At 44.1% G+C, this 144179-nt stretch overlaps 2 protein-coding genes across 5 annotated transcripts in view; both read left to right on the forward strand.

Moving 5' to 3' along the window:
- The first annotated feature begins 17290 nt into the window (after positions 1-17290).
- Positions 17291-106554, forward strand: LOC121540446 (VWFA and cache domain-containing protein 1). The gene is made up of 26 exons (XM_041849317.2): positions 17291-17788; positions 53567-53629; positions 62273-62421; positions 66782-66888; positions 77204-77330; positions 80082-80226; positions 80490-80706; positions 80954-81103; positions 82716-82949; positions 83347-83496; positions 84905-85028; positions 85288-85405; positions 89219-89387; positions 89560-89702; positions 90188-90369; positions 90777-90887; positions 91496-91618; positions 92658-92874; positions 93179-93339; positions 93559-93645; positions 96357-96473; positions 96974-97125; positions 97556-97717; positions 98126-98194; positions 101963-102064; positions 103822-106554. Exons 1-26 carry the CDS (start codon positions 17537-17539, stop codon positions 104061-104063), a joined length of 3873 nt encoding a protein of 1290 aa, XP_041705251.1. The 5' UTR covers positions 17291-17536; the 3' UTR covers positions 104064-106554.
- A 13438-nt stretch (positions 106555-119992) lies between these two features.
- Positions 119993-144179, forward strand: part of LOC121540447 (ribonucleoprotein PTB-binding 2) — an 80072-nt gene continuing 55885 nt past the window's right edge. For all 4 annotated transcript variants that reach the window (XM_041849319.2, XM_045207735.1, XM_041849321.2 and 1 more), the window contains exon 1: positions 119993-120295. In XM_041849319.2, coding sequence (XP_041705253.2) covers positions 120047-120295 — 249 coding nt within the window. In that variant the 5' untranslated portion in view covers positions 119993-120046. The remainder of the gene's footprint in view (positions 120296-144179) is intronic.

Genomic DNA, 144179 nt, shown 5'->3' on the forward strand with positions numbered 1-144179 from the left:
TTGATAAAAAGAACATAGCAAATGAAATTGGTTGTCACTCAACTAATAAAGCCTAATATTGCGCAAGCCATTTTACAAACATTTGAATGCTGAAGGTGACGCTCAGATTTCCCAGATCAGGAATAGGCCTGCCTCTCGTTAGACAGCGTGCGAAACAGCGCACAGCGCGCAGTTTGACTAGGCTACTGATTGATATTGCCTGGGGTTGTTCGGCATGCAAAGATCAATGACTGTCAACATAATTACATGCTTAGTTTGACACTGAAGGAGAGGACGCAGTTGTCACAAAAGATGAGAGGTATTTTCAAAAGAAAGTAATTTGAGAAAAAGACGTTAGCATTGGTGGAAAAAGTACCCAATTGTCATACTTGAGTAAAAGTCAAGATACCTTAGTATAATATTACTCAAGTAAAAGGGAAAGTCACCCAGTAAAATACTACTTGTGTAAAAATCTAGAAGTATTTGGTTTTAAATATACTTAAGTATCAAAAGTAAAAGTAAAAGTATAAATCATTTCAAATTACTTATAGTAAGCAAACCAGATGGCACAATGTTAATTTAATTTTTTATTGATAGCCAGGGGCACACTCCAACACTCAAACATCATTTACAGATTAAGCATGTGTGTTTAGTGAGTCAGCCATATCAGAGGCAGTAGCGATGACCAGGGATGTTCTCTTGATAAGTGCATGAATTGGACAATTTTCCTGTCCTGCTAAGCATTCAAAATACTGTTGGTGTCAGGGAAAATGTATGGAGTAAAAAGGACATTATTGTCTTTAGGAATGTAGTGAAGTAAAAGTAAAAGTAGTCAAAAATATAGATAGTAAAGTACAGATACCCCCCAAAAAACTACTTAAGTAGTACTTTAAAGTATTTTTTACTTATGTACTTTACACAACTGAACATTAGTGAACCAGTGATTCCTAATGTTTGAATCGATTTTCTGACCGATGCATGCTACATTTGAATCGGTTTGGGGTCCTGCAGACCAATCCCACTGGGCACAGACGTCAATTTAACGTCTATTCCACATTGGTTCAAAGTCATTTCATTGAAATGACGTGTAAACAACATCGATTCAACCAGTGTGTGCCCAGCGGGATGCACTCATATCTTAAACATTTGAACCAGGGACCGATGCGTTTTGGTGAATTGTTACATCCCTATTACTGTCCCATATAGGCTTTTTATTGTATCTGTCTGGTTAGATTTGCCCCCTCCTAAAATCTGAGTTAAATCAAGGCTTGGACCAATCCCTCCCTAGACGAAAATAATAATCCTGATACCTAATGGAGGACAAAAAACCCAACTGAAAACCCAACCAGTGATAGAGCGCTGCATGCCAACCAATGGCTGCTGATTTTGATACTGTACATGATTGGCCATGATACCAGCCTTACTATTGGTACCTGTGGCTGTCACTCAGCCATGTTGTTATAAGGGGAACCTGTCTGAAGGAGAGGGGAGAGGTTATTTTTAGGAAACCCTCCTCCCTTCCATTGCCAGGAGGAGAGGACACTGTGCCTGTCATCTATTAAGTCCTGGTGTCCTCTGAGGTTTTCCTGTCTGCTGATGTATCACCACGTGGGAGAGTCTGAAGTACTGTAGTCGAAATCTGATCCCTGGCCAGCTGAGAAGGAAGAGGAGGAGGATGGCTCATAGCTCATCATGTCTGTGGCAAAGAAAATACTGACCGACTCAATGTCTATTTATTTTGTGATTACTGCAATCCAACTTCAGATATGTACTGTATACAATGCAGTTCTGCAAATCATAAATCCAATTTGTAAGTCGCTCTGGATAAGAGCGTCTGCTAAATGACGTAAATGTAATGTAAATGTAAATAAATGACTTGTCTCTAGCTCTCTAAAAGGTTCACTCAAACCAACTGTTTTGGTAAACATTGCTTTACAGAGCCTCTATTGACTAACTGTCACAACTTCTCTCTAGACTGGGATAGTGAGTAAGACAGAAATAGAATGAATGGCTTGGAAACTCTAACCCTAGCAATTTTACTACTCATGGGTACACTCGCAATGGCTGCCTGGTATTGTGATGCCATAATTTCCATGGTAATGTGGAATGTTCATTCAAATTATGCTAACTGATGTGGCTCATGCAATGGAATCTATTTTTTGTAATGTCAGTTGATTTAATTCAACAAATCACAGCACAGATTGATGGGCACAGATTTACTTCCTGCTTTTACTTCCCGCTTTCCCACATAAAAAAATATTACAGTTTACTATAGAATACTACAGTACTTACTATAGAATTCGATAGTAAACTGTAGAATACTATACTACACATTGTAGTATCCCTCGATCATGTATAGTATTTACTATGGAATATTGTAGTATACTGTAGAATACTATAGTAAATACTACATACAGTATTATCCACACAAAAAACACTGTAGTAAATACTACATTAGTGTTCGCAAAAACACTACAGTCCGCAAAAACACTTCACTTTTTAAACTATAGTAAATACAAAAGTATTTATTTTCATATACCCTGCCCATTCCCCTCCCCCATATCGCAATTTGTGCCACCCATAAGTGAAAAACCTATGTGCCAAGTATAGACCATATATTGTGTTCCCTACAGGTTATAGAAAAATGTGCTCTTTTAGTATTTCTCCAGTAGGTTTCCTGAAGGAAAAAGCTTCCACTTCTATGTCAAAGATAGTGAAACAAAAACACTATAGCAAATACTACGGTAATGTCTGTAAAAACACTGCAGTAAATACTACAGTTTGCAAAAACACTACAGTATACTACAATCTGCAAAAACACTGCATTATTACTATAGTATATACAAACATTTTCTTTAACTACAGTTTTTATACTATAGCTAACTGTATATACTACAGTATACTACAGTAAATACTACAGTATTCACTGTAGTGTTTTTGCGGACTAAAGTCTGAATACTACAGTAAAGTCCGCAAAAACACTACAGTGAATACTATAGTATTTATACCATAGTATACTATAGTATTTTTTTTATGTGGGTTGCTCCTATGGGTATATTCGCAATGGACACCAGACCACCCATTATGCCATCATTGACTTGAATAGTGACAACCGTTCTATTAATTATATTTCTATGGTGTTACAGACATCCCAAAATGTATCCACCCCTACAAAAAAAACATGAATTATAATCCACATAATAATTCACATTTCCTGTTGCTGCAGGATTATTTTCCTGCTGTAGCAAACTAGCTCAAATTAAGATCATACATCTGTAGCTGGGCTGGTAGAGGTAACAATGGAGCATTCAAGCAGTCACAGCACCATGATAATACAAGGTCTAACAAGACTCTACTAACTGCTACTATAAACTCTCCTAAGTATATGTCCTCCTACTGTGGTCAGTGGTCCGCTGCTTTTGTTATGATGTCTGAGAGAGAGAAAGATGAGAGAGAGAGAGAGAGAGAGAGAGAGAGAGAGAGAAAGATAGAGAGAGAAAAAGATAGAGAGAGAGAGACAGAGAAAGAGAAAGAGAAAGCGAGATAACCCCATCCCTCCCAATCTTGATTATTGTTGTTACTGCTTGTTTTTGACAATCTTGATTATAATTTTGATTATAATGATGTTGTTATTGATATTGTTAATGAATCATTATCACGTCAAGCCATTGAAATGTAATTGAGAAAGAGAAAGAGAGCGATAGAGATGAGCAGAGCAGTTTATTCTGCCATTCCATGCCTGCCTGTCCGTCTCTCCTCTCCTCAGATCTGGGCTAATGTATTCACGGCTCTAGGATCCCGTGCTAATCAGCCACACTTTCCCTCTCTCACTTCTTTCTCTCGCTCTCTCCCTTTATCTTCCCCAACCAGGTGGCTTTGTAGCCGCGCGGGATAATTACAATTATGCAAATGAGATAATCCTACAAGACAAATCCCTCCCCCTTAACGAGGACCCCTCCCTGGCTTCTTGTGTAATTAAGTATTTCCCCCCAAATAAACGACTCGTCAGTCGTCTGAGAAGATAGGCCAGCCAGACATTAGGATTAGTGTTTTATACACTACACTCTTAGAAAAGAGGGTTCTGAAAGGGTTCTTCGGCTGTCCCCATAGGAGAACACTTTTTGGTTCCAGGTAGAACCCTTTTGGGTTCCAGGTAGAACCCTCTGTAGAAAGGAACCAAAAGGGTTCCACCTGCAACCAAAAATAGTTATCATATGGGGACAGCTGAAGAACCCTTTAAGGTTGTAGATAGCACCTTTCTTCCCTAAGAGTGTATTTAGGGAGTGTGTTGCTGTCTGAAAACTATCCAATTTATAAACTGTCAGTAGCGAATAACTCCAATGTATTAATGAATAGTGAAAGGGATATTTGAATTGACTGTCAAACATTTATGACATGGTTGCTATTCAAATAATGTACTGTAGATCACTGTAGCAGCAGTTCAAAGGCAGGCTGGCATTTCTGTTTCATGTGTGTTCCAACTACCAATCAGTGGAGTGGAACTAATGCAGGGGCTGGAAATTGTGCTTTCTAAAGGTGATCGTGAGATCCAGCTTGTTAGTGGGACATTGTGTGTGTGTGTGTGTGTGTGTGTGTGTGTGTGTGCTGTCTGTCTGTGTGTGTGTGTTTCATCTCTTCTGAGAGAGAAAGTGAGGTCTCTGTGTGTAAAGGTGCTTAGTCCAGAGGATAATCGTGTGTGTGTCATAATGTGTGTGTTTGCTCATATGTGTGTAAGCTTGGTGCAGAGGACATCACACAGAGACCCCAGCATGCGACAATGCACAGATCCACAGATCCTATGTTTGTACATGTGTTTGTCGAATATGTGTGTTTGTGTGTCACTGTGTTTGATGTGACCCAGTCTTGGAGCGATAGTACTGGCTAATTAGGCATGGGGTGTATAAGGTGTACACACGCACACACACACACACACACACACACACACTGGTTGTGCTGTGTCCCATAAGGGTGTGTGATTAAGTGTGTGTTTGTGTGCGTACGTCCGATGTGTCAAAACAGTTTTTCAACTGTCTTCATCTGTCTTCTAGTCAACAATAAGCATGCACTCACAATTAACACTGTAACTATGTGCATGCAATAATGAATGTCAGCCTCTTCCTATCTGACACAGCCTACAGCTGTAAAGTCCATGCTTTGGTCTTGGTCTGGTGCCTACACATCCACTGGATCAATCCAATCCCTGATTCACTGGAATCCACAATGGAGCAGGTCTCTCTCTCTCTCTCCCTCTCACTCTGGGATGCACTTGACTGGCTGGGCTCTTTTTCCATAATATACATGATCTGTTTCCACTGTTGTTTTGCCTTCAGTGTGACAGCCTGCCTGTTACTGACATGTCTCAGGCGCATACAGCTTGGGTGGCTTGACACTGGAGGTAATCTGCAATGAGTGTTCAGCCAGCTCCCTCACCTCATTCACACTGTCAGACACACACACAACATTGCTGTAGCCAGGACACAGATATACACATTTTTGGAGTTTTAAATTAATTATATGTACCCAATGATTCTTGAAGAATATAACTTATAAATGCCTGATACACCAATGTTTGTAAACAAAGTTACTGCAAACAAACACTATATAGGGCTCTATTTTTGGCTGTCGTTAAGGCGCTGCTAGTGTCAAACGCATCCTCTTTGGCAATTTCGACTGGTAAAAGCAAGCGCTCTGCTATTTTCCAATCCTGGCTCCAGCATTGGTAATTTACCTGTCGTATATCAGCTCACTTGTGCTGAGGTGGGAGGGGTGGACATATTTCAAGTGTGTCCTTAAAAACATGCGCCAATGTGCCAATTTCAAGCAGCGCTACTGGTGATATTTTAGCGGTAACGCAGTTGGTTATGACATCGATGTTGCCTGCTGAGGTGCACAGTAGCCTAATCAGTAGCCTTTAACCAATGTTTTATTAAAATATCATGAGCATCAAAACAGTCAACAGACATTCCCGTTTTTTCTTTATATTGGACATCATTCTTCTCCATGCTGCTTCTGTGAAAGGTTTGGACTCATTAGGCCTATGTGTAATGTCCATCAAATGAAAGGTGTCAGTGATGGTAGGAAGTCTGTTTAGGAACATCAAGTTATTATAATATTATATTACAATAGAATGCTTACTGTTTTTCCTTTATCATTTTGGGAAAGAAATTGCATCTTCCACTTTCATCTGTTGGACCTAACTGTCAAATTGTGGGAATTCTGATTGCTGTCTTTGGTGCTGAATCTGCTTGTAGCCTAGGCTATTTGCCTGTTCCTTTACTTACCTTTCACGTGGTAAAGTCACTAACAGGCCATATCAGGCGATGGTAGACTAACCTTATTATAACATTTGCGCAATGTCAAATTGTTCATGGCTCAAATTGTTCATGGCTCAAACATGTAGAGCAGTTTTGAAATACGAATGCAATGTGTATACATTTTACATTTACATTTACGTCATTTAGCAGACGCTCTTATCCAGAGCGACTTACAAATAGTATAGACAAATATTTCCATGTTGAAGACAATAAAAAAAACTAGATTTGCTACATGTTTGTTATAACTAGGCCTATTGTAGGGTTAGTGTATAGGGTACTAGGGGGTAACTGAGTGGCGCAGTGGTCTAAGGCACTGCATCGCAGTGCTAACTGTGCCACTAGATCCTGGTTCGAATCCAGGCTCTGTCGCAGCCGGCCGCGACCGGGAGACTCATGGGCGGCGCACAATTGGCCCAGCGTCGTCCAGGTTAGGGGAGGGAATGGCCGGCAGGGATGTAGCTCAGTTGATAGAGCATGGCGTTTGCAACGCCAGGGTTGTGGGTTCGATTCCCACGGGGGGCCAGTATAAAAAAAACAACAAAAAAACATTATTCACTAACTGTAAGTCGCTCTGGATAAGAGCGTCTGCTAAATGACGTAAATGTAATGTAAATGTAACTAGCCCCCTGGGGTAACTGCCCCCCCACCCCCTGTAATTCACATTAAGACCACAAGATGTCACCAAATTAGTTTCTCAACACTTTCCCTGGCTGCCACTGCTCTTGCTCAACAAAAAAATGTCATCTGTGTCAGCACAACATTTGGAGATATTTCAACAAAACGATTTTGTGGTAAATTGAAATGTTGAAAAAGTTGTAGATATATTCCAATAAGGTTATATCTAGAATTGTTTAAAAAAATATACAAGTAGGAAAGCCTTAAGATAAATAATCCACTTGTTTAGAGAGAAAAATGTAGATCATTTTTGAGTAAAGTAGTAATATGTTGGATGAGTGTGTTGGGTGCAACTCCCCCCCCCTTATGGTTATGAATATGTTTCTACCTGTCATTCATTTAGACAATGACTAGCCCAGTTAGCGCTAGTTTATGCTAACTTGCTAGCCAACTAGCTAGTTAGCATAAGCTGCAAGGAGTGCTAGCTATCAACCTTACTACCAGATCGTCTGAGGTAAAATACATTTAAAAAGATAACGTAAATTAATTGCAGTTGTAAATGTTTACACTAGTGACTGATAGCTTTACAGTTAATGCAACTTTATAGCCTTTTAGCTATTTTACACAGCATTTTATGTCATATAGCTAGATAGCTAGCTATGTTTTTAAGAGAGAGCTTTTCCATTGGCATCTCTCCCCCTGTTTTCAGTCACAGGTGGGGACTGGATTAGGTGTGAGCAGTGCAGGAGGTGGGCTCATGAGTTGTGCTCCAATTTGACTGGAGATAGCCTTATTTGTGACCTATGTACAAATTAGATACGTGCATTAGCAGAGCATAAGAGAGTTGCCACATCAATGTTACTGTGATGCGTGTGATAGAAGGAGTCAGGCGCAGGAGAGTAATACGCATCCAAAGAGTTTATTCCGTCGATAAACAGTTGCACACGCATGCGACAACAACACTCAGGCACAGGGGAAAATACTACCCTGGCAACAACAAGGTAATGGTAGCTCAACCGAGCTACACACAGCTCACAACAAACAATCACCCACACAGACAAGGAAGCAGAGGGAACACTTATACAATGACTAATTGGGGATAAGGACCAGGTGTGTGTGATAAATTAGACAAGACAAGTGGAGTGATGATAAATGGATCGGCAGCAGCTAGTAAGCCGGTGATGACGAACGCCGAAACCTGCCCGAACAAGGAGGGGAGGCAGCCTCGGTGGAAGTGGTGACAGTCCCCCCCCCCCTTGACGCGCGGCTCCAGCAGCACGCCGACCCCGGCCTCGGGGACGGCCAGGAGGACGCGGAGCAGGGCGAGCCGGATGGCAACGGTGGAAATCCCATAACATGGAGGGATCGAGGATATCCCTCACCGGGACCCAGCACCGTTCCTCCGGACCATACCCCTCCAACTCCACGAGGTACTGAAGGCCCCCCACCCGACGCTTCAAATCCAGGATGGAACGGACCGAGTACGCCGGGGCCCCCTCGATGTCCAGAGGAGGTGGAGGGACCTCCCGCACCTCAGACTCCTGGAGCGGACCAGCTACCACCGGCCTGAGGAGAGACACATGAAACGAGGGGTTAATACGGTAATCAGGGGGAAGTAATAACCTAAATGTGACCTCGTTGACTCTCCTCAGGACTTTAAACGGCCCCATAAACCGCGGGCTCAGCTTCCGGCAGGGCAGGCGGAGGGGCAGATTCCGGGTCGAGAGCCAGACCCGATCCCCCGGTACAAAGACGGGGGCCTCCCTGCGTTGGCGGTCAGCGTTGGCCTTCTGATGACGCACGGCGCGTTGGAGGTGAACGTGGGCAGCATCCCACGTCTCCTCCACGCGCCGAAACCAGTCATCCACCGCTGGAACCTCGGTCTGGCTCTGGTGCCACGGTGCCAGAACCGGTTGGTAACCTAGAACACACTGGAAAGGCCAAGACCTGCAGATCGAGAGTCTGAGAGAGGAGGCCACCACGTTACGGGGGCTGTTAGATCAGAGGGAGCAGGGGGTATCCGTTCAGAGGGAGGCGCTACAGGAGGCTCAAAGGGAGAAGGAAGTAGTGGAGGCAAGGAGAGAGGAGCTGGTCAGGCAACAGAAGGAGCGTGTGTTCATAGAGGAACCTAAGTATGCGGAGATACTCACTGTGTCGCCAGTGCGCATGCACAGCCCAGTGCGTCCTGTGCCAGCGCCCCGCACGTGTCGTGCGAGAGTGGGCATCCATCCAGGACGGGTTGGGCCAGCTGTACACTCCAGACCTCCAGCACGCCTCCACGGTCCAGTATATCCTTCTCCGGTTCTACGCACTGGGTCACCAGTGCGCCTCACCAGCCCGGTAAGCCCCGTACCTGCTCCCTGCACCAAACCAGTGGTGCGTGTATCCATTCCAGTACGGCCCGTACCTGCTCCCCGCACCAAGCCAGTGGTGCGTGTATCCAGTCCGGCACGGCCCGAGCCTGCTCCTCGCACCAACCAAGTGGTGCCTGTCGCCAGCCCGGTACGCCCCGTACCTACTCCCCGCACCAAGGAAGTGGTGCGTGTCGCCAGCCCGGTACACCCGTACCTGCTCCCCGCACCAAACCAGTGGTGCGTGTCTCCAGTTCGGCACCGCCCGTTCCGGCTCCTCGCACCAGACCTGTGGTGCGTGTCCCCAGTCCGGCCAGGCCCGTTCCTGCTCCTCTCACCAGACCTGTGGTGCGTGTCTCCAGTCCAGCCCGGCCCGTTCCTGCTCCAGAGATGGGGATGGATACGGGTCCGGAAGTTTGCTCCACTCCGGAGCCAGAGCAATCCGCTCCACCGGTGCCTGATCCAGCTCCGGTCGGTTGCTTCACTCCGGCGCCAGAGCAATCCGCTCCACCGGTGCCTGATCCAGCTCCGGTCGGTTGCTCCACTCCGGAGCCAGAGCAGTCCGCTCCACCGGGGTCCAGTCCTGCTCCGGTCAGCGTCTCCACTCCGGAGCCAGAGCATTCCGCTCCACCGGTGCCCAGTCCAGCTCCGGTCAGCGGCTCCACTCCAGAGTCAGAGCAGTCCACTCAGCCGGGGACCAGTCCAGCTCCGGTCAGCGTCTCCACTCCGGAGTCAGAGCAGTCCGCACCACCGGTGCTCAGTCCAGCTCCGGTCAGCGGTTCCACTCCTAGGGAAAAGCAGTCCGCTCCACCGGGGTCCAGTTCAGCTCCGGTCAGCGGTTCCATTCCGGAGCCAGACGTCAGCCCCTCTCCAGGTTCGGGGTCTCCCACACCAGGGTCCAGACAGGGCCTGGTGCATTGTGGAGGGATTGCCGATCCAGGTCCAGACGTCAGCCCCTCTCCAGGTTCGGGGTCTCCCACACCAGGGTCCAAATAGGGCTTGGTGCATCGTGGGGGGATTGCCGATCCAGGCTCAGACGTCAGCCTCTCTCCAGGTTCGGGGTCTCCCACACCAGGGTCCAGACAGGGCTTGGTGCATCGTGGGGGGATTGCCGATCCAGGTCCAGACATCAGCACCTCTTCAGGTTCGGGGTCTCCCACACCAGGGTCCAGACAGGGCCTGGTACATCGTGGGAGGAAGGAGAGGGGAAGCATCGCGCCGAGGTCCAGACCAGACCAGGGGCGCAACGGGGAGGCAGAGAGGGAAATGCCCACCCGGACCCTCCCCTTATGAGTCAGGTTGGTGCGGCCGGAGTACGCACCTTTGGGGGGGGTACTGGGGGGGGGGGGGTACTGTCACCTGGAGAGACTGTTATTCTCTAGGTAGTTTTGTCAGGGTGTGAAACTCTATGTTAGAATTTCTATGTTTAGGATCAAGAATTTTATTTATAGGTTTGGCCGGGTGTGATTCCCAATCAGAGGCAGCTGTCGCTCGTTGTCTCTGATTGGGGATCATACTTAAGTAGCCTGTTTGCCTACCTTAGTTGTGGGATCTTGTTTATGTTCTGTGTTAGGCTTGTATGTGTATAGCCTGAGGACTTCACGTTACGTTGTTTCTTGTTTTGTTTATGTTTATTGAGTTTAATAAACATGTACGCTTTTCACGCTGCACCTTGGTCTGACCCGTCTCTCAACGTTCGTGACAGAAAGAACGAAGACAACACCATTCCCCCCCGTATTTTATTTAAATATTTAAAACAAGACAACTAGACTTAGCTTTTAAGTATTACTTACTAAAGAATGTCTAAATAAAACTGATTAAATGATATTTTAACACACTTGTGTAAAACCCTATGCCATAATCTTCTACTTTAAAAAAAATCCACTTTTCTAAAAACAACATTTCATTAAATACCTAAAAAAGTGTAGCCATTTATTTCCCATTATAGTTTATTTGCCTCAGCAAGACCTTCATCCACATACCAATTTTTTTCCAAACGTTGCTTTTTTGTGTTAGCAATTAGACATTGTTCTTAGGGGGGGCTAGTTACCCCCTAGTACCCTACTACTTAATAAACTATATTCAATGGATAGGACAAACATCCATGCCTCCTGCTGAAGAGTCCTTAGGCCCACTTGTGCACACATTGCCTTATGCTCATGGAACGAGAGATGCAATTGCCGATATCATGCTTCTGATCCGATCATATTTAGAAATATTGTTGTTGGTTTAAAAAACAGATTGATTGTTTTTCGTAAAATTTTATTAAAACCCAAACTTATTAGAAAGATTCAATGTCCATGGGTTTATGGTGAGAACATACATGGCTCATATGCAATGCACTTTCATCTGCTATATCTGGAGAAGTGCAAATATGATCTGTAAGATGGTTCCATTATGATTATAAAGCATTGCATTTGTGAGCAGTAGGCTGTAACAGTGAATGGACAGTCCAGCTTTGTCTTTATACTGGATCTTTATCCAGCTCCTGTGAAAAGTTTGGATGTGCGTAAAACCCTCGATAGTCTAAGTTGCCTTGTCTGTATTATAGGCAGTTATGGTGCCTGTAACTTTATTTAGACATATTTAAAACAAGTTATTTTGTTTTTATTAGAATTTGATTTAAATTATTCACTGTCTTTTTAGGCCTAGTGAATTTAATCTTGCTTAATGACTATGTTTGGCATGTCCATGTGCAGACTGCAATTTACAGTAGGCCTAGCTCCTATATCAGTACAAATTATATAGCCTGTTTAACAATGTACTTCCATATTGAAGCAATGCAATTTGAACAATGTGGACTGCAAACATGTTAAAAATATTCAGCAAATATGGGGCAGGCTATTTAACGAACTTCATCAAAACCCAGCCCTTTTGCGCCTCCGCCAGCTACTGCACCCATAATTCTGGTTCTGAAAATAGCTAAAATATTTCTGACACGCTCCCGGACCTACCACCAGCGCTAAGATTTACCATTGCGTTAGGTTTGTTAAAATATAGCCCATAGCCTGAAAACAAGGTTAAAACTATCATTTTGATATTATGGATGATCAGTCCTTACATCCATAGCTCTGTCTATGAATTTGAGAGTGGTTACATTTCTCCAGACCCATCCCTCAGGTTTGTACGAAACAGGCGCAGTAAGAACGCTTTGTTATTGTTTCAACTGCTGATTGCCAATGTGATTTATCACGATAATTATCAATTTAACGATACATTTACAACATTAATGTGCACCACAGTTATTTTTTTAAATATTACCCCTAAAACGAATACTACTACTTTGAATGTTGTAGCTATCAATTGTCTCATTAACGTATGCACACATACACACACACACACTGAGAATGCAGCTGTAGCTCTCTCCCCATGCAGGTGTGAAGCAGAGAGCTGTCTGTCTATGTTCTAATCCTCTCCATTAATAAACACCTCTCCCTGACATTAAAGCTCAGATGAGGTCTCCTCACTGTGGCCTGGACACACAAGGAGAGGAGAGGAGAGGAGGAGGAGGAGGAGGAGAGGAGAAACATTTTCCTGTACTGCCTTTGTTAAAATGGACCGATATTTTTGCCATGGTTTGTTTACTGTTCAAATATATGCTACTATGCACTGTGCATATATTTGACCCTTCTTCAGCAAACATCCTTCTGTTTGGAAGTGTCTAAAAGCATCTCACGACTATGAAAACATCTGACAGGTTCTCAGGCCAAGGACACAAAAACAGACGTCCCATTCATGCTGCGTGTCAGTGCTCTCCATCTGCCCACCGGCTGACTCCCCTGACCCCGGCTCTGGCCCTCCCACAGCAGGCTCTGAGGAGTGGGGCTGGGACTTCTCTCCCTCTCTGGGACTGGGCCAGGCAAACACTTATCAGATCACTTGGAATGGGAGAGAGGCTAGTTCCAGGCTACACTCTTAGAAAAAAGGGGTCCAAAGAGATTATTTGGCTCTCCCTATAGAATTACAGGTACAGTAGAACCCTTTTTGGTTCCAGGTATAACTATTTTGGGTTCCATGTAGAACCCTCTGTGGAAAGGGTTTTACATGTAACACAAAAGGTTTCTATCTGGAACCAAAAGGGTTCTACCTGGAATCAAAAAGGGTTATTCAAAGGGTTCTCCAATGGGGACAGCCGAATAACTGTTTAAGGTTCTAGATTGCACCTTTTTTTCTAAGAGTGTATATCCGTATAGACTGAAAAATGTCCTCTCCTCCTTACCTCTGACCATGGATGGTAGCTACTGTATATGAGCAAATTGTTGAAGACTTATAGATAGAGCATCCACCATATTTGTGTCAGCTACCCAGTCTTGCTCAGTGTTACTTTTTATCATCCAGACTAAAGGGCAAAGGAGGAGACTACAGTTGAAAATTAGCTGGCTAAATCTGGCATATTTACAAAAATGCTGATTAAATGTAACAAAGTAGCCTAAAGTAAAATCCCGATTAAGACATGGCTTCATTGTTGAAAATACACTGCTCAAAAGAATAAAGGGAACACTAAAATAACACATCCTAGATCTGAATGAATTAAATAATCTTATTAAATACTTTGTTCTTTACATAGTTGAATGTGCTGACAACAAAATCACACAAAAATTATCAATGGAAATCAAATTTATCAACCCATGGAGGTCTGGATTTGGAGTCACCCTCAAAATTAAAGTGGAAAACCACACTAGAGGCTGATCCAACTTTGATGTAATGTCCTTAAAACAAGTCAAAATGAGGCTCAGTAGTGTGTGTGGCCTCCACGTGCCTGTATGACCTCCCTACAACGCCTGGGCATGCTCCTGATGAGGTGGCGGATGGTCTCCTGAGGGATCTCCTCTCAGACCTGGACTAAAGCATCCACCAACTCCTGGACAGTCTGTGGTGCAACGTGGCGTTGGTGGATGGAGCGAGACATGATGTCCCAGATGTGCTCAATTGGATTCAGGTCTGGGGAACGGGCGGGCCAGTCCATAGCATCAATGCCTTCCTCTTGCAGGAACTGCTGACACACTCCAGCCACATGAGGTCTAGCATTGTCTTGCATTAGGAGGAACCCAGGGCCAACCGCACCAGCATATGGTCTCACAAGGGGTCTGAGGATCTCATCTCGGTACCTAATGGCAGTCAGGCTACCTCTGGCGAGCACATGGAGGGCTGAGCGGCCCCCCAAAGAAATGCCACCCCACACCATGACTGACCCACCGCCAAACCGGTCATGCTGGAGGATGTTGCAGGCAGCAGAACATTCTCCACAGCGTCTCCAGACTCTGTCACGTCTGTCACGTGCTCAGTGTGAATCTGCTTTCATCTGTGAAGAGCACAGGGCGCCAGTGGCGAATTTGCCAATCTTGGTGTTCTCTGGCAAATGCCAAACGTCCTGCACGGTGTTGGGCTGTAAGCACAACCCCCACCTGTGGACGTCGGGCCCTCATACCACCCTCATGGAGTCTGTTTCTGACCGTTTGAGCAGACACATGCACATTTGTGGCCTGCTGGAGGTCATTTTGCAGGGCTCTGGCAGTGCTCCTCCTGCTCCTCCTTGCACAAAGGCGGAGGTAGCAGTCCTGCTGCTGGGTTGTTGCCCTCCTACGGCCTCCTCCACGTCTCCTGATGTACTGGCCTGTCTCCTGGTAGCGCCTCCATGCTCTGGACACTACGCTGACAGACACAGCAAACCTTCTTGCCACAGCTCGCATTGATGTGCCATCCTGGATGAGCTGCACTACCTGAGCCACTTGTGTGGGTTGTAGACTCCGTCTCATGCTACCACTAGAGTGAAAGCACCGCCAGCATTCAAAAGTGACCAAAACATCAGCCAGGAAGCATAGGAACTAAGAAGTGGTCTGTGGTCACCACCTGCAAAACCAGTCCTTTATTGGGGGTGTCTTGCTAATTGCCTATAATTTCCACCTGTTGTCTATTCCATTTGCACACCAGCATGTGAAATGTATTGTCAAACAGTGTTGCTTCCTAAGTGGACAGTTTGATTTCACAGAAGTGTGATTGACTTGGAGTTACATTGTGTTGCTTAAGTGTTCCCTTTATTTTTTTGAGCAGTGTACATTTTCCAAAGGTCAAAGAAACAGTGATGACTAGGAGGCTAATGGGGTGTTAACATGCTATAGGAGTTATCGGAAGTTTGGAGTTCCGACTGGGAAGTTTCACTTGAATGACCCTCCAAGTCGTAATTCCAAGTGGGAAACTCAGAGAAAATCTTGTTACCCGAGTTGCTGAATTGTGACGTTTCACCACTGACCTTTCAACTTTTCAACCAAAAGATGACCACGAATCCATTTTTGACAATTACAATGTCAATGTGGATAATGTGTAGCTTGTTTGACCTTTTGTCAATGTTAAGCAAACTTTATTAGTGTAAAAGCCGATTTATGCTTGATCCAGCAATGAGGTCCGCAGGCTCCGTACGGAATTGTACGCAAATGCTGAGCCTCCGGAGTCTTGCGGAGGCCATTTCAAGCTCCGTACCGCATCGCTGTGCGCCTCCCAAATTTTGTAACAATGCGGAGGGCTCCGTATAGCGCCATATAGCTCCGCGTTAACATGATTGGTTGACGGTAGGTGGGGCGGTATACATACAAACTTCCTTCACAACAGCTCTGCAAAGCGCAATAAGTATGAATGCCCTGACATCTGCAGAGGCCGCATCACAGTAAATGTGGCAAATGCAGAATCCGGATAGACCACACTACATCATGGGAGCTCTGAATTATCTTCTACCAAGAAGCCCTTGATCTAATACAGGAGCCAATTAGAATACAGGTATGGATGCATGTCACAATAAAAGTCCTATACACATATAAACATCACATTCCAGTACCACTTTAGCAACGTTAGCTAGCTTATCAAGCTAGCTAAAATATTACTGGTTGAAGAATTGAAGAATTGCCTGACTTCAAAAGCACTTGAACACAATTCGAACTTAGGACTTTCCATGAGCACATGAATGTCCCAAAAGACCTCAGCTGGGTCAGAATTAGTTTGCGTTCCCCTGCTCAGACGTTGCATGCATCAATCAATGGTTGCGTGCCATGTCATCGACTGTGCAGTCGCCAGTCGGGCACCAAATTGCTATAACATATAATGTGGTTAGCTGATACCTAAAATACCTATCCAGACATACTGGCATGCGTCAGCAACGTCTGAGCAGGGGAACACGACTTTACGCTCAAGTGTACTATTCTCCAGTCAGGACTTGGAACAGAGCAAGGCCCTTTTTAAAGGCGGCTGCTGATTGGAGGTCATCAACTGGATGGAAGTAGGCATGTGGCAGCCCTTCTAAAGAATCACATGAAATGTATATTACTCTGAGCAGGCCTTTACTGTCATTAGAAACCCATATTCTTCCAAACACAGACACGTCTTACTATCAGATCTCAGTTACAATAATAAAATAAAATAAAATACAGAGATCGTTTAAATGACATACTGTATATTATTTGGAGTAGCCTAGAACCCAGTGCGTCTGTTCTGTGAATTACATTATGGACACTGAAGACATTGTGTTCTATGGGAGACTCTGGCCCTGGTTTTACTGGCTTGTTTCAATTTCACAAATGAGAAATGTAGCCTATGGGTGAGTTCCAGACCGACTAGATAAGGCTCCTGCACAGGCAGTTGGCCCTCCCTCACATGCTGCCTGCCTCACCTGGGACGACTTTAGAGATCACTGTTTTTCTACAGTCAAAAGACTACAATAGCCACCATTACTGCAGTGACATGGCAGTCAACCTATTGAAAAAAGAGCTTAAGCTCTAGAGAATGCCATTTCTATGTGCTTGATGAACATTTAAATAAAAACGACATTCCACAGTGTTTGTTGCTTTATAAAATACTATGTTGCTTCTGCAGTAGCTATTGGTAGATCATATGTCCAGCATATTGTTTTACAGTAGCGTAGTTGTTTTGGGAGATGTTCTCCAAATAAAATCCCAATCCATTCCAAACTCAAGCGCCATGCCGTTGTTTTGCTCGCGCCCTCCTACTTTCACCCCCATTGTGAATCTCCGGCTCACGTTTTACTGGAGTTGGTGCGGAGTGAGCAGGATCTATCGAAAAATGCGCAACTATCAGCGCTTTTATGGATTGTATTCTTCTACCTTCGTGGATTTCCAAAATATGCATTGATGTCGTCGTTTAAAGTCGAGGATTTTTTTCTTGAAAGAAAGGGCAGGTTTAGCTACGAAGTTGTGAAGTAGTTCCCTTGAAGTTTTTCTCAGGGCTGCAAAGCGAATTTCCAGTTTACTATTCAACTACACCAGCCATCATATGGCGAGGCGAGAAGGGGGAGAAGGATCCGTGATTTTAACACGAATTCCATACACGAATTGGAATAATCACTCGAGACTCCACTGGTGTAACTTCATGGCTGTTTTTTGGAGCTTTGTGGCAGTCTTGTCGCTTCTATGTTGTGGATTTTGTGGCGCTGAAACTGAGTTTTCGATCTTGAAGGAGGCACAAGTTTTAGCCGTACAAATGAATAAACTGTCCTCGCAGGAGCTTGGAGTCTTCACCATGCAGGTAACCACAATTTTTTGTTTCGATTTCTATCAACATTCGACATTATTTTTTAAACATACATTCGACAACATAATTTTTAATATTTTGTATGTAGTCCTAATTGCACATTGTATCATGAATTGGTTCAATTACAATCACTAGGGTACAATTGTTAAATTATTTTGCATTATCTTTAGTTGGTACATTGTTGCAGTGCTGCACTATTGTAACTTTGTTGTCAGAAATGTAACTAATGTTCCATCAAACTATATCAATTACAACCACGTTCTTTCTTAGCTTGCGGCATATTTGCCTTTGAATGGCTCAGTAGCAACCATTCTGAAAGGCGCTCTGTTTGAAGGATATTGACAATGTCGCAGTGTAACAGCATCTTGAAATAGTTGGTGTTGGGACACATTATCTGGAACTTTATCGCTTATAGGAAGGGTTCAGAGGATCAATTATTCTGATAACATTGTTTGCTCGCAGGATTTCAACATTGGTTAGCCGCATTATCTTCTCAGAACCTTTTTATTGGCGTGACAAATGTTTTGACGGCCTATAGCATAAAACAGCCAAATTGGTGTGTGTGTGTGCGCGTGTGTGCGTGCGTGAGGAAGAGGGTTTCTTTGAACTTCAGACACTGGGTTCACATTTCCCCTGTCACCACTGCTCCTATTCTAATGAATAGTGTGGCACTGATACATATTAATGAATTAGAAATGCCGTTAATTTGAAGGAAAAAAAACAATCATATTTTTGCTGGAAAACATTTAACAAATTGATCGGCCTATACTTATTTTCCATTTGCCTGATAGTAGGCTATGGTGAGAACACCAGTAATTAGCTTGGTTGTTTATTTGATTGTTGTACAATTTAATTATAGATGGTTTGAAATTAGTAGGCTACCTTCATTTTGCCTCGACATTTTTGTGGACTGTGTAGTTATTTTTTTAATACAAAGTGTATTGTACACAATAGCACACCATTACAGATTTATTCTTAATTTTTATAAACCTTCCTAAATATCCCAGAAAATAAATCTGTGTTATTTTAAATATAACCCAGACTACTTCTGTAATGGGAAACACTGTTTTGTGTTGTTAATTTTGAAGGTAGTCTCTCTTGATCAACAAATGGCTAACCAACTAGTGGTGGCTGTGAGAGGTATGGTGGTGGTGCAGGGGGTTACTTCAGAGGCAGGGCCCATAGTTCTGGTCAGTAGGGGGCCCAGCCCAAATTGTGTTTCATCTCCCCACTACCCATCCTACCACTGAGACCCAGCTTTCAGGCCTGCTCTGATCCCCAGAGCCTCCTTAGTCACGATTTCTCTCTTCTTTCTCTCTCCTTCTCTTGCCCGCTTCACGATTTCTCTCTCTCCTCTCTCGTTCTCTGTTTTTTATTTTGCTCACTCTGTTTCTCTCTCTTTCTCTAATTGGCCTCGCAATATCATATTATCCATTTTATTTATCCAAATATTCATGCCTTAGCTGTGGTGTACTTTTAATGAGTGCACTGAATGAAAGCTCATATTCTCTGTCTTGTGGTTTGAGGCGGAGGTCTGTTCGTTTCTGATTCATCCCACCCAATCATTTCATGCCAAATGTATTTTCAGCATTACCCTTAAAAAAATGCAATATTCTAGGTTGACTCATATTATTTTCCAAGCTGTGAAAATCTAACTTGGCATTTAGCTAATTTCTCATTTAATTCAGGCGTTGCTTTGATATAAATCTGTGTGTTTGGTCAGACCTCTTTGACCACACAGCTAGGTGATGTGAATCCAGTTAAAACAGTAATCTGCCCATGTAAATAAATGCAGAGATGTGGCTATGGGATGGCAGCTCTCTGCCCTGACACCTGTGTGTTTGCTGCTCAGTCAGACATGCTCTGGCCCGGGCCTGTTGCTCCAGGTGTGTAGAGCGGTCTCTAGCAATGCTAGGCTATGGCTAGGCTGGGATTTTCCATATACTGTGGTTAGGATGAGGTGCTCCAGCCAAGGGGAATATGACAGGAAAAAAAGACACGATGCACAAAATAATCGGATAAACTGTACAAAATTCCTGGGCTCATGGTGTGGTTTCTAACAGTGGTTTAGGCTAGACCATTCTTGCTGCTCTTTAATTAACCAAACCTCACATTGTCCTCTTAACTCCAAATCTGTGGATGTAATGCAACACCAACCAAATCCCCAAACCCTGGTCTTGTTTATAATTTGATGTGTGCCACTGCGCTGTCATGGTCTCTTGAGTCAATGGGTCAAATTGATACAATCTGTCAGTGAGTTATTCAATTATCAAGGGAGCCTGGTTGAACAGACAAACCCTATGTTCTCAATCGTGTTTGTAACTTAATGCGTAGATAATCAAGTGCTTCTGTGGGTAGAAGAGGAGCTTTGGTGAATAGTGAGTAGGCCTACCCCTACAAGCATTTGTAGGGCATTCAATGGTTGAAATTGTTTTAATTTAGAATGAAAAATTATTGATCCAATTTTAGCTGGTTTTGAAGTTTAAAATCTAAAGTTAAACAGATGTTGTGGTTGATATTTTATATACCAGTGCAGTGGTCACCAGCTGGCCGATCGACTGGTCGATCTTCAAGGCATTCCTAGTCAATCACCAAACATTTCTGTAGAAAAGCCAACGTTAAAGGCTTGTGCTCCCTTTCTTTTTTTGTGTTGTGCTGTTGGTGGTAGGTGCACTTAATTCGGAAACCCTGGGTAGGCAAATTGTTCCCATTTTTAACCATTTAATTTGTCTGAAAGACAAACTTCGCCTACCTGGCGGACCGGGAGAGCTGTGGCTAAATCGGATAGCTCAAATCACTGTGCCTACAGCTTTCCCAACCCCAGCCACAGCTAAGTTTGTTACTAGCCTACTTGACATTTCATAACTTTTAAAATGATGACCGCTGTTTTTATGAGTGAGTTTATGTTAAGTTTTTATTCAGCACTGTCAACACCGTTTTTATTCAACACCTTTACAAAACATAAAACACACTTCTCCCTACTTCAACTCGCGCTGCAAATGGAATTAATGAGTAGCCAAGTGTATCGATATGCCTGCATTTTTATTATTAGCAGCTCATCGTGTCTATTTTAATATCGAAGAGTATTTCACTTTCTCTGGTCAGAGGAACAACATGAATTTGTGCATAAGGCAGATGCGGTCTGAATTGAGTTTCGCCATCAGGTGGAGGACAGTGTCCCCTATGGTCAGTCTCACCGGAGAAAAGTAGTGAGCAGGGACTGTGAGAGGCAGACCCTCTGCTGCTCTCTCCCTCCGCTCAGACTAATGCTGTGTTCAAAACAACTGGGAACTCAGAAATCTCAGACTTCAGTGCGTTCAAGACAACTGGGAACTCTGGCATCTTTCTAGAGCTCCGACCTGAAGATCTCGGACATCATGATTTGACCTAGTTTTTTTTCCAGAGTTCCCAGTTGTCTTGAAAGCACCATGACCATCAGATGCAGGTACCATCAGACCAGTAAAATACCAAAGCAAATTATTTCAATTTATGCTCAGCTGTGCCTTGCAAGTGCTACCTGAACTGATCTATTTTGTTATCAAAGCTCGAGTTTTGAAATATGATATGGTCTGAGAAGAACAATATTGGCGGGCCAAGCATATAGCCAATATGTTGTGATAATGTATTCCTACAGAACAGTTTTTAATAGGTTAATGGTAAAAAAAATTAAAGTCATGTTTTTTAAAATTCAGAGCGGTAGATCTCTGCTTGCTTTTTGACTGCGAACGTGATCTTGACACAGTAAAGTTTGGTGACCACTGCACTAGTGGATGTATTCTCTCTCAACTGTTGAGACACACCAACCCAGGCCTACAGTATAGCCTTTAGTTACAGTTAGGCCTAGCGACCAAAGCAGAGCAGAGGGAATGCATTATAAGCTTGGTTAGACCTCTGTCGACACGTCTATCTCTCCTCACTCTCTTTGTCTCTCCCATTGGTCAAAAGACAAACTAAAATAATAAAATGTACCAAAATAATCAGAATTGCTGATGTTTCTCTGCAGAGCAGTTTCAAAGCTGGCTATGCTGCTCTTGTAATAGCTTAGGTTGCTATCGACCCTGCAGACACAAAACCCAGTGCTAAGCTACATGTGAAGCCCTGGTGTGTTTTGCTAGTTATTAGGAACGCCTCTCTCTGTGTGTGCATGTTCTGTTGAGGAAAAAACATCTATTGCTTTAAATTATGACACATTCATTTTCTAAATTGCAATGTAGTAGACAATGCAGAAATGTCCCCCCCCAAAACGCCCACGTACACTCAGAAAGATGGCTTCATCTAGACCAGTATTGCCTGATCCTGTGGTGACTATGTTGCCTTGGTTCTGGGCTCCTTAGTCAGTGTCTGGGTGGGACCCATCTCTCACGATGAGGAGCCCCATTGAGAAGGCCTCTACTAACCAGCCACACGGTCCGGACGGTTACCGGCCCTGGCCCTCACATCCATCACACTTAGCCGTGCTGGGGTGGCTGGGTCTCTGTGGTGGGCCTCCGTCTGTTGCCCTCCTCCCGGCCCCCCGGCTACTTTACTCCCTGGCGCATGTTTCTATGACAGGATGAGCTGCTACTCCTTTGTTCCAATGCCTGAACTCCCACTGACCTCTCCTCTTAAAAGCTGTGTTCTGTTTTTTCACAAGTTCTAGAACGTTGTTATGGGGTGATCTTCCTTTTCGGTTTATGGGCTCTCTGTCATTGTACAGAAGTCTCCCTTCATATTCTATTGATTTTACGTTTAAGCAGTTGTTTACAATTCCACATAGCATTTGTTCATAGGCAAGGTTTTGGGACCAGGGACCAGTCTTGTTGACTTATTGGAGCACTTTAAGAAGTGTGTAAAGATGTTTGACGTGTCCAGAAGAACCTAGTGAAATAGCTCAGCTCTGAAGCAGTATGCTTCCTCGCTTCCAATGCTGCAGGAGACTAGCCATGGCAACATTTTCATTACCTGTGGGTTGTTTTGTGTGTTTTAGCCTTGCTCCAGGTGGTGAGGTACTCAAGCCCCCTTGTTTCAGCCCCTTTTAACTCCCCATCTCCCCTCGCCAAGGCCAGGAATGAATGAAATGGTGAACAGCGTTGTTCCAGATGAAGGACTGACGGTCCAGTCTCCAGAATACGGCTGTGTCCCAAATGGCACCCTATATAGGCCCTTTTCAATGTACTATAAAGGGAATAGGGTGCCATTTGGGACACACAGTATATTTTCTCTTCTGGTCTGGACAACAGTAGTGACTTACAGTATGACCACAGAGTTGATCTCCTTTCCTTCCCTCCTGAGTTGACTGGCCTGGGCCAGCTGCTGGGTTTAAATCAGTTGGTACACTACGGCGTGGTAGACTAGATCATTTATCTGCTCGGTTCTAATGGGATTCCCACATACCTTATTTGTAAAAGTATTTTTTTGTATGTTCTCAGACCAAATCGGCTTTCAGTGTTTATAAGTTAGCTAGCTACCTCTCCTTCTGTTTTTGCTCTTATCCTCTTTCTTTTTTTTCACTCTCCCACCTTCCTGGTCTCTCGTACAAACCTTCCCCTGGGATGCCATGCTGAGAGTTAAAAATCAGGAGGGAATGTTCCTCTGCAACTATCTCACTTAAATAGACCAAAACATTGGGCTACAGTTATGTTTTTCCTTAGTCATAGAACACCACTTTGGCCTCTTCACTTCCCAGAATTTCCCGACTTTTATCAGTTCCATCAAAGCTATGGTCCCTTAGAGCGTCAGGTGGTCAGTTAGTTAGGCCCAGAAACTGAAGTTGTACGGCCAGTAGCAAGAAATGGAACAACCCAGTTAGCCTAACACTCTCCTCTCGCTCGCTCTCTATCTCACTCTCAGAAAATGAGCTTTATGGTAGCCTGTCTTTGTGTGTGTCTCGGGGGATCCCTGTGTGTAAATCCAGCACGCATGACCCAGTATAGCAGGGCAGAGACCTCTCCATACCCACCCCTTCACTCATCACAATGGGGTCGGCTAAAATGAACTGAACTCCCCCAAAAAATAAAGAGGCAAAGAATAAGGAAGGGGGGGAAGAAGAGGCACACTGTTGAGGGAAGTAGGGAGATCAATGGCTACCCTCCCTCCTCCTACAGCCCTGTATGTTTGTTAGCTCTTGAGAATTCCCCCAACCCCCTCTTCTATTCTCTTCTCACTCTTCTGCAGCAGGCTTTGCATTCCCAATGAGGGGAGAGTTGGAGCCCCTACTGTTAACAGGCTGGTTTTCAGTCGCTAGCTTTGGCTCTATTCTCACGAATGAAGGAGAATTTTGAGAGATTCTAGAGGTATCGATTCTCGAAAGACATTACTGTAATGTAAACTTGCGTATTTCTCACGTCTCAAATGCTACCTCCGGAGGTCGCGCACAACACTTGCCCGGCAGTTGCCCCCCTTAAGCAGGGCAGTGTAAACAGAATTGTCTCGTTCAGCTCAACATTCATAAAGCAAAAATACTAATAGAGCAATTTTTTTCAAACAGCTGTAATGTATAGATATTTTCCCTATATTTGAGAGCTGTAATGTATAGACATTTTCACAATATTTGAAACTTGTTTTATTAAGTTTTACCTGAAATTGCTGTGACAGCCTGTTACGTTCTAAAATTGTTGCTGTATCTTAATTGATGTAAAGTCCCTGTTTAGGGGACCTGCGTGGTTCTGGTACCGGTTCAAAAAATTTTGTGACGTATGATGTGAAACCACTTGAAGCTGGGATGTCCCTGCTACCATTTTATTCGGTCTTCCGACTGTGCATCAACTCCTGGCTTAACCCTACCCCACAGCCACTGACAAAGCACATGCCTGCAGTCCTTACATCGTAACTCAGCAGGGGAGAGTGGTTTCATCACTGTAACACATCCAGAGATCGATTTTATAGCCATTAATCTAAAGTAGTTCATAGATTTATGTTTGTCATAGATTAACATGAGATCAAAGGCGAGTTTCTAACGAGTTCAGGAAGCCAAGTTAGAGCTCTGTGAGACATTCACAGCGATGAGGGCAGATGTTTTGATCAAGAGAGACCTTTAGAAAATATGCAGATTTTCTCTAAAACTAAACATACATATATGTATTTAACAGTTATAAGGAAGGTGACATCTTATAGTTAGTCATTTTATAATTTGATTATACTATATTCAGAAATCATATCATATAAGTAATTTCAAGCAATAATAATAATAATAATAATATGCCATTTAGCAGACGCTTTTATCCAAAGCGACTTAGTCATGCGTGCATACATTTTTGTTAATGGGTGGTCCCGGGGATCGAACCCACTACCTTGGCGTTACAAGCGCCGTGCTCTACCAGCTGAGCTACAGAGGACCTTATCAAGCCTTATTCATAGTTTTGTTGAATAGGAAATACGTCATATAAAATATTTCATTTTTTATTTTTATCATATTTGTACTGTGTACTTGAGCTTGTGTCCTCAAAAGTGACTACACCTCAGACATTTTAAAAACATTTGACAAGAAAGGTGAGATTTTAACCTTTCTTGGAGTATGCAGCATTACTAGTTATTGTTTATGGCCCTCATGATAAATAATTACTTTTGGGGATTACATATGACATTTTCAATTACATTTAGTTACATTTAACTGGTTTTAAGAAAGGGTGTTTTCCCCCCCTTTGGCTGCTCTGAGCCCCCATCCAGGTAAGAAGCATGCAGCAAGAAGCTGATCAACTCACCTGGGGAATTAGCGACGTTTTCAGTCACAGTGTTGCATTTACCTCCTAAAATGAAGCCTGGATTGTTCTAAGTTAACTTAAATACACTGAAACTGTACTTTCATATTCGAATGAGAGGGGTAAATGTTGATGTTTTGATATGGTAACGTTATTAGCTAGCACAGCTAGTTGTGTTGTCTTGCAAGCTACATTTAGCTAGGCTAATGCATGTATGAACGAAAAAATAAACCCTTTAATTGTCTGAACATGCTTGTGAATTGTTGCATTATTCAAGAATGTAATATGGTTTCGTTGCATTATTCAAGTGTAGAGAATGTTGTAGAGGAAACGCTGCTCGCATTGTTGAATAGTTTGCAATCTTACTGGCTAGTCAGTGGCTACTGATATTTATGGTAAATTTGGAGCTGCAGAGCAAGAATGTCACGTTGGCAGGCAGGTAAGGTAAGGATGTTATGTAAATTGAAAAGTTTATGTACATATTATGTAAATGTAAATCTTGTTGCGCTGCCTCTCCTTAAATGTTAATCAATGAGAATAGCCTCTTTCTCTCCATTAATACCCTTCTTTCGTGCTATTGCTCTCTTTTCAAATTCCACATTGTCAATAAAGCTAGGCCTACATAAAAAAGGTTGTTCTTGTCTTAGATTTAAATGTTTGTTAAAGGTCAACTGCCCCTTAGGCCATTTTAAAACCTGAGAAGTTGGGTCTATGTGGCATTGATATGAGTCAGAAATGTTAATTCTAGTGTCAAAATGGAACGATGGAGGCGGCTTATGGTAGAGAAATTAACATTAAATTATCTGGCAACAGTTCTGGTGGGTATTCCTGCAGTCAGCGTGCCAATTGCAGGTTCCCTCAAAACTTGACAGTGTGTTGTGTGACAAAACTGCACATTTTAGTAGCCTTTTATTGTCAGGAGGGCAGCTCCCGCTCAGTCGAGTCCAAGCTCTTCTCTGTCCTGGCACCCCAATGTTGGAACCAGCTTCCCCCTAAAGCTAGGACAGCAGAGTCCCTGGCCATCTTCCGAAAACATCTGAAACCCTACCTCTTCAAAGTATCTTAAATAGGAAGTGACCCTGGCTGATGTCTGAACTCTGACCCCTTGTCTCGCTGTAGCACAAGGTTGTTTGGCAGATGAAAGGATAAAAGGAGGGGTGGTCTTTTCTTTTTTAGAAAGGAGAGTGGGGGAAAAAATAGCTCACTAATTCGGAGTACACAAAGTTTCCAATAAGTTACCACGTCTGCTTCTTTTGAACTGCTTTTTGGTATAAAGGGGTAGGGGCTAAAAGACCTCATGATTCCTGCATTTTCAGAGTCTTTAACCAAAATACAGGAATTGGGTCTGAGTGAATGGTTCTCTGCTTTTAGGCAGTAAATTCATTAACACTTCAATTGTTTAACACCTCCCTAATTTGAAATGCAAACAGTCCAAATGGTTTAACAACACCTCCCACCACTCCCAATTTTCCAGTTTCCCACTGGTATGTATATATGGCATATACATACAAGAAAGTGGGAAATAACCGGCTGTTTGAAATGGGGACATATAAACATTGCCTCCTATTTGGTAATATACCACATCTTCTTTCTGAAATGGGTAAGACCTTTGTGTTGGGTGCTTTGAGTGAGAGGGGAGACCAGGTGTGAGAGAGACACCCACCCACACACAGCAGCTGTGTTTGGCTATCAGTGTCTCTAAGCTCAGAGCTCTGTCTGCTGAGGACTGGGTCATGTTATCTGGACTGACTCACTGGCTGGTTGGGTAATGCAAAACGGGCATTAGCAGCACCAAACGGGCCCTCTGCTCAACATTTACACTGTACATTTCCTCTTGCTGCTATGTCAACATTACATGACATGTCTCTCAGAAGAATACAGCTCCTTTTGGGTTGGGCAGTATGGTCTGGCTGCTTTGTGTCCCATTACGATCTGCTGGGTTGAGACTTTTCTCTTTCTGTGACTGTGTGTGTAAGTTTATGACCTGACGAGTGAGAGGTGTGATTTATTTAGATGCTGAAAATATATTTGGCGTAGATATGCCTGTGTGGCTGCTTAGTGAAAGTGTGGTTATACCACCCACCCCTGTGTTTTATTGTCCTACTCCAGTCTCCCTTTCAGCACATTTATCACCTGATTTACTTAACAAAAGGCACATCTCAGTAGGTGGTCCAGGTATCCTCAAGGTACACGTGGGTAGGGAGGCATTTCCTCTTATGGTCCTCAAGCAAGAGGGAGGCAGATGACATCAAGAATTCCCATCAGACAGTCTCCTTGAATGCCCTATTCCTTGAAATGTGCAGTTGTGTAAAAAACAACACTATTTTGCTTTTCCCCTTTTCCTGTGTGTACTTTACGGTATTTATACTTGGGATATCGTTTTTAAAACATTAAAATTGATGGATGTCTTTAAGTACCAGGCTGTGGTAAACTGGCAGTATATGGGTATAGCCTGGTACCCAGAACTACCCTCTGTGTCATTTATTTTCAGTATGTGGGTTGAGTAGGCTCTGAGTTGGGTTGAGTACCCAGTCTTTAAGAGGCTGGCAGGGCAGTAGTTAGGTAAAGCAGTGTCTGTGACTAGGCTGGCCAGCTGGCAGTGGTGTGGGCTGGCTGGTCCTGTGCCAGCGTGCCTCTAGCAGAGCCTTGGGGACAGCTTGCCTCAGTTCCTGGTCCCTGGCGACTGCTGAAAGAGGTGGCGTGTAATGGAGGTCTAGAGAAAGAGGGGAATGATACACTGTGGGAATACAGGTGGGCAGTAAAGTGTGTGTGCGTGTGTCTCTGTGTTCCTTAATGAGGCCTCTATCCTGGTGTTTTGGTTCATTGCAGTGTGAGGGACAGCCATATGGAGTATTCATACATGAGAGGCTAGCTGTCATATGTTTCCTGCATGATCAGAATAGAAGCACAGGCTTGCTGTCTCTCCCTCCTCCTCCTCTGTCTCTCCCTCTCTTTCTATTGCTCACAGTGTGAAATCCTTTCATGATTTGCATTCCAGAAATGTGTTGATGTCCTTGGATTCCCTTTTGGTGCATTTACATTGAGAAATGTACTCCAGTGTTTTACCCAAAAGGCTTAGACTTTTCTTTTCCATCTACGCGGGCCGGCAGCCGTGTCTCACTGGGCCATGGGTCCAGCGGACCTGCTCGAACTTGGAGTCAAGGCAAGGTCCTGGGAACTTTTCAGCTGGCATTTACATAATAATTGCTAGCTCTTCAGCTCCACTATATGTGCCGCATCAATGTGACGTTTTACCTGCTACACAGAGTGCGTTGTTTTGAGAGCGGAAGAGCATCTTTATTCTATTTTGCCTACTGTACTGTAGCATATTCAACGATTATACGCAAGTACAATAGCTTTGGTCCAGTTTTTCACAAATACTCATTCAGTTGTTGCTAGTGGTTGTACTAAATTATATTCTAATATCACAAGTTGCTTTTGTTTACATTGTGAACTTAGTCGATATAGCTAGCTAGTAGTAGCTTCTTGACTTCGTAAATCTTAGTAAAATAACCAGTGGTGTATAGTCGAGGCTGTATACAACCAAGATAGAAACGCGCGTGTCATCCATCGAGAATTTAACCTCTGTGCTTCTTGAGCATGGACACTGCCATTGGACGTGACGCAACACGGGCAGTAATGCAGCTTTGATTGATTTGAAGGGAAGCATTTCCTCAATGGCTGATGGCAATGCCGGACGCCCGATGGCTATAGTGTAGAAGGGCTGTAACTGTGAACTTTAACACCTTACAAAGCAACAGTCTTGAATGATGCAGAGGTTGTTGATTCTGCTCGCCACAAGTCTTTAGTGTCATACTCCTGATGGAAACAATAACACTACAGCTTACATTAATATAAAACACTGGTGTGGGGGTAAGTCTCAATGGAAAAACACAATTTCTGTCTCAACTCACTCTCTCTCTCTCACACACAAACCCACACTGACAGTGTACCCACAATAATGATTGTGACTGAATAGCGGAGAAAACACTGCCTATTTTGGGAGATTTCCCTGTATGCTCGCTGTCAGTAGACTGTGTTTGACACATGTAGACACAACAACAGCTCGCTTCGGCTCACATATCTCATGCCACATCTTTGTGTGTGGGTGCGTGTGGTGAAATTATTCATTCATTTATTCCCCCTCGCTTTGCTCCCTAATGTGTTCTAGCTACCTGGAACGTAGTGAAACACTACTTCTCCATTCAGCTGGTAATCCAATGTTGAAGGACCTTAGCCATGGGGTCTGGTGTGGTGCTTTATAGATTGTTAGTCTGTTTTATTTGCCTCTCTTTTCTCTGCATTGGTTATCTCAGCCGGGTCTGGCTCCCGCTGTGTTCAACTGGGTTAAAACCAGGATTTGGCAGGTCTTACCGTCCTTCATCCAGACGCCATTGTTGTTTTGGTTTAGAACAAAGGATTAGGTGTGAGTGAGTTTGTCAGAATGCCGGTGCTTCCAGTGGGCATTTCAACTCACGCCAAAACCAACAGCTGGTCATTTCCATGTAAAAGGACCCATGAGCACCAACGTGAAGTTAATAGGAGAATATCAAATTGGGTGTCAAATGAAGCTAAGAGTCTATATTTTTGAGAAATTAAGGCATAGATACCATTTTCCATCTGAAAAATGTGGCATAAGTAATGGCTTTGATTTCTGGTCAAACAGATGAAAAAGAGGTCTTAGAAAATATCTACCAGAAAATCACAATAATGTTGAAGTAAAGACCACTGCCAACTAATATCCACACTTTTTTGAGAAATGTTTTGTGTTCTGTAAGTTAAAGAAACATTGCCTTGTAATGCGTTACCAAAAACCCACATAAATGTGAAAATATCTTAAGGTATCTCCCTCATGAGAAGGGAGGATAATGAAAGTTAACAGAAGTAACAAGTAAAGGTCAACCTACCAATTAGTTAGTGTTTTTACTGATCAAAATCGGTAACAGAATTACTGAAAAATCAGTAACTGAGCACCGGATGTCCATGGACGTTGAAAAGTAGTTATTTGGTCAGTCCGGACCAGCCTTGATTTCAACTTGTACAGGCGTTGATTTTAGGTCCGGACCAGCTATAGATTTGGCCAAAACATAGACGTCATGATTGGTAACTGGACCAAATCTGAACCAATCATAGATGTCTAGGTTTCACAAAGTTTGGATAGCACAGTACAGCAAAGCACAGTAGAGTACAGTAAAGAAACGTACAGTATGGTAGAGTTCAGTACGGTAGAGCACACTAGAGTAAAATATAATGTACTGTATTGAACTGTACTCTGCTGTACTGTGATTTCCAAACTTTTGAAACATAGATGTCTATGATTAGTTCAGATTTGGTTCAGTCCGGACCAAACAAATTAGTTCTTGTTTGGGTGCGGAGCTTGTTAGAATAATAGCCAGTGTGTAGAATAATACCATATAGAGGTAACTCTGGGTCTTCCATTCCTGTGGCGGTCCTCATGAGTCAGTTTCATCATAGCGCTTGATGGTTTTTGCGATTGCACTTGAAGAAACTTCTTGTAATGTTCCGTACTGACTGACCTTCATGTCTTTAAAGTAATGATGGACTGTCATTTCTCTTTGCTTATTTGAGCTGTTCTTGCCATAATATGGACTTGGTCTTTTACCAAATAGGGCTATCTTCTGTATGAAGAATCTCAAATATATTTTAATTTAACACTTTTTTTGGTTACTACATGATTCCATAAGTGTTATTTCATAGTTTTTTATGTTTTCACTATTATTCTACAATGTAGAAAATAGGAAAAATAAAGGGAAACCCTTGAATGAGTAGGTGTTCTAAAACTTTTGACCGGTAGTGTATGCAAAGGATGATATTGTATGTTTCTATATTATCCTGTTCAAGATACATCACTTTGAAGAGATTTACGTTCATATCCATAATTATGCATTTCTGTATAGTGCAGATCAGGGAGCATTATGCAATTCCATTACTGTAATTCTGTTACTGGGTGTAAATCACTTCACTTACTGTTACACTTGTGTATGATGTAATATTAGGGGAATCGTTTCCATAGCTGGAATTGTGCAGAGCAGAATCAACAACCTCTGCATAATCAAAACAGTTGCTTTTTGAGAAGGTGTTAACCGTCGAAGGTGTAAACTCTTGTTCACAGTTAGTCATTGTTATGTAAATGCAGCCTGAAAAGCCCCAGAGGCCTTGACTTTGCCCCAAGTCAGAGCAGGTCCACTGAGGCCATGGCCCAGTGAGTCCCAGGAGCCGGGCTGTGGAAGTGGAAACACGAAAGTCTGACACCCCGTTCTTTCTGCAGACATCTTTTGAATCTTAATTCGGACCAGATATTTAAAGGGATACTTTGGGATTTTATCTACTACCCCTCAGTCAGATGAACTTGTGTGTACCATTTCTATGTCTCTGTGTGCAGTATGAAGGAAGTTATAGGTAGTTTGGCGAGCCAATGCTAACTAGCGTTAGCACAATGACTGGAAGTCCATGCTAGCAGATACCCATAGACTTCTAGTCACTGCGCGAACGCTAGTTAGCAATTGCGCTAGTTAGCAACTTCCTTCAAACCGCACGCGGAGACATAAAAATGGCATTCCCTGGGGAATTGGATAAAGGGCCTCATTGGCAAAATCCCAAAGTATCCCTTTAACAGAGTTTTTGGGAAACTTGGTCGCATAAAAAACTGAGGGAGATTTTGACTTTGCATCTGGACAGTTCTGTGTAAGTTGTTTAAAGTAGTCGTTGTGCATAGTTGTATGGTTTGTTAAACTTTAAAATTACTGGTTTTTGTTTGGAATACATTTTAAAGTGCACATTTACATTTTAGTAATTTAGCCGATGTTCTTATCCAGAGCAACTTACAGTAGTGAGTGGATACTTTTGTGTAATTCCGTTACCATGGAATTTCCCAGCTGCAACACCTCTCTAGGCTCCCAGCTCTCCCGCGTTCTCTCTCTGAAGGGAGAAAAGCAAACATGAGTTTATTTTGATTGAGAAGCCTGGTAAAAATGTTGGGAAATGTTGTTTCAATACTAAATGTCTCACAGCCGTGCAATATGGAGCTGTGTGGTTTGGTTGTTATTGCTGCTGTACTAGTTCTGAAGCACAGGCCCCTTCTCTGCCTCCAGCTCTTCCCCTGCCTTTCTCTGTCCTTCCTTCCTCTATCTCCCTTTGTTGTAGCATTTAGGTTGGTCGAGATGAAGCTCATTGTCCCATAGGAAACAGTACGGGTGATGATAGTTTTATCTTTGAACGACCATCCCCTCAACATCTGTCAATGTTCCTGCTGTCTGGCGGGTGACTGTGAAGTAGACTGGTGTCTTTCCATGCAGTTGCTTGGTTGATGAAGTGCTTCTCTCTGCTCAACCATGGCCGGGTGGATGGAGATTCTGTGTGTATGCGCATTCATTGAGTGTTTTATGTGTGTTCATTGGCATTGTGGTTTCCTGCCGCATACGGGGCTCGCCGCTCATAAACCTTCTCTGAAGCTCTAATTCATTTATCTGTGTGTGTTTCAGTGTGTGTAGATGTGCCGCCAACAGCAGTCACAGTCTAGTGGCTGCATGAACAGGTCAGAGTTGGAATGACCAGCAAACGTCTTCTAGTGATGTCTAAGGTCTTCAAGTGATGTGTGTGTGTGTGTGTGTGTGTGAGCGGTGCGTGCGTTTCCTTTATTTGCCTAGACTGGGCTGATGTTTTCCTTCCTCGCTCACCACAGTCCCTTTCCTTTCCCCCTCCGCACCCTCGCTAGCCAACACAAATCTTATGGGGAGTTAATCATGTCTTGTACAGTGCTAGGCTAATGTCAAACTAGGGCATGCAGCAAGGCAAGGCCAGGCCAGGAAATGCTATGCTAGGCTATCGAAGGCCAGGAAATGCTACAGTAAGCAAGCTTTTGCTATCAAGGCCAGGGAAGGTTGTCTATGTTTTGGGAATTTCTTGCAGGCTAAGTCACAGTAGGTTTAGTGTTGGCAATGCCAGACTAAGTATGACGAAGCAGTCAAAGCTCCTCTGTAGGGTGGATCAACTCTTCTCGTGATCATCAGCGTCCAGAACTTCATTACTGGCCTCACAGTGCGTGAGTGAATCCTAAAGAACAAAGACCCTGAAACTACAGCCAGACAAGATCTCAAACCACACACTGTAAGTTGAAGACGAGGACCACCCCAGCACTACTGCTCATCCCTTTCTTCTCTCCCTCCCTCTGTTGCTCTTTCTCCTTCTCACATGTTCTGATGATCTCTGTTGGGCTTCAGAGAGAGAGAGAGAACTTTAGGCCAGTACTGTGATAGAAAGATCTGCCTTTCTACTTCAGAAGAAGCTAAGTGTTGATATGGTAGGAGAGCTGTTAGTTTTGGCCTCTGAGGTGGTTTGAGCCGGGGCCATTAACAAGCCTTCAGACACTGATTGCCTTGTTAGACTGGTTTTAAACACATTATCTGGGACATTTGATCAGAATTACTCTTTATCTGTAAAAATGCTTACTTCCTCAAAGTATGGTGAAAAGTTACATTTCCCACGTAGGCCGTATAGCATGATGGATAAATGCCATTTCTGTTCTCTTTCAACCTCTCATTCCTCCTCTTTCCCTCCATCCATCTTTACTCACCTTTCATTCACCTCTATCTCTCTCACACACATACATTATCTCACACACTTTCTCTCTCCTTTCACATGTACTCCCTCTCTTCACAGTGAAAGTCTTCAGTAAAAGGCCTCTATGGGGTGTGTCACCAGGGTGTGACTATGTCTGGCACTGCCAGGGCTGCTGGCTGGCTGGCTGGCACGGGGTCTAGCTAGCGGCTGGACGAGGTCTCTCATCTCCAGGAGGTGTGGGTGAAACACTGAGCACAGGGTACCCTGACCTGGCGGGCCCTGGGCATAGTTTAGTCAGAGCCAGGAGGTGCTGGGGTCAGGGCAGGGATCAAGAGAGAGTGACCCATAATGTCAAACACATGCGCTTGGTCAGGCATAGTAAGTGTGCACATGCTGAACACATGCGTCTTATCAATCACAAAAACGGATATATACACTTAAAAGCTGCTCTGCAATATAGTATCATGTGAAATACACACCCTAGCATATGGCGTGCAACGTCTTTTAGCCCTGCTGTGCTAACAGCAGACACACCTTTTTTTTACAATTCTTGGCATTCCAATATCCAGGACAATATTATACACGGCTCCTTGTAAAAAGTGCCAAGTAGTCTCATTATCTTTGCATTCCTAGATTGTTGCCAAACTCCATGCAGTGGGAGGTTGTTTTGGCCTCTCAACGATTTTATCAGCTTAATGGAAGGGCTTAGGTATTTGGTTCTGATCTTGTATTGGAACAGTTTCAACTCTGTTACACTTTAATGGCACGCTGTTATTCCCATCCAGACTTGATCAGTGTGTGATAAAGTCTGAGAAGTTGGACGGAGTTCAGTTGTTGTTAGACTTTGAGAGCCGTAGTGGAAAAGTGCAACGTTATCAATAATAAGTTAGGGTGTGGAGTAGGGGTCTATATCAGGTCCCCATCTGTTCGGTCCCTTACCCTGACATGAAAGGGATATCTCTGTAAGGAGCATGGTAACCCTAACGGCCTGTAGGCTGTCTCTAGTAAAAGAGCACTTTAGCAGAGGACGACCCCAGACATTACAGAAGCCTCAGAATTCTAACCTCACCAGCTGTGTCATGTGTCCTCCTTGAGAGCACTCCCTCTTATTCCAGAACACTGTATTATTTTATATATATATATTTTTTTAACTCTAGGCTTAATGGATTGTTATGTAGCCTATTTATGAGAATAGTCTCTTCTTCCAAACCACTAGGGTTTATGTTATGATGGTACAGATTAGCCTGACTCCCTCTGACTTCTCTGCCTGATTGCAGACACACTCTTTAGATTACATCCCTACTCTGAGAGATAATATGGCTGCCTTGATCACTCCTCTATCTCTCAGACATCTTCTAGACCACTGCACTGTTTTCTCTTAACTCTGTCACTCACTTATTTAAGTTTATCATTCAGATCATTGGATTGGTTGTATCTTAAAAAAAAGTCATTGGTTACAGAATGAGGGCTAGGTCTGCCCTTCTCCCCTCTCAAATGGCAAGCCCAGGGGGAAGGGTGGAAAATTCCCAGGATGAGGTAGAATCCCTCCACTTTCCACCCCTCTGCTCCAGTTTTACAACCCCTCATCTATCTACACCTCTCCTCCCCTGGCCTACACCCACTACAACCAGCCTGGTCCTCCCTGTTGGCCCCCTTCTACAGCACTGCTGCTATCTGGGTTTGATAGGATCCCCATCCACCCAAAGCTCCAGACTGCATGGTAACAGACAGTAGTTGGATGGACACTACGGTAGGGGGGTAGTCCTGGCCCAAGCCCAGCCCGGAGCTCTGTCTGTGGGGCAGGAAGCAAGGGAGGGGGGGCTTTGTGATCCATCCGGAGAGATTGATGAGCACGGGGAATGTCAGACGGAGATGTGAGCTCTCTTCGTTCTCTCTCATTTTCCATTCTCTCCACTTGTCGCCCTATTGCGAGCAGTGCATTTCTCTTTGAAGCTCAGAATTCGGCACTGGCGCAGAAGCAATGTTCACCTTGCAATTTCTAACACCTTCAGAAGGAAGAGATCAGACGCAGGCGCCGCTGCTTTCACTCTCCCATCAGCCACTGCAGCAAAGCAGCCTTACGACTCACAAATTCACAATGTGCTATTTTTGGACGGGAGCAGAGAACTATTAATCTCATTTGTGTTTGTGTGTCTGTGTACACATAAGACAGCCTTATAGGGTGTCCAGTAAGACTTTTAAAAAGTGAATTTGAGCTCCAGAGAGATGGAACACTGAGCTGTTAATTTGGGACTGCAGTTGGCATTTCTCTTCCATGTTTACTGATCATTCTCGCTCTCCCTTCTTTCCCTTCTCTCTCCTTTCTCTCCTCATCTCTGTCTGTCGGTCTGTGTCTGATCTTGAAAGAATGTGTGGATCTTGTTAGGGTCAACATTCACATCACCCCATTTTTCTGTTCATATTCAGTTGCCACCAAATAAAAGATGACAAAACATTTTTATTACCACTACAGTTTCCCTTGAGGACAAATTTTTTTGCTTGTAGATTGAGTCTTTTGTTTCTTTGTTTCTGAAATGTCCCTGTACACATCCTTTCTCAGTTGGACACAGTTTTTCCACTTTACAATGAGCATGTGTAGCTGCAGAGAGATGTGAATCGGGAGAGATGTGGATAGAGAAAGATTGTAATAAAACACCAGCCTCCACTGTTGTCGTTGTTCTCCCCCCTCCTTTCCCTCTCTCCATCCATCCTTCCCCCGCTCTCCCTCACATGTGGAAAGCATTATATTCTTTCTACTGGAGCAGAGCAGTGAGTAGAGCAGCAAACAGTGTCTGTGCTGTGGGCCTGGGAGGCTGGGACATGTCTGGGATCAGTGTAGGGGATCTGCTCTGTGCTGGGTGTCCTGGCCTCTCTAGGGCCCCGCTGTTTGCACAAAAGGGGGTTTGTTATTTCAAAACCGCACACTCTGACAGGCCTCTCTCCCTTGACTGGGGGAGGAGAGGCAGGGGGAAGGGAGGCCCCTCCAGAGTTCACCAAAGTAGAGAGCAGGCCTACAGGGCAGGCTAGTCTAGGCTGCTACATGGGTGTGATCATGATATAGCTTGATTTCTGCTGTGGTTATATTTTTAGGAGCCATTTAGTTTTTTCAGGGAGCCTGTATTGCTATATACTGCATGCTCTATTCTATAACCGAGGCTCTTAACATGGTGGTTTATGAGGGTATCCCCATGCTGAGATGCCATCATATGTGGCTACTCGGAGCGAAGTGGTTCTTTGGGTCCGAGGCCTTGGAATGGCATGGTGTAATTTATGGGCTTTCAATGTTTAGGCCATGCCACAATAGGTTGGCGTAGCAACGAACTGGAATCATTATTCTACCAGACGTACTCAGTATTTCTGTACTTAACCATGTTTTTCAACCTAAATTGAGTTTTAGATTTTTTTTCTCTCCAATAAACAGCCACTTGACCTGTCATCTATTATGGTTCAGTCAGAGTACCATGACAACTGAGCCATATTTTCAACAATACAGAAGCAAATGTGGAACTAATTGCATGTGAAACTAATTTTGCTGTGTTTTCTTGCCCTCTCTGCATAGCTACACACACACACACACACACACACACAGTACTCCGTACTCCGACATTGTCCTAACATTTCTATATTTCTTGATTCTATTGTTTTACTTTTAGATTTGTGTATATTGTTAGATATTACTGTAGTGTTGGAGCTAGGAACACAAGAATGTCGCTACACCCGCAATAACTTCTGCTAAATATGTGTATGCGACCAATACAATTTGATTTGACACACACCCCACACACACACACACACACACACCATTCCCAAAAGCCTCCTTCTTCAGTGCAGAGACAAAAGGGGGTGTGGATTTAGAGAAGTGGTCAGAGGGTTCGTTAGTAAAAGCTCAGACACATCGGTAGGATTGTTAGTAATACCTGCCGACATTACTTAGCACCTCTGAACAGTGTCGGCAGTCAATCTCTTTTGTGTTCACACAGCAAAGACCTTGGAAGTCGTCAGCCACTCAGCCTTGCTAAAATACTCCAAACCAGAACGTGGCAATTGCGTTGTTTGGCAATGCATATCCGTGCGTATTGCTTATGGTTTAGATTCCAAGCTATCTGCCCTAACACCCTTGTTGATACCTAGCAAGATGTCGAAGAAACAATTGAATTCATTCTCCATACTGCCATTTCCAGCCCATAGCAAAATGTTTAGCTAGCTAGCTAACATTAGCATATTCACTAGCTAGCACAACATAGCTAGCTAGCTAAGTACACTGCACTAACTTGGCAGCTATGGAACGCCGTTTGGGTGTTTGCGTGTCAAAAAAGATACACCTCAAATAACACTATTTGACGCGTCAAATAATCTTGTTGACCAATTAGGACCTGAATATGACTGTACGTCACATAATAATTTAACACGTTCATACATTTTTTCCCGTAGTTATTACACATTGATTACACTATCACTCGTATTTCATATGTCACAACAATTCACTGATACGCATGCTATGATGCTGGTAAAGTTTTGTCTCGCGCACCTGCCGCACGAGCGCAGACACACTTCCCCAAGCTCTGGACAGTGCTGGTCATAAAAAAGCTAGGTAGCTGATGGATGCAAACAATGTTCTTCCCCCAAAACTTAGCAAAACGACAATCTGTTTCAGTAGCTATAGTTAGCTTGCTAACCATCTAGCTAGGTGTCATCATCTAAAATACCCCTAATTATAAGACAGTTCTTATTTGATTAATGGTGGTCGGACCCACCTATGTGAAGCTAGCCACAATAAGGATTAGCCACAATAGTGGAATTTGTGGTTCGCCATCATAATAAAAGTCTCTCAATGAAAGTGATGCAAATGAATACAAATAGTGAAATCATGCCATAATGGAATATATTATGCTAAACGAGGTTGGAAGGTTCTTTATATAAATTCAACAAAATACAATTTGTTAATTTGACAAAAATCTGGTGAAATCACAATGGAGTTATTAGACTTTAGAATTGCATTGGGGGCAAACTTATTTCACTGTACAGCCTTACCTATGGATTGTGGATCAATGACATGGGGTATCAGTCTACTCAATGACACCCAGAGAACGTTAGCGTTGTAGCTCTTATTGCGGGACTCTGAAACCACTGTGAATTGAGCCGCATTTATTGTACCAGTCAACCTACTATGTGTATTGAACACTATTCCAGAGGAAAAACGGTACAACATGGATGTTTTGGAGTCTGATAACTCTGAGGAGGACTTTGAGGAAAAAAGCACTTTAGTACTAAGTAGACTGATACCCCATGTTATTGATCCCCAATCCTTAGGTAAGGCTGTACAGTGCAATATGAATGTCAATACAAACAATAGGCTGACTGAGGAGGTGATTTCCCACAAAGTTCCGCAATAAGAGCTATGACGCTAATATTTGCGTAAACTCTTCAGTTGTGTTCTGTGGGTGTCACCGAGTAGACTAATACCCCATTTTCATTGCTCCACATTCCAACACTCCAACCTTGTTTAACATAATCTAGTCTAAATATGGCATGATTCCACCAATTGTAACCTTCGGCGTCACTTTCAAAGAGGGACTTTTATTTTGAAGGTGAAACGCAAATTCCACTATTGTGGCTAATCCTTATTGTGGCTAGCTTCACAACACATAACCTGGTCCGGTCAAGCCAAACTAGCCAGATGATGCTAGGTGGCTGCTTATAATGTTAGTTTTGGGCAACAGTGTTAAGTAGTTGGATAGCTAGTTATTTCAATAGGAGAACAACAAGTGCTAATATTACTCACATGGATTTCTAAATCATTTCTAAGAATATTGAAAATGACTGCAGTTTCTACTGGTCATTGTTTTCAGGCTGGTTGCATTGGTGCTAGCTAGGTACCAAGCTAAAGCTAGCCAGATACCCCAGAAGTTGCAAAATTTTTTGATCCTGGTTGTTTGATGTGGCGGCACTTGGCTTGCACATGCAAATTCAGCACACACAACATTCTATAATAGAATCGTGTTATTTGTCAAATTAAAAGCTAGTGTTTGACGTGTATATTTTTTGACACGCAAAGACCCAAACGGCGTTCTATAGGCATCTAACATAGGCAGCTGTTTCATGGAAACTAGCTAATCCATTGATTTAATTATGTCAATACTAGTTACAGTGGTTAGCTAACTTGGAGGAAGTATTTAGTATTGTGCGCATTGCATCTGTGCACTTAGCTAGCTACCATCCCATAGCCTACATTGCATATGAATTGTGACTGGCTCATCCGTGGATGTATGGAGAAAATGCCCTCTTTTTGCTTTTTGTTGTTTACTCCCCCACGTGGGGGTACCGCTTTTGATTTAGTAAGAGAAGGAACACCCTCCGACTGTGAAAAGTCCCTATCGGCAGTGATATTCTCGGTGCGTTTCATACTTAAGATTGACCAAATTAAATTGATTGCAGCCTTAATACATCTGGCATTTTGCTGACAGGCAGGGACACCCAGTCATTTAATGAGAACCTGCTCTGTATCTGTGGTGCTGACTTGAAATGCAGACAAATTAATAAGCTAGAATATGTTTTGATGAGGTTTTTAAATGTCGCATTTTGGACTTTATGGACACGTTCTCCTATAGTGAACCCTTTGGTTTCTCCAATACTCCCAAGATATCGGCATGTAGAGATAGAATGCTCCAAGTAACAACTGCACTGCAATATGGAAATTAACCCTACAATCAAAATGGTGGATAGCAGTAAATCTGAGTTATAAACTCAGCAAAAAAAGAAAAGTCCCTTTTTCAGGACCCTGTCTTTCAAAGATAATTCGTAAAAATCCAAATAACTTCACAGATCTTCATTGTAAAGGATTTAAACACTGTTTCCCATGCTTGTTCAATGAACCATAACAAATTAATGAACATGGACCTGTGGAACGGTCGTTAAGACACTAACAGCTTACAGACGGTAGGCAATTAAAGTCACAGTTATGAGAACTTAGGACACAAAAGAGGCCTTTCTACTGACTCTGAAAGATGCCTAGGGTCCCTGCTCATCTGCGTGAATGTGCCTTAGGCATGCTGCAAGGAGGCATGAGGACTGCAGATGTGGCCAGGGCAATAAATTGCAATGTCCGTACTGTGAGACGCCTAAGACGGTGCTACAGGGAGACAGGACGGACAGCTGATTGTCCTCGCAGTGGCAGACCACGTGTAACAACACCTGCACAGGATCGGTACATCCGAACATCATACCTGCGGGACAGGTACAGGATGGCAACAACAACTGCCTGAGTTACACCAGGAACGCACAATCCCTCCATCAATGCTCAGTCCGCAATAGGCTGAGAAAGGCTGGACTGAGGGCTTGTAGGCCTGTTGTAAGGCAGGTCCTCACCAGACATCACCGGCAACAATGTCGCCTATGGGCACAAACCCACCGTCGCTGGACCGGACTGGCAAAAAGTGCTCTTCACTGACGAGTCGTGGTTTTGTCTCACCAGGGGTGATGGTCGGATTCGCATTTATCGTTGAAGGAATGAGCTTTACACCGACGCCTGTACTCTGGAGCGGGATCGATTTGGAGGTGGAGGTTCCGTCATGGTCTTTGGCGGTGTGTCACAGCATCATCGGACTGAGCTTGTTGCCATTGCAGGCAATCTCAACGCTATGCGTTACAGGGAAGACATCCTCCTCCCTCATGTGGTACCCTTCCTGCAGGCTCATCATGACATGACCCTCCAGCATGACAATGCCACCAGCAATACTGCTCGTTCTGTGCCTGATTTCCTGCAAGAAAGGAATGTCAGTGTTCTGCCATGGCCAGCGAAGAGCCCAGATCTCAATCCCATTGAGCACGTTTGGGACCTGTTGGATCGGAGAGTGAGGGCTAGGGCCATTCCCCCCAGAAATGTCTGGGAACTTGCAGGTGCCTTGGTGGACTAGTGGGGTAACATCTCACAGCAAGAATTGGCAAATCTGGTGCTGTCCATGAGGAGGAGATGCACTGCAGTACTTAATGCAGCTGGTGGCCACACCAGATACTGACTGTTACTTTTGAGTTTGACCCCCCCCTTTGTTCAGGGACAAATTATTCAGTTTCTGTTAGTCACATGTCTGTGGAACTTGTTCAGTTTGTCTGTTGTTGAATCTTGTTATGTTCAAACAAATATTTACACACATGTTAAGTTTTCTGAAAATAAATGCAGTTGACAATGAGAGGACGTTTCTTTTTTTGCTGAGTTTAGTATGTGTAGAGAGCCTGAAAAAAAACGTTCATATCAGATGCAGAACTAGGTTGCCTCACTCCCAGCTCTAGCCCTTTCTAGTGCAATGAGCGAAGCGTTTCTAAGAGTGGTGATGGAGAGGAGAGAACCAGCGTACCAGCAGCAGGATGCAGCAGCTACCTCAATTTATCTCAGCCTCCTAAAGGCTGTCTTTTCATCTGTTGATGTTTGTACCATGCTTCGCCCGTCTGTCCTTCCTGCCGCCCCCTGGGCTCCCACACGCTCCCACCCCTGCCTCACTCTGCAAAGCAATGTGGAAAATACACTCCCATACACTCCCATACACACACATGCACACATACATACAGGCACATACAGGCATGTACATACAGGCACATACAGGGGGAACTTGGTGCACCACACCGAAGCAATGCGTTCATGTTCCCATCACCCCTTCAGGGTGTCAGACAGACCGATAGACGGACAGACCGACATGGCCAACCAAACCCTGGTCCACTGATCAGTCAGCCCTAAAGAGAGGATTAAATCCTGTAGTTGTCTGTGATTGCAAACCCCCCCAACAACCCACTCGCCCTCTCACCCGTCCAATCTGAAATGACTGTGGCTCAAGGCTCCGGACTGGCCTTTGAAGATGACTGAATTGCTAATAGGTTTATTCTCCCCACTCCACCTCAACCTTCCCTGGTCACACCCTTCTAATGAAAACGCTTTGCCGCCTGTGTCCGTTCCCTATCCCCAGCCTGGATGATTTGAGAGGAATCTCTATTTTCTGGCTGTGGTGTGTCAGCTGTTTTTAAACTGTCTGCATTGTTGTGTGCATGTAACTGTGCTCAATGTTAGATTAGAGTTTTCACTGAATCTCCGTTTGGAAATTGGTTAGGCTACAATTAGACTGTGGAAATGTTAGCTAAGTTGAGGTGAGTGCTGCTCATGATTATATTAATCTAGTTGGCTCATTTATTAGCACTGATCAGAACATTTTGCTATCATGTTATGTAGCTTAACAAGTGGATTATTTTGCTCTTCACTTGCAGTCACTTAGTAGCCTACTCCCGATCAAAAGCCTGTGACTTGTCTGATAATCAATCAAAGTGACTTTGTTTCACTGAATCTCCATCTGTATATATTTTGTTAATTGGTCTCTGGCTGGGCAAATAAGAGGTGGTATAGCTCATCTATTAGTTTGCTCATCTGTCACTGATCAGAAACATTTAGCATGCAATAATATAGCATAAATCAAGTGTAGGACTATTTTGCTCAATTGTGTATAGGCAACTCCAAAAGCCTGCGGAGGTTGTGAAATATGAACATGATACTCAATTGCATTTGAAAATATAGATTACTTTTATTTTATATTGGTATCATGAAGATACTCTCAATTTAAGACCCTAAGCCTGCTCCCTAACAAAGTGGAGTGATGGTAGGACATTTTTTGTTGTTTACTTTCTTAAATTATCCTACAGAGGCTCATCCAGGTCAGATGTTTTGTTTCTTTACATGATTGGAAAGAGCAAATTCTAAGGTTTCTAAAGCAAATACAGGCACCTAAAACCTCTAAAAAAGGAGAGGGCATGTTTGTTATGACAGCGTTTCCACATGTTCCTGTGACACAAGTTGTGTGGGAAAAAAATATTTTATTATATTCATTATACTCTTACTATAAAATATGTGTGTGTTGACTGATCAGGGCAGGGGAACGTAATTGTGTCTTGTCTATTTAATGAAAAAAGACCATAACATAATTTAACTCAAAATATGCTATATAAAATATGCTGTACACATATATATATTTTTAATGCATTTTATTAGTCTTATGTTTCTTAGGAACTGCCTTTGTGATGGTGTATATTCAATGGAGGGTAAATCCATTTTAATTCAATAACTTTTTTGCAGCACCCCTTTTGATTTGAACGAAATCTTCCATACTTGCACTATATATACTCAAAAGTATGTGGACACACCTTCAAATTATTGGATTCGGCAATTTCAGCCACACCCGTTGCTGACAGGTGTATAAAATCGTGCACACAGCCATGCAATCTCCATAGACAAACATTGGCAGTAGAATAGCCTAACTGAAGATCTCAGTGACTGTCAACGTGGCACCGTCATAGGATGCCACCTTTCCAACAAGTCAGTTCGTCAAATTTCTGCCCTGCTAGAGCTGCCCCGGTGAACTGTAAGTGCTGTTATTGTGAAGTGGAAACGTCTAGAAGCAACAGCGGCTCAGCCGCGAAGTGGTAGGCCACACTAGCTCACAGAACTCATTACCGAGTTCCAAACTGCCTCTGGAAGCAACGTCAGCACAATAACTGTTCTTCGGGAGCTTCACGACATGGGTTTCCATGGCCGCACACATGCCTAAGATCACCATGCGCGATGCCAAGCTTCGGCTGGAGTGGTGTAAAGCTCACCACCATTGGACTCTGGAGCGGTGGAAACGCATTCTCTGAAGTGATGAATCACGCTTTACCATCTGGCAGGCCGACTAACACATCTGGGTTTGGCGGATGCCAGGAGAAAGCTACCTGCCCGGATGCATAGTGCCAACTGTAAAGGGCTGTTTTTCATGGTTCGGTTAAGGCCCCTTAGTTCCAGTGAAGGGAAATCTTAATGCTACAGCATAGAATGACATCCTAGTCGATTCTGTGTTTCCAACTTTGTGGCAACAGTTTGGGGAAGGCCCTTTCCTATTTCAGCATGAAAATGCCCGTGCATCAAGTGAGGTCCATACAGAAATGTTTTGTCGATCGGTGTGGAAGAACTTGACTGGCCTGCACAGAGCCCTGAACACCTTTGGGATGAATTGGAACTCCGACTGTGAGCCAGGCCTAATCTCCCAACATCAGTGCCCAACCTCACTAATGCTTTTGTGGTTGAATGGAAGCAAGTCCCCCCAGCAATGTTCCAACATCTAGTGGAAAGCCTTCCCAGAAGAGTGGAGGCTGTTATAGCAGCAAAGGGGGGACCAACTCCATATTAATGCCCATGATTTTGGGATGAGATGTTCTATGACCAGGTGTCCACATACGTTTGGTAATGTAGTGTATTTGCTAGGGATGTGCATCTTTCCCTTTTCAAGCTGATTCATTACGTATCTAGATACTTGGGCTCTGATATGATACAAGAATTATAAGTTTTTTATTTTTCGGTTTGATTAGAGATTCGATGCACTAATTTATTTTGCATAAACACATTTTCCATTCTAAATTAAAATCTGCTGCTCATGGAGCGCATGAGCTGGGCCTCTGAGCTGAGTGTGTGTGTGTGTGTGTATTATGTACAGTGTTTTCGGAAAGTATTCAGACCCCTTCACTTTTTCCACATTTCTTTACGTTACAGCCTTATTCTAAAATGGATAAAATAAAAAGAAGTCATCATCAATCTGTACACAATACCCCATAATGACAAAGCAGAGACAGGTTTTTATGAATTTCTGCAAATGTATTAAACATTTAAAAACATAAATACCTTATTCACATAAGTATTCAGATCCTTTACTATGAGACTCGAATTTGAGGTCAGGTGCAACCTGTTTCAGTTGATCAGCCTTGATGTTTCTACAACTTGATTGTAGTCCACCTATGGTAAATTCAATTGATTGGAAAGGCACACACCTGTCTGTATAAGTTCTCACAGTTGACAGTGCATGTCAGAGCAAAAACCAAGCCATGAGGTCGATGGAATTGTCCGTAGAGCTCTGAGACAGGATTCTGTCGAGGCACAGATCTGGGGAAGGGTACCAAAAAATGTCTGCAGCATTGAAGGTCCCCAAGAACACAGTGGCCTCCAGCATTCTTAAATGGAAGAAGTTTGGAACCACCAAGACTCTTCCTAGAGCTGGCCGCCCGGCCAAACTGAGCAATCGGGGGTGAAGGGCCTTGGTCAGGGAGGTGACCAAGAACCCGATGGTAACTCTGACAGAACTCCAGATGTTTTTCAGCGGCACAGTGTAATTTACTTATGTAAATGTACTTTGTTTTAAATTATATTTTATGCATTTTCAAAAAAAAATAAACTGTTTTTGCTTTGTTATTATGGGGTATTGCGTGTAGATAGATTTTAATTGTTTTAATCTATTTTAGAATAAGGCTGTAACGTAACAAAGTGGAAAAAGTCAAGGTGTCTGAATACTTTCTGAATGCACTGTATGTGTTGCCACCCTAGGGTCACGCACTACTCATAAAGCAAATGTAGAACTTTTATTACTCAAAACATAAAATACCGTCAAATACGTTATACTATATATATATATTTTTTATACTTTGATATGATATTTTGGCCATATCTCCCAGCCCTAATTGAAATGACACCAACCCTGTATTCAAGAGCATGTTGTGTCTCAACCGATGGCGGCCACAACACAAAAACCTCAAAGGTCTATGCTACAACATATGCGTATATGACAAAAAATCTGAGGTGACGCATTTTTTGAAAGTTGACGTTAAAGGTTTGAAAATGAAATAATTATAAAAAATCACAAAATAACAAAATAGTTTGAAAACACTAAGCTTTTAAATGATATCAAACTAAACCAGTTCTATTTTCCAGTGATGAAGACATGGATGTCTTATGGTGGGGAATGGGCATTTCCATTGAAAATAACCTGTATGCACCAACATGTGAAGTTCATTGAAGCATATCAAATTGGGTGTCAAATGAAAGCCTATAGTCTGTTTTGGGGAAATGAAGGCATAGATAAATGTTTCTACAATTTTCCATCTTAAAAATGTGGCATAAGTAAAGGCTGATTTCTGGAGAAACAGATGGAAAAGGGGTCTTAGAAAACATCTACCAGAAAAAGTTTTGCAGCATCAGAAATGCATCAAAACACAATGTTAACTGAAATACCCCTGCCAACCAATATCAACACTTCTATTTAGTTTTGGAGGTATTGTTTACCTTCAGTAAGTTTAAGAAATATTGTGATGTGCCTTCTAATTCCGTTACCAAAAACCCACATATCTTTAAGATGTTTTCTAATTTCTAATGAAGAGGGAGGATAATGAAAGTTCACAGCTCTTACTGCCACCTACCCATGAGCCCCCTCTCTTTCCATTGACTTTAACCAGCATCTTCGCCCACTGAGCACTGACCGACACCGGACGTCCATGTAATGGTAGACCTACCAATTAGTTATAGTGATTTGACTTATATCAATTTTGTTTGAATTATTAAGTGTTTTAATACTCGTAATTCCGTTACCAAATTGGTCATGGAATTACCAAAAAATCAGTAATGAAATTACTGCAACTGAATTTGCTACAATGAGAAGTCGGTCACAAGCCACAGCTGGGTCACCTGCTACTGTGATCTCTTCCACTGGCATACTGTTATGTTCAGCTCATAACAGTTTTCTTTGTCTTTCTGTCATCGTGGTCAAACCAAGAGTGTTTTAACAGTAAGTCTGGACAACCTCTTTCTCTTTCACTCTCCAGTTAATGTCACCTCTCACTGCTCTTACTGACACCTACCCATGAGCCCCCTCTCTTTCCATTGACTCTAACCAGCATCCTCGCCCACTGAGCACTGACTGACACCGGACGTCCATGGACATCAAAAAGTAGTTGAAGTTTGGTCAGTCCACCCTGGCCTTGATGTTAACATTCACAGACGGACCGGACTGGACCAAATCTGAACCTATCATAGACGTACACTACCAGTCAAGTTTGGACACACCTACTCATTCAAGGGTTTTTCTTTATTTTACTATTTTTTACATTGTAGAATAATAGTGAAGACATCAACACAATGAAATAACACATGGAATCATGTAGTAACCAAAAAAGTGTTTATATTTGAGATTCTTCAAATAGCCACCCTTTGCCTTGATGACAGCTTTGCACACTCTTGGCATTCTCTCAACAAGCTTCATGAGGTAGTCACCTGGAATGCATTTAAATTAACAGGTGTGCCTTAAGTTAATTTGTGGAATTCCTTTCCTTTTTAATGCGTTTGAGCCAATCAGTTGTGTTGTGACAAGGTAGGGGGGGCCTATACAGAAGATAGCCCTATTTGGTAAAAGACCAAGTCCATATTATGGCAAGAACAGCTCAAATAAGCAAAGGGAAACGACAGTCCATCATTACTTTAAGACATGAAGGTCAGTCAATACAGAACATTTCAAGAACTTTGAAAGTTTCTTCAAGTGCAGTCGCAAAACCATCATGCGCCATGATGAAAATGGCTCTCATGAGGACCGCCACAGGAATGGAAGACCCAGAGTTACCTCTGCTGCAGAGGATAAGTTCATTAGAGTTACCAGCCTCAGAAATTGCAGGCCAAATAAATGCTTCAACATCAACTGATCAGAGGGGACTGTGTGAATCAGGCCTTCATGGTCAAATTGCTGCAAAGAAACCACTACTAAAGGACACCAATAAGAAGAAGATACCTGCTTGGGCCAAGAAACACGAGCAATGGACATTAGACCGGTGGAAATGTGTCCTTTGGTCTGGAGTCTAAATTGGAGATTTTTGGTTCCAACTGCCGTGTCTTTGTGAGACGCGGTGTGGCTGAATGGATGATCTCCGCATGTGTAGTTCCCACCGTAAAGCATGGAGGAGGTGTTATGGTGTGGGGGTGCTTTGCTGGTGACACTGTCTGTGATTTTATTTAGAATTCAAGGCACACTTAACCAGCATGGCTACCACAGCATTCTGCAGCGATTCGCCATCCCATCTGGTTTGGGCTTAGTGGGACTATCATTTGTTTTTCAACAGGACAATGACCCAACACACCTTCAGGCTGTGTAAGGACTATTTTACCAAGAAGGAGAGTGATGGAGTGCTGCATCAGATGACCTGGCCTCCACAATCCCCTGACCTCAACCCAATTGAGATGGTTTGGGATGAGTCGGATCGCAGAGTGAAGGAAAAGCAGCCAACAAGTGCTCAGCATATGTGGGAACTCCTTCAAGACTGTTGGAAAAGCATTCCAGGTGAAGCTGGTTGAAAGAATGCAAAGAGTGTGCAAAGCTGTCATCAAGGCAAAGGGTGGCTATTTGAAGAATCTCAAATATGAAATATACTTTGATTTGTTTAACACTTTTTTGGTTACTACATGATTCCATGTGTTATTTCATAGTGTTGATGTATTCACTATTGTTCTACAATGTAGAAAATAGTAAAAGTAAAGAAAAACCCTTGAATGAGTAGGTGTGTCTAAACCTTTGACTGTTACTGTATGTTTGGATAGCACAGTACAATACAGTGGGTAGAGTACAGTACAATACAGGAGAGTATAGTACATAATGATGATGATAATGATGATAATGTAATTTGGGGGGTGGGGTGTGTGTTTATGTGTCCTGTTACAGTGTGAGAAATCCGCAGGGAGTGGGGTCACGGCCAGGGTCGCCATTGTATCTCACCCTTGGAGCAATTAGGCTCAAGTGCCTTGCTCAAAGGCACAGCAACCGTTTTTCTTCTAACCAGCAACCTTTTGGTTACTGGCCCAACGCTCGAGGCTAATTGCTGCCCCTATAGAGTAGAGTACAGTATTTCGTGCTGTGCTGAACTATACTTTACTGTACTGTTATGTACTGTACTCTACCCTACTCTTCTGTGCTGTATTGTACTGCACTGTATTCTACTGTGCTCTACTGTGCTGCACTGTGATGTCGAAACTTGTGAAACATGAGGAGAATGACATTAATACCCAAAAATAATGCATTTCTGTGTAGTACAGATCAGGGACCCATAATGTAATTCCGTTACCGGGTGTGAATCCACTTCACTTAACGTAGTTCAATAACCAAAATAGATTTATTTAAACTCAAGGTGCCATATCATAGCTGACACACCATTCTTTCTGCAGACATCTTTGAATCTTAATAGCATATATTTAAGAGTTTTTGGAAAAGGTGGTCATGTAAAAACCTGAGGGAGATTTTACAGTAATTCCGTTACCAAAGTTTGCATCTGCACATTTCTTCCACTAAATTAGTTTTTTTTTTTTATGTTTCAGTGGAAATTGTTTAAAGTAGTCCTAGTGCATAGAGTTGTATGGTGTTCTAAACTTTGAAATCAATGGTTTTTGTTTTCAAACCTTTTAAAGTGAAAAATCGGAGTCAAAGCGTAATTCCGTTGCCTTGGAATTGCCCGTATGCAAAATGGGTCTACTTTGAGCACCTTTCTGGCCACTTCTTCAATGTGCAAACATGTATGGACAGTTTTGTTTAAATCAAAAGGGATGTTGTCAAAGTTATTGATTTCAAATAGATTTACCCTGGATTTATTAAAATAGACGCCCACCCACATCTGCACACCTCTCCCACTCATCGCCATCATGGCATGTTTAAAAGGCTTATGTGGTAAAAATTGGACATTTTGAAAGGGGGTCATATAAATTGTAACACATTTTTTTTACAGGCAACATACTGTAAATCCTATGTGAAAGGTGCATGAGACTTAGTTAATTTGGGCAAATGAGGCCGTGGGTTTGGTCATTGAAGAGGCCTTCCCAAAGTTTGGTATAAGTCAGAAATAAGGGGTGTCACATCAACTACCCATCTATCCAACTTTGTCACACTAATTTGTTTATTGAACTGGCTTTCCAGGCGCACCTTCTCAGAGCTCACCCTGCCCTAGTAGGATCCTGAAGTGTGTGTGTGCGCCTCTAGTCTGTTTCCCCATGGACTCTCTGGGTCAGGGGAGCCCCGGTGGCCCAGCCAGGGTGAGCCGTATTGAGTTACAGATGGAGGCATTCCTCCCTGCCCAGGGTATAGCTGGACCACATCCAAAAACAAACAGCCTGCACGGGGGAAGATAGCTAGCCGTGGTGGTGGTTCAGTTTTGTGTTTTGTGCTTCATGTGTTTATTTCACAATTTAATTAAACATCCAGGGCCCTTTTCCACGAAGGTTGGGGTAGTTTTCCAAATAACACTGTGGGTAAAATGTGCAGCTTTTTGACTTTAACTACAGTAGAGAGAATAAAACCAGCTCAAACAGGACTATTCTGTACCTGACAGCCGGCTTTCCTGGTTTCTCTTCTGTTGATATTTAGGAACCTAGTTCAGCGTGACAAGTCTCCTCTTGATTGTGTGAGGTCCCGTAAATCATTGCTTGTTTTGACATCTGGGGTGGTGGTGGGTTACCATGGTAATGCAATAAAGTGGAGTGAACTCTGTGCAGAGTGGAGTGAGGCATGCTGGGTAGTTGGTGCCCCTCTATTCTGTAATGTGTCCTACAGTAGGTGTGGACAGGACTGGACAGGGGGTGGTCTGTATCTGTAGTGAGGCAATGGAGAAGCTTACAGTGAAACACCTGCCACAAAGTCAACATTTATTTAACTGTTGTTTTAGTGTGCCTCCCTGTGTGTTTGTATCTTGCACTAAATGTTGTGCCAGATGTTTGGGGGGTGTGTGTGAGCGCCACAATGTGTATACTACTCAGGAGACAAGCTTGCTTAAAAAGTTGTGTTCGTGGGTGTGCGTTTTGTGTGTCAGTGTGCATATAGCGAACCAAACCATACCAGTGCAGGTGTTAAGTTTTCTTGTGGGCTTATGGAGTTTGTTGGTGCTGAGCGTTGTGCCAGTAACCGAAAGGTCGCTGGTTCTAATCCCCGAGCCGACTAGGTGAAAAATCTGTCTATGTGCCCTTAAGCAAGGCACTTAACCCTAATTGCTCCTGTAAGTCGCTCTGGATAAGAGCGTCTGCTAAATGACTAAAATGTAAAATGTGTATTGTACAGTATGTTGCCTACAGCAAGTGTGTTGAATGGGTTCAGGTTATTTTGCAGTCATTCAGCCTGTAGGCAGCATTTTACCAAAGTGGAAAGCATTTGATAATGGTTGTAACATGGCAGAACTGACCTATGAGAGAGTAAAATTCCTTGTAACCAATTATCTTCAATGGGCAATAGCAGGCAGGTTTGATTTCTGAAGGCATAACACAATCTTATTACTGTAATTTACAGTGAGGGGAAAAAAGTATTTGATCCCCTGCTGATTTTGTACGTTTGCCCACTGACAAAGAATTTATCAGTCTATAATTTTAATGGTAGGTTTATTTGAACAGTGAGAGACAGAATAACAACAACAAAATCCAGAAAAACGCATGTCAAAAATGTTAGAAATTGATTGGAGTTTGAATGAGGGGAAATAAGTATTTGACCCCTCTGCAAAACATGACTTAGTACTTGGTGGCAAAACCCTTGTTGGCAATCACAGAGGTCAGACATTTCTTGTAGTTGGCCACCAGGTTTGCACACATCTCAGGAGGGATTTTGTCCCACTCCTCTTTGCAGATCTTCTCCAAGTCATTAAGGTTTCGAGGCTGACGTTTGGCAACTCGAACCTTCAGCTCCCTCCACATATTTTCTATGGGATTAAGGTCTGGAGACTGGCTAGGCCACTCCAGGACCTTAATGTGCTTCTTCTTGAGCCACTCCTTTGTTGCCTTGGCTGTGTGTTTTGGGTCATTGTCATGCTGGAATACCCATCCACGACCCATTTTCAATGCCCTGGCTGAGGGAAGGAGGTTCTCACCCAAGATTTGACGGTACATGGCCCCGTCCATCGTCCCTTTGATGCGGTGAAGTTGTCCTGTCCCCTTAGCAGAAAAACACCCTCAAAGCATAATGTTTCCACCTCCATGTTTGATGGTGGGGATGTTGTTCTTGGGGTCATAGGCAGCATTCCTCCTCCTCCAAACACGGCGAGTTGAGTTGATGCCAAATAGCTCCATTTTGGTCTCATCTGACCACAACACTAACCCAGTTCTCCTCTGAATCATTCAGATGTTCATTGGCAAACTTCATTATTGTGGGTGTAGCGAAATGCTTGTAAGTACCTTATTTAAGTACCTTACTGTGATTGCTTTCAATTAAAATGGTCAAAAAGAAACAAAAATAGCTTCTTATCAAAGGGCAATTTCTCAAGCAAGAATTTTGCTAGGACTTTCTGGGAGTGGTCTGACTGGGGAGGGGAAAACTGAAAATGTGCTGTTATTGGCAGAGAGGTTTGGAACTCTTTCTTATTGGTCTATTAAGTTATTTACCGCATAGTGATGTTACCATGGAAGGCCAAAACCCCATACCACCAAAACAGGCTGAAATTTCAGGTGGTCTTTTTAAACAGCTCTTACGCTAAAAGTTTCGCAGTATTATTCCAACCTCATAGTGTGGAAATATACATAAAACACAGGAAAAGCATATTTTTGACTGCAGTGGGCCTTTAAGCTATCAGAAAGAATCCCATGTGGATTTGCATCTGTATGCAGTGATTTTGTTTTTAAATGAATGACTGCAGTAAGTCTTTCTACAGCATACTAACAATGTTTCTCTCTCTCTCTCTGCAGAGAATCTTCAACTCGTTTGTGTACACAGAGAAGACATCAAACGGAGAGACAGAGGTACAGCAGGTGAGTCACTGGGTGCTCTTGCTTTTATAGGCTTGTGCTATCTTCCTGTGTGTGTGCACGCGTGCGTGTATGTGCGCTTGTGATTGTCTGTGCGGCAGTAACACACACACACACACACACACACACACACACAGCCATCATCAGAGGAAAGGAGGGCTTATTAAAATTCTACAGCTGCCGTCACATTGGCTTTGAAGTTCTTTTTCTGTTTTTCACTCCTCGACTCCATTCTCTCCCCCATTCTCGCATGCACTACACAGTGTCAGTGCAGTAAGGCTTCACTCTGACAATTTGATGCTGGAATAAAAACATGGCTCCTCTACCTGTACTCTAATGCAGTATTAAAGACTGAAATAATGTCATTTTATCTGCCCTCTCCCATTGTTGGCAATAAAGAGGCTACATTAGAATCCTAGATCTGTTTAAATAAACTTTATTAATCCCCTGGAGCAATTCAGAAAGGCAAAGTCCACTGTGCCCAGCCCAGTGTGTTGAGAGCACCGTAATATACTGTGGGCTCCAAAAGTACAATGACTGAGGTTAAAGTGCGGACTGTCACTTATATGTATTAAAGTAGTTAAACGTTTAGTATTTGCGCTATGTACGAAAGTGTGTGTATATATTTGTATATATATGTACAGTGCTATGAAAAAGTATTTGCCCCCTTTCTAATTTTCTCTACTTTTGTGTATTTGTGATACTGAATGTTATCAGATCTTCAACCAAAACCTAATATTAGATAAAGGGAACATAAGTGAACAAATAACACAACAATTACATATTTATTTCATAAACAAAGTTATGCAACACCCAATTCCCCTGTGTGAAAAAGTAATTGCCCCCTTACACTCAATAACTGGTTGTGCCACCTTTAGCTGCAATGACTCCAACCAAATGCTTCCTGTAGTTGTTGATCAGTCTCTCACGTCGCTGTGGAGGAATTTTGGCCCACTCTTCCATGCAGAACTGCTTTAACTCAGTGAAGTTGTGGGTTTTCAAGCATGAACTGCTCGTTTCAAGTCTTGCCACAACATCTCAATTGGGATTAGGTCTGGACTTTGACTAGGCCATTCCAAAACTTCCAATTTGTTGCTTTTTAGCTATTTTCATGTAGACTTGATTGTGTGTTTTGGATCATTGTCTTGCTGCATGACCCAGCTGCGCTTCAGCTTCAGCTCACAGACCTACCATTAAAATTATATATGTGTATGTACACTGCTCAAAAAAATAAAGGGAACACTTAAACAACACATCCTAGATCTGAATGAATGAAATAATCTTATTAAATACTTTTTTCTTTACATAGTTGAATGTGCTGACAACAAAATCACACAAATTATCAATGGAAATCAAATGTATCAACCCATGGAGGTCTGGATTTGGAGTCACCCTCAAAATTAAAGTGGAAAACCACACTACAGGCTGATCCAACTTTGATGTAATGTCCTTAAAACAAGTCAAAATGAGGCTCAGTAGTGTGTGTGTGGCCTCCACGTGCCTGTATGACCACCCTACAACGCCTGGGCATGCTCCTGATGAGGTGGCGGATGGTCTCCTGAGGGATCTCCTCCCAGACCTGGACTAAAGCATCCGCCAACTCCTGGACAGTCTGGTGCAACGTGGCGTTGGTGGATGGAGCGAGACGTGATGTCCCAGATGTGCTCAATTGGATTCAGGTCTGGGGAACGGGTGGGCCAGTCCATAGCATCAATGCCTTCCTCTTTTAGGAACTGCTGACACACTCCAGCCACATGAGGTCTAGCATTGTCTTGCATTAGGAGGAACCCAGGGCCAACCGCACCAGCATATGGGGTCTGAGGATCTCATCTCGGTACCTAATGGCAGTCAGGCTACCTCCGGTGAGCACATGGAGGGCTGTGCGGCCCCCCAAAGAAATGCCACCCCACACCATGACTGACCCACCGCCAAACCGGTCATGCTGGAGGATGTTGCAGGCAGCAGAACGTTCTCCACGGCGTCTCCAGACTCTGTCACATCTGTCACATGAGCTCAGTGTGAACCTGCTTTCATCTGTGAAGAGCACAGGGCGCCAGTGGCGAATTTGCCAATCTTGGTGTTCTCTGGCAAATGCCAAACGTCCTGCACGGTGTTGGGCTGTAAGCACAACCCCCACCTGTGGACGTCGGGCCCTCATACCACCCTCATGGAGTCTGTTTCTGACTGTTTGAGCAGACACATGCACATTTGTGGCCTGCTGCAGGTAATTTTGCAGGGCTCTGGCAGTGCTCCTCCTGCTCCTCCTTGCACAAAGGCGGAGGTAGCAGTCCTGCTGCTGGGTTGTTGCCCTCCTACGGCCTCCTCCACGTCTCCTGATGTACTGGCCTGTCTCCTGGTAGCGCCTCCATGCTCTGGACACTACGCTGACAGACACAGCAAACCTTCTTGCCACAGCTCGCATTGATGTGCCATCCTGGATGAGCTGCACTACCTGAGCCACTTGTGTGGGTTGTAGACTCTGTCTCATGCTACCACTAGAGTGAAAGCACCGCCAGCATTCAAAAGTGACCAAAACATCAGCCAGGAAGCATAGGAACTGAGAAGTGGTCTGTGGTCACCACCTGCAGAACCACTTCTTTATTGCTAATTGCCTATAATTTCCACCTGTTGTCTATTCCATTTGCACAACAGCATGTGAAATGTATTGTCAATCAGTGTTGCTTCCTAAGTGGACAGTTTGATTTCACAGAAGTGTGATTGACTTGGAGTTACATTGTGTTGTTTAAGTGTTCCCTTTATTTTTTTGAGCTGTGTGTGTGTGTGTGGTATGTATGTATGTATGTATGTATGTATGTATGTATGTATGTGTGTGTGTGTGTGTGTTCTTATGGGTCTGGTTACCGTTGGCAGACCAAATAAGCTGGCACTGTTAGCTTACTGCCCATTCCCATTCCTCCACTGCAGTGGTCGGTGATGTTTCCACTGCATGGTTTGGTAGACTGGCTACTACTATTCCCACTGGCTCAGTATAATATACAGTGCAGTGGTTGGTTCTGGATCAGTTTAATCAATAGGAGGTCATTTGATACACTTTCTTACTCTCTGTTTCTGTCCCACAGCTACTGCTCTCATTCATCTAATCCATGCTCATTAGTTAGAGGGAGAGAGGTGAAGGTTTATTTCTGATCGTTTCCAAAACCTATGAAGATGTCCAGTGAAAGCAGATATGCAATTTGTTGACACTACAACACAGTAAATATTTGGATACACATTCTCCTGAATGCTAGTCAATAAAAACGTCTGTTAAATTCACTGCTCTGTTTAGCTTGTTTTCAGCAGGTCCTTTCATTGGGAACTGTTGGAAGCACTCTCCTATTGTTACAGCACCAACAGTCCAAGAATAAAGTTCTATATGGGCGCTAACTTGGCAGCCATTCTAAAACCTGGCCTAACTCTCTCTCTCTATATATGGCTCTGGTAGTATCCATCTGTAGACTGCATAGGTTACCACTCCTTGTGTGTGGACATTTAGTAACAGTATGTTTTTATTTCAAAGGTTCCAGAAACCATGCTAACGCAACCGGCCAGTAGATACCTCGGTTGATTAGAATGTTTTCTGTCTTGTCCGTTTCCTTGGAGGTAGGCTGGAGACTTTTCCATGTAGCAGTCTTCAGTTTTTTGTTATTTTCTTCAAAGAATGTTTCTTAACCTGTTTGAATTCATAAAAAATATTGACATGAAGTACGATAGCAATTGCATGCCTCTAAGCCTCCTGACAATTTAGCATTACTAAGACCAGACGGTGCCAGCCCTGGCATTGCTGGCATGGTTCTCCCTGGGTAGGAGGCAGGAGGGAAATGACACTTTGGCACCATGGCAGCCAAACAGCACCAATTAGAGTTGAATCCACAGTGGGGAGGAAGCCGAAAGAAAAAAGACTGACAGAAAGACAGGCAGAGAGACAGAGCCTGGCTTTGAGACTGGCTCCCCTTCTACCTCCCTCTCATTACTCAGCCAGGAGAGGAGCAGGGAGAGGACATCTGCCACTGAAAAATGACGTAGGCTGGCCCTCGCCACTCATCCCAAAACGTTTAAAGTGTAATGAACATGATGGTAGATGTTTATTTGGGTTAGGAGGTGTTTTTACGGTAATTGTATAGTGCAGGTTACTGCTCTCTTCCCCGAGAGCCGTGGAAGGAAGTTGTGTGTTATCAGGAAATGAATCTCAGACCAAAATGAAGAGGGGGTCTTTGAAGAGCCCACTCGGACTGAGCCAGACAGTGGAGTGGACATTTCCTATTAGAACTCCTCAGCGTTATTGTCTATTGTTTGGTCCTCTGGGGAGATGAGATGGACTCAGCAAAGCGAGAGAGACGGCAGACGATGGCAGCTAGCCTAAGGTCAAAACGGCCTGTAGATGGACGCATTGTTGTATGTACGTGTGTGGTAGCCAGTCTAATAGCCCCCAGGGACTCAGGAGACTAGAGGTGGAGGCAGTGGTCTGACGGTGACATTTATGTAAAAGGCCAGTCGGGGCTAGTGGAGGGGTTTCTGTGTTTTCTATTCAGTTCCATGGAATGACCTTGATGGGCTATTTATTCTCTAACATTCTCCCAGTCTACCCTGGTACTGACACAGGTCACAGCTCTCCTCCCTAACCCAGACCTAGCCGTAACCGTCCTGAACCAGAGCCACACAATAATACTGCATGGTCTGGGACTGGCTGGGCAGGGCCCAATATGTGTTATAGTGAAGGTGGGAGGAGTGAGCGGTGAGACCGGGGTAGGCGGGAGGGTGGTTGGGATTTGTGGGTACAGAGGTGGCAGGTAGGGGAGGGAGGGTGGTTTTGGCTACGGAAAAGTAGTCCTAATTCTAAACCTGTGCCTTGCAGGACTTTGGTTTCTAGTTCCTCTGGACTCATGAATGGGTATTTCTCAGTCTTACCCCCACTGTGCTGTGGCTAGGGCTGTGAAGGCACTCGGACAGCTCAACAGTGATTGAGACACACCTAATAGAGAGTCCACATTGGGGCTAATTGCTGTGTGAGCGTGCTGTTCCGGCCCAGTCTGTGAGGGGGTGTACAGTATGTCGGAGAGTGTCCCAAATTGCAACGTACTACCTACATAGTGCACTACTTTTGACCATAGCCCTATGGGCCCTTGTCAAAAGTAGTGCACTGTATAGGGAATAGGGTGCCATTTGGGACCCGTGTATCGGGTGGCTGTGTAATTCAGGGTGATGCAGCTGGCCCTGTATAATGCCATAATAGGAGCAGCGGCTGGGCTGTCGGATTAATAGGAATAGCGACTGGCTGATTAGGTGTAGCGCGGTCAATGGGTCACAGCACATTTCCCTGTTCCTGGCCTGGGCCAGGGCTGTGTTGGCAGGCATGCCTCATTATGGGATGTGGACAGACATGGAGACTGGTTGCAGTAGTAGAGACTGGTTGCGGTAGAAGCGGTTCTTCCAAGTTCTTTTTTTCTCCAGGCAGTGAGTGAATGTAGTGACTTGATGCAATTTGAGTCACTACATTGGCTTGCGAAAGTATTCACCCCCCTTGGCATTTTTCCTATTTTGGGGGTTTGTACAGTAGGCTTTGAAGATGCAAAATATTTTTTGGTGTGAAACAAACAAGAAATAAGACAAAAAAAACAGAACTTGAGCGTGCATAACTACATCAATACTTTGTAGAGCCACCTTTTGCAGCAATTACAGCTGCAAGTCTTTTGGGGTATGTCTCTACAAGCTTGGCACATCTAGCCACTGGGATTTTTGCCCGTTCTTCAAGGCAAAACTGCTCCAGCTCCTTCAAGTTGGATGGGTTCCGCTGGTGTACAGCAATCTTTAAGTCATACCACAGATTCTCAATTGGATTGAGGTCTGGGCTTTGACTAGGCCATTCCAAGACATTTAAATGTTTCCCCTTAAACCACTCCAGTGTTGTTTTAGCAGTATGCTTAGGGTCCTTGTCCTGCTGGAAGGTGAACCTCCGTTCCAGTCTCAAATCTCTGGAAGACTGAAACAGGTTTCCCTCAAGAATTTCCCATGTATTTAGCGCCATCCATCATTCCTTCAATTCTGACCAGTTTCCCAGTCCCTGCCGATGGAAAAACATCCCGACGTGATGGTGTTCTCGGGGTGATTAGAGGTGTTGGGTTTGCGCCAGACATAGCGTTTTCCTTGATGGCCAAAAAGCTCAATTTCATCTGACCAGAGTACCTTCTTCCATATGTTTGGGGAGTTTCCCACATGCCTTATGGCGAACAGCAAACGTGTTTGCTTATTTATTTCTTTAAGCAATGGCTTTTTTCTGGCCACTCTTCCGTAAAGCCCAGCTCTGTGGCGTGTGTATGGCTTAAAGTGGTCCTATGGACAGATACTCCAATCTCCGATGTGGAGCTTTGCAGCTCCTTCAGGGTTATCTTTGGTCTCTTTGTTGCCTCTCTTATTAATGCCCTCCTTGCCTGGTCGGTGAGTTTTGGTGGGCGGCCCTCTCTTGGCAGGTTTGTTGTGGTGCCATATTCTTTCCATTTTTTAATAATGGATTTAATGGTGCTCCGTGGGATGTTGAATTGTTTTATAACCCAACCCTGATCTGTACTTCTCCATAACTTTGTCCCTGACCTTGTTGGAGAGCTCCTTGGTCTTCATGGTGCCGCTTGCTTGGTGGTGCCCCTTGCTTAGTAGTGTTGCAGACTCTGGGGCCTTTCAGAAAAGGTGTGTAAATATACTGAGATCATGTGACAGATCATGTGACACTTAGATTGCACACAGGTGGACTTTATTTAACTAATTATGTGACTTCTGAAGGTAATTGGTTGCACCAGATCTTATTTAGGGGATTCATAGCAAAGGGGATGAATACATATGCACGCACCACTTTTACGTTATTTATCTTTTAGAGTTTTTTTAAACAAGTTTTTTTTTTCTCCATTTCACTTCACCAATTTGGACTATTTTGTGTATGTCCATTACATGAAATCCAAATAAAAATCTATTTAAATTACAGGTTGTAATGCAACAAAATAGGAAAAACGCCAATTGGGATGAATACTTTTGCAAGGCACTGTATGTTCTGAGTTTGTGAGTTATCAGTGCTTGTTTGTGTTAGGTTCGAAATTATCTTATCCTATGCAGGCTATGTAGCCTGTGCTTGAATGCATGGGAGTGGGTGTGAGTTGCCACGGTCCCGTAGGTTCTAACTAGGTTGGTTCTCTGTGGGGTTTTTCCTTGGCTCCAGAGTAGGAACAGGAACCTGTTGTGAGGAGCTGCTAGTGCGCTGGTTATTAGTGTCCCCCAGGTGGGAACCCTTTTTGAGTGAGGCTCAGAGATGCGTGCAGTCAGCCATAACTCCCCTTCTGAGAGCTGTAATGTATGCCTAGCGTTAGCTGACACACTAACACAGGACAGACTGGGGCCATAGGGGCCTAGTCAGGGCCAACACTAACCAACACGATTCAATTATCTGCCCCTTTTTTAAGGAACTACATTTTCCTTTCGAGTGATTCCTTACGAAACCAAGACAAAAAAAGACCATGGGGATTTTCACAATTTAATCCATAGAATGGTCTTTTGGGGGAAGGATTGTTTACATATATTTGACATTTGTATCTAAAAGCATTTATGACATTTTGGCCTTACCCAGGCCGCCTTTAAGACTCCATAATGTTTCATCTGTAGGTGCTACAAAGCAAAAATTGGTGTCATATGAAGCTGTACTGCTTGCTCTGTAATATGACTAGTATTTTTATTTAATACGTTTGGGGGTGTTGGAGGGCCAAGAGACCAGAAGTGGCAGAACGGAGTGCTCAGGTTGGGATTTAGGGTTTGAGCATAGCCTGAAGGTAAGGCAGGGGTAGTTCCCCTTGCTGCTCCGTAGGCAAGCACCAGTTTGAGATAAAGGGAGTTCCATGTGATCATGGCTCTATTCAGCGTTTCCCAAACTCGGTCCTCGGGACCCCAAAGGGTGCACGTTTTGGTTTTTGCCCTAACACCACAGCTGATTCAAATGATCAAAGCTTGATGATTATTTGAGTCAATGGTGTAGTGCCAGGGCAAAAACCAAAATGTGTACCCCTTGGTGTACGTTGCCTTGAATTCGTTTTGGGTTTGGGGACTGTAAAGAGACCCCTGGTGGCATGTCTGTAGGTGTAAGTATGTCTGTCAGAGCTATATGTAAGTTGAATCATGGTCTTTTTTTGTCCTGGTTTCGTGAGGAATCACTCTTTTTCTTTTCTTTTTGGTTTGCATACATTTGACTGTGTAATGCAGGTTTATTCATCATGATTTCTTCTTAAGGTTGACAGCTTTCACACAGAGTCTGGTTCTGAGGTCTTTGATGTTGTTCTCAGCTCTTTGCCTTGGTAATTCAACCAGAATGTATGAGGACTTGATGTGTGTTATACGGGCCTTGCTCAAATCGGAATAAAGACGAGTAGCCTATCTGACTGCGTTTAGACCTAGGCCTAAAGAATGTGAGGGTACTCATACGTGCTTCAACCCAGCTTGAATAAAAGGGAATAGATACTCAACAAAAACATAATCGTATTAATCGTGTGACTGTGTGTGTGTGTGAGTGCTATTGTGTTTTCCATTAGTAATTCCACCATGATAAGGAGAACCTTATGTATGATGTGTGCTATACAGAATATATCTAACTGTGTGTGTGTGTGTGATTGGTTGTAGCTTGCGAAGAAGATCCGTGAGAAGTTTAACCGCTACCTGGATGTGGTGAACAGGAACAAGCAGGTGGTAGAGGCATCCTACACAGCCCACCTGACGTCCCCCCTCACCGCCATCCAGGACTGCTGCACCATCCCCCCCTCCATGATGGAGTGAGTATATACACACACACACACACAACCCCTTACCCCTTTCCTCTGTTTACATGTATTTTAATCCTTTCTAACAACAGTCATCTCCATGTGTGCAAAATCTGCAAATAGAATTGACATTTTAGTCATTTAGCAGACGCTCTTATCCAGAGCGACTTACAGGAGTAATTAGGGTTAAGTGCCTTGCTCAAGGGCACATCGACAGATTTTTCACCTAATCGGCGCATGGATTCAAACCAGCAACCTTTCATTCACACATGCATGAGCAGCAGTGGTGGGATGATCTCCACTGCGCTGCTCGGCGGCCATTTAAATCTCACAGACAGATGTTTATGGGTAATGGAGTTGTCTGAAGGCCTATTTCCACCAATCTCCCACTACAGCAGGAGCAAACGCACCTCAAACGAGCGAGAGAGAGAGCGCTACTTTCAACCCTAATCTCTACAGCTCCAGCTGTCTACGTCCCGCTCTCTCTCTCCCTCTCTTCCTCTCTTTTTCTGCTTCTCCCTCCCTCTATCTCTCAGTCCTAATGTAGTTTTGATGGTGTTTTCTATCTCTCTGAAGTTTCTCCACTGACTTATCTGGAGTTGAAGGGTCTGTCTCTGCTTCTCCCACAATCAGTCTGGCTCCGCTCCAGTATAATACCTGTGGAATTTAATCTGAATTGAGTCCAGTCCAGGCTTTTCTCTCACACACTTATTCTGGAGGAGAGAGAGAGAGCTGGGGTGGACTGAGTGCGAAGAAGATGATATAAGATGATGGGGTGTGGAGGGAGGCACAAAATTGAGGCTCACTTCTGAGGGCTGTCTGATAGCAGGGCATCGCTCCTACAACTTCAAAGGATCCCACTAGGAAAAAGCTGACAGCTCTCACTTTGAGAAAGTTCATTTGGGAGCATGACCGTTTGGAGGAGTGCAGAATAACCTTTCCTCTCCCAAGGCTCACCCAGTCCCAGCCAGGGAAAGTTAAAGAGCCATACATCTAATCTGTGCCAGTGCAATACCATAGGGCCTGTTTTCAGACTAACTCAGTGCCGTGCTGGACCCTCCAGAGAGGCTGGTGCCAGACCCACGCGTCCTTCAGTGGGCTTAAAGTCAGCTGCTGCTGCCTGCTCCTGTGTCAGATGGCGGATCATAGCTGGCGGTGTCAGGTGGTTCACAGGATTTCCCATGTCACTCAGCCATCACGCGACCACTGGTGTCAGCTAGCCCATAGGCCACCACACACACACCACGCTGCAATGCTTTCATCAGTGTTTGGTCTGGGGGCCAGGTTCCCGGTCTCTCCAATCAATGCCTGAAAATAGCATGCGTTTCGGTTTTAGTGACTGATCTTCAGGTACCAGCTAGATCATTTTGAGGTGTGGATGACAAGATCCATTGGCACGTCTGATAATTCATCATAGCCATTCATTCCTGTCTCCAGTGTAAGCTAGCTGAGTGTAGTGTACATGGAGGTAAAGCTGCCGTAACTGTCACTACTACCGCAGCGCTGTCCCCAGCGCCAGTCAGTACAGATACACACACACCTCCTCCACACACAATGTAGGCCTATACACTGACTATACAAAACATTAAGAACACTTGCTCTTTCCATGACATACTGTAAACTGACCAGGTGAAAGCTATGTTCCTTTATTGATGTCACTTGTTCAATCAGTGTAGATGAAGGGGAGGAGACAGGTTAAAGAACGATTTTTAAGCCTTGAGACAATTGAGACATGGATTGTGTGTGTGTGAGCCATTCATTGGGTGAATGGGCAAGAAACAATATTTAAGTGACTTTTGAAATGGGGTATGGTAGTAGGTGCCAGGCGCAACGGTTTGTGTCAAGAACTGCAACGCTGCTGGGTTTTTCAAGCTCAGCAGTTTCTCGTGTGTATCAAGAACGACCCACCACCCAAAGGACATCCAGCCAACATGACACAACTGTGGGAAGCATTGGAGTCAACATGGACCAGCATCCCTGTGGAACGCCTTCGACACCTTGTAGAGTCCATGCACTGACGAATTGAGGCTGTTCTGAGGGCAAAAGGTTGGGGTGGAGATAAGAACAGGCGTTTAGCTGGCCAGCTGCGTGTTTAGATAATGGCAGGGGTTATACAGGGTTGTATTCTTATAATGGGTATTCCTTCCAGGTTGTCATTTACTACTACTACTACTGGAGGAAAGCCTGTAGTCCACCCAACCATTTCTGCTGTTCTTGTCTGGCTACAGTCTCCAGTGAGGTGGTACAGTAGGGATGCTTGAGGGATAATATGAGGACACACTACTTACTGTGCATTGTTATGACTTTATAGTCAATGGGATAGGAAATGGCTGCAAAATGGTACAACTATTCAATGTTTGGATTTTGTTTTATTCCTAGAATTGCCCACTGGTGACTGTTGAGCCCCTCTCCTCTGGCTGTGTTGTGTTGATCCTGCACTGATCTCTGTGAGGGAGAGCCAGAGCTGGGCTCTGGTCTGAGCTGAGATCAGGGATGTGGGGTCTGCTTGGTTTTCCGTTTGCTCTGAGTGAACTAATGAAGCTTCTGTTTGAGCGTGAGGTAGCGTGAGAGAGAGGGGTGAGAAAAGAGGAGAGAGTGGCTTAACAGGCTTTAAACCCTTGGCTGATAGGAGCCCTCTCTCTCTCTCTGACCAAATGCTTCTGTCCATATCGAGAGACCTTCCTCCCCCCTCACTCCCTGCTCCTCCGCTCCCCAAATCCCCATTGAGCCCCCCTCTTAGCCTCCCCGACGGCTACACTAATGAAACGCAGTGCTATGTGCACTGATAGATTAAAAGAGGGAGCAGGCCTGGGAGAGGAGGGCTTGGGAAAGGGGGGCGTTGGGTTGCTTTCTCTCGGCAGGGCTATAGCAATACTGTAACTCACTGTGGAGATGTAGAACACTCTTGGAGAAAAAAAAATATCCGTATTCCTTACGGTCAAATTGAATGCTGTAGCACAGCAAGATCTTTAGAAGCAGTAGTGCATACTGGCATCATACTGTAATACAATCAAGTATTTCAATGTTCGTCATGCTAAACTCTCTATAACAGCACTACAGACTTTCAATACAATGGTTTGGTTGATTCAGTACCAATGGTTCTAAATCAAACGTTACATATAGGGCTCCATTGTCAGGAGCGTGTAGAAGATGTCTGTCAAACAGCGCAGTGCTCTAGTACCAATACTATCTGCAGTATTCCTGTATCTCCCTGATATCTCCCTGATCGAGGCAAGGAGAACTCCTCCCCGTGGGATATTTAAATAAAGCATAGCAACCCCTTCATTATTGAACATTATGCAGGCAGGGGCCTCGTCATAAACCAGCTAAAGCTTCAAGTAATGGAAGAGCAGTATTATGTAGGTCTACGTGGTTCTGGTGTAAGGAAATGCTCTGTATGATCTGTGCAGCTTCAGGGGTTATTTCAAATATATATATATATATATATATATATATATATATATATATATATATATATATATATATATATATATATATATATATATATATATATTAGCCCTTTTAAAAGCAGGGATGTTTTTCAAGACCCTCATTTGCATGTTGAATCCAAATCAGGGCTGGAAAGTTTTCCTTCTTGCTCATTCCCCTTTCTCTCTCGCTTTACTCTATCTCTCCCTACTCCCCATCTCTCATCCATTCTCTCTCCATCTATCCCTCTCTCCTGCGCCACTCTCGTTCTCCTGGTTTTGATGTCAAATTCAAAGCGCTTGCAAATGTATTTTTTATCCGGCACATTTGCTTAGCCACCACATGTAAAGTGTGTTGAAGTAAAATAATAATGGAAGAAGCCTAATGGGAATTTAATGTCTGAAGTTCAAAGCAGCTGCTACATCAGAGCAGCTGTCAATCAAATACACTCCCCCCTCTCTCCCCATCCCTCTATCAGCTCTTCATTAGTGAAGCTGAGACACTCTGGAAGCTAGCTGCTATGAGATGGGCTCCTATGACTGCATGGAGGTACCATGGGGCTGCCCAACCCCATGTAATACTGTGATATGGGATCTACTGGGCTTAGAGGAACCAGACACCCTCACCCCCCAGAGGACACCACGCACGCACACACTACATGTACCCCACCTATACATGCAGGGGGTGCATTACTGGAAAGATGAGAGAAGCATATATTCCACACACAGCATGGGCAGCATTGAGATGGTTGCTGCAGTTTGCATCAGCCCTCTCTATGCATCTCAGATTCAGTCCTCTCCTTGATGTCCTCACTTTCTTTTGTCTGTTTCTTGTCTCTCTCCATCTCCCTCGCTGTTTCTGAGAGATATTACTTCTATGGTAGACAAGTGAAATATACTTTGCGGTAGTGCTGTTGTAAATGTGATATGTTCTCTCTTTTCAGGTTTGACGGTAACTTCAACACCAACGTGTCCAAGACCATCTGCTGTGACAGGCTGTCTCCCACTGTCAACAGTCGAGCCTTTAACCCTGGACGGGACCTCAACTCAGGTGGGTCACCCCCTCTTCATGTTTATCTCCTATACATCCCCATTGAGACCTACAGTACAAGTCAAAAGTTTGGACACACCTACTCATTCAAGGGTTTTTCTTTATTTTGTACTATTTTCTACATTGTAGAATAATAGTAAAGACATCAAAACTATGAATTAACACATATGGAATCATGTAGTAACCCAAAAAGTGTTAAGCAAATTCTTCAAAGTAGCCACACTTTGCCTTGATGACAGCTTTGCAAACTCTTGGCATTCTCTCAACCAGCTTCACCTGGAATGCTTTTCCAACAGTCTTGAAGGAGTTCCCACATATGCTGAGCACTTGTTGGCTGCTTTTCCTTCACTCTGCGGTCCAAGTCATCCCAAACCATCTCAATTGGGTTGAGCTCGGGGGATTGTGGAGGCCAGTTCATCTGATGCAGCACTCCATCACTCTCCTTCTTGGTCAAATAGCCCTTACACAGCCTGGAGGTGGGTTGGGTCATTGTCCTGTTGAAAAACAAATGATAGTCCCACTAAGCGCAAACCAGATGGGATGGCGTATTGCTGCAGACTGCTGTGGTACCCATGCTTGTTAAGTGTGCCTTGAATTCTAAATAAATCACTGACAGTGTCACCTGCAAAGCACCATCACACCACCTCCTCAATGCTTCACGGTGGGAACCACACATGCGGAGATCATCCGTTCACCTACTCTGCGTCTCACAAAGACACAGCGATTGGAACCCAAAATCTCAAATTTGGACTCATCAGTCTAAAGGACAGATTTCCACTTGTCTAATGTCTATTGCTCGTGTTTCTTGGCCCAAGCAAGTCTCTTCCTCTTATTGGTGTCCTTTAGTAGTGGTTTCTTGCAGCAATTCGACCAAGAAGGCCTGATTCACACAGTCTCCTCTGAACAGTTGATGTTGATGTGTCTGTTACTTGAACTCTGTGAAGCATTTATTTGGGCTGCAATTTCTGAGGCTGGTAACTCTAATGAACTTATTTTTTACACTTAAGTCATTTAGCAGACACTCTTATCCAGAGCGACTTACAGCAGAGGTAACTCTGGGTCTTCCTTTCTTGTGGCGGTCCTCATGAGAACCAGTTTCATCATAGCGCCTGATGGTTTTTGCGACTGCACTTAAAGAAACTTTCAAAGTTCTTGAAATTTTCCAGATTGGCTGACCTTCATGTCTTAAAGTAATGATGGACTGTCGTTTCTCTTTGCTTATTTGAGCTGTTCTTGCCATAATATGGACTTAGCCTTATTTGGTAAAAGACCATCTTCTGTATACCAACCCTACCTTGTCACAACACAACTGATTGTCTCAAACGCATTAAGAACGAAATAAATTACACCAATTAACTTTTAACAGGGCACACCTGTTAATTGAAATGCATTCCAGGTGACTACCTCATGAAGCTGGTTGAGAAAATGCCAAGAGTGTGCAAAGCTGTCATCAAGGCAAAGGGTGGCCACTTTGATGAATCTCAAATATAAAATATATTTTGATTTGTTTAACACTTTTTTGGTTACCACCTGATTCCATATGTGTAATTTCATAGTTTTGATGTCTTCACTATTACTCTACAATGTAGAAAATAGTAAAAATAAAGAAAAACCCTGGAATGAGTAGGTGTGTCCAAACTTTTGACTGGTACATTAAGGCCATAAGGCTCCCTTTACTTCCTGTCCACTTCTTCCTCTTACCCAAACCCCTGCCCCGAACCTTCTAACCCACCATTCATACAGCAGTCTTCCCCTCTAACATCGACAGCTATGGCCTTGCTTATGAACAATTGCCATGCCAACAGCAACCCGTAGAAGTTAATATTCCTCACCATATTGTTCAATCTTAAAAGGAAAAGGTATTTGGACCCAGATAGAAATAATGATCTGTGCCTGTTTCACGCATTATAAGACCACTTTGTATTCTGTTTTCTCACTCCTACGCTCTCTTCCTCTCTCTCCCCTCCTCTTTCTCCCACTCTCTCTCTTTTTCTCTTTCATTCAAGAATAGTGATTTGTTTTCTACGCTGAAAATTCTGATGTCAAATTAGATTTTTTTTCCCCCCTTGATCTCTGGTCTGCATCTCCATTTAGTAAGAGGTTGTTTTTATCATTCTACATTAGGAGGCTTTGTCGAGCCTTCCCATCTGCCCCTGCTGCACCACTGTTGGCCAATCACTCGAAATCATAATCAGACGTGATTGACGTCCTACATTTTACCTCGGCATGTGAACACTCCCAGTCAAAGTCCCTACTCCATTCAAACAACAATGATCACTATTAATGCAGTTAGATGTTCTGTTCTTTAATGACATCTATTCATATCATGGCAGAATATTGCTGACTGTACTGAACCGGCTGCAGCATTTGACCAATATTTTCTACTCCTAATCCCACTCTCGCTAATGGTCATTTTTGTCTCGATGGGGAAACACTGGCAAAGCAAACCGCTCTCTCACATACACGACCCCTTCTCCTTTATTAGGACTGTAGAAACTCTTAACAGCCCCTTCTCGTACCTGTCTCCTTGTCTCTCACACCCTCTCCGTCCAAATTCGAGGCCACTCTGCCTCTGAGCAGATTAGGATGATTCATCATCATCCCAGAGTTTATTTTCTCAAGGCAGCCATCAGGAGTTCATGTTACCACCATGCCTCCATTTCTCAGGCTGTCTTGACCTCAAGCCTCTGCTAGCATTCATCGTCCCCATTTTGTCTGGACCCAGTCTAAACAACCAGGGAGGGAGGGAGAGAGGGAGGAGGAATAGGTGGATTATCCAGAGGAGGACGGAACAACCAGGGAGGGAGGGAGAGAGGGAGTAGGAATAGGAATAGGTGGATTATCCAGAGGAGGACGGAGAGGATGGTTGGGAGAGAGAAGAGGAGAAGGACCGTAATAGAGGAAAAATAGAAAGTTGGAGTGCGAGAGGCAAAGAGAAGGAATAGACAAATTATCCAGGGAAGGAGAGAGAGAAATGACTGGGGGGGGCAAGAAGTGAGTGAATAAATGAGGGTAGAAAGAGTGAGAGAGGTTGTGAGGTGAGAGATGGCACTGGTTGTAGTAAATACTAAGAAGGTGTTGGGTGAAGTTTCACATCTGTTTTTCCTGGACTCGTCCTTTCCTTCTTGTTCTCACTCCTTTCTCAATCGTAGTTCCCACGTTGCTCCAGGCACTGGTTTGATGTGAGTGTAGTTTGTTTTCCAGCCCTGCCCAGTGGACACATTAACCCCTCTGCACTTAGCCAAAGTGTTACTGAGCTGTGAGGAAGGGAGCTGGGAAAGGGAAGTGTGATTGAGTACGGATGGAGAGGGTTAGAGGAAGCGGCGGCCCCTCAGCCTGTCTGTGGTTCTAGTGTTTTCTAAACACTGGTGGCAGGATTAAGCGCTGCAGCCTAGCAGATGTATACATACTATTTTAGACTGTCAACATCCCAAGTGGTTCCTGTTTATACCAGGCCTGGAGATGGATGAAGTGGCCTAGAGTGCAGATATATGGCAAGCTAGCATGCCTCTGGTCAATAACCACCGCCATAGGAAATACTAGCGTGCCTCTGGTCAATAACCACCGCCATAGGAAATACTAGCGTGCCTCTGGTCAATAACCACCGCCATAGGAAATACTAGCGTGCCACTAACTCGTATCCATTCTCATGTTCTAGAGTGTAGTGTTGGTCTATATTGGGTACTGTGTGTTCATGTTGTTGATTCTGTATGGTTAGTGTTGTAGTGGTCTGCTTGCTAGTTGTTCTATATTGGGTAGTGTGTTAGGAAAATACTGATGAGATTGGATTAGCATGTGTGGAGTGGGGTAATGAACTCTAGTGTGTCGCTAGCGCCGACATGCCTGTCTTTTATAAGGTAGCGCGGCTAAATACTTTCAACGGTGACATGTTTGCTATTATCGATTTTAAGGGGCCTACTTTGTAACACATACACACACACACACTTTTGTTGACACGGGTTAAGGAATATGGCTCTATTTGTCTCTCTCCCGCTCTCTTCTGTCACGTTCATGTGATTGGCTGCTTTGTGTTCCTCTTTTTCTCTGCTCCCCCCAGACAGGAAGCTGCAGGGTTTTGTGATCGGATCTCTCTGAAGATTCTCCTGACTCCTCTGACCCAATAAAAGTCTGTTTGTTTAGGCAGCTACTTTGGCCCTGTTCCCTGGCAGATGCTGCCGTTATATCAGCCTGTAGTGCAGTAATATAAGGAACCACTGAAAGTTATTATATCAGCCTTTATCTGTTGATAGTGAAATTCTTAAATTCTCTTGATCTATTTAAAGTTACATTTTGTTGATACTCTGAGTGAGAAAGTGTAGCTTAAGTTGAGACTTATTAAAATAGCTAGACCTTATGTTGTCGTGTGAGCATAGTCACACTATAGTGAAACTATTAAAACCATGTCAGTTATACAACAGGAATAAACAGTTTAATCTGATATCCAGTCTGACGCATGCACACAGGGAATGTGAGTTTATGCAGGGCCTTACAACATCATGTGATCTCACACTCACTTTTCACACACAGACTAGAGGAGATATGGTTAACCCTTTAAAGCCTCGCCATCTACCAGTTGGCTTTGACAGGTGTCTGAGAGACCAGAATGAATCCCCCTTGTAGGGTAATTCATGTTAAAGAGTGGGTGAAGGAGTGAGAAATGATAGACCTCTTTCTTTGTTTCGCAATATTTAATCTCCCAGAATCCCTCCAATTTTATGCTGTATCAATCCTACCTCCATCTCTCTCTCAGGATTTCTCAATTGCACTTATTGTTTTAGTGGTACTCACTTTTTTTTGTTCAAAGTTAGGGAGGAAGAGGACAGAGGTTTAGTTTCCTGGGGTTTTGAACGGTATGGTGTGAGCGATGGCTTTGCAGCCTAGCGCGGAGGAGACGCTGTCGTTACGGCATGGATTCAGGTGTGTTCCCGAGAATGGAATTAAGGTGGAGGAGGTTCTGCTCGCGGTCGGCGAACAGGTAGGAGCTGAATTTATACATTCCGCTTCCAGAATGAACAAAGCTGTGGTTGTGTTCATGAAAAGAGCACATTTGGTGGGTAGGCTCATTTCTAGTGGAATATTTGTAAGGGGTGTGTTGGTGCCAATTTCTCCTCTTTCTACCCATTCGACTAGGGTGGTAATTGCAAATTTGCCTCCGTTTATTACGGATGATCAAATCAGGAAGGAGCTGAGTCGTTTTGGTAAGTTTGCTAGTGGTTTTCGTGTACTGTCGGCAGGTTTTCAGGCAGATGCCGTCAAGCATGTTGTTTCGTTCCGGAGGCAAGTGTTCATGTTTCTGAATAACAATGAGCAACAGTTAAATGTGCATTTTAAAGTGAGGCATTGGGAGGGGCTCTACGCAGGGTTTGCCTGCACAGATAGTCTGCGGTGCTTTGAGTGTGGATATTTGGGGCATAAGAGCTTTGCGTGCCCACATAAAGGCCTTAGACAAGGTGAGGGTACAAGCACCAGTGAGGGAAATCGAGGTCAACGTGCCGGGGGCCATGAGACACAGGCAGCAGAGGCTGGGCCTAGTCATGCTGCAGATGGTGGGGTATATGAGGCTGGGTCTAGTCATGCTATAGATGGTGGTGTAGGTGAGGCTGGGTCTAGTCATGCTATAGATGGTGGTGTAGGTGAGGCTGGGTCTAGTCAGGCTAGAGATGGTGGTGTAGCTGAGACTGGGTCTAGTCATGTCATAGATGGTGGTGTAGATGAGGCTGGGCTTAGTCAGGTTATGCTAGTGGATGAGGAGAGTATAGTGGGGAAGGGTAAGTGACTAGGGGGGTGGAGGAGGGTGTCAAGAGGAAAAAGGGGGAGAAGAAAAGAGGTGGGAGGGGAGAGGCTGGTGTGGTGAAAGGCACCAAGGAACCTTTGCCTGGTTCTGGGGGGTCCCGACTAGAGAGAAAGGGCAGGTGGTCAGGTTGGGATGAGGAGGAGGAAGGTGAGACTGAGGAAGAGGATGATGAGGAGGATTTATTTTCAGACTCCTCCTCAATGGGTCCAGAGCTGACAGCCAGTCAGTCAGAGGGGTCAAAGTACACGGTGAGGGAACTGTCAAGGTTCCTGAATGAGACAAAGGGGGAAAAAGTTAATCTTGAGTATTTTTTTTGCGATCCGGTAAAGTTTGTAAGATCAGTACAACATGCAATGAAAAATGACGGGCATGGTGTCCTCTCACCCAGGAAACGGTTTAGGTTGAGGAAGTGGGTCACAACCGTGCGTAAAGGTCTACCTTCAGACAGTTTAGATGAATGTTTTCTTTCTGGCACTGGGGCTTTTTGAGCTTTGCTATTGGTCTCTTTATTTGCTGGCTTTTCTCCCACTTCTTATGGAGACTCTTTGGGTAGGCTCGCTTAATATTAATTTCTGGTGGAAAGGGGCAAGTGTGCTGAGCCATGGGACAAATGGTAGTGCAGGGGTGGCAGTCCTTTTTGTACCGTGTCTGTCTGTAAAAATGTGCTCCTCAAAAGAGGTGTGTAGGGGTAGACTGCTTGTAGTAAAAGCAGAAATTAACAACAGGGGTTTTGTCTTTATAAATGGGTGTCTTAGACAGGAACTCTCACAGGTATTGCCTGAGCCTCGTTCAGGCTCAGTGGGGGTGTTAAAGGACATCATTAATCAGTTTGACCTAGTGGATGTTTGGAGAACTAGACATCCCAACACAAGACAGTATACATGGGTGAAGGTCTTTGGGGCTAGAGTGAGTGCAGCCCGGCTTGATCGATTGTACATGTCCAGGAATCAGAGCAATAGGCTGTTGGGCGCTACCATTCTCCCGGTGGGTTTTTCGGATCATCTCATAACCATGGCTCGGCTGTCTATTTCACCAGGGCCTCGGCAGGCATCCTATTGGAAGTTTAATGTAAAGCTCTTACAAGATGTCACTTTATGCTCAGGTTTCCATACTTTTTGGGAAAGGTGGGGGCAGCGAAGAGAGGAGTATGAGTCTCTGAGTCAATGGTGGGATGTGGGAAAGTCAAAATTCGTCTTTTCTGTCAACAGTATACAGCTCTCTCATCCTCAGAGGCTAGGAGAGTATTGGGGGAACTCGAGCGTAGTATTAGTGAGATGGAGGTAGAGCTGGTGGGGCAAGGCAATGTAGGCCTCCAGGCTAATTTAGCTGAACTACGTAGGGACCTGGGCAGTTTTTCCCAGGTTAAAGCAAAGGGAGCACTTGTAAGAGCTAGGTTCTCCATGCTCAAGGAGATGGATGCTCCCAGCTCCTCCTTCTTTGGTTTGGAAAGACAGAGCGGTGAAGCCAAGGGAATGCATTGTTTACGGCTTTTGGATGGGAGGGTGACCTCTGTGGTGGGGGAGATGCGGGACCGGACTGTGGAGTTTTATACTTAGTTGTATAGGGCAGAACTGTGTGATCCTATGTGTGCTCAGGTTTTGCAGAACTCTCTAAGCTCTCTCTGGCACAGAGGGATTACATTTTACATTCCCCTGTTGTCCCATGAACTGGCAGAGGCCGTAACCCAGATGTCCCCCGGCCGTGCACCAGGGGTCGATGGACTCCCAGTGGAGTTTTATAACAAATTCTGGGGAATAATTGGACTGGACTTCTTTTGCGTGTTGCGTGAGTGCATTGGGGTAGGAGAGTTGCCGATGAGCTGCTGTCGGGCGGCTCTGACTCTCCTGCCCAAAAAAGGGAACTTGTGTGAACTTAAGAACTGGAGGCCTGTGGCATTGCTCTGTGCGGACTACAAGATATTTGCCAAGGTCCTCGCTAACAGACTGAAGTCCCATCTGGACTCTATAGTACACAAGGACCAGACATATTGCATACCAGGAAGCTCAATCACAGACAACTTGTTCTTAATCAGGGACATGTTGGACTTATCGAGAGGTTCTAATGTGAACTTTGGACTGGTCTCTTTAGATCAAGAGAAGGCTTTTGATAGTGGACCATGAGTATCTGTTTAATGTGATGTCTGTGTTTGGGTATGGGAAAAGGTTTTTGGCCTGTGTGAAGATATTTCTCTCTCTCTCAGGATTTCTCTCTCTCTCTCTCTCAGGATTTCTCTCTCTCTCTCTCTCTCAGGATTTCTCTCTCTCTCTCTCTCTCAGGATTTTCTCTCTCTCTCTCTCAGGATTTCTCTCTCTCTCTCTCTCTCTCAGGATTTCTCTCTCTCTCTCTCTCTCAGGATTTCTCTCTCTCTCAGGATTCTCTCTCTCTCTCTCAGGATTTCTCTCTCTCAGGATTTCTCTCTCTCTCTCAGGATTTCTCTCTCTCTCTCAGGATTTCTCTCTCTCTCAGGATTTCTCTCTCTCTCTCTCTCTCTCAGGATTTCTCTCTCTCTCTCTCTCAGAATTTCTCTCTCTCTCAGGATTTCTCTCTCTCTCTCAGGATTTCTCTCTCAGGACCTCTCTCTCTCTCAGGATCTCTCTCTCTCTCTCTCAGGATATCTCTATCTCTCTCAGGATTTCTCTCTCAGGACCTCTCTCGGTCAGAATATCTCTCTCTCTCAGGATCGATCTCTCTCTCTCTCTCAGGATCGATCTCTCTCTCTCTCTGTCAGGATCGATCTCTCTCTCTCTCTCTCTCAGGATCGATCTCTCTCTCAGGATCAATCTCTCTCTCAGGATCTCTCTCAGGATCTCTCTCTCTCTCAGGATCTCTCTCTCTCTCTCTCTCTCTCTCTCTCTCTCTCTCTCTCTCTCTCTCTCTCTCTCTCTCTCTCTCTCTCTCTCTCTCTCTCTCTCTCTCTCTCTCAGGATCGATCTCTCTCTCTCTCTCTCTCTCTCTCTCTCGGATCTCTCTCAGGATCTCTCTCAATTCAATTCAATTTAAGGGCTTTATTGGCATGGGAAACGTATGTTAACATTGCCAAAGCAAGTGAAGTAGATAGTAAACAAAAGTGAAATAAACAATAAATATTAACAGTAAACATTACACTCAGAAGTTCCAAAAGAATAAAGACATTTCAAATGTCATATTATGTCTATATACAGTGTTGTAACAATGTGGAAATAGTTCAAGTACAAATGGGAAAATAAATAAACATACATATGGGTTGTATTTACAATGGTGTTTGTTCTTCACTGGTTGCCCTTTTCTTGTGGCAACAGGTCACAAATATTGCTGCTGTGATGGCACACTGTGGGATTTCACCCAGTAGATAAGGGAGTTTATCAGAATTGGGTTTGTTTTCAAATTCTTTGTGGATCTGTGTAATCTGAGGGAAATATGTGTCTCTAATATGGTCATACATTTGGCAGGAGGTTAGGAAGTGCAGCTCAGTTTCCACCTCATTTTGTGGGCAGTGTGCACATAGCCTGTTTTCTCTTGAGAGCCAGGTCTGCCTACGGCGGCCTTTCTCAATAGCAAGGCTATGCTCACTGAGTCTGTACATAGTCAAAGCTTTCCTTAAGTTTGGGTCAGTCACAGTGGTCAGGTATTCTGCCACTGTGTACTCTCTGTTTAGGGCTAAATAGCATTCTAGTTTGCTCTGTTTTTTTGTTAATTCTTTCCAATGTGTTAAGGAATTCTCTTTTTGTTTTCTCATGATTTGGTTGGGTCTAATTGTGTTGTTGTCCTGGGGCTCTGTGGGGTCTGTTTGTGTTTGTCAACAGAGACCCAGGACCAGCTTGCTTAGGAGACTCTTCTCCAAGTTCATCTCTCTGTAGGTGATGGCTTTGTTATGGAAGGTTTGGGAAATCACTTCCTTTTAAGTGGTTATAGAATTTAACGGCTCTTTTCTGGATTTGGATAATTAGCGGGTATCGGCCTAATTCTGCTCTGCATGCATTATTTTGTGTTTTTCGTTGTACACGGAGGTGTTTGTCCCATTGTAGTGTTTGTCCCGTTTTGTGAATTCTTGGTTGGACCCCAGACCTCAAAACCATAAAGGGCATTGGGTTCTATAACTGATTCAAGTATTTTTAGCCAGATCCTAATTGGTATGTCGAATTTTATGTTCCTTTTGATGGCATAGAAGGCCCTTCTTGCCTTGTCTCTCAGATCATTCACAGCTTTGTGGAAGTTACCTGTGGCGCTGATGTTTAGGCCGAGGTATGTATAGTTTTTTGTGTGCTCTAGGGCACCGGTGTCTAGATGGAATTTGTATTTGTGGTCCTGGCAACTGGACCTTTTTTGGAACACCATTATTTTTGTCTTACTGAGATTTACTGTCAGGGCCCAGGTCTGACAGAATATGTGCAGAAGATCTAGGTGCTGCTGTAGGCCGTTGGTTGGTGACAGAATCTCGCTCTCGCTCTCGCTCTCTCTCGCTCTTTAAGGATCTCTCTGAGTATTAATCCTACCTACTGTTTACAATACTGACCTCTCTCTCTCCTCCTCTCTCCTCTGTAGTGTTGGCAGATAACCTGAAGTCCAATCCGGGCATCAAGTGGCAGTACTTCAGCTCAGAGGAGGGCATATTCACTTTGTTCCCCGCCCACAAGTTCCACTGCAAGGGCAACTACGAGCACCGCAGCAGGTAATGTTACACTATCACACAGCATCACTCAGATAAACAGTACAATCAACTAGCCCAAAACACATGGTCAAGAATGGAGTCATTATTGTCACATAAATCATCACTGACTGCACATTCCTCACACATGAAGTTTTGTATGGCTACATCAAGGATATTGTTCTTGACTATCCAAGATGGTCGTCACCTACTAGGCAAAGAGGAAACAGAAAACCACTATTCTTCTATTCCACTTCCTCCCTCTCCTTTGTTCCTGTGTGGCACAGTGAGAGGACATGTAAATATCATTTTCCCTCTACTCTGGTGTTGTTGGGTTTCCTCTCCTCTCTGAGACAGACAGACTCCCTGACCACACATGCCCTTGATGCCCATGGCAGGAATGTGTTCTGAGACCAGTAAAGACCACTGGAATCTCTCACCCACTGTTGTGGTTTCTCTGGCTTAGCCTGGTGAAAGACATCTCTCTCTACTCTCTCGCTCTCTGTCAGTCTCTCTCTCTCTTTTTCTCACCCCCTCTGACTCTCTCTTTCATCCCCTCTCTCACCAAATACTTAAAGGCCAGTCTCTCTCAACCAGCCAGCTGGCATTCAGCGCTGAGAAAAATGATGTCACCCTCACCCTGGCTTGCTACAAAGACAAATGGGGACTTAAGACTAGAACAGCCAAGACGGTCATTCTATAAGTTAATTTCAATAAAAACCTTGAACCCACCTTTCCCTGACTTTTCCTAAATTCGTGTATTTTACAGTCTAGCAGTACTTTGAGATAAATATCATAAAGACATTCTGAGCATTCCTACCTCAAAGCGCCTTGACGGTCAAAATTACATCTGCATATTTAACAGTAGAATAGCTGGGCCTCAACGAGTACAAATAGCAGCCAATCTAACATTGAATATACACAATCACAAAGAATTCCGTTAATATTTTGTTTAGGAACATCATAAAAAACATGATACAAAGACAATTTATTTCAAAAGAACAGAATAGCATGTTTTGAGTTGTATTTATCTGTGCTTAATAGCCAAGGCTATATGGCTGTGCCATGCCAGTGAAATCAACTTGTTCATTTAGCAGACATCACACGCTTATATTCCCCTGCCCTACCACAGTCAACACACATATATTATACAGGAAGAATATAACAGAATCAAATAGAATGGCCGTTGCTGATTGTCGCCAGTACTCACATGAGGAACCCGCCAAGCCGCGGTTATTCTAGGAAAAGTTATATTTCGAAACAAAGCCCATCCTCACAATTTTGAGTTGTTTGGAAGAACTAGATTAATTAGTTTACCTTAGAGTATTGCAATCGTTCCTTTTGTCAATGCACGCTGCACTGGTCATCAGTCTCTTCATTCTCAATTTGACAATAGATAATATTGTCACCCATCAGACTATTGTCAATTTAATATTGTTAAATTAGGCCTATTATTATACAATATGTGTGAAATTTGTTTCAATATAGTTCAGGTGTAGTTTGGATGTGACATTAGCTGGGCAGGCAACTGTGGTCTTAGTCAGAAAATACACGTATCTTATTTTAGTATTTACAGTGTGCGCTTCTGGATCAATCAATCAATACATTTTCTGATTGATTACAATTTACATTTGGTGTCATGAGGTTTCGTATGACCTATTGTAACATAAATCGCTAAATGAATGCATTTATTATCATTTATTCTGGAATATTTAAACAATTGAAATATCAGCGGTCAGAATGACCGTCATGGTCATTCTAGTAGTTATGGAATTCCGGTGCGCCAAACACAAACATGCCCTTTCCCCCGTCTGTGCCTCCTAGTGCTGTACTACCACACTGAGCTATACCAGACACAAAACCAACCAAACAATGCAGCTTGGGATGTTGCTACACTCTAATACAGGGGTGTCAAACACACATACACTACCGGTCAAAAGTTTTAGAACACCTACTCATTCAAGGGATTTTATTTTTACTCTTTTCTACATTTTAGAATAATAGGGAAGACATCAAAACTATGAAATAACAGATATGGAATCATGTAGTAACCAAAAAAGTGTTAAACAAATCAATATATTTGATATTCTTCAAATAGCCACCCTTTGCCTTGATGACAACTTTGCACACTCTTAGCATTCACTATCATTCCACTATTACTGCAGATATAGTATGGACATTTTCAGAAATGACAATGCAAAAATTCTACATGTAGCTTCTTTTAATAGGAAAAGAAAACAGATGGCTTCGGTCACTTCGACTCTAGACTAGTTTTGTCTGACACAAACGGGTTTGGCAATAGGAGCTTGACAAAGGGAATGGTGGTGATGGTTGGATAAGTGGTGGTGGTGGTGATGGTTGGATAAGTGGTGGTGATGGTTGGATAAGTGGTGGTGGTGGTGGCGGTGCCTCCCAAAAGCAACAGTAGTCCTGGGAATGGGATCTCTTGTGAAAACAGTGTGTGGAGGGCTCAGGGCAGCCGGACGTAGAGGGGACAGCCCTGGGAACTGCAGTTCAGCTCAGGCCACCAAGAAGCAGGGGGGATATAAGAGAGGGTTAGGGTTACCAGCCTGGGTCAGACAATGGGAGAATAATTCTCTGGTGTCAATAAACCACCATTCTAAACAGATGATTGTGTTTGTGTATGTTTTTGAGTGGGATTGTGTTGTTGAGAGTTTGAGTGTATGTGTTAGATTTGTGTATACAGTACATGTGATTTGTGTGTATACCGTGTCCTCATCACGAGTGTGTGTCTGTCTGTGTTTGTTCTCGCAGGCCAGTGTACGTGTCGGCAGTGCGGCCCCAGTCTAAACACATTGTGGTGATCATCGACCACGGAGTGACCATTACAGACACACAGCTCCAGATCGCCAGAGATGCTGCACTCGTCGTCCTCAGCTCCATAGACGAACATGACAAGGTGAGGAGCACTCCTCTGATTTTGATAACTTCCTGCCCTAATTCCCCTTCGCCCCCTCTGATACATCCCCTATTATCCCCTGACACGTCATCCATTTTATTTTTCCTCTCCCTCTAAAGCTACAAAGTACATATGCCCAGTGATTACAGTGTCGATCCCAAAAGTTGTTGTTGTTTCTGTTGTGTTTGTTGGTAATGAATGTGTCTGTGATGATACTAACGTCTGTCTGTCTGTCTGTCTGTCTTTGTTTCCCTGCCCCCCAGATTTCGATCCTGTCCTCAGCGGAGGCTGTGCGGTCCTGTTCTCTGGACCAGTGCTATAAGAGCTACCTGTCTCCTGCCACCAGCGAGACCAAGAGGAAGATGAGCACCTTCATCAGCAACCTCAAGGCCTCTGACAGCCCTACCCAGCATGCACTGGGCTTCCAAAAGGCCTTCCAGCTGCTCCGGAACACCAGCAACATCACCCGCCAACTCACCAGTAAGAACAGGGCACCATGGGAAATGCAGTCTTTAGCACTGGCCACTGATGCCGCAGGCTTGTTCTACAGGAAATGCCAAATTCGTTATTTTTCAACACGTGGCAATGTATTTGTAACAAAAAAAACAATTGGTAGAAATGGCTCAATAAATGTGACTCGAGATCAAGGATTTGGGAGATGAAGGGTTTATGAACAAGGAAGTGTGTTATTAGTTTTTTGATCTCTCTCTGTTTGTGTTCCTGTCAGACACAGACATGGTGATCATCTACCTGTCGTCTGGCATCACGTCCCGAGACGCGTCGGAGCATGAGAAGAGAGACACCCTGCGCGTGGTCAAAGAGGAGAACCGCCACCTCAACAACTCAGTCATGATCCTCACCTATGCCCTCATGAATGGTAGGAACCCTCCACCACACACAGTTTGTCTGTGGTCAAAAATCACCCTCGACCACACAGGGTCGTCTACGGTCAGAAATCACATTGAGATTTACTCAATCAAGAGAAAAGGAAATGTCATGGTTATGACTGAAAGTGTCACGAGTATGTTTAAAATTGGAATTAAAATCCAATATGTTTTGTAATATGACTAATGTTGTAACAATCATTATTAGTGGTGGATATGTTTGTCATGGGTACTATTGCTGGACCTACCCAGCCACCTGGATGGGGGAGGAGGAAGGGGTGAGAGGGGATTGGGGGTGGGTTTGGGATGGATGTGCCAAATGGGAAGGGGGATGGGTGAGTGGGGGGAGTGCGGACTGGAGAGGTGCTCAGGAACCTCAAAGGCTTTTTGTTTTCTGCAGTGTGTCTATGATGTATCCACCTCCCCCTCTCTATTTTTCCGTCTCGCCTCGCTCCCCTTCTCCTCATCCTTCGCTCCATGTCCGACACGGAGACCCCTCCACAGTGCATGCATTAGCCTGGCATTGGCACAAATACATTTTTCATTAGGAAATTCAAATGAGGGACATCTGAGAGACTCGGTGAGAGCCTGAGTCTAAAGACTTCAAAGGGAGTGTGTGTGAGAGACAGTCAAGCGTCGCTTGTTTAAAAGGGTCCATGATGAAAAGGATTCAGAAATATATAATCATCCTAAATTGAGTAGCATTGTATCCAGAAAGCACTTGTTGTGTACTGCAGGCTATTGTAATCAGTTGATAGAGGTCCGTGTGTGCCAGATGTGAGCTGTTGATTGTTAAAGATGGTCAATGGTCTTTTCTCCAACGTCAACTCTGATGTTTGAACTTTGTGTGTGTGTGTGTTTGTTGATGAGATGCTAGAACTAGAAGGTCCAAATGGCTGGAAAGTGAAATCTTGAGTTATGGGCTGTACTGCCAAAACCTCTTGATTTTCCCTGTTCTGTAGCTGTCTAATAATACTTTCCAGTCTCTATTGCCTGATTGTGGATCACGGACCAACTTAATCTCTCTAAAATGCCCTTATCAGATATGAAAAAAAACTGGAGAATGATTTAAAGATATGCTTTAACAGTAACCAGTAAATCAGCCACATATTCTTTCATGGAGTTTACAGAGAATGCCAAACGTTCATCTATGACCAAGCTGGCTCTGATGTCCAGTTTGACCCTGCAGTCCACACATACCAGGCTGTATTGACTTGACTCCTTTCACCTCCTATTGACTCCAGTCCACATTCCCATGTGTCTATCATCTGAATCTGATCATACCAGGCCCTAAGCATAAGGCTTGATCCCTCTTTAATCCAATCAGTGCTATGTCTGGCATGCATTCCATATTAAATCCTGTCAAATGTGCCCAGTGGCAGCTGTCGGGCCAGCCATGTTGGAGAGGTCATTCTAGGGTGTCCTCTATTATAAAGTCAAGGAATATTCTAGAGGACTTATGCATGGTTTTCTTACATTGATGTTAATACATTCAGAAGGATCGTCAGAACGATGGGGATGAGTGAGTGGGTGTGTCAATATATCAATTACTTATATTGCTTTGAGTCATGTCATGAAACCGCAAATATAAAATCTCTCTTGCAGAGGGTGTGACGGGTCTGAAGGAGCTAGCGTTCCTGCGGGACCTAGCGGAGCAGAACTCGCTGAAGTACGGCGTGCCGAACCGCTCGGCGCTGCCTGTGGTGAAGGGGAGCATGATGGTCCTGAACCAGCTCAGTAACCTGGAGACCACCGTGGGACGCTTCTACATCAACCTGCCCAACCGCATGATAGACCTGGCCCGCTTCAGCCTGTCATACCAGGACCCCATGGGAGACGGTGGGTTTATATACTGATCTAGGGCCAGTCTTACTTTTAGGGTCATTATGGTTAAGGTTAGAGCTAGGGTACAGTGATCTGATCCTAAATCAGTGTTAACAAATAGATGCTAGACTTGTCCTGCTTTTGCCTGCCCTACCAGGACCCCATTGGAGACGGTGGGTTCCTGACAACTGGTCCTGGGTCAGTTTCTGTTATGGCCGTTATCATTTTTTAGGTTAGTCGGGACCTAACAACTGATCTGGGACCAGATGTGCTCTTAGGTGCGCATAATGAAGCTATGGTACAGTGAGCTGCTGATCAGTGGTAATGAAGGATTATAAACAGAATCAGAGTGATTTTGGCTCTTGATGATCAGTTAGTGTGATGTAAAACTATCTGTGTCTTCTCCCTTCAGGTTTCATCATGACGGTGAGCCGGCCGTGTTACTTTGGCAACTTGTTGCTAGGCGTGGTGGGGGTAGATGTGAACCTAGCCTACATTCTAGAGGACGTCACCTACTACCAGGACTCCCTGGCCTCCTACACCTTCCTCATAGACAACAAAGGTACATTGTATATCTCTTTCTATTCTACTGTCATTTACTTTATGTTCGTATTCTTATCTTTTATTATTTATTGTTGTTTCATTGTTGAAGGAACCTGCAAGTAAGCATTTTGTTGGACGATGTCTACCATGTGTATCCCTTACATATGACTAATAAAACTTGAAACTCTTTCCTCTCCCTCTCAAACACACACACACGCACACAACTCAATGCAAATAGTCCGGGTAGCCATGATTAGCTGTTCAGGAGTCTTATGGCTTGGGGGTAGAAGCTGTTGAGAAGTCTTTTGGACCTAGACTTGGCACTCCGGTACCGCTTGCCGTGCGGTAGCAGAGAGAACAGTCTATGACTAGGGTGGCTGGAGTCTTTGACAATTTTGAGGGCCTTCCTCCAGTAGGTGTTTGAAAGTGGCACTGCCAGTCTGAGTGAGGCAGGTAAACAGGCCGAAGAGGGAAAGTAATTAAGTTTATACCCCATTAGGGGAACTACCTGGCTGTGACACACGGTCAGACTGACAGGCCATGAGGTGACATCACCACAGCGGAGCAGGGCAGGTCTGTCCAGGATAACAGTGGTTCTGTTCACACAGAGAGAGATACTGAGTCGGGAGCAAGAGCTGGAGTTTTGGCTCGCTACTGATCTGCCACTCATTTTAGGCTTGCCTTTAGAGGTTTAGCATCACCACAGGCTGCATTTAAGAAGTACATGTTTGTGGATGCATTTTAAATAAAGGAGGATGTTTGCTTGGCTGGTTTGGAAAGGTTAGGTTTTTGAAAAACAATCTCAATGGTTGGCAGTATTGTTATTGTAATGAGTATGTTGTCAGATGACAGCTTATTGCTGCATGGTACTTATTACACTGTCACTTGATGAACAAACCATGATTAATGACTCTATTAAAGTTGTTAGGTGTGTTCTGACTAATAGGCCACTCAATTAGACAGAAGGTAAACAGTTCAGTGGAGAATAGAATGCTGCTGTAGTGTTAATTGACTGTTATAGTGTGGAGGTAATGAGGTCAGAGATGAGTGATTCTCCTCTCTCTCACACCCCCCCCCTCTCTCTATGAGCACCTGCTCCCTCCCTCCGGCTGGCTGCTAGAGATAAACAGACAGCCATAGAACTGGTACTAGACATGTTTGTTTACCCTCCTTAAAATACAATCCCTCCCCCTCCTTCCCTCCTCCCTCGTAAGGGCTTTCACTCTTCCATAGCTTACTATTACTGCTGCTCTGAGCTCACTGGTGCCTGCCTGGAGAATCCTTAGGGACCACAGCAGTAGGGGAGGTCTGGCCTTGCCCTGCACAGGGAGCAGTAGCCCGCCCCTTGGGGCCGGGGGCTCCATTGACGGCTGCTCCTGTGAAGAGACCCTGACGCCGCTGTTCTGGTGTTGTTTTTGGTTACCCAGGTTACACCCTGATGCACCCGTCCCTCACACGGCCCTACCTGATGACAGAGCCTCCGCTGCACACTGACATCATCCACTATGAAAACATCCCAGGGTTCCCAGTGGTACGGGACAACATACTCCGGTGAGTTAGGGTCAAGGGTTAAGGGGCTATGACCGAGAGGAGGGGTTTCACCAGTTTTGTATAGATGCTGGAAACTCAAGGTGGGCTAGTAATATAGTAAGATGCCTTTTCATCCACTCTCTTTGTTGTTGCAATCTTTATTTACATATTGTAATCTGAGGCGTTTTGTTGAATGGACTGCAGTTCACGCTATTGTTATCGTATGAACAATATTCATTTTTGTTACTAACGCTAACCCTCCTGCTCCCTGTCGCGCCAGTCTGCCTCTGGGTAGTCAGGTGATAGCTGTGCCCACCAACTCCTCTCTGTCCTGGCACACCAACCGGCTACGAGACCCCAGCAGGGAGGCCTACAACGTCAGCTACGCATGGAAACTGGTACGATGCACTACTGTCGCTCACTGTCTGTTTAACTCTGTCTCTGACTCTTTATTTCTCCTCCTAGATCTCTAGATCTCTCTTTTCTCTTTCGCCCCCCCCCCTCTGTCCCCCTCTCTTTTTCTTTCGCCCCCTCTCTCCATAATACTGCAAGCATCTGTATCTTCTCTCCCTTTTCCTCTGGCTCTCTCAATCTAGCTCCAATTAGCAGAATTTTCATCTTAGAAATGTCTCAATTGTCTCCAGGCTTAAAAATCTGTCTTTAACCTGTCTCCTCCCCTTCATCTACACTGATTTGAAGTGGATTTAACAAGTGACATCAATAGGTATCATAGCTTTCACCTGGATTCATAATGTTTTTTACACTGTGTATATTCGCTGTTGCTATCGAAGTCATTCCTAAGGGTAGGATCATCATTGCTACTATTTAGGCCTGTATAGCATTTGCAGAGTCATAATTGTTTAAATTCAACCCAGGTTTGAACTAAAATAGACAATACACATAGGCCTAGGGTTTCAAGCATTGTAATCTTCAAGTTAATCATTATGTTGGATTCACGTCTCCATCTCAACCAAAAATCTAAGTTAAAGAATAGGCCTAAATTAAATCAAGCTTTATTTAGAGTGCATTTAAATTATTTACATTTACATTTACATTTTAGTCATTTAGCAGATGCTCTTATCCAGAGCGACTTTACAGTTAGTGAGTGCATACATTCTCATACTGGCCCTCCGTGGGAAACGAACCCACAACCCTGGCGATTTAGTGATTAGATGTAGTCCTATTCTTTAACTTTAATTTTTGGTTGCTATTGAGACGTGAATACAACATATCAGTTATTAATTTGTAGACAAACTGGAATTAAAGCCAGACTAAGTCAGTGGCACAAAATATACATCTCCTTCAAATTAATAATTGATATGTTGGATTTACATCTCCAACTAAACCAAAAATAAAAGTTAAAGAATAGGATTAAGCCAGTGGCTCAGATGAAACTATCCAAGCATTAGATATCCTTTAAATGTTTATGTGGTTGTTGTCAACCAAACACAATTCAATATTTATTTTGTAATATAGTAAATATCTAAAAGTTAAGGTTATATTACAAACTAATGTTACAGTATTTATTCAACCTTAAAATGAGTAACACATCCATGGTCACATTTTGAGGTTAGTGTACTGTAACTATAAATGACTTATGTAATCATAGAAAGCGTGCATGTTCAAGATGGCATGCAAAGGTCGCAGGTAGGGCCGGAACAATACCAGTATCACGATACTCGTTAGTATCGTGGCAAAGAAAGAAAACACGAAGCAGATTTAACCTCTTTAGGAAAACAGCCCTAATGTTGGAATGAAAACATCATGTTGTCATCCAGAGTCACATTTATTTATTTATTTCCCAAGCCATATTTTACATACAGCAGGTTTTTAAAGGACCAAAGAGTTTCGTCTGCTTCGTGTTTTCATTTTTCCATTGGAAAATATCGCAATACTGGTGTCATCACAGCCGTAGTCGCAGTTCTGTGGAGATCTTCATGAATAATATAATCTGTACAGAATCTCAAACAGTATTGATCACTTGCACTATGTACTTTTAATATCATCTCAACTGCAATCCATGTCATTTGGTTGTGCTATTAGATGAAGCACAGTGATAACACATGAACTTGTTTTATAAATACAAAATATCTGACATTAGATTCCCATTTGAACTTAGTTGTGCTTTTAAATGGTTGAAAGTGCAGTGTGATAACACATTAGGAATTCAACACACTTATTTTTGAGTGAATAAAGGTCGAAATCTCATTGATCAACTTAAACAAATATTACCAAAATGTCCACGTTGAAATGTGGTGTGCCCAGTGGGATACAAGGACGGACACCACACCCTAATAGAGTATGTCTTTCTCTTTATGTACACCACCATTCAAAAGTTTGGGGTCACTTAGAAATGTTCTTGTTTTCTAAAGAAAAGCAAATTTTTTGTCCATTTTAAAATAACATCAAATTGATCAGAAATACAGTGTAGACATTGTTAATGTTGTAAATGGCTATTGTAGCTGGAAACGGCTGATTTTTAATGGAATATCTACATAGGCGTACAGAGGCCCATTATCAGCAACCATCAGTCCTGTGTTCCAATGGCACGTTGTTTGCTAATCCAAGTTTATCATTTTAAAAGGCTAATTGATCATTAGAAAACCCTTTTGCAATTATGTTAGCACAGCTGAAAACTGTTGTGCTGATTAAAGAAGCAATAAATCTGGCCTTCTTGAGACTAGTTGAGTATTTGGAGTATCAGCAATTGTGGGTTCGATGACAGGCTCAAAATGGCCAGAAACAAATAACTTTCTTCTGAAACGCGTCAGTCTATTCTTGTTCTGAGAAATGAAGGCTATTCCATGCGAGAAACTGAAGATCTCGTACAACGCTGTGTACTACTCCCTTCACAGAACAGCGCAAACTGGCTCTAACCAGAATAGAAAGAGGAGTGGGAGGCCCCGGTGCACAACTGAGCAAGAGGACAAATACATTAGTGTCTAGTTTGAGAAACAGGCACCTCACAGGTCCTCAACTGGCAGCTTCATTAAATAGTACCCGCAAAACACTAGTCTCAACGTCAACAGTGAAGAGGCGACTCCGGGATGCTGACCTTCTAGGCAGTGTATATCAAAATGAACCTTTACCAGTGGAATGTAGATGTGATACAACAATATCCATCACATCCACAACCGTTATGGATGTTAAGGACACCATAATGCTGAAAAAAGGATACTGACAATGAAAAGAGAAACAAATTATAGACCATAAAACCTTTGGAGGGCAGAGAGAGAATTTCAAGAGCTGAAAAACATTTCCTGAAAAATGTTATGGATGTTACATTGCCTGTCCCAGTCACCCCTCTATCTTTACAAGACTGTAAAACACACAAACAAAACTCAACACTTCAATTTGGTTTGTATTGTGTCATTAACATCTCAACTTCATAACTAACAGTGTGAGCTCTTTCTAAAAGCCATGAATATAATGGTCAAAATTCATACAATTTCCTACAACATATAGATCTTAAGGGTTATTATGAATGTGGTTTCATTTGGAAATTACTAACTATTTGGTCATGCTCAGGTTGACCTTCCTGTCTCTATATTTTTGTCAAGGTCAGTGTTAAAATGATAACTTGGCTTAGGAAAGTTGCACCAGGGTTAAAGGGTTCTGGTGTGTCGCAGCCTCCCAGACAGATCCACTCCACGTGTTACATTGAAAATCTGAATGAGGCCAGGCATGTCGCAGCAGTCACTCTGCTCTGTCTGTCGTTGGTGCCGTTGTTAAGCACAGCACATTTATCTGTTTATCTCATTGGCAGCATCAGCAGTGCTGGGAAAGGACCGCCTGTGTGTGTGTGTGTGTGTGTGTGTGTGTGTGTGTGTGTGTGTGTGTGTGACGCTCGCGCGGCAGGGTCATAAAACACTCGCGGTGACGTCTGTCGGTAAACACACTTGAGGAGAAGCTGGACAGGAGCAAAGAGTAGGAGAGTGTGTAATGTCACTGTCTGAATTCTGGAGTTTTTAAACCTCAAGTCTTTTAGAAGTTCGGATCAGTCATATCTTATCAATGGATTGTACAAATCTCTGAGGAAAATATATGTATCTAGCTTTGTCTCTGCTCTGTATGTCTCTATTCTAAGTAGAAGCTTCTACACAAAACGGCCATTCTGTTCTCCCTCCATCTCTCTCCGTCCCACCCATGTCTATGTTATACTGCTAAGGGATGTCCATTAACATATTAACCCCTTCCTCTCCTCTCCCCAGGTCCAGGACACATCATTCATCCTTTGCATAGTGTACGTCCAGCCAGAGATCCCAGTGAAACACCTGAAGAACCTGAACACTGCTCCCAGCTCCAAGCTGCTCTACCACCGCCTGGATCTGCTGGGACAACCCTCCTCCTGTCTGCACTTCAAACAGCTGGCCACCGTCGGTAAGAACCAAGGCTAAGGCCATACAGTCAATGACTGGGGCAGAGGAACCAGGCTAGAGGCAGAGGTTTAATTTGGAAGATGGTTACGGGCTGTTTAGCCCTCCTTGTCTCACAGTTGGCTATGTTTGAAGAACTGTAAGTCATTCATTTTGTCTCTCTCTCCCTCCCTCAGAGAGCCCTACGGTGATGCTGTCTGCAGGGAGTTTCTCCTCTCCCTACGAGCACCTCAGTCAGCCAGAGACCAAACGCATGGTGGAACACTACACTGCCTACCTCAGTGATAACACACGCCTCATAGCCAACCCTGGCCTTAAGGTACACACACACCAAGTTATGGAAACGTATCGGTAAATGGAGGAAACAAGTTCCTGTCAAAATGTTAGTCGTGAAACGGCAACGGCCGTCGTAGAGAGAAGCAGCATCAGTATCAGACACCAACAAGCAGACATCTTCCGGAAAAAGACTTGTGAGCCAAACCACACTAGCTAACACCACCAAAAGAAAGAAAATGAACTGCCCCTCAAGTCTCTTTCTTACACTCCCGTCTGTGTCTTTGAGGAGAAACTAGAGAAAAGCTCCATGTTTTTGGCAGCCTGTGTTCATAGCATTCTTAGCTCCTCTCTGTACGGGGTGAGAGAGTGGGGGAGAGACTGAGAGACTCTCGGTAAAAGGTGAGGGGGGAAAGAGAATCTGAGCTCCTGAGCTGGGCTCTACAGCTTAAAGAGAGAGCTGGGCTCCTCTCCTCTTCCCAGGCCCATCTAAACGAAGCCCTGCTATGTCACTCTTTGTTCCCCCTACAGTCGTCGGTCAGGAACGAGGTGATGGCGACCAGTCACGTCACAGATGAATGGATGACACTCATGGAGATGAGTAGCCTCAACTGCTACATTGTGCGCCGTTACATAGCAACGCCCAATGGGGTGCTGCGGATTTACCCCGGCTCGCTAATGGACAAAGCCTTCGACCCAACCCTGAGACAATGGTGAGGTTTATTTAGGGGGGAGGGGTGGGGGTGCTTTGAAATAGTTCCAGGCTCCTAGAGAGTGATAGAAAGTTATGTCCTACTGCACAGTGTTTTGGCCCGGCTTTAGTACATAGCTTTCTCTGTTTTTGGTTAGAATTATTCATTTCTCTGGAAAAGTTTGGATCTACTAAATCCTCCATGACGCTTTTCATTTTGCATGGCAGTTGTAGAGTAGGCCGATTTTTATATATTTTCACCCTAGAATGTTTGGGAATAAATGTTTGTCAGTCATCTTTTTTCTCTTTTATTTTCCCAGTCTTTAGTTAGTACTGTATCCACATGTATTGTCATGGAATTAGCATGTTGTTTGTTTGTTTTACAGTGACCCTGCTCTCTAACCTCGAACTGACCTTTGATCCATACAGGTACCAGCATGCTGTGGCCAACCCAGGCCTCATCACCTTCACTGGGCCTTACCTGGATGTGGGCGGGGCTGGCTACGTGGTCACCATCAGCCACACCATCCACGCCTCAAGGTACTTCATTTTAGGCCCTTCAATGAATTACATGATAAGATGAAAATAGCGTGTCATTATTTCAAGCAGGTACAAGTGACCTGCACATAAAGACATAGTGTGAAATGGCTTCCAGAGACTGATGTTTTATGTTCAGTCATGCATCTGCATGTGTAATGCAGTTACTGTGTAATCTCAGTGGAGGCTGTAGACTGGAGGCCATCCCAGGCTGTAACACTAACACAAGGCAGCAGATTAAGATGTGTGTATATATATATATATATATATATATATCTATATATATATATATATATTCTGTTTATCTTTAAGGCACACACACACACACAGCTCTGATAATGCAGGTGTGTAAGCGTGAGCGTGAGTACGTGTTTGGGGTACAGGAGTTTGGTGGCACCTTAATTGGGGAGGACGGGCTCATGGTAATGGCTGTGGTGGAATGGTATCAAACACATTCATGCCGTTCCAGCCATTATTATGAGCCGTCCTCCCCTCAGCAGCCTCCACTGGTTTGGGGATAGGTTTGCATCCACAAGCAGGGAAGGTAGGTAGAGAATATGAAATGTGTACCGTTAAATACTTTTTCTCTCCTCTCCGGTCTCTCTTTGTAGTTCTCAGATGGCCTCAGGGTATGCAGTAGCTGTGATGGGCATAGACTTCACTCTGCGCTACTTCTACAAGGTTCTGCTGGACCTGCTACCCATCTGCAACCAGGACAAGGGCAACAAGATCCGGTACATCTTTCTTTGAGGGTCCTTCTCTCTTGTCATAAGGGTTTGTGGATATGGCTATGCCTGATAGCGTTACTGAGGGATGACCCACTGATGTTTTTTAAGACTCTGAATCAAGCTAATCTGATTTGAATGGCACGTATACATAGTTCGCCAGCATCCCAGCATGCCCTCTGCTCAGTGGGAGAAACCATATAAAGAGACTGGCGGAAGTTCTCTGTTGTGGTCCAGAAATAAACTCTATGCTGGTTACAAAGAGGCGGAGCGGGAGAGAGGGAAAGGGAGACAAAAAGAGATAAGCTGATTATAATTGCATTCCAGAGACATCCTGTTATGTTAGATGCTGCTGCTGCTACATTCTCTCTCTCATTCTCTTTTGTCTCTTTCCCTCTCCCTTCTTTCCTCTCCCTCCCTCCCTCTCTCTCTCCTTCCCCCTCCCGCCTCTCTCTCTCGCTCTCCCCCCTCTCTCTCCCCCCTCTCACTCCCGCTCCCCCCTCTCCCTCCCTCTCTCTCTCGCCCCCATCCTCCCTCCCCTCTCTCTCGCCCCCATCCTCCCTCCCCCTCTCTCTCGCCCCCCATCCTCCCTCCCTCTCTCTCTCCCCCCATCCTCCCTCCCTCTCTCTCTACCTGTCTCTCTCTCTCCCTCTCTCTCTGAGAGTCTTGGTGTTCAGTTTAACAGGATTAACCCAGGGTAAGAGGACTGGGGTCTAGCAGGGGTCGGTAGGGGTTGAATGGGTTTGGATCAGGCAATATGGGCTAATTTTGCGCTCAGAGGAACTGGGGTGGGTTTGGTTGGGGTTGATTGGGTTTGCATCTGGCAGGATGGGGTAATAATGGGCCTCTCTCTCCTGACTTAACACTGCTCTCTCTCCTCTCGACAGCCACTCTGAGCTTTGGGTTCTATTGTGTTCAAATCAGATGGATTTCAGGGGGCATGTGTTCAAGTTTTTGGTTTATGTGTATTAAATCAAATTGATTGTACTGTTCAGTAAAAGGAATAATACTTTAACTGGATTTTCGCTCTCGCTCTCTGTGTGTTTAGGTGTTTCATCATGGAGGACAGGGGTTACCTGGTGGCCCACCCAACCCTCATCGACCCTAAAGGCCACGCCCCCGCCGAACAGCAGCACATCACACACAAAGAACCACTGGTGGCCAACGACATCTTGAACCACCCCAACTTTGTAAAGAAGAACCTCTGCAACAGCTTCAGTGACCGCACGGTCCAACGCTTCTACAAGTTCAACACAAGTATCATTGTGAGTAGAAGGGTTAGATGGGTTATGACACAAACAAGAGTGAAAGTCAATTCGACAGGTAGACAGATACAGTGTTGTCCTCCTAAAACCACTTGTCCGGACCATTTATTCTAATATGTGTAGTATTTATCAGTATCATAGCCCCACCAAGTGGTGGGAAATAATATAGCAACCTCACTGTTGCTTACTCTAAAGAAAGAACAGCAAAATACTGTAGACCCCAGTGCTTTCTTCATAGAGCCATTGATAAACCATAGTATAGTAGCATAATTTCTCTCTCGCTTCATCCACCGTCTTTCCTCAGGGTGACCTGACTAACCTTGTCCACGGGAGCCACTGCTCCAAGTACCGTCTGACCCGTATTCCAGGGACCAATGCTTTCGCTGGCATCGTCAACGAGACGTGTGATTCGCTGGCTTTCTGTGCCTGCAGCACTGTGGACCGCCTCTGTCTCAACTGTCACAGGTCAGACACAGTCACAGAACACAGAGTTACATAGGAGATGAGATGCAGTGTTTTCTTATTACTATGAATTAGTGATTTATCTGTGTAAATAGTTGTATTAACAGGGTTGAATAGTACGCATTACATTATTTAAATTCTCTATCAATTTTTTAATCATCTTTGTAGATAATGTAATTATCTTTGAAAACGTTTTTAATAGTTTGTCTGACTGTTGTACAGGATGGAGCAGAATGAGTGCGAGTGTCCATGTGAGTGCCCCCTGGAGGTCAATGAATGTACTGGCAACCTTACCTACGCTGAAAACAGGTGAGTGCTAGGATCCACAATTATGGTTCTGTATTGAATAGCCTACCACCAACAACAACAATTAAAGAGTAAAGAGATGTGTGTGTGTGCTGTATATGTGCCAACTCTTTAGTACCTGCAGACTCTGTAGTAGCCACATGCTCTGTTAGTCACGTTTAGTCAGAATCGTTCCATCAGGCTGTCTGTTTGTCATAATAATCAAATAGCTGTGATGATTGCTCAGGTACCCCGATGGTGGAACAAGCTTCCCCCTAATGTCAGGACGAAAAAAATGTCTCTCTCCCCAAAAAACAATTGTCTTTTGGTCATTGCTATCCGGGATCCTTGGGACGTCCCTACCCTAACCCCTACCCTAACTATAACCATAACCCTTACCTAACCCTGACCATTACCTTGACCATTTTAAATTTCAACTTCAGTGGGGTAGGGATATCCCAAGGATCCCGGATAGCATGGACCCTTGTCTTTTCCTACAAGCACTGACTGCTGATAACTACTTTTACTGAGGAAAAATGTGCTTGCAATGACTGTGATATGTGGTTATCTCGTCTAGCTATCTTAAGATGAATGCACTAACTGTAAGTCGCTCTGCATATACAGTACATTTGGAAAGTATTCAGACCCCTGGACTTTCCACATTTTGTTACGTTACAGCCTTATTCTAAAATTGTTTTTCCCCCTCATTCATCTACACACAATACCCCATAATGACAAAGCAAAAACAGGTTTTTAGAAATGTTTGCAAATGTATAAAAAATAAAAAACTGAAATCACATTTATATAAATATTCAGACCCGTTACTCAGTACTTTGTTGAAGCACCTTTGGCACCGATTACAGCCTAGAGTCTTCTTGGGTATGACGCTACAAGCTTGGCACACCTGTATTTGAGGTGTTTCTCCCATTCCTCTCTGCAGATCCTCAAGCTCTGTCAGGTTGGATGGGGAGCATTGCTGCAAAACTATTTTCAGGTCTCTCCAGAGATGTTCGATCGGGTTCAAGTCCGGGTTCTGACATTGAGACTTGTCTCGAAGCCACTCCTGCGTTGTCCTGTTGGAAGGTGAACCTTCGCCACAGTCTGAGGTCCTGAGCGCTCTGGAGCAGGTTCTCATCAAGGATCTCTCTGTACTTTGCTCCGTTGATCTTTGCCTCGATCCTGACTAGTCTCCCAGTCTCTGCCGCTGAAAGACATCCCCACAGCATGATGCTGCCACCACCATGCTTCACCGAAGGGATGGTGCCAGGTTTCCTCCAGATGTGACGCTTGGCATTCAGGTCAAGGAGTTCAATCTTGGTTTCATCAGACCAGAGAATCTTGTTTATCATGGTCTGAGAGTCTTTAAGTGCCTTTTGGCAAACTCCAAGCAGGCTGTCATGTGCCTTTTACTGAGGAGTGGCTTCCGTCTGGCCACTCTACCATAAAGGCCTGATTGGTGGAGTGCTGTAGAGATGGTTGTCCTTCTTATAGATTCTCCCATCTCCACAGAGGAACTCTGGAGCTCCTTCAGAGTTACCATCGGGTTCTTGGGCACCTCCCTGACCGAGGCCCTTCTCCCCCGATTGCTCAGTTTGGCTGGGCGGCCAACTCTAGGAAGAGTCTTGGTGGTTCCAAACTTCTTCCATTTAAGAGGAGGCCACTGTGTTCTTGGGGACCTTCAATGCTGCAGAATGTTTTTTGCCACCCTTCCCCAGATCTGTGCCTCAACACAATCCTGTCTCGGAGCTCTACGGACAATTCCTTCGACCTCATGGCTTGGTTTTTGCTCTGACATGCGCTGTCAACTGTGGAACCTTATATAGACAGGTGTGTGCCAATTGTGCGCCTTCTCATGGGTCTCCCGGTCACGGCCGGCTGTGACACAGCCTGGGATCGAACCCAGGGCTGTAGTGACGCCTCAAGCACTGCGATGTAGAAACAATTCAAGGATGATCAATGGAAACAGGATGCACCTGAGCTCAATTTCGAGTCTCATTGCAAAGGGTCTGAATACTTGTGTAAATAACGTATTTCTGTTCTTTTTTATAAATGAGCAAACATTTATAAAAACCTGTATTCGCTTTGTCATTATGGGGTATTGTGTGTAGATTGCTGAGAATAAAAAAAAAATCTATTTTAGAATAAGGCTGTAACGTAACAGAATGTGAGGAAAGTCAAGGGGTCTGAATACTTTCCGAAGGCACAGTTAAGCATCTGTTAAATGACAATGTAATACACAGTGAGACACCTGTCTTCAGCCAACCATTTCACTGTGACTGCAGCATTCCACTGACGTACTCTATGTCTGGCTGGCTAGGGCTTTTTGTGAAAAGAAATGGAGGGATGTGTGGGTGGATAGAGGGTGGCATAGAATAAATCCTCCACAAAGCTGTCATTCTGCAGTCAGTCGGTCATTCATGTAGTGTTGTGTTCCCTCTTTTGACAACATGACTCTGTAATGCTAGTTTCTCCCTCATTTGAGCTGTTGAAAGCTGTAGCCTAAAAGGAAATTCAACAGTCATTATCTCTGTCTTTTATGTTCACGGATTGAACTGTTTTGACCATACCGTTTCTCTACTTCATTGGCTTGACTGCCGTGCCAGGTGTTTTTCATTATTTGGCTTGTGTACTCATGTGTATTGCTGCTGTTTGACCGTGCCGGTCGTATATTTCTGGGGTCCGACCGTGTGGTCATGGTCATCACTGTGGTCTGACCGTGTGGTGTTGTTCTTTAGGAACCCCAGCTGTGAGGTGCACCAGGAGCCCCTGTCTCTGACGGTGATGGACTCCAGTCTGCAGGACACCCTGCCCCAGTGTATCAACACCCGCTGCAGCCAGCGCTTCACTAGCAGGTAGAGTACATTTAAGGGGTAACACTTTATTTGGATAGTCTATCTGTAGATGCTCCAGAGACTATCAGTAACATTTCAACTAACTATCTACAACTAACTATCTACTAACTCTAACTCTGACCCTAACCCTTATTCTAAACCTTACCCTAACGGAAACCTTAGAAATCAGTTGCTTATCAACAGATAGTTTGTTGATAGTGTGACCATTTGTAGATGATCTACAACCCATTACAGCCCACAGCACCAACCTGGAGGAACGACAGGGGGAAGAAATACTGTCCTGGAGAATGAACTCTTTAATTTAGACCTCACTTTTGTCATCTCTCTGTACATAGATGGATTAAAGCATGTAGTGATACTGATTTATAAGGATAACGTTTCAGATCAAAATTATTTTCCAAAATACAATTGCTGAGATTTACTGTGAAGAGAATCCCTTACGTATGTCATAGTCTTGACCAAGACTTTATTAACTCTTACCTTTTCTCTGTGATCCTCAGTGACTGTTTTGGCGTGCTGGACTGTGAGTGGTGCATGGTGGACAGTGATGGGAAGACCCACCTGGACAAGCCTTACTGTGCCCTGCAGAAGGAATGCTTCGGGGGCATCGTGGGGGCCAAGAGCCCTTACATGGACAGCATGGGGATGCTGGGTGAGTCTACACATTCCTTACTGTCGCGAGGTCATGCAAACAGAATGGGCTAGTGGGTGAGACTTTGAGACTTTGTGGAATGATGTTTGATTTCCCACAGCTATGTGGTAGTCCTCCAAGAAGAATATTTTGTCAACATTAAGGCACGGACAGACAGGTAGAATTGTTGAGCGTCTTACAGCCTATAGTACTTGGCACCTCTGAACAGAGTGCCGGACGTAATTTGAAAACGGATTCTAGATGTAGAAATGGGCGAACGCGGCAGCCGTCAGTCGCCCACCGGCGGGTGGTCCCTATAACACACCACGCTGACAGCAAGCGAACGGCGAACGAACGGCCCCGTGCTGTGCAGACCGACAATCGATCTGGTGAGTTTTTCTCCTTTATAGATGGAATGTAACCCTTTTCCTCCCTCTCTCCTCCCCTCCAGATGAAGAGGTAGTGTCTCTGAACATGATGAAGAGTGCCCCGGTAGGGCCGGTTGCCGGGGGTATTATGGGCTGTATCATGGTGCTGGTGTTGGCTGTCTATGCCTACAGACACCAGATCCACCGACGCTCACACCAGCACATGTCCCCTCTGGCTGCACAGGGTAAGACACCACGACATACTTAAGATGAATGTTACCTAGAACAACTGACTATGTAAAAGCAGCTAGTTAGTGCATGCAAGTTGGACAAGATCGGTGACACAAGTAGCCTTTGATTTAGGTTTGATTAAAATCTCATGAATAGGGAATGTTATTGACATTCAAGACCATTTTGTTATTGCCTAAGTCTGCAATGAAAGTACTCAAACTCAAAGACCGTTATTGCTCCAATGTTGCCTTAGGTATTAGTATTGATCGAGAAAGCGGCTACTGCTGCTGTGGGAATGATCGAATTAACGGTTGACCTTTCTAGACGCCGCAACACAGAGCCTCTTCTTAATGGTCGTATAAACACTAATTATTAACACTGACTAAAGAGACTCTCTTTATCGCTCTCCCTCCTTTCTACAGAGATGTCCGTGAGGATGTCTAACCTGGATAATGAGAGGGATGAGGACAGCCATGAAGACAGGGGGATCAGTAAGTACTGAGTGGACAAAACATTAGGAATTTTCTACAACACCCGGAAATCTGCCCCCTTTATTCTATGTACCCAACGCACTAGAAGACCAGTTCTTAAAGCCTTTAGCCGTATCCTTATTCTAGTCCTCCTCTGTTCCTCTGGTGATGTAGAGGCTAACCCAGGCCCTGCAGCCCTCAGTATCACTCCAACTCCCCAGGCGCTATCATTTGCTGACTTCTGTAATCGCAAAAGTCTTGGTTTCTTGCACGTAAATACCAGAAGTCTACTTCCTAAGTTTGAGTTATTCACTGCGTTAGCACACTCCGCCAACCCTGATGTTCTAGCAGTGTCTGAATCCTGGCTCAGGAAGGCCACCAAAAATTCTGAAATTTCCATCCCCAACTATAACATTTTCCGTCTAGATAGAACTGCCAAAGGGGGTGGAGTTGCAATCTACTGTAGAGATAGCCTGCAGAGCTCTATCATACTATCCAGGTCTGTGCCCAAACAGTTTGAGCTTCTACTTCTAAAAATCCACCTTTCCAGAAATAAGTCTCTCACTGTTGCCGCTTGCTACAGACCCCCCTCAGCCCCCAGCTGTGCCCTGGACACCATATGTGAATTGATTGCCCCCCATTTATCCTCAGAGTTCGTACTGCTTGGTGACCTAAATTGGGATATGCTTAATACCCCATCCTACAATCCAAGCTAGATGCCCTCAATCTCACGCAAATTATCAACGAACCTACCAGGTACAACCCTAAATCCGTAAACATGGGTACCCTCATAGATATCATCCTGACTAACATACCCTCTAAATACACCTCAGCTGTCTTAAACCAGGATCTCAGCGATCACTGCCTTATTGCCTGCGTCCGTAACGGGTCCGCGGTCAAACGACCACCCCTCATCACTGTCAAACGCTCCCTAAAACACTTTAGCGAGCAGGCCTTCCTAATTGACCTGGCCCAGGTATCCTGGATGGATATAGATCTCATTCCGTCAGTAGAGGATGCCTGGTTGTTCCTTAAAAGTAATTTCCTCTCAATCTTAAATAAACATGCCCCATTCAAAAAATACAGAACTAAGAACCGATATAGCCCCTGGTTCTCCTCAGACTTGACTGCCCTTGACCAGCACAAAAACATCATGTGGCGTACTGCATTAGCATCAAATAGCCCCCGCGATATGCAACTTTTCAGGGAAGTTAGGAACCAATATACACAAGCAGTCAGGAAAGCAAAGGCTAACTTTTTTCAAACAGAAATGTGCATCCTGTAGCACTAACTCCAAAAAGTTTTGGGACACTGTAAAGTCCATGGAGAATAAGAGCACTTCCTCCCAGTTGCCCACTGCACTGAGGCTAGGAAACACTATCACCACCGATAAATCTACAATAATCGAGAATTTCAACAAGCATTTTGCTACGGCTGGCCATGCTTTCCATCTGGCTACCACTACCCCGGCCACCAACTCTGCACCCTCCGCTGCAACTTGCCCATGCCCCCCCCCCCCCGCTGTTCCTTCACACAAATTCAGACAGCTGATGTTCTGAAAGAGCTGCAAAATCTGGACCCCTAGAAATCAGCTGGGCTAGACAATCTGGACCCTTTCTTTCTAAAACTAGCCGCCGAAATTGTCGCAACCCCTATTACTAGTCTGTTCAACCTCTCTCTTTCATAACGTCTGAGATCCCCAGAGATTGAAAGCTGCCGCGGTCATCCCCCTCTTCAAAGGGGGGTGACACTCTAGATCCAAACTGCTACAGACCTATATCCATCCTGCCCTGCCTTTCGAAAGTATTTGCAAGCCAAGTTAACAAACAGATCACCGACCATTTCGAATACCACCGTACCTTCTCCGCTATGCAATCCGGTTTCCGAGCTGGTCACGGGTGCACTTCAGCCACGCTCAAGGTCCTAAACGATATTATAACCGCGATTGATAATAGACAGTACTGTGCAGCCGTCTTCATCGACCTGGCCAAGGCTTTCGACTCTGTCAACCACCGCATTCTTATTGGCAGACTAAATAGCCTTGGTTTCTCAAATGACTGCCTCGCCTGGTTCACCAACTACTTCTCAGATAGAGTTCAGTGTGTCAAATCGGAGGGCCTGTTGTCTGGACCTATGGCAGTCTCTGGGGGTGCCACAGGGTTCAATTCTTGGGCCGACTCTTTTCTCCATGTATATCAATGATGTCGCTCTTGCTGCTGGTGACTCTCAGATCCACCTCTACGCAGACGACACCATTTTGTATACATCTGGCCCTTCATTGGACACTGTGTTAACAAACCTCCAAACGAGCTTCAATGCCATACAACACTCCTTCAGTAGCCTCCAACTGCTCTTAAACACTAGTAAAACTAAATGCATGCTTTTCAATCGAACGCTGCTGGCACCCGCCCCACCCGACTAGAATCACCACTCGACGGGTCTGACCTAGAGTATGTGGACAACTACAAATACCTAGGTGTCTGGTTAGACTGTAAACTCTCCTTCCAGACTCACATAAAGAATCTCCAATCCAAAGTTAAATCTAGAATCGGCTTCCTATTTCGCAACAAAGCCTCCTTCACTCATGCTGCCAAACATGCCCTCGTAAAACTGACTATCCTACCGATCCTTGACTTCGGCGATGTCATTTACAAAATAGCCTCCAACACTCTACTCAGCAAATTGGATGTAGTCTATCACAGTGCCATCCGTTTTGTCTCCAAAGCCCCATACACTACCCACCACTGTGACCTGTACGCTCTTGTTGGCTGGTCCTCACTACATGTTCGTCAGTCAAACCCACTGGCCCCAGGCCATCTATAAATCACTGCTAGGCAAATCCCCGCCTTATCTTAGCTCATTGGTCACCATAGCAGCACCCACCCGTAGTCTGCGCTCCAGCAGGTATATCTCACTGGTCATTCCCAAAGCCAACACCTCCTTTGGCCACCATTCCTTCCAGTTCTCTGCTGCCAATGACTGGAACGAATTGCAAAAATCTCTGAAGCTGGAGACTCTTATCTCCCTCACTAACTTTAAGCATCAGTTGTCAGAGCACCTTACCGATCACTGCACCTGTACACAGCCCATCTGAAATTAGCCCACCCAACTACCTCATCCCTATATTGTTATTTATTTTGCTCTTTTGCACCCCAGTATCTCTATTTTCACAATCTCTTGCACATCTAGCATTCCAGTGTTAATACTATTGTAATTATTTTGCACTATAGCCTATTTATTGCCTTACCTCCATAACTTGCTACATTTGCTCACACTGTATATATATTTTCTGTTGTATTTTTGACTTTATGTTTTTTTACCCCATATGTAACTCTGTGTTGTTTTTATCGCACTGCTTTGCTTTATCTTGGCCAGGTCGCAGTTGTAAATGAGAACTTGTTCTCAACTGGCTTACCTGGTTAAATAAAGGTGAAATAAAATAAATAAAAATAAAATCTACACTGATTGAAGTGGATTTAACAAGTGACAATAAGGTATCATGGCTTTCACCTGGTCAGTCTGTGTCCTCATGTTTTGTACACTCAGTGTAGGTTATTGTCAGTGTGCGTTACCTCACCAATGGGTTTGAATAATAATAAAAGTGTTCTGTAAGGTTGTGAGCTATTGCAATCCTGAAATAAACTACTGGAGCATTCAGTAAAGGCACAATCCTTGATTAGTTTTCCACTTGAAATGACCATTGAACAGCTATAAATATTGCATATTGACCTTGTGTTCGCTAACCTTTGAGTTGACCTGGATGTTGTCTTGCTGTTCCTCGTCTTGCAGTCAGTAACACCCGGTTCATTGCGGCGGTGATCGAGAGACACACCCACAGCCCCGAACGCAGGAGGAGGTACTGGGGACGGTCAGGGACGGAGAGTGACCACGGTAAGACCACCAGACGACCAGAAGATGACCACAGAGGAAACAGGGCACTGTACTCCCCTTAAAACCGCACATATTCTGGTTAAGGGGGAGAAGAGTGGTATAACTCTGAAAAGCCACATAACAGATAGCACACACTGCCTTTGTGTTCCCTCTCTTGTCCTCTGGAGATGAGTTTCGTTCTAGCTAACGCTGGTTGTGTAACCACTGATCAGAGAGGGAAGTGAAGGAGGGAGAAGTGGAGGAGAGGCAGTTGAAAAATGGAGAGGGTGTGTAAGAAAGAGGGCGGAAGCGCTTCAGGGCAAACGGCAAAGTGTTAAAAAGTTGTTGGTTCTTTTCCTCGGCTCAGTCGGAGGTGTCCTCCCACAGTCCACGCACTCCCACAGCTGAAGGGTCTCTGAACAGACACACACACACACACACACACACACACACACACACACACACACACACACACACACAGTTTAACACACACACAGCTGAAGGGGCTCTGTAGAAACACTGAGCTGGTATCTGTTGGTACACACGCCAGGGAATTGGAGGAGCATTTGGTGTTTGTTTGGAGTCAAGGATGTTGTCTAACAGCCTGCAGGCAAACAGACATCCCGCTATGGGCATTAGTAATTCAGCCTTTCTCTGTGTATTATGTCTCTGTAAGTTATTACCTCAGTCCTGACCTTTCAGATCCTCTGTTTCGGTCCCTGTCTCCACTGTTATGCACTGTTCATGACCTTTCAACTGTGATTACTTTGTTCACTCACGCTCTGTGCTACTCCGAAAAACAGATGACAAAAGGAAACAGCAGTAGCACTGTTTGAAATGACTTCTCATCAGGAGATGGAAGGAGTTGAGCTGAGGGTAGGGGATAGGAGCTATGCAGTCAGTGCTGCTGAAGTCGGCATTTTTCCTCTCCTCCGGATCCCATTGAAGTCATCCCCATAGTTCCCTCTTTTAGAGAACATTTCGAAAGCCCAAATCACATTCAGAAGCTCTGCTAGCAAGTCTAAATCAGTACCTTTGTTTCGCTTCGATAGATGCCCACTCCTAAACCCATCATCCACTCCTATCTACCTTCCACTACACTCAGCAAGTTTCTCCTCTTTCTACAGTTCTAGTGTTTTATAAGAGTTTGTTTTATCTTCTGAGTCTAAAGTGCCTGAGGGCTGCTGAGTGTTGGGCTTTGACAGTATCAGAGGCAGAGATGAGATGTACGATGTTCTAATGTCAATGATCTGCGGGGATTCAGTGGAGGCTGGAGAGATGGAGAGAGGCATTGAAGATGGAGGGATTGATTCAAACGTGTAGGCAATCCCCCTCTTGATTGCTCGCGCTTTCTCTCAACTGCAGGGGCACAAACTTTCCCTTAGCTCACCCTTTCAAACCACCCCACGTGCAACGTGCACGACTCACTGCACATACAGCTCTCTTTCTCCAGAGATTCCTACAAAGATTGAGATTTCACACAAATTGTAATTAATGAGGTGCCCTGGCTTAGAATTGTGTTTCCTAAACTGTAATTATAGATCGACGTAAGTATACTCTGGTGTGTAAAGTCTTGCATATTTTCTTCTGACGTTTCTACTGCTCTATAGTAGTATGCTGTTCATATAACAGTAAGAGGCAGAGAAGCAATCACAAAGCCTCCAATTTTGGGACAAATCTCTGTGATTCTGTGTGCTTTTATCCTTGTATGTGTCTTGTACATATATATGTGAATTTAATGTGTATTAACATGTGTATTCCTGTGTTTGTCACATCAGGCTACAGCACCATGAGTCCTCAGGAGGACAGTGAGAACCCTCCCTGCAACAACGACCCCCTGTCGGCCGGCGTGGACGTGGGTAACCACGACGATGACCTGGATTTGGACACGCCCCCTCAGACGGCGGCGCTGCTCAGCCACAAGTTCCACCCGTACCGCCACCCCCCCTACCACCACCCGCTCCACACACACCACCTGCAGGCAGCCGTCACCGTGCACAGTGTGGACGCAGAATGCTGATCCTAAACCTCCCTACCCCTTCACCTCCCCAGACCTTGGCTCTCCTCCACCCCCACCAGCCCTCTTCCTCGCCTGGCTGCACCACTGTGGGCCCCTGACATCCAACGCTACCACTACCATCACCTCCAGACTCCACCACCATGTAGGCTCCCACTGGGCCCAGCCAGGGTGAGGGAGGTGGGCTGAGAGAGAATAGGGCAGACCCCCTGCTGTTGGACCCTGCTGGAAGTCTCCTTGGAAGATCATACACTGTAGGAGGAACACTAGCTTCTGTAGCCCAGCAGAGCTCTGCTCAGAACATGGGGGGATGAGGCGGAGCTGCTGGCCTTCTTCTAAAAGGGTCTGAACTTGTTTAAAAGTGTAAACAAAGCATCTCAAATGTTTAAGATAAAAAAAGAAAAAAGAAAGGATTATTTTTCTACTATTTATTGAACTGGATTTGAGATGGATCAGATGAGACTGACCGTGTGGCTGGAGCTGAATGGAAAGGACTCTGGTTGCTAAGGTAACCAGAGTGGCTGATAATGGACCACAGAGAGCCTCTGCTGCACACTTCCCTCACTTCCTGTCGAGGATGCATCATATCCTGTGTCACCGCAACGAAGAGGAAGTGGTTATTCAGCACATATCTGATACGTTATCATTTTGATTATTTTCAATTGAGAATCAGAAATCATTGTGAAGACGAACTCTTTGTGATGACTGGACAAGCTGAATATAACACATTGAGAAACCCACCCACTTGTTTAAATAAGATGTGTCATACTCAGATCACCTAGCCTACCATCAGTCTAGGGCTGGTTTGTGTCACTGGGGCTGCTGTATGACTGAATAAGGAAGGGGCAGGCAAGGACCCTGGCAGAATGACACAGGAAGTACAGTGCCCGTGCTTTGGTGCCCTGTTATCTGCCTGAACAGAAAAGTATAATTATGCTTGGTGGAATTGGTTGGTCTGCCTTCGGAACTCACAATGGCATCTGGACCTGGTGGACCAAGCTATGGCTCTCGCCGTCTCTATGCCTGAGTGGGACCTATTTAGTGTTGAACAGAGGTGTGTGTGTGTGTGAGAGAGTGAGAGCTGGATCCATCTCTATGTTCCTTTGTGGTCAATTAATAAAAACACAGTCTTCTGTACACTCTGCTTGTGCAACTGTAATGGTGTATGTGTGTGTGTGTACACCACTTGTGTGTGCGTGTGTTTGGTCTGATTGTATGAAAGTGGTCAAAGCATCTCCATTGAAGGCGTTATTACATGGTTTAATTGTTTTGAAAGTGTAATTAGAAAATAGAGATGAAATTATTTTTGTTTAAGCAGTCCGCCTGATTTTCTGGTGAGTAATTTGACCCCTATGACTATGTGCTTTTTTTAGTCATGTGATTCATGGTTGAACTGCTCCAAATCAAGTCAGTATGGTATTCATTTAGTTTGGGTAAAGAATGTCTAATGTTTTTTTCCCGAACTAAACAGTATAAAGTGTACATATGTTTTAAAAAATATCACAAATAGCTATTAATGTGTTACACTCCATATGTCTATGCTGAAAATGAAATATTGTGTGCTCAAAATGATGCTCAGATATTTGGGTTTATTTTGATATTTTTCAGTACATAGTATCTATCTGACTATATACTGCGATGCCGATGTTATTAGGTCTTAACTTTCTTTAGGTCCATATTGGATGGAAAGCAGACTGGCATTGTGGTATTTTACACACTTAAAGTTGGAGATCAATCGTCTTTAAAAGCCTCATATTTTTTTATACATGTAGGGTCCAAATGTCACATAAGACGATATCAATTGACAGGAAGAGATTTTATTTTAGACTGCATTGGAACTTTCTCCCTGTTCGTTGAGTTGAATTAGTTCTAGACATGGTATGGGTCAATTTCATTTCAATTAGAAATTGAATATCCGTTTACTTCCTGAAATAGAATTGACCTCAATGTCGCCTAACCCTAAAGCTGATATGGGATATTGTGGTACTCTCCTCTCAATGTAGTTAAAAGCAGTAATTTGTTTTAGTCACAATTAGCATCTACTGTCCTCTTCCTAACTACCACCACTGAAATTATAGCACTGGATTTTATTCATAACACTACACAGCTCTGGTGAATGTACCCCCTGATTTTGTAATGTCAGATAGTGCATATTTCCTACTCAGGATGGTACCAAAGCATAAGTGGGTGTGATGTTTGATTCTGAAAAACAGGAACTAAATTTACTGAGACTAGTGTTGCAAATAACTCTGTTTTTACATTTGTTTTTTTAGTTCCGTTGTAATGACATTTTTAACAGGAGAGAGCATTAACAGTATTTACCAGCTGTTGTAAGCAAGTATAATTTTGTGTATTCCGAACACTATGAATTGTATTAATGTACTGAAGGAACTTCAATGTGTGTATCATTCCTTTTTTCCAGTGTAACATATACAGTTATTATATGGAGATTTATTGCAATGTGAATGTGATTAAAAAAACAACAAAAAAAACATTTAAAACCCCTTGCCTCTTTCAATGTGTTGTCCATTTACTATGCTACTGTACTGCCTCAATATTTAATTCACTGTGTACCGTCTTGTACTACTCCCTTCAATATTCAATTCAACATAGTAATTTTAGTTTAGACAACATTCATCTTAGTTCAGCAATAACATGACACCTTAAACACCACCCCACAATCACAATACAACATGGTAGGCCTACGAAATGACACATTATACAACTGGATCATCATGTTCCCAGGTCAGTCAGTGGGGCACCATGTCATGTCTGCCAGTACAGATACAGTAGGATTAACTGATAGATGATCTACTCCTTTATTCTTTATTTTAGGCCCATATTGCTATGTGTCACCAACCCATATTTATTGTTGTTGGATTAGATTGGGGTGTGAAGGTCATTTAGGTCAACTGAAAGGTACGAGACAAAATGGCTTTTCAATCCCAGACAGCACTCAGTTTTCAGGGTGTTTTAGCTCGCAGTAGGTCATGGTGGGGGGAGGTAGGAGAAGAGCTATGCATTGAAGCCTGAGAGCATCATTTATTTATCTGAATTTCTATATAGAGTTCTGTAACCAACAGCCTTGGATCTGAAGACATGTTTTGATACATGTAGATTTAAGAACACACAAGTTTCATTATAGTCAGTCTCTTTTAGAGGTGGTGAATGCATACAGTTCCTTCGGAAAGTATTCAGACCCCTTGACTTTTTTCACATTTTGTTACGTTACAGCTTTATTCTAATTTTTTTTTTCTCGATCTACACATTTGTTTAATTTTTTTTTACTGATTACATTTACATAAGTATTCAGACCCTTTACTCAGTACTTTGTTGAAACACCTTTGGCAGCGATTACAGCATCGAGTCTTCTTTGGTATGACGCTATAAGCTTGGCACACCTGTATTTGGGGAGTTGCTCCCATTCTTCTCTGCAGATCCTCTCAAGCTCTATCAGGTTGGATGGGGAGCGTTGCTGCACAGCTATTTTCAGGTCTCTCCAGAGATGTTTGATCGGGTTCAAGTCCAGGCTCTGGCTGGGCCACTCAAGGACATTCAGAGACTTGTCCCGAAGCCACTCCTGCGTTGTCTTGGCTGTGTGCTTAGGGTCGTTGTCCTGTTGGAAGGTGAATCGTCGCCCGCAGTCTGAGGTCCTGAGCGCTCTGGAGCAGGTTTTCATCTAGGAACTCTCTATACTTTGCTCAATTCATCTTTCCCTCGATCCTGACTAGTCTCCCAGTCCCTGCCGCTGGAAAACATCCCCACAGCATGATGCTGCCACATGCGTCACCATAGGAATGGTGCCAGGTTTCTTCCAGACGTGACGCTTGGCATTCAGGCCAAAGAGTTCAATCTTGGTTTCATCAGAACAGAGAATCTTGTTTCTCATGGTCTGACAGTCTTTAGGTGCCTTTTGGCAAACTCCAAGCAGGCTGTCATGTGCCTTTTACTGATGAGTGGCTTCCGTCTGGCCACTCTACCATAAAGGCCTGATTGGTGGAGTGCTGCAGAGATGGTTGTCCTTCTGGAAGGTTCTCCCATCTCCACAGAGGAACTCTACAGCTCCTTCAGAGTGACCATCGGGTTCTTGGTCACCTCCCTGACCGAGGCCCTTCTCCCCCGATTGCTCAGTTTGTCCGGGCGGCCAGCTCTAGGACGAGTCTTAGTGGTTCCAAACTTCTTCCATTTAAGAATGATGGAGGCCACTGTGTTCTTGGGGACCTTCAATGCTGCAGAATGTTTTTGGTACCCTTCCCCAGGTCTGTGTCCCGGACCTCTACGGACAATTCCTTCGACCTCATGCCTTGGTTTTTGCTCTGTCATGCACTGTTAACTGTGGAACCTTATATAGACAGGTGGGTGCCTTTCCAACAGGTGGACTCCACTCAAGTTGTAGAAGCATTTCAAGGATGATCAATGGAAACAGGATGCACCTGAGCTCAATTTCGAGTCTCATAGCGAAGGGTCTGAATACTTATGTAAATAAGGTATTTCTGTTTTTTATTTTTAATAAATGTACATACATTTATAAAAACCTGTTTTCGCTTTGTCATTATGGGGTATTGTGTGTAGATAGCTGAGGATTAAAAAAAAATAAATTGTACCATTTTAGAATAAGGCTGTATGTGGAAAAAGTCTAGGGGTCTGAATACTTTCCGAAGGCACTGTATGTCCAAAGTGATGTATTGGCATCACTGTATGGAATGTTATTTTTTATAAGAGTATAATGTATAGGTCTATGAATGTAGAGAGGTTGAGGAAGAGATGCACACATACATACAGTACATACATAATTCAGCAGTTATGAATAATGGGTGAATGCTGAAGTGTTATCCGGTCTGTATCCTCTATCTAACCAGGTCTCTCCACATTTCTAAACAAAGTTTCTCCTTCAGATGCAGAGAAAGACATGGTGAAGGTTTTTCCTTAATGATCATGGGCAGCAGGACAGGAAAGTGGACCAGCTATAGTTCTGTAGTGCTAAAGGCTGGGCCAGGGCCATCAGGGAGAAGAAGAGAGGAGCTCCACTCCGTGTCTCACTCTTTCTCCCTCTCTCTGCCAGGGATCAGCTCTGAATTAGAGCACTCTCACTGTTCTCCAAGTTTCCTCAGGCCATTATTCCATTCTGGGTGCACCCAAGGCATTCCCAGCCAACTTGGGAGTTAGCATATTGTACACATGAACAAACAGGCCAGAATATTCTGAAGTAGGGCTATACTTATTTGCCTCCTGCTCCTGCTATTAATCTATGTAGTTTAGGACCACTGGTTGAGGCTAACACCATTATTAATTGTAACATCAGGGAACACAGGGAAAGTTGTGTTGAAGGGCATTGGGTAGATGACAGAGGAGAGTGTTCCTGCTCATGCATCATCCATTCTGTGATCTTGTTAAAATCAGCGATTTTCTCTTCTTAAATCCCATAAATGTGCAAATGTACAGTGAGGACAACCATCCAATGTCCTGGATTAAAAGCAAGGAATGTCCGATGACCGTGTAAATTAATGAAGTATATATATTTTTGGTCCCTGGATCGCAAATTGAGATAACCGTTCCTCTTCCACTCCCACACACTCAGCACACACACACACACACACACAGCACCTCACTCACAGCCCTTCAGGGTTCAAGATTCTGTCCGCCTACATCACTTATACATGCCTCCCAGGTACCCGCTTTGCCCGCTCAGCCACTCGCTGACACCCACTCACAGGTCCCAACAAGCACTGAAATTTCCTCATGTCTTCTCATACTCCCACTCGGTGGAGCTGTGAAACATTCTCATAGCAGTTCAGCCCAGCACCCCCATCCCCATTTGTATCATTGTATCTATGTAGTTGGGTTGCCTACCTTGCCTTTTACATGTGCAAAGAATCTCTGATTTGCATGGGTGAAAATAGTGACAGACTTTGATGGGGAGTTTAGGATGAGGGGAGATACAGTGTGTGTGTGTGTCTAAATGAGAGAGAGAGAAAGAAAAATAGATGAATTAATTATTCTCTTGAGGGGAGTTTCTGTTGTTTATCACTGATTTGAATGAATCATGGCTGTTCAGCATCTTGTTACTGACAAGCATCACCGACCATCATTTCAGAGAGAACACTGTTCTCAACGATTCACGTCTTCCAATTTGTCAGTATATTGAGACATCATTCTGCAAGTAGGTCCACATACAGTACAGTTTAGAGAATGCTCTCATTTAAGCCCTCGTGTTATAGCCTATATCCCTGGAATAGGCCTATTATTTCACTCACCCTCCCGTCAGACGTTAGGTGGGTTAGTTTGATTCCTGTATTTATGCATAAATGAGGTATAGTTCCGCTTCAGTCTAAAGCCTGTCATTTAATTTACCAGCGGAGTGCAGGATGTTTCCATCCCCTAATTGTGATAGTGTGTATAGCCCTACATATAGAGCTGCCAAAAATCTCACGAGGAAAAAGGAGCATCATCTCTATTTTGGAGGATGATGGTGTATTTCATCCCTTTTTATAAACATAATTGTGATGTAAATATTTCCTAAGTGGGTTGCAATGTGTTCATTCAGATCTGAGGCACACACACACACACACACACAGTCACAACATATACAGTGAGGGAAAAAAGTATTTGATCCCCTGCTGATTTTGTACGTTTGCCCACTGACAAAGACATGATCAGTCTATAGTTTTAATGGTAGGTTTATTTGAACAGTGAGAGACAGAATAACAACAAAGTAATACAGAAAAACGCATGTCAAAAATGTTATAAATTGATTTGCATTTTAATGAGGGAAATAAGTATTTGACCCCCTCTGCAAAACATGACTTAGTGCTTGGTGGCAAAACCCTTGTAGTTGGCCACCAGGTTTGCACACATCTCAGGAGGGATTTTGTCCCACTCCTTTTTGCAGATCTTCTCCAAGTCATTAAGGTTTCGAGGCTGACGTTTGGCAACTCAAACCTTCAGCTCCCTCCACAGATTTTCTATGGGATTAAGGTCTGTAGACTGGCTAGGCCACTCCAGGACCTTAATGTGCTTCTTCTTGAGCCACTCCTTTGTTGCCTTGGCCGTGTGTTTTGGGTCATTGTCATGCTGGAATACCCTTCCACGACCCATTTTCAATGCCCTGGCTGAGGGAAGGAGGTTCTCACCCAAGATTGAACGGTACATGGCCCCGTCCATCGTCCCTTTGATGCGGTGAAGTTGTCCTGTCCCCTTAGCAGAAAAACACCCCCAAAGCATAATGTTTCCACCTCCATGTTTGACGGTGGGGATGGTGTTCTTGGGGTCATAGGCAGCATTCCTCCTCCTCCAAACACGGCGAGTTGAGTTGATGCCAAAGAGCTCCATTTTGGTCTCATCTAACCACAACACTTTCACCTAGTTCTCCTCTGAATAATTCAGATGTTCATTGGCAAACTTCAGACGGGCCTGTATATGTGCTTTCTTGAGCAGGGGGACCTTGCGGGCGCTGCAGGATTTCAGTCCTTCACGGCGTAGTGTGTTACCAATTGTTTTCTTGGTGACTATGGTCCCAGCTGCCTTGAGATCATTGACAAGATCCTCCCGCGTAGTTCTGGGCTGATTCCTCACTGTTCTCATGATCATTGCAACTCCACAAGGTGAGATCTTGCATGGAGCCCCAGGCTGAGGGAGATTGACAGTTATTTTGTGTTTCTTCCATTTGCGAATAATCGCACCAACTGTTGTCACCTTCTCACCAAGCTGCTTGGCGATGGTCTTGTAGCACATTCCAGCCTTGTGTAGGTCTACAATCTTGTCCCTGACATCCTTGGAGAGCTCTTTTGTCTTGGCCATGGTGGAGAGTTTGGAATCTGATTGATTGATTGCTTCTGTGGACAGGTGTCTTTTATACAGGTAACAAGCTGAGATTAGGAGCACTCCCTTTAAGAGTGTGCTCCTAATCTCAGCTTATTACCTGTATAAAAGACACCTGGGAGCCAGAAATCTTTCTGATTGAGAGGGGGTCAAATACTTATTTCCCTCATTAAAATGCAAATAAATTTATAACATTTTTGACATGCGTTTTTCTGGATTTTGTTGTTGTTATTCTGTCTCTCACTGTTCAAATAAACCTACCATTAAAATTATAGACTGATCATTTCTTTGTCAGTGGGCAAATGTACAAAATCAGCAGGGGATCAAATACTTTTTTCCCTCACTGTACATGGCCATTGGACATTGTGAGGGTCCTGAAGGAAAGCTGCCATTTACTGCTCAGTCTGACTCAGTCACAGCCTCCACCCACAGGAAAAGGAATTGACTGACTTTGGCTGGCTGAGAGAACGGTCCTGGCCATTCATGTTTATAATCTGCACAGCAGGGGGACATGGTATTCCAATGTCCTCCTCCTGGTTTAATTTTAGGCCTATATATTTCCTGTTTATGGGCTAAATAAAGTATTGCCTGTGGCCTTTATCTTACATTGCAATGTATACTGAAATATATATATATAAACGCAACATGTAAAGTTTTGGTCCCATGTTTAATGAGCTGAAATAAAAGATTCCCGAAATGTTCCATAGACACAAAAAGCTTATTTCCCTATAATTTTGTGCAAGAATGTCTTTACATCCCTGTTAGTGAGCATTTCTCCTTTGCCAAGATAATCCATCCACCTGACAGTTATGGCATATCAAGCTGATTAAACAGCATGATCATTACAAATCAAATCAAATTGTATTTGTCACACGCGCTGAATACAACAGGTGTAGACCTTACAGTGAAATGCTTACTTTCGAGCCCTTAACCAACAATGCAGTTTTAAAAAAAAGTAAGTGTTATGTAAAAAATAGATAAGTAAAAAATAAAATATAAAAAGAAATGACAAATAATTAAAGAGCAGCAATAAACCGTAGCGAGGCTATATACAGGGGGTACCAGTACAGAGTCAATGTGCGGGGGCACAGGTTAGTCGAGGTAATTGAGGTAATATGTACAGTTGAAGTCGGAAGTTTACATACACCTTAGCCAAATACATTTAAACTCAGTTTTTCATAATTCCTGACATTTGATCCTAGTAAAAAGTCCCTGTCTTAGGTCAGTTAGGATCACCACTTTATTTTAAGAATGTGAAATGTCAGAATAATAGTAGAGAGAATTATTTATTTTAGCTTTTATGTCTTTCATCACATTCCCAGTGGGTCAGAAGTTTACATACACTCAATTAGTATTTGGTAGCATTGCCTTTAAATTGTTTAACACCAGTCCCTCCTGCAGCAAAGCACCCCCACAGCATGATGCTGCCACCCCCGTGCTTCACAGTTGGGATGGTGTTCTTCAGCTTGCAAGTCACCCCCTTTTTCCTCCAAACATAACGATGGTCATTATCGCCAAACAGTTCTATTTTTGTTTCATCAGACAAGAGGACATTACTCCAAAAAGTATGATCTTTGTCCCCATGTGCAGTTGCAAACCGTAGTCTAGCTTTTCTATGCCGGTTTTGGAGCAGTGGCTTCTTCCTTGCTGAGCGGCCTTTCAGGTTATGTCGATATAGGACTTGTTTTACTGTGGACATACAGTGGGGAGAACAAGTATTTGATACACTGCCGATTTTGCAGGTTTTCCTACTTACAAAGCATGTAGAGGTCTGTAATCTAAAACAAAAATCCAGAAAATCACATTGTATGATTTTTAAGTAATTCATTTGCATTTTACTGCATGACATAAGTATTTGATACATCAGAAAAGCAGAACTTAATATTTGGTACAGAAACCTTTGTTTGCAATTACAGAGATCATACGTTTCCTGTAGGTCTTGACCAGGTTTGCACACACTGCAGCAGGGATTTTGGCCCACTCCTCCATACAGACCTTCTCCAGATCCTTCAGGTTTCGGGGCTGTCGTTGGGCAATACGGACTTTCAGCTCCCTCCAAAGATTTTCGATTGGGTTCAGGTCTGGAGACTGGCTAGGCCACTCCAGGACCTTGAGATGCTTCTTACGGAGCCACTCCTTAGTTGCCCTGGCTGTGTGTTTCTGGTTGTTCTCATGCTGGAAGACCCAGCCACGACCCATCTTCAATGCTCTTACTGAGGGAAGGAGGTTGTTGGCCAAGATCTCGCGATACATGGCCCCATCCATCCTCCCCTCAATACGGTGCAGTCGTCCTGTCCCCTTTGCAGAAAAGCATCCCCAAAGAATGATGTTTCCACCTCCATGCTTCACGGTTGGGATGGTGTTCTTGGGGTTGTACTCATCCTTCTTCTTCCTCCAAACACGGCGAGTGGAGTTTAGACCAAAAAGCTCTATTTTTGTCTCATCTGACCACATGACCTTCTCCCATTCCTCCTCTGGATCATCCAGATGGTCATTGGCAAACTTCAGACGGGCCTGGACATGCGCTGGCTTGAGCAGGGGGACCTTGCGTGCGCTGCAGGATTTTAATCCATGACGGCGTAGTGTGTTACTAATGGTTTTCTTTGATACTGTGGTCCCAGCTCTCTTCAGGTCATTGACCAGGTCCTGCCGTGTAGTTCTGGGCTGATCCCTCACCTTCCTCATGATCATTGATGCCCCACGAGGTGAGATCTTGCGTGGAGCCCCAGACGGAGGGTGATTGACATCATCTTGAACTTCTTCCATTTTCTAATAATTGCGCCAACAGTTGCCTTCTCACCAAGCTGCTTGCCTATTGTCCTGTAGTCCATCCCAGCCTTGTGCAGGTCTACAATGGTATCCCTTATGTCCTTACACAGCTCTCTGGTCTTGGCCATTGTGGAGAGGTTGGAGTCTGTTTGATTGAGTGTGTGGACAGGTGTCTTTTATACAGGTAACGAGTTCAAACAGGTGCGGTTAATACAGGTAATGAGTGGAGAACAGGAGGGCTTCTTAAAGAAAAACTAACAGGTCTGTGAGAGCCGGAATTCTTACTGATTGGTAGGTGATCAAATACTTATGTCATGCAATAAAATGCAAATTAATTACTTAAAAATCATACAATGTGATTTTCTGGATTTTTGTTTTAGATTCCGTCTCTCACAGTTGAAGTGTACCTATGATAAAAATTACAGACCTCTAGATGCTTTGTAAGTAGGAAAACCTGCAAAATCGGCAGTGTATCAATAATTTGTTCTCCCCACTGTAGATACTTTTGTACCTGTTTCCTCCAGCATCTTCACAAGGTCCTTTGCTGTTGTTCTGGGATTGATTTGCACTTTTCGCACCAAAGTACGTTCATCTCTAGGAGACAGAACGCGTCTCCTTCCTGAGCGGTATGCGTGGTCCCATAGTGTTTATACTTGCGTACTATTGTTTGTACAGATGAACGTGGTACCTTCAGACGCGTCAGATTTGTTTAAAATCTTGTTTCTATTGAACATGCCATACTAATAAAGGTATTTTAATTAATATATCATATATATATGAAGAGTGCCTTGGTCCTCCCAAGGACGAACCAGACTTATGGAGGTCTACACATTTTTTTCTGAGGTCTTGGCTGATTTCTTTTGATTTTCACATGATGTCAAGCAAAGACACACTGAGTTTGAAGGTAGGCCTTGAAATACATCCACAGGTACACCTCCAATTGATTTAAATGATGTCAATTAGCCTATCAGAAGCTTCTGAAGCCATGACATCATTTTCTGGAATTTTCCAAGCTGTTTAAAGGCACAGTCAACTTAGTGTATGTAAACTTCTGACCCACTGGAATTGTGATACAGTGAATTATAAGTGAAATAATCAGTCTGTAAACAATTGTTGGAACAATTACTTGTGTCATGCACAAAGTAGATGTCCTAATCGACTTGCCAAAACTATAGTTTGTTAACAAGAAATGTGTGGAGTGGTTGAAAAACAAGTTTTAATGACTCCAACCTAAGTGTATGTAAACTTCCGACTTCAACTGTACATGTAGGTAGAGTTAAACTGACTATGCATAGATAATAATCAGAGTGGCAGCAAATGGTCCGGTTAGCTGTTGATTAGCTGTTCAGGAGTCTTATGGCTTGGGGGTAGAAGCTGTTAAGCCTTTTGGACCTAGACTTGGCGCTCCGGTACCGCTTGCCATGCGGTAGCAGAGAGAACAGTCTATGATTAGGGTGGCTGGAGTATTTGGCCATTTTTAGGGCCTTCCTCTGACACCGCCTGGATGGCCAGGTCCTGGATGGTCCTGGAAGCTTGGCCCCAGTGATGTACTGGGCCGTACACATTACCCTCTGCAGTACCTTGCGGTCGGAGACCGAAAAGTTGCCATACCAGGCAGTGACGCAACCAGTCAGGATGCTCTCGATGGTGCAGCTGTATAACTTTTTGAGGATCTGATGACCCATGTCAAATTTTTTCAGTCTCCTGATGTGGAATAGGCTTTGCGTGCCCTCTTCACGACTGTCTTGGTGTGTTTGAACCATGATAGTTTGTTGGTGATGTGGACACCAAGGAACATGAAGCTCTCAACCTGCTCCACTACAGCCCGTCGATGAGAATGGGGGCGTGCTCAGTCCTCCTTTTCCTGTAGTCCACAATCATCTCCTTTGTCTTGATCACGTTGAGGGAAAGGTTGTTATCCTGGCACCACACGGCCTGGTCTCTGACCTCCGCCCTATAGGCTGTCTCATCGTTGTCGGTGATCAGGCCTACCACTGTTGTGTCGTCGGCAAACCTGTTGGAGTCATGCCTGGCCATGCAGTCATGGGTGAACAGGGAGTACAGGAGGGGACTGAGCACGCACCCATGAGGGGCCCCCGTGTTGAGGATCAGCGTGGCAGATGTGTTGTTACCTACCCTTACCACCTGGGGGCGGCCCGTCAGGAAGTCCAGGATCCAGTTGCAGAGGGAGGTGTGTAGTCCCAGGGTCCTTAGCATAGTGATGAGCTTTGAGGGCACTATGGTGTTGAACGCTGAGCTGTAGTCAATGAATAGCATTCTCAGGTAGGTGTTCCTTTTGTCCAGGTGGGAAAGGGCAGTGTGGAGTGCAATAGAGATCGCATCATCTGTGGATCTGTTGGGGCGGTATGCAAATTGAGAGGGTCTAGGGTTTCTGGGATAATGGTGTTGATGTGAGCCATGACCAGCCTTTCAAAGCACTTCATGGCTACAGATGTGAGTGCTAAATGTCTCTAGTCATTTAGGCAGGTTACCTTAGTGTTCTTGGGCACAGGGACTATGGTGGTCTGCTTGAAACATGTTGGTATTACAGACTCAGTCAGGGACAGGTTGAAAATGTCAGTGAAGACACTTGCAAGTTGGTCAGCGCATGCTTGGAGTACAGATCCTGGTAATACGTCTGAATGTTGACCTGTTTAAAGGTCTTACTCACATCAGTTACGGAGAGCGTGATCACACAGTCGTCCGGAACAGCTGATGTTCTCATGCATGCTTCAGTGTTGCTTGCCTCGAAGCGAGCATAGAAGTAATTTAGCTCGTCTGGTAGGCCTGTGTCACTGGGCAGCTCGCGGCTGTGCTTCCCTTTGTAGTCTGTAATAGTTTGCAAGCCCTGCCACATCCGACGAGTGTCGGAGCCGGTGTAGTACGATTCAATCTTAGTCCTGTATTGACGCTTTGCCTGTTTGATGGTTAGTCTGAGGGCATAGCGGGATTTCTTATAAGCGTCCGGGTTAGAGTCCCACTCTTTGAAAGCAGCAGCTCTATCTTTTAGCTCAGTGTGGATGTTGCCTGTAATCCATGGCTTCTGGTTGGAGTATGTACGTACGGTCACAGTGGGGACGACGTCATCAATACACTTATTGATGAAGCCAGTGACTGATATGGTATACTCGTCAATGCCATCGGAAGAATCCCGGAACATATTCCAGTCTGTGCTAGCAAAACAGTCTTGTAGCTTAGCATCTGCATCATCTGAGCACTTCTTTATTGACCGAGTCACTGGTGCTTCCTGCTTTAGTTTTTGCTTGTATGCAGCAATCAGGAGGATAGAATTATGGTCAGATAAGCCAAATGGGGGGCGAGGGAGAGCTTTGTACGCATCTCTGTGTGTTGTGTAAAGGTGGTCTAGAGTTTTTTTTTCCTCTGGTTGCACATTTAACATGCTGGTAGAAATTAGGCAAAACAGATTTAAATTTCCCTGGATTAAAGTCCCCGGCCACTAGGAGTGCCGCCTCTGGATGACCGTTTTCCTGTTTGCTTATGGCCTTATACAGCTCATTGAGTGCGGCCTTAGTGCCAGCATCAGTTTGTGGTGGTAAATAGACATCTACGAAAAATATAGATGAAAACTCTCTTGGTAAATAGTGTGGTCTACAGCTTATCATGAGATACTCTACCTCAGGCGAGCAAAACCTTGATACTTCCTTAATATTAGATTTTGTGACCCAGCTGCTGTTTACAAATATACACAGACCTCCACCCCTTGTCTTACCGGAGGCGGCTGTTCTATCTTGCCGATGCAGCGTTTATCCCACCAGCTGTATGTTATCCATGTCATCGTTCAGCCACGACTCGGTGAAACATAAGATATTACAGTTTTTAATGTCCCGTTGGTAGGATATTCATGATCGTAGCCCGTCTATTTTGTTATCCAATGATTGTACGTTGGCTAACAGGACTGATGGTAGAGGCAGATTACCCACTCGCCGTCGGATCCTTATAAGGCACCCCGACCTACGTCCCCGATATTTCCGTCTCAGGGATTTGGCCCTTGTTGGTGTCTAAAGTAAATCCTTCGCGTCTGACTCATTAAAGAAAAAATCTTCGGCCAGTACGAGGTGAGTAATCGCTGTCCTGATATCCAGAAGCTCTTTTCAGTCATAAGAGACGGTGGCAGAAACATTATGTACAAAATAAGTTAGAAATAACGCAATAAAACACACACAATAGCACAATTGGTTAGGAGCCCGTAAAACGGCAGCCATCTCCTCCGGCGCCATTCTGGAGAAGCACCTTGTGCTGGGGACAATAAAAGGCCACTCTAAAATGTGCAGTTTTATCACAAACACAATGCCACGGATGTCTCAAGTTTTGAGGGAGCGTGCAATTGGCACGGTCACTGCAGGAATGTCCACCAGAGCTGTTGTCAGATAATGTAATGTTAATTTCTCTACCATAGGCCGTCTCCAACGTCGTTTTAGAGAATTTGGCAGTACGTCCAACCGGCCTCACAACTGCAGACCACGTGTAATCACACCAGCCCAGGACCTCCACATCCGGCTTCTTCACCTGCGGGATTGTCTGAGACCAGCCACCCGGACAGCTGATGAAACTGAGGAGTATTTCTGTCTGTAATAAAGCCCTTTTGTGGGGAAAAAACTCATTCTGATTGGCTGGGCCTGGCTCCCCCATTGCTACGCCCCTGCCCAGTCATGTGAAATCCATAGAAATACATTTTTTATTTTATTTATTTTTTGTCATTTTTTAGCAGACGCTCTTATCCAGAGCAACTTACAGTTAGTGAGTGCATACATGTTCATACTGGTCCCCCGTGGGAATCGAACCCACAACCCTGGCGTTGCAAGCGCCATTATTTCAATTACTGATTTCCTTATATGAACTTTAACTCAGTAAAATCATTGAAATTGTCGCATTTATGTTTTTGTTCAGTTTATATTTGAGCAATTTCTATTTTAAATAGAGTATATGTATATTTTTTTACATTTATATTTTAGTCATTTAGCAGACACTCTTATCCAGAGCGACTTACAGTTAGTGAGTGCATACATTTTCATACTGGCCCCCCGTGGGAAACGAACCCACAACCCTGGCGTTGCAAGCGCCATGCTCTACCAACTGAGCTACATGGGACTCTGATATGATCATAAAACGAATTATGGAACCTGTAGATTCGTTTCCTCTTCTCTGTATTGCTATAGCCTCTCTATGATGTGCTTATTTACAGGTAACATTTAGTTAATTAGCCATAGAGTTTAGTCTACCACAGGATGGCGATACAATATTCTATATGGTTTCATAGCCCCCCCACTCCCCTCCACGTACCTTTCCCTTCTGCTCTGCTCTCCCTCATTCAGGAGCGACAAAAACGCAGACGCCCACCTACCGCTGCCTCCACTCACTTTCTTTCACAGCTACTCAAGATGGCGGCAGCTTCCTCCATACAGCCGCCGAGCGTTCACTCTTTAAACCAGGAAAATGCACCTTTCCTGGATTCTGACAGCCCGGAGATCCGGCAGGATGAGGACGCAGCTTCCGAGGGGACCAGTCTCCGAGACTTACCCGATTTGGAACCGGAGGAAATTGAGAAGAGGCTGGAGAAAACTCGCCACGAGCTGAGCAACAGGAGGAAAATCCTCATTAAAAACCTGCCACAAGATACAACCAACCAGGTGCGCTATTCTATTTTTTGACAGATGGAGTGAAAGGTGGTTTGTTGTAGGCTAGGCTAATGTTTTGCGTCTCTCTCAAAGTAAAAAATAATTTCGGGCGTGCTCTTATGCAATACTTTGCTATACTTAGTTGTAGTTTATTTGCAGAAAAACGAGCATAATAAACTTAAACGGTTTGAGAGAACCATTAATGTTGCTGCGAGTCTTGTCTATGCTATGCGATCGGGAATTATCATATTCATATGCAAACAGCAGCATTTATAGCAGGCTAATTCCTAGAAAGAATGTTAAGGCTATACAATGTAAATTCTGAAAGGCAGTTAATGACGACCGCGCTCCAGGCGCGTTATTTTGGGGGGTTTACATGCAGCGAGGAATTATATCAAACAGACAACTGTGGCCTCAAGTTTGTTAATCATTTCTACAATGTGACCGATGCACCCAAATATTTGCCACTAGAGATAACTCCTGCCGTAGCTTAGGCAACAATTTATCAAACAGAAGTGAAGCCAATATAAATGGTAAAAAAAAAAAAAGTGCCTAACTGCGCTGACATGCACTTGATATTAAACGTTTTATTTGTAAGGTATACGCGACTCGTTTTTGATGTTGCGAAATGACAATCAACTCGCTACAATATGGCATTCTCTACTACGACGTTCAACGGACATTTGTATTTGCACATCAAACAGTTGAAAATGATTAAACGCTTATAATATTTTATTAAGATATTATAAACATTTAACATGAAGTGTTTTTATAGTAGGACAATAGGCTTATTTGAATTCAGCAGGTGGGAAAATGTGTTGGTATTCATTCTCTTGCACTGTCCATAATGTTTAGGCTATAGCCTAATAATAGCCCTGTACTAACATTATTACTAACAATACACTTCAATTCTGCACAAACCTATAGGCCTAGATATATTGATCAAATCAGGATTGGAATTTGTTTATGAACTTGAGAATTCCCAATGTAATATCCCATTTTTGTAACTGCTTGTATTAAAGTGGGTCCATTATTATTATTTTTTGTCATTTTAGCAGACGCTCTTGTCCAGAGCGACTTACAGGAGCAATTAGGGTTAAGTGCCTTGCTTAAGGGCACATCGACAGATTTTTCACCTAGTCGGCTCGGGGATTAGAACCAGCGACCTTTCGGTTACTGGCACAACACTCTCACCCACTAAGCTACCTGCCGCCCACTATGTTATAGTCCATTGTGTTCTAGCCTAGTGGGTAGGCTATAATACTGTTCCATTCAGTCATACTGTATGGTCTTGAGGTATACATAATAAACTAGAGGCTGATTGTGAGTTCCTCCAGGCTGTAGCAGCCAGCTAACATTTCCCAGCCAGAGGCAGGCAGGGTGCCAGGGCAGGGAGACAACCAGGAAGAACCAACATACACAGAGCCCAGCGCTGCTGGAGGAGCTAGTGAAACAGTATGAGAAACACTATAAAGCCAGAGATACACATAGAGAGCCAAGCAGGTGAGGTGAAGAGACAGAGAGAGAAAGACGTGGTTTCCACATTATTACACTCAAAAAAATGCTGGGTTGTTTGGTTGACCTAACTGCTGGGTTGCAGGCATTGGGTCACTTAGCTGAGTTGTTTTCTTTAAAAACAGATGGGTTATTGACGCTGGTTGCTGGGTTATTGGTGCTGGGTTATTGAGATATGACTGAAGCCATAGTTTAGTAGGGGTGTGGCTTTCAGATAATTATTTTTAGCCAACCATGAGAGTAAATGTCATTCCTGTTCTTCTGTGCTGTTGTATAGTTATCACATGTTAAAGTTGAACATTTACATTTTTGTAGCTTCAATGAGGCTTACAGAAGTGCATGAGTACCCTAAAAGCATATGTAAATCCCATTGTTGGGATACAATAAGGTGGTATACCATATATTAATATGTAATAAATAATCTTAATATTATAGAACAATGTGTAAAATGCAACAACAAAAAAATAAGAAAAAGTTGAATCTGCAGTATGTAAACTTAACATGATGAACAGGAATGACATTTACTCTCACCGGTGGCCAGTAAGATCTAGCTGAAAGGCATGCCCCTAATAAGCCACGCCTCCTGAAAATAACCTAAGTATTACATTAAAAGACCCAGCTGCTAGGTCAACCCAGCATGAGAGTAAAAAATACTTCACTGATGGTTAAATTAACCCATGTTTGGGTAATCCTAACAACCCAACTTGTTGGGTTATTCATGCAACCCAACTGGCTGCGTAAAGTAACCCAGCATGTGTTCTGTCCAATATTTACCCAGCACTGGGTTACTAAATAAGCCAAATTGGGTTGTTTTTAACCCAACATTTTTAAGAGTGTAGTGTCAACTCAACTCAGAAGCCGACATGGCAGATACCAGCCGGGGTCCTTGAGCACTATTTCATGAGGAAGAGAAGAGAAGGTAGTGAGGAACTGAGAGAAGAAAACCAGTCTGCTCCAACTCAATGTGTCAGGTCTCCTGTCTCCCACAGACCTGGTATGTGTGCCTTTGTGTGTACAGTGCCTTCAGAAAGTATTCACACCCGTTGACTTTTTCCACATTTTGTTGTGTTACAGCCTGAATTGAAAAATGTATTACATTTAGATTTTGTGTCACTGATCTACACACAATACCCCATAATATCAAAGTGGAATTATGTTTTTAGAAATGTTTACAATTTAGTACAAAATGAAAAGCTGAAATGACTGAAGTCAATAAGTATTTAACCCCTTTGTTATGGCAAGCCTAAATAAGTTCAGGAGTAAAAATGTGCTTAACAAGTCATAATAAGTTGCATGGACTACCCCATCTCTGTACCCCACACACAATTATCTGTAAGGTCCCTCAGTCGAATAGTGATTTCCAAGCACAGATTCAACAACAAAGACCAGGGAGGTCTTGCAATGCCTCGCAAAGACACCTATTGGTAGATGGGTAGAAATAAAAAACATTGAATATCCCTTTGAGCATGGTGAAGTTATTCATTAAACTTTGGATGGTGTATCAATGCACCCACTCACTACAAAGATACAGTCGTCCTTCCTAAGTCAGTTGACGGAGAGGAAGGAAACCGCTCAGAGATTTCACCATGAGGTAAATATTGATTTTAAACCGGTTACCGAGTTAAATGGTTGTGATAGGAGAAACTGAGGATGGATCAACAACATTGTAGTTACTCCACAATACTAACTTAAATGACAGAGTGAAAAGAAGGAAGCCTGTACAGAATACAAATATTCCAAAACAATAAGCCACTAAGGTAAAACTGCAAGAAATGTGGCAAAGAAATTAACTTTTTGTCCTGAATACAAAGCATTATGTTTGGGGCAAATTCAACACATCACTGAGTACCACTCTTCATATGTTCAAGCATGGGGGTGGCTGCATCATGTAATGGGTATGCTTGTCATTGGCAAGGACTAGGGAGTTTTTTAGGATAAGCACAGGCAAAGTCCTAGATGAAAACCCGGTCCAGTCTGCTTTCCAACAGACACTGGGACAATAACCTAAAATGCAAGGCCAATTATACACTGGAGTCACTTACCAAGATGACATTGAATGTTCCTGAGTGGCCTGGTTACAGTTTTGACTTAAATCGGCTTGAAAATCCATGACAAAACTTGAAAATGGCTGTCTAGCAATGATCAACAACCAACTTGACAGCGCATGAAGAATCTTTTAAAGAAAGATGGGCAAATATTGTACAATACAGGGTTGCAAAGCTCTTAGAGATGTAACCAGAAAGACACGGCTGTAATCGCTGCCAAAAGTGATTCTAACATCTATATTACTGTTTTATTTTACATTAATTAAAACAAATATTAGAATTTGTCTTCCACTTTGACATTACAGAATATTTAGTGTGGATCGTTGTATGAGCCTGACTAGCTGCATTTTAACGGCGTCCTTGGCCAGGATGGATGGTGTCAGATATATAGCTATGCTGACCCTCCTCAGGTCAACGGGAGGGAGGAGGGGAGTGGTATGGAGGTAGGGAGGTGGAGGTAGGGAGGAAGCAGGTTGAGAGAGGAGATGAATGTTAATGGAGGTGGAGGATAGAGAGGGTTTTCCTTTCCCATGAACCAGGTCTCTCTTGGAAAATAGATTTCATCTCAGTGAGACTAACCTGGATAAATAAGGTTAAATAGAAATATATGACAGTGAGGGATAAGGGGTGAGGCATGGGGGAGGTTTGAGGGAGGAGGGAGGATGAGGCATCAAACTACCCCCTCACCTCCTGCTATCAGTTAAGCTGTTCAATTATTTAGAGCCTCTCTGGAACAGGTGAGACTCACGCAGGTGGTGTGTGTGTGTGTGTCACCCTCTCTCTGCCCACCCCTCTCCTGGATAGTATGGCTGCGCGTGTCACTAGCAGATAACAGTTCTAAAATCTACCTCTCGAAGAACGGCACGTACCCTACATTGCCACCTTGCACACACAAAACACACTCAATATCTGTGGCGAGTGATTTTGAAAGGAGTCAGGCGCAAGAGGGTAAATCACAGAATAAAAGGGTTTATTCCAAAAATAACAGCGGTAAGCAGCAATGCGTCAAACACTCCAGTGCGTAAATCAGGCGCACTGGGAAACAACAAGGCACACAGGTGAAATATCCCAGCGATACAAAATACAAGGAGCTCCACCGAGCTAAACTAACCTCCACAATAAACAATCACACACAAAGACAAGGGGGCAGAGGGAACACGTATACAGGTACTGATGAGGGGAAATGAACCAGGTCCCTTCCAGGACGTCCTCTTGCAGCTAGCAGGTTGTCCAACCGGATGGCCATGTCCACCAGCTGGTCGAAAGTCAACATGGTATCCTGGCAGGCTAGCTCCCTTTGGACGTCCTCTTGCAGGCTGCACCGAAAGCTGTCGATGAGTACGAAACTCCAAGGGAAAGTCCTGCGCGGTCCTCATCCCCTGCCTCAGGTGGACCAGCCGCTCACCCGCCTCTCTACCTTCGGGCGGGTGATCGAAGACGGCCCGGAAGAGGCGAGCGAACTCCCCGTAGTTGTTGGCTCCTCCTTCACTCCAGAACGCGTTGGCCCACTCCAGGGCTTTCCCCGAGAGGCAGGAGACAAGGGCGGACACCTTCTCCCGCTCCGATGGAGCCAGGCTGATGGTCGAGAAGTATAGGTCCAGTTGCAGGAGGAATCCCTGGCAGCGGGCAGCTGTCCCGTCATAATCCCTAGGTCGGGATAGATCAATCCCTCTGGGTGCTGGGGTGTGGGTGTCTGGATCCGGTCACTCAGCTGGTCCCGAAGGGTTTGGGTCCTCTCCTCTCCAGGCGTTGGACGACCTGGAGAACCCAATCCATCGCTTCTCCCAAGCTGGCTAACATCGTCTTGGTGTGTGATTCTGTGGCGAGTGATTTTGAAAGGAGTCAGGTGCAGGAGGGTAAATCACAGAATAAAAGGATTTATTCGGAAAAGCACAATGCGTCAAACACTCCAGTGCGTAAATAAGGCGTACTGGGAAACAACAAGGCACACGGGTGAAATATCCCGGCGATACAAAATACAAGGAGCTTCACCGAGCTAAACTAACCTCCACAATAAATAATCACACACAAAGACAAGGGGGCAGATGAAACACTTATACAGGTACTGATGAGGGGATATGAACCAGGTGTGTGTAATAAACAAGACAAAACAAATGGAATGATGAGATGAGGAGTGGCAGTGGCTAGAAGGCCGGTGACGACGAACGCCGAAGCCTGCCCGAACAAGGAGAGGAAGACAATATCACATGCACAAATACACAAAAAACTCCATGCACAAACACACACAAATACACCTGCATACAAATACATTCACCTCCAAAATGATTGGCACACTTAATAAAGATGAGCAAAAAGACTGTATAAAATATATAATACAAATACTGAGCTATATTGTATGCTCAAAAACAATATTATTTTATACTAATACAATTGCTCAGAGAAAAATTATTGATATCCTTCTGTCTGCACTTATGGACTTCAAACCACAGGTTTTCAATGGGGTTCAAGTCCAGAGACGGAGATGGCCATTGCAAAATGTAGATTTTTGTGGTCAATTAACAATTTCTTTGTGGATTTTGATGTGTGCTTGGGGTCATTGTCTTGCTGGAAGATCCACTTGCGGCCAAGTTTCAGCCTGCTGACAGAGGCAGCCAGGAATTTGGCTAAAATGTACTGGTACTTGGTAGAATTCATGATGCCGTTGACCTTTAACAAGGGCCCCAGGACCAGTGGAAGCATAACAGCCCCATAACATGAATGATCCACCACTATATTTTACAGTAGGTATGAGGTTGTTTTCTACATATGCGTTCTTCTTTCGACGCCAAACCCACCACTGGGGTGCATGGCCAAAGAGCTCTATTTTAGTCTCATCTGACCATAGCACCCGGTTGGTTGTTCGTTGCTCTCAATAAAGGCTTTTTTACGGCAACCCTTCCAAATAGCCTATTGGCATGGATGTGGTGTCTAATTGTATATTTGGCATGGGGACAAGATACACTTGACCCTAAGATGGGACCAAGTTCTGTAATTCTCCAACTGTGGCTATTGGACTTTTCTTGCCTCCCGAACCATCTTCCCCACTGTGCGTGGGGACAAGATACACTTGGGTCCTCTACCAGGCAAGTTTACGACTGTTCCAGTGGTTTAAAACTTCTTAATGGTTGCCGTAATAGTGGTAAATGGTAAATTTGTTTTTTCATTTGTTTTTTTGAAACCCATTGCCTGATTTATGAAAGTCAACAACCATTTGTCTCTTTTCATTTGTGAGTTCTTTGCCTTTCCCCATTGTGATGGATGACAAAGGGATTTTACATGGGTGTTACCTCATTTGTATACCCTAGTGAAACAGGAAGCCATAGAAGGCCACAATACAGTTCCTTAAAATGAGATTAACTTAAAAATCAAATCAAATCAAATCAAATTTTATTCGCCACATGCGCCGAATACAACAGGTGCAGACGTTACAGTGAAATGCTTACTTACAGCCCTTAACCAACAGTGCATTTATTTTTAATAAAAAAGTAAAATGAAACAACAACAAAAAAGTGTTGAGAAAAAAAGAGCAGAAGTAAAATAAAATAACAGTAGGGAGGCTATATATACAGGGGGGTACCGGTGCAGAGTCAATGTGCGGGGGCACCGGCTAGTTGAGGTAGTTGAAGTAATATGTACATGTGGGTAGAGTTAAAGTGACTATGCATAAATAATTAACAGAGTAGCAGCAGCGTAAAAAGATGGGGGGGGGGGGCAGTGCAAATAGTCCGGGTAGCCATGATTAGCTGTTCAGGAGTCTTATGGCTTGGGGGTAGAAGCTGTTGAGAAGTCTTTTGGACCTAGACTTGGCACTCCGGTACCGCTTGCCGTGCGGTAACAGAGAGAACAGTCTATGACTAGGGTGGCTGAAGTCTTTGACAATTTTGAGGGCCTTCCTCTGACACCGCCTGGTATAGAGGTCCTGGATGGCAGGAAGCTTGGCCCCAGTGATGTACTGGGCCGTATGCACTACCCTCTGTAGTGCCTTGCGGTCGGAGGCCAAGCAGTTGCCATACCAGGCGGTGATGCAACCAGTCAGGATGCTCTCGATGGTGCAGCTGTAGAATTTTTTGAGGATCTGAGGACCCATGCCGAATCTTTTCAGTCTCCTGAGGGGGAATAGGCTAGAAGAACGTAGAATGTTAATGCAGATGTTATTTTATTTATAAGAATCTTTAGGTGTGCCAATAATTTTGACACATATATATATTCTCTGAGCAATTGTATTAGTATAAAATAATATAATTTTCACATTATTGGGAGCATACAATATAACTCTCTGATTGTCCGAGTGTGACCCCCTCCCAATGGGTTATGTACAGTCTTTTTTGCTCAGCTTTATCAAGGGATGCCAATCATTTTGGAGGTGACTATACATTCTTTTGAATAGATTATTATCAGTATTGATATAATGGTATAATGGTATTCTTCTCACTGAGTAGCTCCCTAAGGAGACTGAAATAGCTGACATACAGCTGAGTGGTGCAGCCTGCCTGACTGAGACTTGGTGTAGGAGCTAGCTGCCTGGCTGACTGGTGTAGAGCTAGCTGCCTGGCTGACTGGTGTAGAGCTAGCTGCCTGGCTGACTGGTGTAGAGCTAGCTGCCTGGCTGACTGGTGTAGAGCTAGCTGCCTGGCTGACTGGTGTAGAGCTAGCTGTCTGGCTGACTGGTGTAGAGCTAGCTGTCTGGCTGACTGCTGTAGAGCTAGTTGTCTGGCTGACTGCTGTAGAGCTAGCTGCCTGGCTGACTGGTGTAGAGCTAGCTGCCTGGCTGACTGCTGTAGAGCTAGCTGCCTGGCTGACTGCTGTAGAGCTAGCTGTCTGGCTGACTGGTGTAGAGCTAGCTGTCTGGCTGACTGGTGTAGAGCTAGCTGTCTGGCTGACTGCTGTAGAGCTAGCTGTCTGGCTGACTGGTGTAGAGCTAGCTGTCTGGCTGACTGGTGTAGAGCTAGCTGCCTGGCTGACTGCTGTAGAGCTAGCTGCCTGGCTGACTGCTGTAGAGCTAGCTGCCTGGCTGACTGGTGTAGAGCTAGCTGCCTGGCTGACTGCTGTAGAGCTAGCTGCCTGGCTGACTGCTGTAGAGCTAGCTGCCTGGCTGACTGGTGTAGAGCTAGCTGTCTGGCTGACTGGTGTAGAGCTAGCTGTCTGGGTGACTGCTGTAGAGCTAGCTGTCTGGCTGACTGGTGTAGAGCTAGCTGCCTGGCTGACTGCTGTAGAGCTAGCTGCCTGGCTGACTGGTGTAGAGCTAGCTGCCTGGCTGACTGGTGTAGAGCTAGCTGCCTGGCTGACTGGTGTAGAGCTAGCTGTCTGGCTGACTGCTGTAGAGCTAGCTGCCTGGCTGACTGCTGTAGAGCTAGCTGCCTGGCTGACTTGTGTAGAGCTAGCTGCCTGGCTGACTTGTGTAGAGCTAGCTGCCTGCTGACGGGTGTAGAGCTAGCTGCCTGCTGAGGGGTGGTCATTAGAGCAGCATGATGCCTGGTTACACACTGTGGAGCACAGTCTCTATTCACAGTTCCATTCACTCTCTCATCACACGCTCACAGATTATTACACTGTTATTATCAGAGCTTGTCCAGAATAATTGACTTGAGAAGCATTGAGAAGACTACCGGCAACTTAAAGTGGAATATGTTGCATTCACAGTAGCCTATGACATTTCATACTGTATACAGCAATTCCACTGAAATATAAACATTTGTATTACATTCACAACAGCATATCCATCCACATAATACTACTATTTCTCGCCTCCATGTCCCTATCTCCCTCTCTGTTCAACATTCAGCTCTCCCCTGAAGAAAGTCAAACCTAAACACAGTTGACAGTGAATAAACAGTAGTCTCGTATTACCAGACTGAATGCCGCTGCAATAAACAGAGCAGGGACTGAGCCTGTGGAGAGAGAGAAAGTAGAGAGTGGAGAGAGTAGAGGGAGAGAGAGACAGAGAGAGAGAGTGGAGAGAGTAAAGGGAGAGAGAGACAGAGAGAGAGAGAGTGGAGAGAGTACAGGGAGAGAGAGACATAGAGTGGAGGGAGTAAAGGGAGAGAGAGACAGAGAGAGAGAGTGGAGAGAGTAAAGGGAGAGAGAGACAGAGAGAGAGAGAGTGGAGAGAGTACAGGGAGAGAGAGACATAGAGTGGAGGGAGTAAAGGGAGAGAGAGACAGAGAGAGAGAGTGGAGAGAGTAAAGGGAGAGAGAGACATAGAGAGAGAGTGGAGAGAGTAAAGGGAGAGAGAGACATGTGGAGAGAGTAAAGGGAGAGAGAGACATAGAGAGAGAGTGGAGAGAGTAAAGGGAGAGAGAGACAAAGAGAGAGAGTGGAGAGAGTAAAGGGAGAGAGAGACATAATTGAGAGAGTGGAGAGAGTAAAGGGAGAGAGAGACATAGAGTGGAGGGAGTAAAGGGAGAGAGAGACAGAGAGAGAGAGTGGAGAGAGTAAAGGGAGAGAGAGACATAGAGAGAGAGTGGAGAGAGTAAAGGGAGAGAGAGACATGTGGAGAGAGTAAAGGGAGAGAGAGAGACAGAGAGAGAGAGTGGAGAGAGTAAAGGGAGAGAGAGACAGAGAGAGAGAGTGGAGAGAGTAAAGGGAGAGAGAGACATAGAGAGAGAGTGGAGAGAGTAAAGGGAGAGAGAGACAGCGAGTGGAGAGAGTAAAGGGAGAGAGAGACAGAGAGAGAGTGGAGAGAGTAAATGGAGAGAGAGACCTAGAGAGAGAGTGGAGAGAGTAAAGGGAGAGAGAGACAGAGAGAGAGAGAGAGTGGAGAGAGTAAAGGGAGAGAGAGACAGAGAGAGAGTGGAGAGAGTAAAGGGAGAGAGAGACAGAGGGAGAGAGTGGAGAGAGTAAAGGGAGAGAGAGACATAGAGAGAGTGGAGAGAGAGACAGAGAGAGAGTGGAGAGAGTAAAGGGAGAGAGAGACAGAGAGAGATAGTGGAGAGAGTAAAGGGAGAGAGAGACAGAGTGGAGAGAGTAAAGGGAGAGAGAGACAGAGAGAGATAGTGGAGAGAGTAAAGGGAGAGAGACATAGAGAGAGAGTGGAGAGAGTAAAGGGAGAGAGACATAGAGAGAGAGTGGAGAGAGTAAAGGGAGAGAGAGACAGAGAGAGAGTGGAGAGAGTGAAGGGAGAGAGAGACAGAGAGAGAGAGTGGAGAGAGTAAAGGGAGAGAGACAGAGAGAGAAAGTGGAGAGAGTAAAGGGAGAGAGAGACATAGAGAGAGTGGAAGAAGAAGTGGGGTGAGAGGAAGGAGCTTTCTGTCTGTTGTCTTAAGCCTGCTGCTGGTCTGTAGCAGCCTGTCGAGAGAGAGAGAGAGAGAGAGAGAGAGAGAGAGAGAGAGAGAGAGAGAGAGAGAGAGAGAGAGAGAGAGAGAGAGAGAGAGAGAGAGAGAGAGAGAGAGAGAGAGAGAGAGAGAGAGAGAGAGAGAGAGAGAGAGAGAGAGAGAGAGAGAGAGTTTGCTGCCTGCTTCTGGCCTTCTGCTAGCCGGTGGAGGAGAGAGTGAAGCAAGAAGGAGCAGCCTGTTTACCAGAGCCCATCTCGTTGTCTGTCATGCTATCTATTTGCCTGTTTGTCTAAGGCACTGCCTCAGAAGCTGTTATTGCGACTCACTCCCTGGTGGGAGCAGGATATCTTTATATCATTGTAGTCCAATTCTGTGTTCATTCTCCTTTTCCAGTTTATATTTCCGAAGCTGGGACTGACACTTAAAATCACTATAGTTCATGTGCATTCTGACTAAAACACCTGGGTACACCACATGACATATTGTGATCTATTTCCCCACAGATATCCTTAGACTTTGTGTGCTTCTGCACCTGCATTGCTTGCTCTTTGGGGTTTTAGGCTGGGTATTTGTATAGCACTGTGAAAACTGCTGATGTAAAAAGGGCTTTATAATATACATTTGATTGATTGACTTTGTAAACCTGTAAACCTTCAGAAACCTGTATTTCCAATCATTCACAGAGCAGTTGAACTGTAAAAGAATGTAATTGCTTATGGTACTAAAGCTGCACATTCAAAAGGTAATTTTACTTATGTAGCACAAACCATTTAATTATGTTATCTAATATCTATGTACATTTGAAGTGGCTGTTATGAGTTGTAGCTTCAATGCACTTAGAAAGAATTGCAAGGTACTAACATATCATTATAGCTTTGCCTTTGAAAGCCCATTGTAACCTCTGTGGCTGGGTTAGCTTTTATCTGTGAGGTTTTGCTGGTGCCAGCTCTCTGTATATCTCAGTCAGTGTGGTGGTTTTGCTGGTGCCATGATGTGTGACGTGCCTCTGCCATGCTGCTGAGGCGGCAATGTGCCGATGTGCCCCCACCTGATTCCTGAGCTCCAGGGACACACAGAGACGGGGGGAGAGATCAGATGAGGTGACCGGAAAACGAGCCCAGGTATGAACCATGCCTTTAGAGAGAGAAGAGAGAGAGATTAAGAGGAGATAGTGTTTAGACCCCTGAGAGGATAAAGGAGAGGACAGAGCGATAGAGGGAGAGAGGAGGAGAGTGTTAGAAAGGGAGTGAGAGAGAAGAAGTCATAGAGAGGGAGAGAGTGAGATCTGATTGAGTGTACATCAGCTTGTTCTTGTTCTCTCTGGGCTTCGTGGGTACTGTAACACTGCATGAAAATTTCATCAGATAGACGAGTAGCAGAGGAGAAGAGGGGGATGAGGAGGAGGAGAGGAAACAAGGTTGTTAAACCCTCATCGATGCCGCAGTGGAGCAAGCCTGTTAGACCAGCCTACGAGATGTCCTATGAAGTGAGACTATTCAGCCTTGTGTGTGTGTGTGATCCATGATGTGCTATTGTGAGCCACCTGTCAGACACTCCATAGAGGAAGTCACCAGGGACAGTACAGGGAACAGGAGGTCAGAGTTGAATATGGGGACACACTCAGTCGTGGCACAGTCATGTTTCCACATACAGTGGAAGTAATACCTATGTTATCATATGGTAAGAAAGTCCCGCCTACTTCCTGGATCATGTCCCACACGGTTTTTTGAATGGCCTTCAAGATTATATTATCAAATTCATGAAAACACGGTCATTTAAGATATATGTCAAATTATATACACTACCGGTCAAAAGCTTTAGAACACCTAGTCATTCAAGGGTTTTTCTTTATTTTTCTTATTTTCTACATTGTAGAAAAATAGTGTAGACATCAAAACCATGAAATAACAGATATGGAATCATGTAGTAACCAAAAAAGTGTTAAACAAATATCTTTTGTATTTGAGATTCTTCAAATAGCCACCCTTTGCCTTGATGACAGCTTTGCACACTCTTGGCATTCTCTCAACCAGCTTCACCTGGAATGCTTTCCCAACAGTCTTGAAGGAGTTCCCACATATGCTGAGCACTTGTTGGCTGCTTTTCCTTCACTCTGCGGTCCGACTCATCCCAAACCATCTCAATTTGGTTGAGGTCGGGGGATTGTGGAGGCCAGGTCATCTGATGCAGCACTCCATCACTCTCCTTCTTGGTAAAATAGCCCTTACACAGCCTGGAGGTGTGTTTCGTCATTGTCCTGTTGAAAAACAAATGATAGTCCCACTAAGCCCAAACCAGATGGGATGGCGTATCGCTGCAGAATGCTGTGGTAGCCAAGCTGGTTAAGTGTGCCTTGAATTCTAAATAAATCACAGACAGTGTCACCAGCAAAGCACCACCACACCATAACACCTCCTCCTCCATGCTTTACGGTGGGAACTACACACGCAGAGATCATCCGTTCACCCACACCGCATCTCACAAAGACACGGCGGTTGGAACCAAAAATCTCTAATTTGGACTCCAGACCAAAGGACAAATTTCCACCGGTCTAATGTCCATTGCTCGTGTTTCTTGGCCCAAGCAAGTCTCTTCTTCTTATTGGTGTCCTTTAGTAGTGGTTTCTTCGCAGCAATTCGACCATGAAGGCCTGATTCACACGGTCTCCTCTGAACAGTTGATGTTAAGATGTGTCTGATACTTGAACTCTGTGAAGCATTTATTTGGGCTGCAATTTATGAAGCTGATAACTCTAATGAACTTATCCTCTGCAGCAGAGGTAACTCTGGGTCTTCCATTCCTGTGGCGGTCCTCATGAGAGCCAGATTCATCATAGCGCATGATGGTTTTTGCGACTGCACTTGAAGAAACGTTCAAAGTTCTTGAAATGTTCCATATTGACTGACCTTCATGTCTTAAAGTAATGCTGGACTGTCGTTTCTCTTTGCTTATTTGAGCTGTTCTTTCCATAATATGGACTTGGTCTTTTACCAAATAAGGTATCTTCCGTATACCCCCCCCACCTTGTCACAACACAACTGATTGGCTCAAACGCATTAAGAAGGAAATAAATTCCACAAATTAACTTTTAAGAAGGCACACCTGTTAATTGAAAAGCATTCCAGGTGACTATCTCATGAAGCTGGTTGAGAGAATGCCAATGCAAAGCTGTCATCAAGGCAAAGGGAGGCCATTTGAAGAATCTCAAATATACAATATATTTCGATTTGTTTAACACTTTTTTGGTTGCTACATGATTCCATATCTGTTATTTCATAGTTTTGTGTCTTCATTCGGAAATTATTCAGACCTCTTGACTATTCCAGAATTTGTTACGTTACAGCCTTATTCTAAAATGGATTTAAAAAATAATAATCTCATCAATCTACACACAATACCCCATAATGACAAAGGAAAAACAGGTTTAATTTTTTGTGCAAATGTATTAAATATCAAAAACAGAAATACCTTATTTACATAAGTATTCAGACCCTTTGCTATGAGACTCGAAATTGAGCTCTGGTGCATCCTGTTTCCATTAATCATCCTTGAGATGTTTCCTACAACTTGATTGGAGTCCACCTGTGGTAAATTCAATTGATTGGACATGATTTGAAAAGGCACACACCTGTCTATATAAGGTCCCACAGTTGACAGTGCATGTCAGAGCAAAAACCAAGCCATGAGGTCGAAGGAATTGTCCGTAGAGCTCAGAGATGATTGTGTCGAGGCACAGATCTGGGGAAGGGTACCAAAACATGTCTGCAGCATTAAAGGTTCCTAAGAACACAGTGGCCTCCATCATTCTTAAATGGAAGAAATTTGGAACCACTAAGACTCCTCCTAGAGCTTGCCGCCTGGCCAAACTGAGCAATCGGGGGAGAAGGGCCTTGGTCAGGGAGGTGACTAAGAACCTGATGGGTGGCAGGTAGCTTAGTGGTTAAGAGCGTTGTGCCAGTAACCGAAAGGTCGCTGGTTCTAATCCCTGAGCCGACTAGGTGAAAAATCTGTCGATGTGCTCTTGAGCAAGGCACTTAACCCTAATTGCTCCTGTAAGTCGCTCTGGATAAGAGCGTCTGCTAAATGACATAAAATAAAATAAAATAAATAGACACTCTGACAGAGTTCCCCTGTGGACATGGGAGAAACTTCCAGAAGGACAACCATGTCTGCAGCACTACACCAATCATGCCTTTATTGTAGAGTGGTCAGACAGAAGTAAATCCTCAGTAAAAGGCACATGACAGCCCGCTTGGAGTTTGCCAAAAGGCACCTAAAGACTCTCACACCATGAGAAACAAGATTGTCTGGTCTGATGAAACCAAGATTTAACTCTTTGGCCTGAATGCCAAGAGTCACGTCTGGAGGAAACATGGCACCATCCCTACAGTGACTCATGGTGGTGGCAGCATCATGCTGTGGGGATGTTTTTCAGCGGAAGGGACTGGGAGACTAGTCAGGATCAAGGGAAAGATGAACGGAGCAAAGTACAGAGAGATCCTTGATGAAAACCTGCTCCAGAGCGCTCAGGACCTCAGACTGGGCGAAGGTTCACCTTTCAACAGGACAACAACCATAAGCACACAGCCAAGGCAACGCAGGAGTGGCTTCAGGACAAGTCTCTGAATGTCCTTGAGTGGCCCGGACTTGAACCCGATCGAACATCTCTGGAGAGACCTGAAAATAGCTGTGCAGCGATGCTCCCCATCCAACCTGACAGAGCTTGAGAGGATCTGCAGAGAAGAATGGGAGACATTTCCCAAATACAGGTGTGCCAAGCTTGTAGCGTCATACCCAAGAAGACTGGAGGCTGTAATCACTGCCAAAGGTGCTTCAACAAAGTGCTGAGTAAAGGATCTGAATACTTATGTAAATGTGATATTTCAGTTTACATTTTTTTATTCATTTGCAAAAATCTCCAAAAACCTGTCTCTGCTTTGTTATTATGGGGTATTGTGTGTAAATTGATGAGAAAAAAACGAAAAAAACAATTTCATCCATTTTAGAATAAGGCTGTAACGTAACAAAATGTGGAAAAAGTCAAGGGGTCTGAATACTTTCCGAATGCACTGTATAATCTTGAAAGCCATTCAAAAACAGCGTGGGACATGATCCATGATTTAGTGGGACTTTCATACTGTATCTAGGTAATCATATACTTGAATTTTTTTTATATATTTTTTTTTATTTTACCTTTATTTAACTAGGCAAGTCAGTTAAGAACAAATTCTTATTTACAATGATGGCCTACGCCGCCCTATGGGACTCCCAATCACGGCCGGTTGTGATACAGCCTGGAATCGAACCAGGGAGTCTGTAGTGACGCCTCAAGCACTGAGATGCAGTGCCTTAGACCACTGCGCCACTCGGGAATGAATGGGTCAAGGGCATGAAGAGCTCCCATACTAGGTGCCAGCAGCCATTCAGTGTTCTATGCTGACCCTCTAGTATCTACCCAGAGCTTAAACTCACAGGCTGGCTGGCTGTTTGTTGCAGATGCACTCCCGCTCAGCCCCTCTCTCTGTCCCTCTCTCTGTCCCTCTCTCCGTCTCTCTCTCTGTCTCTCTCTCTGTCTCTCTCTCTGTCTCTATCTCTGTCCCTCGCTCTGTCCCTCTCTGTCTCTCTCTCTCAATTCAATTCAATAGACTTTATTGACATGGCAAGTTAAATTACTTACATTGTCAAAGTATACATATAACCAAAATGGTGGGACCAACAGCAATAATAGTAGTAGTGGAAATGGGATTACCATTAACAGCAACTACAACAATATTAATGAGAATAACAATACATTAAAGCAATAGTAGTCGACCAGTTTCAACATGACTGAGAAGACACATGACATGGTATGAAAGCCAAAACAAAATAGGAAATATTATTGACATTACATAACACTTTTCACTGGCTGTCCCTCAGGTTGTGGCAGGAGGACACATAGTTGGCTGGCAAAATTGCACATTTTGGCTTTTCACCCAATAAATATTTGATTTTTTCTTCCTATTTTATAGTTTCAAATTCTTTGTACTGAATGATAATTTTGGGAAAGAAAGATTATCTTAGGTCTGAATATTTGTCACAGTGTAATAGGAAATGCAGCTCTGTCTCTACCTCTCCCCGGGGGCAGAGTGAGCACAGCCTGTCCTCTCTGGGCAGCCAGGTTTGCCTGTGACGACCGGTCTCTATAGCCAGACTGTGCTCACTGAGTCTGTACCTAGTCATTGTTTTCCTCAGTTTTCTATCAGTCATGGTAGTCAGATAGTCTGCCACCATGTACTGTCTGTTTAGAGCCAAACAGCATTGAAGTTTACTTTGATTTTTTGTGGTATCTTTCCAATAGGTGATATATTTATATTTTTGCTTTGTGATGATTTGGTTGGGCCAGATTTTCTGAGTGCTGTCCTGAGGCTCTATGAGGTTGGTTTTGGTTAGTGAACTGAGCCTCAGAACCAGCTGGCTGAGGGGACTCTTCTCTTGTTTCATCTCTTGACATAGTAGAGCTGTGTGATGGAATGTTTTGGGGTCACTTGTTTTTAGATGGTTGTAAAATTTGATGGCTCTTTTTTCTATTCGAATAAGGAGGGTATTGGCCCAATTCTGCTCTACATGCGTTATTTTGAGTTTTTCTTTGCACTTGCAATACAGTCTTGCAAAACTCTGCAGTATTTCAATTGGATGTTTGCCCCATTTGGTAAATTCAGTATTAGAGAGCGGACCCCAAACTTTGCTGCCATACAGAGCAATTGGTTCTATAACTGATTGGAAAATGTTTAGCCAGATTCTAATTGGAATTTCGATTTTAATATTCCTTTTAATGGCATAGAATGCTCTTCTTACTTTGTCTCTCAGCTCATTCACAGCCATCTGAAAGCTACCCGTGTTGCTGATATTTAGTCCTAGATACGTGTAATTTTTGGTGTGTTCTAATAGAACTGTGTTCAAATAGAATTTATATTTGTCATCCTGATTTCCGGATCTTTTTTGGAATATCATTATATTTGTTTTCTTTTTAGATTAACGGTCAGGGCGCAGGTCTGTCAGAACCTGTGCAGATTTTCTAGATGCTGCTGTAACCCCTCCTTAGTGGGAGACAGTAGCACCAGGTCATCTGCGTACAGCAGACACTTGATTTCAGTGTTGTGTAGGGTGAGACCAGGTGCTGCTGATTCTTCTACTGTTTTTGCCAATTCATTAATGTAGATGTTAAATAGTGTTGGACTTATTGGGCAACCCTGTTTCACTCCACATCCCTGAGAGAAGAAGTATGTTTGCTTGTTGCCGATTTTAACCGCACATTTGTTTTTAGTGTACATTGATTTAATAACATCATATGTTTTCCCTCCAATACCACTTTCTATTAGTTTGTAAAAAAGACCTTCGTGCCAAATTGAATCAAATGCTTTCTTGAAGTCTACAAAACACAAGTAGATTTTGCCTTTGTTTTGGTTTACTTGTTTGTCAATTAGAGTGTGGAGGGTGTAAATGTGGTCTGTTGTACGATATTTTTTTACAAATCCAATCTGGCTTCTGCTTAGGACGTTGTGTTCATCAAGGAAGTGATGTAGTCTGCTGTTTATGATACTGCAGAGAATTTTCCCCAAGTTACTGTTAACGCAAATTCCTCTGTAATTATTTGGGTCAAATTTGTCTCCATTTTTATAAATTGGTGTGGTTCCAAATATCGGGGAAAATAGCTGCAGTTAGGATAATGTTGAAGAGTTTGAGTATAGCCAATTTTAATTTGTGGTCTGTATATTTGATCATTTCATTTAAAATACCATCAGCACCACAGGCCTTTTTGGGTTGGAGAGTGCAAAGTTAATAGTCCAATAATTCTTGTTCTGTAATTGGGGTATCCACATGATTCTGATAGTCTTTGACTGCAGATTCAAGGATTTGTAATTGTTCTTGTATATCTTGTTGTTCTGGGCTTTTTGTTATATTGCTGTAGAGGTTTGCAAAGTGATTTCTCCACATATCCCCATTTTGGATAGCCAAATCCTCATTATGAGGTTTGTTTAATTTATTCAAATTCTCCCAGAAGTGGTTTGATTCTATGGATTCCTCAATTACATCCAGCTGATTTCTAATGTGCTGTTCTTTTTTTGTTCTTAGGGTGTGTTTGTATTGCTTCAGTGTTTCCCCATGTTGAAGGCGTATATTTTTGTTGTCTGGGACTTTTGATTACATATATTTCTCAATTACTTTCTTAGAGTTTTGCAATCATTATCAAACCATTTTTCATTATCTATTATTTTTGGTTTGCTCTTATGTTTCTTTAGATTAGCCAAGGAGGCTAATTTGTCAAATATAAAGTTTATGTTTCAAACGGCCAAATTTACACCTTCATTGCTGTAGGAGAATGTTAAGGCTAAAATGTTGTCCAGGAGAGATTGTATTTTTTGGCTACTAATTGCTTTTTGGTAGATTTCTGTACTGTTTGCACTCCATCTATAGGCCTGTTTAGTACCATGTAATTTATTGGGCCGTGATGCTTCATGGTTGGGTTCTGCTGTTCTCAGATACACTGTGATTTTACTGTGGTCTGAGAGAGGTGTTAGTGGGCTGACTGTGAAGGCTCTGAGAGACTCTGGGTTGAGGTCGGTGATGAAGTAGTCTACAGTACTGCTGCCAAGGGATGAGCTGTAGGTGTACCTACCAAAAGAGTCCCCTCTTAGCCTACCATTAACTATGTAAAGACCCAGTGTTCGACAGAGCTTCAGGGGCTGTACTCCATTTTCGTTTTTCACTTTGTCATAGTTGTTTCTGGGGGGGTATGTGGGGAGGGAAAGGTTGTTGCTTCCCGGTAGGTGTTTGTCCCCATGACTGTTAATAGTGTCTAGTTCTTCTGCTGTTCTAGCATTCAGGTCTCCACAGACCAGAACATTGCCTTGGGCCTGAAAGTGACTAATCTCCCCCTCTAGAATGGAGAAACTCTCTTCATTGAAGTAGGGTGAATCTGAGGGGGGAATGTATGTAGCACAGAGGAAGACGTTTTTATCTGTTAAGATAGCCTCCTTATTGATTTTAAGCCAGATAAATAATTATCCTGTTTTGATCAATTCGATGGAATTAGTTAGTTCAGATTTATACCATATTAGCATTCCCCCTGTCTCTGCCCTGTGTGATTCCTTTTAATTTGGTGGATGGTACGATTATCTCCCTATAACCTAGTGGACAGCCAGTGGAAACATCACCTCTGCTGTTTCCTGTAGTACTACAATATCAACATCATCAGTTTCTTTAAGGAAGTCTGGGTTTCTGCTCTTTAGCCCAAAAGCAGAGGACTTCAATCCTTGTAAATTCCAACATGCAACGTAAAAAGATTTCATAACTGTTTTTTCTTTACCTTCAAAATGAAATAAACACTCACAATCCAACAAGAACTATTAAAATAAGATTTTTCAATTAACGTAAACTCTTATTATGCAAATGTGATTTGTTTATCATTTAAGATAGTATTTGTGTCATGCCACTTGGCTGGATGTAGTGTGAGGATGGTGGAGTTCTTGTGCTCATCTTACCATGACCCTCGGCCTATCACACAGCATAGTAGATTCAGCATTTGTTTGATGTCACTCATTTCGTTGGTGGGAGCTGGGCCAGTTGCTCCTCTCACAGCTTGTGCATAGCTCTGCCTGCCGGGCTGTGGCTCCTCCAGGTGTGGGTCTGCGGTGGGGGGGAGGGGGGTGTTAGGCCTCGTCTGGGTGGGTCTGAAGCTGGGCTGGGGTGGTCTGTGCTGCGCTGGCTGTGGTGGGCATTGAGGTTGGTGGTGCTGTGGTCGTGGCTGTGGGGTCCAGGGTGTTGGTCCGGGGTGTTGTCTCGGTGATCTCGGGGGGGTGGAGATTGCTCTGCTGTTCCTGGGTGGAGAGGTCAGGATGCGGTTTAAAGCGACGTCTTTGAGATTCTTAGCAAGGATGGGGACTGTCTCCCTGTACAGGTGAACATGGTCATAGAGACAGTCCAGATCGAGGGTGGGATGGTGGGCCAGGTGTACATTGGGTCGCAGGGCACAGTCCCGGGAGAGGCTGGCGTTTATTATTTGGATTGTGGCAGGGTGGAAGTCCTTCCTCTGTAGAAGGGTTGACACCACGATCCTTGAGTTGGGGAATATTGCGGAGGCCTTTCTCAATCACTCCCGTAGTGAAGTCGCCACCCTCTCCTGCTGAGCACGCAGGTCGTTGCTTCCGGTGTGTATGATTATGTGGCTTGGCGACCCGAGTTGGGCCTTATCAAGCAGCGCCATGGCACTCTGCGTTGTTGGGCACCACACCTTTCTCGTTTTGTGTCTAGGAAAAAGTTTATTCTCCTGAACAAACTTCCCATATGAGTCCATCAACAGGACAATCTCAGCCAGTGTTTCTTCTGGACTGGAGGGGGTAGAGTTGGGGTTGGTGGGTGTTGGAGCTAGGGTGTGGCTGGTCTGTGCCAGTGCCGCTGTCAGTGGGAGACTGTTCTGGGGGCTGGGGGAGGCATGCAGCCGGCAGGGCTGGGGAGGCCTGGCTGGTTGAGGTGGGCTCCTCTGCTGTGTGAGGGCAGGTTATAGAGTGGTGATCTAGCAGCTCCTGCAGCCTGTCCTCTGTTCTCTTTCTCTCCTGCAGCTCCTCTCTTAGTGTGGTCAGCTCGTTATTACTGCTCTGCCTGTCTTTTTGGAGCTCTCTCACCTCCTTTGTTAGATCAGCCAGCTCGCTCTTGAGTCCGTCTCTCTCTCTTGCTGAACTTCTTTCAGCTGTGTTGCAAGGCTGCTGTCCTGCTCTGTCCGCACCTTGGTTAGGAGCTCCCCTAAGGTGTGGATGTCTGGTTGCTGTTTGCTCACACTCACCCTGAGCAGGTTCGTCTGTCTCTTTTGACTTTCAGCTTCCACCCATTACAGATTCCCTCTTTCTTTATGGATGGGTAGTGAGAGCAGACTGCTGAGCGCCATGCATTTGGCTGGTCAGTGAGAAAGCTTCCAGTTGAGGCTTGCATCTACTACAAGACCATAGTGCTTGCCTACGGAGCTGTGAGGGGAACGGCACCTCCTTACCTTCAGGCTCTGATCAGACCCTACTGCCAAATGAGGCCACTACGTTCATCCACCTCTGGCCTGCTAGCTCCCCTACATCTACGGAAGCACAGTTCCCGCTCAGCCCAGTCAAAGCTATTCGCTGCTTTGGCACCCCAATGGTGGAACAAGCTCCCCCACGACGCCAGGACAGCGGAGTCACTGACCACCTTCCGGAGTCACTTGAAACCCTACCTCTTTAAGGAATACCTGGAATAGTATATAGTAATCCTTCTACCCCCTCCCCCTCCCCCAAGCCCCCATAAAAAAAAAAAAAGTGGTTGTCCCACTGACTATCATAAGTTGAATGCACCAAGTTGTAAGTCGCTCTGGATAAGAGCGTCTGCTAAATGATGTAAATGTACATGTAAAAATCACCGTTTTTTTAAAGGTCTGTGAAAAGGGTTTCTGGCCTCCCCTTTAGTAGTTTCTGTTTAAAAGCTTTCCTCGTTGTGTAATTTATGGCCTCTGGGGGGTAGAGAATGGACGCTGAGGGGGAGTGGGGACATGGTGCCTGTGGACTCTGCTACTACTGCTGCTGCTGCTCTGTTCTGCTGCACTGTTGCCATGGCAACCAGTTTTGTTTGTCTGCTGCTGTTGCTAGCTAGCTCCTGTTTAGCTAAAAAACCAGCAAAAAGAGTGAAAAATCTTCACGCACAAAAACAGAAGATATGTTTAAAGTTAGAGTCCGTGCTTCTTTTTGATTTACTCACTCAGTTTGGTGTAGTTGTATTAACTCCCCTTGCTAGGTTTGTTCTAGCTCAATTTTCTGGCTGGCTTGTTAGCCTGCTGGCTAGGTTTTTGTTGTGTAGCTTGCTAGCAAGAGTCAAAACGTCTTAATTTGAGGCGCAAAGTTACTTTTTTTTTCTATTCTGATTTAATAAAGTTGTTGTTCATCACTTTTTGTCTTGAATTCTTTTTAGATTCGAGTGTTTATCTCATTCTAAAAACAAAAAATACGGAAATAAATCAGGAGCTCATGTTGAGCATGACCTCTCTCTCTTCCTTCTCACTGACACACATGGTCAGTCTCTCAGACAGGATAGACTTTTACCCCAAATCCTCTCAGGCCACTGTCGTGTGTTTGTAAACGATCTGATTAAGCTTATGTGACTGGGGAGTAGGTGCGTGTGTGTGTGTGTGTGTGCGTGTGTGTGTGTGTGTGTGCGTGTGTGTGTGCGTGTGGGTGAGTGTGTGTGTGTGTGTGTGTGTGTGTGTGTGTGTGTGCGCGTGCGTGCGTGTGTCTGGTGCATTAAGAGCTGAGGTGTAAATCAATGATTGTCACTCCCTGTGCAAATCTATTAGCCCTAGCTAAGGGAATCTGTTCTGCTCTGGTCACCTCACCTGCCTGCCTGCAAGGTCTGCCTGGCCTGTACTGGAGGTGTGTCCCAAATTGCACCTATATGGGCCCTGGTCAAAAGTAGTGCACTATAGAGGGAATAGGGTGCCATTTGGGACGCATCCTTGGTATGGGCCACAGCCTGCCCAGACCACCGCTAAAATTATTTCTAGGCCGATTACATTTTAATGACTGGGATTGTGCGTAGGAGAGACAGCAAGTCCTGATGTACAGTATGCCTTAATCCATATCTCTGATTATTGTGTCCGGGAAGGGCTTTCTACTCATTTAAGACCCATTATCGTCTGTGGACAGAGACGCATTAGAAGGAGAGATGGATGGAGGGGGAGAGAGAGAGAGAGAGAGAGAGAGAGAGAGAGAGAGAGAGGCTCTCTGTGTTGTGTTGTGTACACAGTATATCTCTCTCTGAGTGGAGATGAGTTTAGACAGCTCCCCTCCGTGCCTCGTATGGTAGAGTGAATTAGAGATCTGCCATTTGGGACGCATTCAGATATCTTTCTCTCTCAGTAAGAGAAACAGACAGCATACGTACGTATACCGCTGTTTCCTGTTAACTGAGTTAAGTTCTCCCTGTACTGTTTAACCTTTTACTGCAGTGGGCTAAATCAGGGTCACACAGAGTGTTTTTATTGGTAGTCTTAAACAAATCTACGTTGAAACAAAA

Source organism: Coregonus clupeaformis, chromosome 26 (genome assembly GCF_020615455.1).
Source record: "Coregonus clupeaformis isolate EN_2021a chromosome 26, ASM2061545v1, whole genome shotgun sequence".
Lineage (NCBI taxonomy): Eukaryota > Metazoa > Chordata > Actinopteri > Salmoniformes > Salmonidae > Coregonus > Coregonus clupeaformis.

Coding starts and splice junctions, on each gene's coding strand:
- LOC121540446 (XM_041849317.2), top strand. CDS start 17,537: ATGGCGAGGCGAGAAGGGGGAGAAGGATCCGTGATTTTAACACGAATT. Junction 82,950..83,346: donor CCAGGACCCCATGGGAGACG/GTGGGTTTATAT, acceptor TTCTCCCTTCAG/GTTTCATCATGACGGTGAGC. Junction 91,619..92,657: donor GACAAGGGCAACAAGATCCG/GTACATCTTTCT, acceptor CTGTGTGTTTAG/GTGTTTCATCATGGAGGACA.